At 39.3% G+C, this 144,179-nt stretch overlaps 3 protein-coding genes, 2 long non-coding RNA genes and 5 other non-coding genes across 11 annotated transcripts; 5 read left to right on the forward strand and 5 right to left on the reverse strand.

Moving 5' to 3' along the window:
* The first annotated feature begins 15,102 nt into the window (after positions 1-15,102).
* Positions 15,103-21,771, forward strand: LOC127619512 (uncharacterized). Its single transcript, XR_007967567.1, has 3 exons — positions 15,103-20,669; positions 20,929-21,003; positions 21,602-21,771. It is a non-coding gene; the product is annotated as an uncharacterized LOC127619512 (long non-coding RNA).
* Positions 21,772-25,841: 4,070 nt separating this feature from the next.
* On the reverse strand, positions 25,842-55,835 carry LOC127619507 (glucocorticoid modulatory element-binding protein 1-like). The gene is made up of 10 exons (XM_052092347.1): positions 55,707-55,835; positions 48,919-49,111; positions 48,733-48,788; positions 48,072-48,193; positions 47,875-47,978; positions 38,951-39,099; positions 38,617-38,748; positions 37,842-37,979; positions 27,619-27,741; positions 25,842-27,216 (listed from the first exon to the last, which is right to left on the reverse strand). The coding sequence occupies exons 1-10, from the start codon at positions 55,759-55,761 to the stop codon at positions 26,426-26,428; spliced, it is 1,863 nt and encodes a 620-aa protein (XP_051948307.1). The 5' UTR covers positions 55,762-55,835; the 3' UTR covers positions 25,842-26,425.
* LOC127620473 (U11 spliceosomal RNA) lies at positions 53,859-54,173 on the reverse strand. Its single transcript, XR_007967744.1, has one exon. It is a non-coding gene; the product is annotated as a U11 spliceosomal RNA (small nuclear RNA).
* A 3,344-nt stretch (positions 55,836-59,179) lies between the features above and the next one.
* LOC127620472 (U11 spliceosomal RNA) lies at positions 59,180-59,315 on the reverse strand. Its single transcript, XR_007967743.1, has one exon. It is a non-coding gene; the product is annotated as a U11 spliceosomal RNA (small nuclear RNA).
* Positions 59,316-60,793: 1,478 nt separating this feature from the next.
* LOC127619510 (ras-related protein Rab-39A-like) lies at positions 60,794-70,279 on the reverse strand. Its single transcript, XM_052092351.1, has 2 exons — positions 70,048-70,279; positions 60,794-67,553 (listed from the first exon to the last, which is right to left on the reverse strand). Exons 1-2 carry the CDS (start codon positions 70,260-70,262, stop codon positions 67,127-67,129), a joined length of 642 nt encoding a protein of 213 aa, XP_051948311.1. The 5' UTR covers positions 70,263-70,279; the 3' UTR covers positions 60,794-67,126.
* Positions 70,280-76,401: 6,122 nt separating this feature from the next.
* LOC127619511 (uncharacterized) lies at positions 76,402-78,891 on the forward strand. Its single transcript, XR_007967566.1, has 5 exons — positions 76,402-76,440; positions 77,679-77,727; positions 78,084-78,164; positions 78,353-78,523; positions 78,704-78,891. It is a non-coding gene; the product is annotated as an uncharacterized LOC127619511 (long non-coding RNA).
* LOC127620459 (small nucleolar RNA SNORA16B/SNORA16A family) lies at positions 77,876-78,011 on the forward strand. The gene has a single exon (XR_007967732.1). It is a non-coding gene; the product is annotated as a small nucleolar RNA SNORA16B/SNORA16A family (small nucleolar RNA).
* On the forward strand, positions 78,199-78,281 carry LOC127620458 (small nucleolar RNA SNORD103/SNORD85). Its single transcript, XR_007967731.1, has one exon. It is a non-coding gene; the product is annotated as a small nucleolar RNA SNORD103/SNORD85 (small nucleolar RNA).
* Positions 78,566-78,638, forward strand: LOC127620475 (small nucleolar RNA SNORD99). Its single transcript, XR_007967746.1, has one exon. It is a non-coding gene; the product is annotated as a small nucleolar RNA SNORD99 (small nucleolar RNA).
* Positions 78,892-78,942: 51 nt separating the features above from the next.
* On the reverse strand, positions 78,943-96,806 carry LOC127619506 (CTP synthase 1-like). 2 transcript variants are annotated; one of them, XM_052092345.1, is made up of 18 exons: positions 96,642-96,806; positions 93,535-93,715; positions 93,137-93,307; positions 92,123-92,223; positions 91,917-92,033; positions 91,732-91,815; positions 87,519-87,599; positions 87,167-87,318; positions 86,419-86,551; positions 84,403-84,491; positions 84,008-84,102; positions 83,862-83,924; positions 83,747-83,790; positions 83,533-83,629; positions 83,380-83,435; positions 83,044-83,140; positions 79,429-79,573; positions 78,943-79,258 (listed from the first exon to the last, which is right to left on the reverse strand). In XM_052092345.1, the coding sequence occupies exons 1-18, from the start codon at positions 96,714-96,716 to the stop codon at positions 79,177-79,179; spliced, it is 1,863 nt and encodes a 620-aa protein (XP_051948305.1). In that variant the 5' UTR covers positions 96,717-96,806; the 3' UTR covers positions 78,943-79,176. The 2 variants fall into 2 exon arrangements, with proteins under 2 accessions (XP_051948305.1, XP_051948306.1); XM_052092346.1 differs by lacking the exon at positions 96,642-96,806 and adding an exon at positions 96,104-96,319 and having other exon boundaries at positions 78,944-79,258.
* Between the last annotated feature and the right edge of the window lie 47,373 nt (positions 96,807-144,179).

The following is a 144,179-nucleotide window of genomic DNA, read 5'->3' on the forward strand; positions in this document are numbered from 1 at the left end:
TAATGATCTACTTAACATAATGATAAATAATCGTAAAATATGATATCAGTATGCTATGTATTGTGAATACACCCATGTTAAACATAAAAATGTACTTCCATTGCATATCATAGGAACACATAAGCGTAAATTATAATTAAATTAATAAACCTGTACAAAGACCTCCAGATAAATACTGGCCTTCTGGATTAACACATTTAAGTGCTGCAAAAGATATTGGCCTATGACATCCTATGACATTAAAAATTATTCTACATTTGAATTACCTCATAGATGTGACTATTGTGGTTCACGGTCATAGGCCCTGTCCCAAATGGCACACTTCATATGAATTTTCAGTCTTGTGTACTTATTTCATGTGTCCATTAACTCCATGAGACCGTAGGGTGTCTCATTTTTCATTTTAGGTATCAGAAGGGTGCTCACGCATACTTTGTGGTTGATATGTGCCCTCGATGCACACTTTTGCAGAGCCCACACTGATGCAAGGTCTACAGCACACATCTTCTCGACAGTCAAAGCGAGGTTACGTTATTGCCCATCGTGCACAGCAACCCTAAAGGCACGGGGGTGGCGGTGCCACCGGCTTGGGCCCGCCATCGCTGCTTGCAGCTATATTTAGGGCCCAAGCACAAAGTGCGTAGGACCCTATTGTTTTCGTTAGGATTATTATTAGGGCCCAAGCACAAAGTGCGTAGGACCCTATTGTTTTCGTTAGGATTATTATTATTATTATTATTATTATTTATTTATTTTTTTTTACGACTATTGGGGCACTTTTGGGGCTCTTAACGTGCTCAAAAACTCTTGAAACTTTGCACACTGGTCAGAACCCGCGGCCATTAGGGCCGGGCTGAAGCTGGTTCCCGGGCGTGGCAGGGGGGCTCGACAGCGCCCCCTGAAACAGGGTCCGAAAACTTGGTCCATAAATCAAACACGCTTGCATGTAATAATATGAAACTCGGTACACATATAGATCTCATCGTTTCATATATCCTTCATACTTTTACTTTTTACCTCAGCCCAACAGGAAATCGTCTATTTAGGGTTCTTTGGAAAACACATGCAATGGAATGTGAAATACTCCTCCTAGAGAATTCCACCAATCGCCACGAAACTCGGTCAGCATGAAGTCAAGACATTGAGGATGAAAAACTGCCGGCGGATTTTTGATATCTCGAACGGTTTGGCCGTGGCGAGGAAACGAAATTATGGCGCGAAAAGTGAAACAGGAAATGTGTTATAACTTATGCATACATTAATTGATCTAGATGAAACCGCAGCAGTGTGATCGCTGGAAGAGGCCGATCGCATGGATGTGACTATTGTGAGTCCAAGTTATAGCGCCACCAACTGGCAGAAGGAAGTGTGTCACGTTCAAAATGCTTTGAAATCACACTCTTATTTTTACCCGATTTACTTAAAACTTTATGTGTATAATGTAAACACACGGCAGATGTAGACGTGTGAAAGGATTATTGATATCTTAAATACTGTGGTCGTGGCAGCGCTTCAAAGTTGAACATTCTTTTTTGATGCGTGGTGCAGGGGCTCAGTAGCGCCACCTGTTGACAAAAGTGGGGTATTGGTTTTATACTTCGACCTAGAGTCACAAAACTCAGGAATTATATTGTTCTCATCGAGCCGGACAACTTTCTAATTTACAGTCATTAGCTCAGACCAACAGAAAGTCAGATATTTTGGTTTGAATGTGGAACACATTGCAAAACTTGAAGCTCAAAACCCCATAAAGGTAGCATATGAAGGGAGCAAATAGCAAGGAAGTGTGTTATAACTTCTGCATACATTAACTGATCTCGATGAAACTTCAGTAGTGTGTCACATGGATGTGACTATTGTGAGTCAAAGTTATAGCGCCACCAACTGGCAGAAGGAAGTGTGTCACTTTCAAAATGCTTTGAAATCACCCTCTTATGTCTCAAGTGAACAAACAGACCAACAGAAAGTCAGATATTTTGGTTTGAATGTGGAACACATTGCAAATGAACTTTGAAGCTCCAAAAAGCACACAAAGGAAGCATAAAAGCAAGGAAGTGTGTTATAACTTTTGCATACATTAACTGATCTCGATGAAACTTCAGCAGTGTGTCACATGGATGTGACTACTGTGAGTCAAAGTTATAGCGCCACCAACTGGCAGAAGGAAGTGTGTCACTTTCAAAATGCTTTGAAATCACCCCTTATGTCTCAATTGAACAAACAGTTGATAAAGAAATCGGGTATCAATATATTGAATTATGAATTATTGCAGTGATCAATGTCCAGTTAAGATGAAAATAAACTATCGCCTGTCTAAGCGATTATCTTTCTGAAACACGTCACAAAAACTTACAGAAACGGATAACACAAACATGATGTTGGAAATATACACTTATCAGAATAGTTATATTAAACTTTAGTCTATTTCAGTTAAAGCCATTTAAGTTATAAAGCTGTCTCATGTAATTTCTCCTTTAATTCTATAATATAACCACTAGGTGGAGTTCTAAGCCTATTTTCTGTATTCTCGTTGTTTTAACGTATGAAGAAGACTTGTGTACATGTTGTTGAGAACGCAGTAAAGTGTGACGCATATTTCGTTCTGTGAGTTTTATGAGTACTCCGAGTCTTTATTAAAACCAACACATGAAACATATGTCTAAAGAAAGTAGGGATGGGCTTATCGATCCTAACGTATCAAGATCCGAGTATGATGTTGTTTTAGGGTTGTCTGACTAGAGCTGTCGCGATAGTCAATATATCGACTTATCGCACGATATATGTAAATGAGCCGATCATTTTTGGTGCCGCGATATATTGCAACTGATAATTTGTTTTATTATTAAAAATAATAATCAGATTCATTTTACATTAAAATGAATGTCACCAACATTTTAGTTGATCGCGCTGCCTCTGTCATCTTGTCTGCACTCTGTGTCGGAGGCGGGGCTCAGGCAGCGTGTCCACACACACACACACACACACACACACACACACACACACAGAGAGAGAGAGAGAGCGGACACCGTCAGGTGAAGAGAAGGCGTGAACCAACTGCATTTTAAAGTGTTCTGTTTCGTGACATCTTCAGCGAGCCAGTTAGGAAGAACGAGTCCAACATGGAATTGATTTCAAAGCCGCAATCTTCAGCTCCGGTGTGGGAACATTTTGGCTTTAAGCCGAACGAGAGAGGAGAGCTAATTAACGTGAACGAGCCGGTATGTCGACTGTGTTTTAAAACAGTAGCAGCGTAAAGAGGCAACACAACAAACTTAAAATCGCACCTAAAACATAACCATCCCACCCAGTTTTTCAACCTGGGAACAACAACTGCAGCTGGAGTTGGAGAGGGGCCTTCTTCCAGACAGTTATCTGTTGCAGATGCCTTTTCCCGACAGTGCAAATATAAACGTGACAGCGCAAATGGCGCACACTCACGGATAGCGTAACTCGCTATAAGAAAGACTGTTTAGCACAGCTGGTAACATTGTTACCCCAGTAAGATCCTGCCTTAAGCCCCACAAGGTAAACATGTTGGTGTTCCTTTCTCGGAATCTGCCTAACAATTAAAAAACTAATCTGGCAGCAGAAATGTCCTGTTGATGCATCTGTGCCTTTGTGTGAGACACTTTAAAAGTTTAAATTGACATATTAGCCTACTTTGTTTTGATCTAGTTCTTGATACCTTGCACTTTTTTGTTAACGAAAGTGTATTTATTTACTTGTTTTATTTATTTGGGATATATTTTTTCACATTTCACAATGTCTAAATATTGAATAGAATAAGAATAAAATGTTCTTTGTTCTTTGAAACAGTGTACTTGCATTATTATGCTATTATATTGTCATTATGTAATCAGTGGCATAAAATGGTCTGAAAATTACAATAATATCGTTTATCGCAATTAATTTACAGGTGAAACTCGAAAAATTAGAATATCGTGCAAAAGTTCATTAATTTAAGTAATTCAACTTAAAAGGTGAAACTAATATATTATATAGACACATTACAAGCAAAGTAAGATATTTCAAGCCTTTATTTGATATAATTTTGATGATTATGGCTTACAGCTTATGAAAACCCCAAATTCAGAATCTCAGAAAATTAGAATATTGTGAAAAGGTTCAGTATTGTAGGCTCAAAGTGTCACACTCTAATCAGCTAAACACCTGCAAAGGGTTCCTGAGCCTTTAAATGGTCTCTCAGTCCGGTTCAGTTGAATTCACAATCATGGGGAAGACTGCTGACCTGACAGTTGTGCAGAAAACCATCATTGACACCCTCCACAAGGAGGGAAAGCCTCAAAAGGTAATTGCAAAAGAAGTTGGATGTTCTCAAAGTGCTGTATCAAAGCACATTACTAGAAAGTTAAGTGGAAGGGAAAAGTGTGGAAGAAAAAGGTGCACAAGCAGCAGGGATGACCGTAGCCTGGAGAGGATTGTCAGGAAAAGGCCATTCAAATGTGTGAGGGAGCTTCACAAGGAGTGGACTGAGGCTTCAAATGTCGTATTCCTCTTGTCAAGCCGCTCCTGAACAACAAACAATGTCAGAAGTGTCTTACCTGGTCTAAAGAAAAAAAGAACTGGTCTGTTGCTCAGTGGTCCAAAGTCCTCTTTTCTGATGAGAGCAAATTTTGCATCTCATTTGGAAACCAAGGTCCCAGAGTCTGGAGGAAGAATGGAGAGGCACACAATCCAAGATGCTTGAAGTCCAGTGTGAAGTTTCCACAGTCTGTGTTGGTTTGGGGAGCCATGTCATCGGCTGGTGTTGGTCCACTGTGCTTTATTAAGTCCAGAGTCAACGCAGCCGTCTACCGGGACATTTTAGAGCACTTCATGCTTCCTTCAGCAGACAAGCTTTATAGAGATGCTGACTTCATTTTCCAGCAGGACTTGGCACCTGCCCACACTGCCAAAAGTACCAAAACCTGGTTCAATGACCATGGTATTACTGTGCTTGATTGGCCAGCAAACTCGCCTGACCTGAACCCCATAGAGAATCTATGGGGCATTGCCAAGAGAAAGATGAGAGACATGAGACCAAACAATGCAGAAGAGCTGAAGGCCGCTATTGAAGCATCTTGGTCTTCCATAACACCTCAGCAGTGCCACAGGCTGATAGCATCCATGCCACGCCGCATTGCGGCAGTAATTAATGCAAAAGGGGCCCAAACCAAGTACTGAGTACATATGCATGATTATACTTTTCAGAGGGCCGACATTTCTGTATTTAAAATCCTTTTTTTTTATTGATTTCAAGTAATATTCTAATTTTCTGAGATTCTGAATATGGGGTTTTCATAAGCTGTAAGCCATAATCATAAAAATTATATCAAATAAAGGCTTGAAATATCTTACTTTGCTTGTAATGCGTCTATATAATATATTAGTTTCACCTTTTAAGTTGAATTACTGAAATTAATGAACTTTTGCACGATATTCTAATTTTTCGAGTTTCACCTGTATGTGCAATATATCGCACAACAAAAAGTAGTTATCGTGACAGCTCTATGTCTGACAGATTATTTTTGCTCGCATCTTCACGAAGGTTTGTCGGTTGTATACAATGTTTGCCTGTTTGAACATTCAAGCGATTTTACACTATTCAACTCAACAAATGTGAAAACAACTCAAATACATGTTTGCGAGCAGATTGAGTGACACAGCGATCGAGCAGCGTGCGTGTCTAACGCTTCGCTCGAGCGCCTGCTGCTTAGCGCCTGAACGGACAATTTCATACAACAAAGTGTAAAAATACATGATATATTGAGGAGTCTGTTATGTCTCAAGTGAACAAACAGTTGAGAAAGAAATCTGGTATAATTATATTAAATTCTGGCATTATTCCAGATGACGCCCTGCTATATTTTTCTCTCGAAACAGCGGAAACAACTTAAACAAAATACTGCGTTATTTGTGCCCATACTGATTTAATACATCATCACAAACTATGAAAGTCGTACTTTTATTTGTGTACACTTAAAATAACAACAAAACCTTGTGCTTTTGTAAAATAAAGAAAATAAACCGGCTGCGCTTGTCTCTGTCTTCGCGATAATCTTTCTGAAACACGCCACAAAATTCAAGTGAACAAAATCAGCCATTCACGCAGTCTGTATTTTATCATCTCACAATGAATACAGATGCAACAAGCACGGCACAAAACGAAAATAATGATACTTCTCAGTTCTCAAAAGATTAAACTGAACTGTGCCTTGAATATCGTGAACATGCGATAAAACCCTCTTAAAGAGACAGTAACAATGTAGCCTTCAGCCCTGAACATAGACAAGTCATTGAAAAGTACAAATGGTATTATTTTAAGTTTTTAATTTCTCTCTTACGCTGTAAAATGCCACGTTTTTGAATGGCATGTAAAATGTAAAAATAATCACTGATGATTTAAAAATCAAAGCACTGACCATTTAAAGTGTGAGCTTGTACATTTTGAAATTTATAAACAGTCACAGCAATGCAGTGTTATTATGTACCTAGATAGTCTTTCAAATAAAATGAGTTTACCCCAAAAATATATTTCTCTCATCATTTACTCACCCTCAGGCACGTGCACACATAGACATCAAAGGGGCTTGAGCACCTGCCCTTTTTCTTCCTCGAGAGAAATTAGTGCCCTTTTTCTGGGGTGTTTATTTTTATTTTTTAATAAATAAATTAATATATATATTCCTGTTTAGCACAGCTTCCTGTCAAACAAATATATTTATTAAATAAAAAACATCAGGTCGGTAGATGAGATTTTGTCGATGCCCTCCCTCCCTCCGCGTGGCGTGTACAGTGCCTCGACTATACAGCTAATTAGCCAAAAGCAAATATAGTTAACTTGTGTCTTGCTAACATTCATGACTCATGAGCTACTAGCTAATGTAATAGGTTAGCTAAAGTCTAGCTAAGGCAATATATCATGGCCATACAGGCCAATATACTGTACTTATTGGAGACATTACAGGTGAATACAGTCACATTTGTGTGATGTACTTAACATAATGATAAATAATCTTAAGATATTATATCGTATGCTATGTATTGTGAATACACCCATGTTAAACATAAAAATGTACTTCCATTGCATATCATAGGAACACATAAGCGTAAATTATAATTACATTGATAAACCTGTACAAAGACCTCCAGATAAATACTGGCCTTCTGGATTAACACATTTAAGTGCTGCAAAAGATATTGACCTATGACATCCTATGACATCAAAAATTATTCTACATTTGAATTATCTCATAGATGTGACTATTGTGGTTCACGGTCATAGGCCCTGTCCTAAATGGCACACTTCATATGAATTTTCAGTCTTGTGTACTTATTTCATGTGTCCATTAACTCCATGAGACCGTAAGGGTGTCTCATTTTTCATTTTAGGTATCGGAAGGGTGCTCACGCATACTTTGTGGTCGATATGTGCCCTTGATGCGCACTTTTGCAGAGCACACACTGATGCGAGCTCTACAGCACACATCTTCTCGACAGTCAAAGCGAGGTTACGTTATTGCCCATCGTGCACAGCAACCCTAAAGGCACGGGGGTGGCGGTGCCACCGGCTTGGGCTCGCCATCGCTGCTTCGCAGCTATATTTATTATTATTATTATTATTATTATTTTTTTACTTGACTATTGGGGCACTTTTGGGGCTCTTAACGTGCTCAAAAACTCTTGAAACTTTGCACACTGGTCAGAACCCGCGGCCAGTAGGGCCGGGCTGAAGCTGGTACCCGGGCGTGGCAGGGGGCTCGACAGCGCCCCTGAAACAGGGTCCGAAAACTTGGTCCATAAATCAAACACGCTTGCATGTAATAATATGAAACTTCGGTACACATATAGATCTCATCGTTTCATATATCCTTCATACTTGTACTTTTTACCTCAGCCCAACAGGAAATCGTCTATTTAGGGTTCTTTGGAAAACACATGCAATGGAATGTGAAATACTCCTCCTAGAGAATTCCACCAATCGCCACGAAACTCGGTCAGCATGAAGTCAAGACACTGAGGATGAAAAATTGACAGCGGATTTTTGATATCTCGAACGGTTTGGCCGTGGCGAGGAAACAAAATTATGGTGCGAAAAGTGAAACAGGAAATGTGTTATAACTTCTGCATACATTAACTGATCTCGATGAAACCGCAGCAGTGTGATCGCTGGAAGAGGCCGATCGCATGGATGTGACTATTGTGAGTCCAAGTTATAGCGCCACCAACTGGCAGAAGGAAGTGTGTCACGTTCAAAATGCTTTGAAATCACACTCTTATTTTTACCCGATTTACTTAAAACTTTGTGTATAATGTAAACACACGACAGATGTAGACGTGTGAAAGGATTATTGATATCTTAAATACTGTGGTCGTGGCAGCGCTTCAAAGTTGAACATTCTTTTTGATGCGTGGTGCAGGGGCTCAGTAGCGCCACCTGTTGACAAAAGTGGGGTATTGGTTTTATACTTCGACCTAGAGTCACAAAACTCAGGAATTATATTGTTCTCATCGAGCCGGACAACTTTCTAATTTACAGTCATTAGCTCAGACCAACAGAAAGTCAGATATTTTTGTTTGTATGTGGAACACATTGCAAAGGAAACTTTGAAGCTCCAAAAACCCCATAAAGGTAGCATATAATGGGAGCAAATAGCAAGGAAGTGTGTTATAACTTCTGCATACATTAACTGATCTCGATGAAACTTCAGTAGTGTATCACATGGATGTGACTATTGTGAGTCAAAGTTATAGCGCCACCAACTGGCAGAAGGAAGTGTGTCACTTTCAAAATGCTTTGAAATCACCCTCTTATGTCTCAAGTGAACAAACAGACCAACAGAAAGTCAGATATTTTGGTTTGAATGTGGAACACATTGCAAATGAACTTTGAAGCTCCAAAAAGCACACAAAGGAAGCATAAAAGCAAGGAAGTGCGTTATAACTTTTGCATACATTAACTGTTCTCGATGAAACTTCAGCAGTGTGTCACATGGATGTGACTACTGTGAGTCAAAGTTATAGCGCCACCAACTGGCAGAAGGAAGTGTGTCACTTTCAAAATGCTTTGAAATCACCCCCTTATGTCTCAATTAAACAAACAGTTGATAAAGAAATCGGGTATCAATATATTGAATTATGAATTATTTCAGTGATCAATGTCCGGTTAAGATGAAAATAAACTATCGCTCTAAGCGATTATCTTTCTGAAACACGTCACAAAAACTTACAGAAACGGATAACACAAACATGATGTTGGAAATATACACTTATCAGAATAGTTATATTAAACTTTAGTCTATTTCAGTTAAAGCCATTTAAGTTATAAAGCTGTCTCATGTAATTTCTCCTTTAATTCTATAATATAACCACTAGGTGGAGTTCTAAGCCTATTTTCTGTATTCTCGTTGTTTTAACGTATGAAGAAGACTTGTGTACATGTTGTTGAGAACGCAGTAAAGTGTGACGCATATTTCGTTCTGTGAGTTTTATGAGTACTCCGAATCTTTCTTAAAACCAACACATGAAACATATGTCTAAAGAAAGTAGGGATGGGCTTATCGATCCTAACGTATCAAGATCCGAGTATGATGTTGTTTTAGGGTTGTCTGACTAGAGCTGTCGCGATAGTCAATATATCGACTTATCGCACGATATATGGAAATGAGCGCGATCATTTTTGGTGCCGCGATATATTGCAACTGATCATTTGTTTTATTATTAAAAATAATAATCAGATTCATTTTTACATTAAAATGAATGTCACCAACATTTTAGTTGATCGCGCTGCCTCTGTCATCTTGTCTGCACTCTGTGTCGGAGGCGGGGCTCAGGCAGCGTGTCCACACACACACACACACACACACACACACACACACACACACAGAGAGAGAGAGAGCGGACACCGTCAGGTGAAGAGAAGGCGTGAACCAACTGCATTTTAAAGTGTTCTGTTTCGTGACATCTTCAGCGAGCCAGTTAGGAAGAACGAGTCCAACATGGAATTGATTTCAAAGCCGCAATCTTCAGCTCCGGTGTGGGAACATTTTGGCTTTAAGCTCGAGCGAGAGAGGAGAGTTAATTGGCGTTGCGATTTAAAGTTGCCTTTTCAACTTTGCTCGCATCTTCCACGAAGGTTTGTCGGTTGTATACAATGTTTGCCTGTTTGAACATTCAAGCGATTTTACACTATTCAACTCAACAAATGTGAAAACAACTCAAATACATGTTTGCGAGCAGATTGAGTGACACAGCGATCGAGCAGCGTGCGTGTCTAACGCTTCGCTCGAACGCCTGCTGCTTGCGTCTGAACGGACAATTTCATACAACAAAGTGTAAAAATACATGATATATTGAGGAGTCTGTTATGTCTCAAGTGAACAAACAGTTGAGAAAGAAATCTGGTATAATTATATTAAATTCTGGCATTATTCCAGATGACGTCCTGCTATATTTTTCTCTCGAAACAGCGGAAACAACTTAAACAAAATACTGCGTTATTTGTGCCCATACTGATTTAATACATCATCACAAACTATGAAAGTCGTACTTTTATTTGTGTACACTTAAAATAACAACAAAACCTTGTGCTTTTGTAAAATAAAGAAAATAAACCGGCTGCGCTGTCTCTGTCTTCGCGATAATCTTTCTGAAACACGTCACAAAATTCAAGTGAACAAAATCAGCCATTCCACGCAGTCTGTATTTTATCGTCTCACAATGAATACAGATGCAACAAGCACGGCACAAAACGAAAATAATGATACTTCTCAGTTCTCAAAAGATTAAACTGAACTGTGCCTTGAATATCGTAACATGCGATAAAACCCTCTTAAAGAGACAGTAACAATTTAGCCTTCGCCCTGAACATAGACAAGTCATTGAAAAGTACAAATGGTATTATTTTAAGTTTTTTAATTTCTCTCTTACGCTGTAAAATGCCACGTTTTTGAATGGCATGTAAAATGTAAAAATAATCACTCAATCTCCATTTTTCTTCTCTGATCTGTTGCTATTTTAATGATTTAAAAATCAAAGCACTGACCATTTAAAGTGTGAGCTTGTACATTTTGAAATTTATAAACAGTCACAGCAATGCAGTGTTATTATGTACCTAGATAGTCTTTCAAATAAAATGAGTTTACCCCAAAAATATATTTCTCTCATCATTTACTCACCCTCAGGCACGTGCACACATAGACATCAAAGGGGCTTGAGCACCTGCCCTTTTCTTCCTCGAGAGAAATTAGTGCCCTTTTTTCTGGGGTGTTTATTTTTTAATAAATAAATTAATATATATATTCCTGTTTACTACAGCTTCCTGTCAAACAAATATATTTATTAAATAAAAAATCAAAACATCAGGTCGGTAGATGAGATTTTGTCGATGCCTGCCGCCTCCCTCCCTCCCTCAGCGTGCGTGTACAGTGCCTCGACTATACAGCTAATTAGCCAAAAGCAAATATAGTTAACTTGTGTCTTGCTAACATTCATGACTCATGAGCTACTAGCTAATGTAATAGGTTAGCTAAAGTCTAGCTAAGGCAATATATCATGGCCATACAGGCCAATATACTGTACTTATTGGAGACATTACAGGTGAATACAGTCACATTTGTGTGATGTACTTAACATAATGATAAATAATCTTAAGATATTATATCGTATGCTATGTATTGTGAATACACCCATGTTAAACATAAAAATGTATTTCCATTGCATATCATAGGAACACATAAGCGTAAATTATAATTACATTGATAAACCTGTACAAGGACCTCCAGATAAATACTGGCCTTCTGGATTAACACATTTAAGTGCTGCAAAAGATATTGACCTATGACATCCTATGACATCAAAAATTATTCTACATTTGAATTATCTCATAGATGTGACTATTGTGGTTCACGGTCATAGGCCCTGTCCTAAATGGCACACTTCATATGAATTTTCAGTCTTGTGTACTTATTCCATGTGTCCATTAACTCCATGTAGGTATCAGAAGGGTGCTCACGCATACTTTGTGGTCGATATGTGCCCTCGATGCGCACTTTTGCAGAGCACACACTTATGCGAGCTCTACAGCACACATCTTCTCGACGGTCAAAGCGAGGTTACATTATTGCTCATCGTGCACAGCAACCCTAAAGGCACGGGGGTGGCGGTGCCACCGGCTTGGGCCCGCCATCGCTGCTCGCAGCTATATTTATTATTATTATTTTTTTTACGACTATTGGGGCACTTTTGGGGCTCTTAACGTGCTCAAAAACTCTTGAAACTTTGCACACGGGTCAGAACCCGCGGCCATCAGGGCCGGGCTGAAGCTGGTACCCGGGTGTGGCAGGGGGGCTCGACAGCGCCCCCTGGAACAGGGTCCGAAAACTTGGTCCATAAATCAAACACGCTTGCATGTAATAATATGAAACTTGGTACACATATAGATCTCATCATTTCATATATCCTTCATACTTTTACTTTTTACCTCAGGCCAACTGGAAATCGTCTATTTAGGGTTTTTGGAAAACGCATACAATGGAATGTGAAATACTCCTGCTAGAGAATTCCACCAATCGCCACGAAACTCAGTCAGCATGAAGTCAAGACATTGAGGATGAAAAATTGGTCAGCGGATTTTTGATATCTCGAACGGTTTGGCCATGGCGAGGAAACGAAATGATGGCACGAAAAGAGAAACAGGAAGTGTGTTATAACTTCTGCATACATTAATTGATCTCGATGAAACTTCAGCAGTGTGTTTGCTGTAAGAGGCCGATCGCATGGATGTGACTATTGTGAGTCAAAGTTATAGCGCCACCAACTGGCAGAAGGAAGTGTGTCACTTTCAATATGCTTTGAAATCACCCTCTTATTTTTACCCAATTTACTTAAAACTTTATGTGTATAATGTAAACACACGGCAGATGTAGACGTGTGAAAGGATTATTGATATCTTAAAAACTGTTGTCGTGGCAACGCTTCAAACTTGAATATTCTTTTTTGATGCTTTTGAGACTCTTAGCATACTTGAAATTGCATGAAACTCAACAGACACATCACATTTTTTAGCCAGTAGACATGTGCAAAGTTTCAGAAACGGGCGTGGTGCCTGGGCTCAGTAGCGCCACCTTTTGACAAAAGTGGGGGGGTTGCTTTACACTTTGACCCACAGTCACAAAACTCAGTAATTATATTGTTCTCATCGAGCCGGACAACTTTCTAATTTACAGTCATTAGCTCAGACCAACAGAAAGTCAGCTATTTTGGTTTGAATGTGGATGTTTTGGAGAATTTTCTCTCCCTCTCTCACTGACCCTACGTCTCTCTGTGTCTGGGGGGAGGGTGCTGATTTTGCTGAAGAGTGAAAATGCTTTTATTTTTGTTTTTCAACATGGTTTTGGGGCCCTTAACGTGCTTGAACACTCTTGAAACTTTGCACACGGGTCGGAACCCGCGGCCATCAGGGTCGGACCGAAGATGGTACCCGGGCGTGGCAGGGGGGCTCGACAGCGCCCCCTGGAATGGGATTTGAACACTTGTCCATATATCAAACATGCTTGCATGTAATGATATGAAACTCGGTACACTTGTAGATCTCATCGGGCCGAACAAATTTCGTGCTCTAAGTTTTACGCCAGCCCAACAGGAAGTCGGCTATTATGGGTTGTTTGGAAAGACATGCTCTGGAATTATATATATTCCTCCTAGAGAATGAATCCAATCGCCACCAAACTCGGTCGGCATGAAATCAAGACATTAAGGATGCTACATTCGGACGGATGTTTGATATCTCGAACGGTTTGGCCGTGGCGAGGAAATTGATTTAGGACTAAAATGGACACATGAAGTGTGTTATAACTTAGTTAGTTCTATCTACAGTTACAAAACTCGGCGTGTATATTGTTCTCATCAAGCCGAACAACTTTCTAATTTACAGTCATTAGCTCCGACCAACAGAATGTCAGATATTGTGGTTTGAATGTGGATTTCTTTCAATTTTTCTCTCTGAGTGACCCCTCCCGTTCAGTGTTTTTTCTCTCTGTGTCTCTCTGACAGACAGAATGGCCCTGCCAAATTTTTTGTGTGTGTGTGGGGGGGGGAGGAGGGTTCTCTGTTGGGTGAGATTTGCTTTTGATTGTTTCATTGTTTTTCAAGGTTTCTGGGACTTTTGGGGCCCTTAACGTGCTCGAAAACTCTTGAAACTTTGCACAAGGGTCAGAACCCGCGGCCATCAGGGCCGGGCTGAAGCTGGTACCGGGTGTGGCAGGGGGCTCGACAGCGACACCTGGAATGGGATTCGAACACTTGTCCATATATCAAACATGCTTGCATGTAATAATATGAAACTCGGTACACTTCTATATCTCATCGGGCCGAACAACTTTCGTGCTCTAAGTTTTACGCCAGCCCAACAGGAAGTCGGCTATTATTGGTTGTTTGGAAACACATGCTCTGGAATTATATATATTCCTCCTAGAGAATTAATCCAATCGCCACCAAACTCGGTCAGCATGAAGTCAAGACATTGAGGATGCTACATTGCCGACGGATTTTTGATATCTCTAACGTTTTTGCCGTGGCGAGGAAAGTAATTTATGACTAAAAAAGGACACATGAAGTGTGTTATAACTTAGTTCTATCTACAGTTACAAAACTCGGCGTGTATATTGTTCTCGTCAAGCCGAACAACTTTCTAATTTACAGTCATTAGCTCCGACCAACAGACAGTCAGATATTTTGGTTTGAATGTGGAACACATAGCAAATGAACTTTGAAGCTCCAAAAAGCACATAAAGGTAGCATTAAAGCAAGGAAGTGTGATATAACTTCTGCATACATTAACTGATCTCGATGAAACTTCAGCAGTGCGTAAATTATAATTACATTAATAAACATGTACAGAGACCTCCGGATAAATACTGGCCTTCTGGATTAACACGTTTAAGTGCTGCAAAAGATATTGACCTATGACATCAAAAATTATTCTACATTTGAATTACCTCATAGATGTGACTATTGTGGTTCACGGTCATAGGCCCTGTCCCAAATGGCACACTTCATATGAATTTTCAGTCTTGTGTACATATTTCGTGTGTCCATTAACTCCATGAGACCGTAGGGTGTCTCATTTTTCATTTTAGGTATCAGAAGGGTGCTCACGCATACTTTGTGGTTGATATGTGCCCTCCATGCGCACTTTTGCAGAGCCCACGCTGATGCGAGCTCTACAGCACACGTCTTCTCGACGGTCAAAGCGAGGTTACGTTATTGCCCATCGTGCACAGCGACCCTAAAGGCACGGGGGTAGCGGTGCCAGCAGCGACCCTAAAGGCACGGGGGTGGCGGTGCCACCGGCTTGGGCCCGCCATCGCTGCTTGCAGCTATATTTTGTTTTTGTTGCTGTAGCAGTTGCATAACACCAAGTGTTGTACATCTGGAAGACAGTTACATTTTACAAAAAGGAGTCATATGAAATAAAATGTTAATAGTAATGTATTTCATGCATTCTTTGTTTTGTATCCGTTTGCTTTACTGTCTCAGATGATTCCTTATTTGGAAATTACATGTTTGAATCCTCTGCAACAGAATACAAACCACAATTTGGGATCCTGTCATGTCAAATTCCTATGCTATGTGGAGGTCCTCTGGATAAAGACAACACACACATATATTCAACTTTATGAAGGCACTTTATTTAGACCGGGATACACAATTTCTGTATCAAACAGGCTTCTTAAAGGTTCCAATATATTTATCACTTGATATGATCCACATATTAATTTGCTACAGGTGTGTCATGCTTTGTAGTAACTTGTAAAAAAATGGCCAACTTAACCCCCTATTGTCTGACCTAAATTTAGACAATGTATAGGATCTTCACATGTAAGAGTGCCCACTGACATTTTTTTGCATTCCCCCACACATATTAACTTTGTGTGGGGGAACAAAGTTGACTTTTACATTAACTGTCAGGGATACAGTAGGACATTTAATGATAACAGTGTATTTGTATGATATGACATTTTGAAAAGGAACCACGATGCACAAAATTGCTATATACACTTAAATTTTTTACATTAATTAATTAAGGGATACACTTTAATGATTGCAGGATCCGTACGTTAATGCGTGCACGCAGCACAGTCTGCGCATGCACATTGTCTTGTGACGTTAGAGACATAATTAGATTAAAAAAATAAAAAATAAAATGCTTAAAGAATCCTAAAAAAATTTATGTAAGTGCAAAGGAAAACAAAATATCAAAATTTCTGTTCATTAAAAAAGCAGACTGATTACGTCATTTAAAAAAAAAAAAAAAACCTAAATAACCGTTGCCTGAGGCGCGAATTCCGACCGTGACCACACGCTGGAAGACACAAGCCGATTATGTTCGTGTTAATTAAATGGGTGGAGGATGAAAAGTTCTCAATTCTGCCCACTGAACATATTAGAAAATTTTATGAGGATGAATACACAGCGGGTATGGAGGAAAATTACGTTTACTTGGTGGAGTGGAGCCGAAAGGGGGGTTGTTGGCCGGCCTATGAGGGCTCCATCATCAAGATAGCAGGTACCTATTTTTATTATGCTATTTCCAATATAATACTCTTATATTATCCTCTATTATTCTGTATACCGCTTGTAGATTTATAAAAAGACGTCAGTAAACTATTCATTTTGTTATTTATTTTTTTAGTTAACGTTAGTTAATAGTATGTAGTTGTGAGGTACTACAACAATTAGCCTTTTAGCATTATTCTACCTCCTCAGAAAGGGAAAGAACTTTACAAATGAAACTTAAGGAAATTGAAGAACAGCTACCCAAGTCAGACACTGAAGAGAAAGAGTAAACCTTCAATGAATCTCATAGAGGCCGCAGAGATGAGAGAGGAACCAGCAGCTAAGAAAAAGGTTAGTGTTGGGATCACTGTAGGGATGGTATTGGCCAGGTGATGAGCGGTGCCTGTTTCCTCCAGACATGACCCTTGCCATTCAGGTCAAAGAGTTCAATCTTTGTTTCATCAGACCAGAAAATTTTGTTTCTCATGGTCTGAGAGTCCTTCAGGTGCCTTTTGGCAAACAGAGATGGTTGTTCTTCTGGAAGGTTCTCCTCTCTCAACAGAGAAACACTGCAGCTCTGTCAGAGTGACCATCGGGTTCTTGGTCACCTCTCTAAGTCCCTTCTCCCTTGAACACTCAGTTTGGCAGGGCGGCCATCTCTAGGAAGAGTCCTGGTGGTTCCAAACTTCTTCCATTTATGGATGATGGAGGCCACTGTGCTCATTGGGACCTTCAATGCTGCAGACATTTTTCTGTACCCTTCCCCAGATCTGTGCCTCGATACAATCCTGTCTCAGAGGTCCACAGACAATTCCTTGAACTTCATGGCTCGGTTTGTGCTCTGACAGGCACTGTTAACTGTGGGACCTTATATAGACAGGTGTGTGCCTTTCCAAATCATGTCCAATCAACTGAATTTACCACAGGTGGACTCCAATCAAGTTGTAGAAACATCTCAAGGATGATCAGTGGACACAGGATGCACCTGAGCTCAATTTTTACTATTTTTAGTAAATTTGCAAAGATTTCAAACAACCTTCTTTCATGTTGTCATTATGGAGTATTGTTTACAGAATTTTGAGGAAAATAATGAATTTAATCCATTTTGTAATAAGGTTGTAACATAACATAAAATGTGGAAAAGTGAAGCGCTGTGAATACTTTCCAGATGCACTGTAGACATACAGTTCTAGGTAGAACCAGGAAGTTATTTAATTAATCATGATCATGAAATTGATTGCTGATGTCACGATTTATAGTAGAGGTATATTTTGGAGGAATGTTTTGGTCTGTTCTCACCCAAAATCATGAAGGCATTTGCTTCAGAACACATTTATTAAACTACTGGAGTCTTATGGTTACAATTAAGCTTTTTCTGTCTTTTTCAGAACATGAAACTCATATTCACTTGCATTTTATGGGTGTATTCACATCATACATCCATCAAAATATAAGTCACATGACTTACAAGCAGTAATGTTTAGATAGTTGGGCAAAGTTCTGATATACTGATTAGAGATGCACCGATCGACTGGCCAGGGACCGGAATTAGCCAATTTTCCAGCCTCACGTCTTTCCGATTCCAAGCCGGACCGTTTTGTTGCCAGCGGCGCAGGCAATAACATCACAGCCGCACGTAAACATGTAATTGCCGTGGAAGATCTTCACTGTGAGTGAAGAATACATAAAGTTCGAAATGTGTAATAATTGTAAGGCCAAAGTAGACATTTATAACACCATCACCCAGCTGAAAATGCCCATTTTAAAAAAAGAAGCTAAAAAGTGAAAGCGGCTAAAGCTAGCCAGAGCTCAGAGCCAGCCACAAGTCAGCAGCCTCTCCTATCATTCCTTGGAATGAGCAGCGAAAAGACCAAAGCAATTACAAGGAAAATTATGGAATTCATGGCCCTGGATGACCAGCTGTTCTCCATAGTTGAGGACAGAGGGATCAGAAATCGGATAAATTTCCTCGATACAGAAGAGGTACTTTCCGACGTCACGTTGCCCGAGTTGTTTAATCTCGTGTAATGTCACACACGCAGTCTGTTATCTGTCAACATTTGGGTACACAAATCCGGGAGAGAGGAAGGGGGGTGCTGGATGGCAGAGGCAGGATAAATACATACAAATTGTGCCGTTGTGATTTAATGTGCCGAGTAACGTAATTTTTCCTCACCGTGTCCGATATTAAAATCAGTGCGACACACATTGCAAAAGGCGTGGGTATTGTCGATATGGCTTCGGGATATGAAATTCAATTCTTCCATCTGAGCTGTTGTTAAATGTACATGTATATTTTGTTTTTTTCACCGGTGCACCAGCTGAGTCTTCTCCTCCCATCTATCAGTGATGCTTGATTTAACATACCGCGTCTACTGCCTGCACAGATATCAACAGCGCAAATGGGTTTTGGTTGCCAGGTTGAGGTCACAAATGATTTGTAATGTGTATGATGTGTCGATTGTGTGAGTAGGATGCGTTTCATTCAAGATCTGGTAACTGGACCACCTTGGAATAATATATTGATGCGATTATTCATATAACGTGGTTTAGGCCATACAAATTACTGAAGTGTTTTTTGGGAAAAATAACAAAATGGGAGACTCCCGAGAAAAACGGTATTTACAACTGATATTTGGACATCTAACGTAAGTTGAGCGTATTGGACACTTCAGTTTTTCAGATCTTTGGAATTGTTTTGTTAGACGAGTAATAAAGAGAAAAAGGTCCATTTATAAAAATAGTGGAAAATGACATCTGTTATATAAAGCAACTCATTTGCAGTTAATTGTTATTTCTACCTCTTTCCAGTCACAGAGCACTTTATTTTGACAGTTGTTTAAGTGAGAGAAGATCCTGTAACTTAGTGCAGTTTGGGGGAAATTGTAATGTATAATAATTTATTTTATTTTGTAAATAAAATGTTGCATTGAAGAAAGGTAGATTTTGTTTGTATATGTGGTCATTAATAGTTCTTTGAAAGAAAATCGGAAAAAATCGGTATCGGCAGGTCACACTTGCAAAAAAATCGGAATCGGCCAAGAAAATTGCAATCGGTGCATCTCTAATTCTGACACTTCTACAAAGATTTTATGATGCTCAGTGTTATGTGTATTGTTTTTAATCTATCAATATTCTGCTTCACAGGTGCCAAAGGCTCCATCCAAGGCTTCTCTGTCTGGTTCTCCCAAAGTTAGGCCTGGGCGAAAAATCGATTCAATGAATTAATTCGAATTTTTTGTTGCGGGCGATTTAAAAAATAAGTAAATCGAGTTTTTGTGTAATCGCGCATTTTTGGCTCCCCGGAGCATCCGTAGCGTTAGTTTCACATAGCAGTATGGCAAGCGACAACAACAACATCATAGCACACACGAAACGGCAACAGCATACAGCAAGCGACAACATGGCTACCGGTGAGAGTGGGAAGTTTGTTCCCAAGAAACTTCATCCCAGAAATGGGGGTTACATTTGTCTTGCTTTTGATTAAATAAAAGCAAAATTTGCTTTAAGTTGTCTGCCGTTTGTCGTATTGATTTCCTTAATAAGTAGATGGGAAAATCGGGAAAAAATCGTAAATCGAATTAAAAAAAATAAAATCGGAGATTTTATTTTTAGGCCATATCGCCCAGCCCTACCCAAAGTAAGTATTTTGTTTTCACCTTGCAAAAATACATTGTGCAGTTACATTGGTGTCAATGCTTTGTTAATTCTTAATAAAGTGTGTAAATGTTTGTAGGTAAGCTCTTCCTGTCTGTAAACTGTCTGTCTGTAATAACATTTAATTTTATAATTTGTTTGTCATTTTTACTTTTATTAGTGTTGCAGTGATGCTAATTATGTAAGTACTTTTTGCTGAGGATTTAGGTCTGTACATACAGATTTGTTATGCATTTCTGGGTGAAATGGCTGAATAAAAACTTAAATGAGTTTTAAATAATTTATTTGAAAATAATGTATATTGTAAATATCTTTTTATGTGATCACAACCACAGGTGGAGTTAGCACATGGCACAGGTATAAAAAGCATCAATGGACTTCTACCCTGCAGACCCAAACAGTCACTTCAATGGCCTCCTTCCCACTGGAGATTCTGATCCACAGCAATTTGAAAGGTAAACAGTTTTGAAGGCCAGGTCATATTCTGAGTAGTTTATAAAAAGGCTAATTCTACCTCTCCTTCATTATTTTCTTTACTGTCCAAAACATACCCATAAAAATAACTTTCAAATCCAGCATACCTATAGTTATTTTTCTTCAGTTCCTCTCTTAAGGTGAACAAAAATATTTGGAAATGTAAAACTAGTTTGAAGACAATGGTGCATGCCTTCTGTCCTATTCAAATGTTCATGTATCGTGTATTGTCTTTTGTAGGAGGAATGAGTAAAACTGACTGTGGTGCAGAGAGAAGGAATGCCCTTGACAAGGACACCATGGCAGCACTATGTGGTAAGTCAAGAGTTGCTGTGCGTCCGAAATCGCATACTGTTTGAGTAGGTACTACATTTGTATTTGAATTTACTTCACAACCATTAAAAATGTATGTACTATATGAATTACATTTTAATTTATTTTTTTAAATACTATGAATTCGGACATACTACCATGTTGGCATACTGTTTTTCGAATACTGTATAGTAGATAAGTATTTGATTTTGGATACAGAGTTGGTGAAAGGAACATTTACTAGAAAAATTCAGTTAAAGGATTAGTTCAACCAAAAAATGAAAACAATTTCATAATTTACTCACCCTCATGTTGTTCCAAACCTGTAAGACTTTAAGTCATCTTCAAAAACACAAATGAAGATTTTTTATGACTTAACTTTTTGAAGCATTAAATTGGTAGTTAAATTGGCGTGGACTGTCAATGGTGGGACAGAAATCTCTCAAATTTCATTAAAATATCTTAATTTGTGTTTCGAAGATGAACACAAATTAAGTTTTATGGGTTTGGAACAACACAAGGATGAGTAATTAATGACAGAATTTTCTTTTTTGGGTGAACCATCCCTTTAAAATATAGCTGTGATTTTTGTCTCTTACAGTGGCAGTGAAGAAGTTTCCCAATGTGTTCAGAGGAGCTTTGGGGTTTGCAGTGAATTCTAAGATGGGGGAATTGAGACGGCTTGAGAAAAAAAAAAAGAAGTTAATTTCATATAATTGTAATTGTAAAGTTGCTTGATTTTTATTCAAATGTGTTACATACATGTTCATGTTTTAGACATAATATAAAGATTTTCTTCAAATGTTATGGGTGTGTATTTTCTTGTATTGAAATGTATGGAGGGCAAAATATATTTTTTAAATGCTTTTAAAATATATTTTCAAAAATGACCAAAATTTATTTGTAGAAAATGTATTTATGGAAATGTAAAAAATTTGTTTTGATGTTTTAAACAAATATTTTTGCAAATAAGTTTTTGGTATATTTTGAAAAAGCTTCTATAATAGTTTTGGGCAAATGAGGACAGAAATTAGATTGGTACTGCAAGTCCGCCCATAGAATATTAATTAAGATTAAAATGACCAACTGGTTAAAACACACAACTATTGATACACGACGTTGCCACAACGTTGCTACGACAAACAGGCATCGTCACAAAGTTACGTTGTGGCGACGAATCCAGGAATTTCACTTTTCCGGTTATCACGACGTAACCACTTACGTTGCTACGACGAAAGATTCGTAATGTGATTACGTTGCCGTTACGTAATGGTCACGTAATTTGGTTGGCTGGGACATAACTCACTCAGCCAAAATATAATACATAACTCACAGTTAACAGAGATCACAGGGGGGTTAAATTACCAAATATGTAAGTCGATGATACTTCATAACTCAGAAACAACATTATAAACTCGAATTAAATCGCTATATTTTGACCATTTATTGCATATTGCGGTCTGTCGCGCTAATCAGTGAAAAGAACTGTTTTCAACTCGTACAACTCATTAGTATTCCGTTTAACAGTGTTTATACTCAAACAGAAGTGTGTTTTGTGCATTTTGTTGCCCAGTTACCTGAAAAGTGCGGTAGAAGGTAGAGTTTATAATTAAACGAAGAATGCTGATGTGATGGCTTCATCGCTGTATTTTCTACAAATGAAGCACACAGGCGCGTACCCAACTGAAGCGTGCGATGACGTCATAACGCAGGTGTGTCAAATTAAAATAATTAATTCACTAAATGCACATAACACTCTTTTTTTTTAACATAAAGCACAAATACGAAATCTAACAATATTTAGCAGTATTACAAAAATAACATTTAGCAATGTTATATAGAAAATAGAAATACACATACACATAACTTGTATTCACTATATCACATAAGCAAGGATTTGATACAATTAACCATGGGTTTACTACAGCATTACTGTAGTATCCATATGGTAACATGCTTTTTGTAATAGTCACATTTTGTGGATTTATATGTTGCTTAAACTTACACATTTTTAAAAGGTAAACAAAGCAGCCTAATAATTTTCTGCTTAGACCTATAAATATATTTAAAAAAAAGTTAATCATTTTATCCAAACATTTCGAAAAAATGTCATGCATTAGAGGTATCAGTATCAGCGATTCTGGCCTTAAAGTACTCGGTATCGGATCCATCCCTAGCCCCTGCCTTGTTACATTCAGATAGTAAGTATGGGGGCATAGAAGCCCTGTGACTGAAGAATGACTCTTTATGGGGGTTCAGCGGTATCTCCTAAGAGACTAATTAGAAAATGTAAAAGTCTGAATGGAACATTTACATATTTTAATTAAAGTGAGAACTAGTAATTTTATTGTCCATGCCAGAGATTATGACATCTGGTTATCCATCCATCGTCAACCGCTTATCCTGTGTACAGGGTCGCGGGGGGCTGGAGCCTATCCCAGCTAACATTGGGCGAAAGGCGGGGGACACCCTGGACAAGTCGCCAGTCCATCGCAGTACATCTGGTTAATTTCACAAAATTAGAACATAAATCTATTTGTTTATTATTAAAGGCTCATAAGATGTTGATTAATAAAGCTACATTTAGAAGGAAAAAACATTATGGTCTAAAGGCGCTCTGTAGCCATGGTAAATTATGTGGTGCCTAATGTCTACTCATATACTGATAACTGTTACTACTACAAGTTTATAAAAGAGTGTTAATATTCAGAATAAAGACAAAAGAATGGTGACAGATGAATGGCTTTTGCTGCAGATGGCACATGAGTGAATAGGGACTTAAGAGTATTTGAGTAGATTTGATTCCTTTTGTAGATGTTCATGTTGAAAGCTGACTAAAAACAAAAATAAAGTAGTAGGTGGAGAATCAGTTCACACCTACCGATGACATGGACCAATGGCAGCATGAAGGTGTTTAGCAGCTAGTTAGAAGTTTTCCTAAATGTTCACCTAGGTGAGCTGTTACTGACCACTGAAATGAATGCAAAAACACCTTCTTTTAGGCCAGAATTTGTTCTAAATGATTTCATGCCCACTCGTTTTTCTATTTTGTATGAAGTATATTTAGGCCTTAAGGATCTGTTTTGTGTCTACCTCTCATTTAATTTTCGATCACTACTGGTTAGATATATATATATATATATATATATATATATATATATATATATATATATACTGTCTACTTAACATGAATCATTTATGTTGTATTCCTCTTTTGTAAGTTGCTTTGGATAATAGAATCTGCTAAATGAGTAAGTGTATATGTAAATTGCATTCTGAATTTTCAGTGCTCCTGTCCGGAAGGTGGTACAAGGTCTAAAATGTTTAAAAAAGGTCTGATTGTTTAATGGAGGAGTGTAAAGGTAGTTTTATTCCTTTTTATTTGGTTATGTAACTGTGATCATTTGAGATCACTGTATGAGATTCTGGGACCATAATGTGTACAATGTATTTTCTTATTGGATTTTATGTAGTTTTTGTGTGATTACTATGTGTTTTTATATCTTTTGTCTGTTTACCCTTTTGAGAAGCCAAAGAAAAATGTCCATGTCAGTGGGCAATAAAGTTGAAAAATATGATACTTTGATTTCCCTTTGATATTTGATCCGTAAAAACAGTAAAGAAAACAAAAACTGCTCATCAAAGCCATTTCATATAGGGTCTTTAAAGATTTGGTCATCATGAATGCATTAAAACGAGGAAATAAGACATAACTTTTAACTGATAAGTCTTTACTGGCTTATTAATTAGTATTTCAACAAATAATCTTTCTCTTTTTATTCAACACAACAGTTCAATGCATAAGAGTGATTATGAATGGCCAAGTGTGTGTTCAAACAACAAATATAGAGGTAGAAGCCGGTTTCGTCAGATGTGAGATGTCAGGGCAGTTTCACACTGATCTGGTGCGGACTCATTATCAGAATGAAGAACTGTCTGTTTACTTTAGTATGAGAAGAACAGACCTGTCAATCACTGTCATATCAATCATAGTGGACTGGATACAGGAAGGATTGGACTGTTTTCTATGATAAAGTTAGTCTCTATAGATGCCAAATTGTGGTTTATGGAAGAGTAATTACATCTTATAACCGAGCACACTGGTTTGTCAATTTACAAACAAGCCCTGAAATGTGTTATATGTGTAACTATAACTCATAATTTAATCTCTTCCAAAAGAGATGTTTAGCAGAAAGTTGATGCAGCTCTTTTTCATTTATTTAAAGTGGATGAGGACTGGTGCAGTCAAGTTTCAAAAGTAACAAAAAAGTACCTCAAAAGTAGTCCATTTGACTCTGCACTATATTCCAAGTCTTCTGAAATTGAAGTCATTATTCTCTGAAATTCTTCTCAAACTAGGCTCTCAAATCTCATTAGTGCATAATCATATTCGGCGCATAATGACATCAATAATGCAGAACAGCATTGATTCTTGCTTGTGTTGTATGCGAAAGTGCAAATGAGACATAGGAGCTATGGTGGATGTTCATGTTATGGAGCTTTTTAGAGCTTGACAGTATCTGATAATATTCAATTTCATTGTATGGAAATTCTGCAAAATGTCTTCTTTTGTGTTCCACAGATGAAAATAAAAGAAAATAACAGCAAGTGGTTTGAGTAAATGATGACAGATTTTTCCATTATGGGTGAACAAAGCATTGCAAATTAACTGCATTTGCAAAATGACTACAGTGTAACCTCCAAAGTAAGTATTTTTAGCAATTACTTTTGTTCAAAACAGATCATTATCTCATGTAATATCATGGCACATTAAACCTGTGACCTAAGCGCTCATCCAAAAACTGTAACAAACAGAAAAGCACATTCACTCTCCCATCATGTACAGGGAAAGGAAGAATCATTTTATTTTTAGTGAAGGACACGCAGGATCCGTTCACAAAGACATCTGTCACACATCCATCCTCATGTGTGTCTATGCTGACATATATCACTCAACATTAGAGCCATTTACCCTGATTTTCACATCACTTACAACACAAACACTATAGACAGTGTAAATTCTCATACGGGAGTGTCTTAAATATCAGTTCATCTGTTAGTATCGCAAGCCTCTGATTGAAGATTCACAAGACTGGAGATCAGGCCATGGCTATTCTGTGACATTTTGGCACCGAAACAAAAGGGAAATGAAAAATAAGTGTCCAAATCTTAACTTATGCACTCAAAAACAAAAGCAAATACTGAATGTACTCCAACAAAACGTCACAAATTATTGAAGTTCTCATATAAACAACTGAACGAATTGAATATTGAACTTGCATTTACAAATACGTGACATATCAGAGCTGAGCTTGGCTGTGCAGGAAGTAATAAAAAACAAGACAGCTGGAGTGACACAATCCCCGTCCATGTCTGACTCAGCCTGCCAGTCTCTGAGGGTGGTTTGTGCGAGTTTGCTGCCATCTCATTTGGCTTTACCGACACCCTGCGTCTCTTCATCCACCACTACAACGGGCAGATTGTGGAACTGACCGTTGGCATCCAGCTGAATCTCCCCCGGCTCCTCCTCTGCTTCCCCCTGCACCACCTCCTCGCTGCCCCCCACCACGGTTCTTACCACGTCTTCCTCGAGCTGAAGCTCCATGACGCCCATGTTGTGGTCAGCATCTGCTGGGTTGATCTCGATAAGGGTTGCGTCAGCTTGGTTCTCGTCCTCTTGCACAACCCTAACCATGCCATCTTGCATCACTACTGTACCTTGAGCTACACCATGCGTTGTCGCCTTCTGCCCCAGCTGGACTAGCTCTACAGGGCTCATAATGGTACCGAGCTGTCCGTGGTCCTGCACAGGCGTGGCGCCAAATAACGTGAGGCCAGAAGCGGGGTGGAGGGTAAAAGACTCGTTTTTTCCATCAGGAACTGAAGCAATTCGCGTGAAGAGCTGCGAACCGGCGTGCAGAGCGTGTAGGGTGACGGTGTTGGATGGTTGAGCGAGGCTGGACATGGTAAACGACTGGCCAATGGAGGAGAGGGTGATCGGGGAGAGGACAGTGAACTGTTGGGGCTGGAGCGTGAGGGGTTGGGCTATGGATGTGTTGAGCACTGTGGTGGAGGCGGGACGCTGGAGGCGGGGTCGTTTGGGAGCACGTTTGGCAGGAGGGGTGGAGGGGAGAACTTGACTGCTGAGGGCCTGTGATGGAGACAACCAGCTGAGAGAATGCTGTCGCTTCTGTTCCTCCACCTGCTGCTCCAACGCTAAATATAAACATAAGAGAGTGTCGGTCAGTAAGTTTACATGGAAAGTTATAAACTAGCTACTGTCTGTCCAAGTATGCATGAGGAAGGACGTCAGCTGAGGATGTGTTTAATACACACTGCACATCACCTCACCAAGCAAAGAATATAAAGAATACAAGCTGCTCACCAAAAGGAAATTTCTGAAGAGTTAAGCAGCTATTTTAAATGCATAATACTACAATAAGCAAATTATATGTAATCAAAAGCAGTTGACTTCCGCCAATTTGGCCAGATTGCTTTCATATCAACTGCAACCGATACTGGAGTTTATATGAACCAACCCCTGGTTGGAACAGCGTTCACACCAACCAAGGGAACCAACCAAGTTCACATCAAAAGCTCTAGTGTGAAATCACTTACTTGTCAGTGTTCTGAGGACCTGTGTCTGCTCGGGGTCTGTCATTTGCCTTCGAACGTTCAGAATGTGTTTGATGGAGTCGAGCAGTTCAAAGACTTGTGCCAGGTTACTCAGAACTGCAATCTCTGCAGGACAGACCATAACATCATAACATCTCATGAACACAAACAGCAGTTTACTTAATTTACAGACTAAAGCACGATATTAAGCCATATCCTATCCTCAGGATATTAAGCCATATCCTATCCTTGTTGTTACCAAGAGAGACACCTACTGATGTAATCTATATACAACTTAACCATACATAAAGATTCACTTTACCTGACAGTTAGGGCCGGTAGTATGGCGGTATGGACGTGCTGTACCTTGTGACTGTAGAAATGTCTCAACCTATTTTCGCTACACCCGATAATACAGCAGTAGATATATTCACGTGGCTATCAGTAGGCAGGACTGCTTTTTGTTATTTAAGTAAGGAAAATTTGACGACTGACAGTTCAATTATTGAAAAATTTAAAATGTACACCCTGAGGTGGTAATGCGGCCACGACAATTCAACGGGCTGGAGTCAATTATTCTGCTTATTCCACAGTTACTACACCTTAAGATATCGTTCAGGGTTTTATACGAAGACATTTTCTGTTTTTAGTCCCTAAAAAACTCTTGTGAGTGGAACTACTTTCTTCTGCCACGAATTCAGCATCTAGCTTTGAGACAGCCCAAGCCTTCGTTGCTAGTTCGAAAACGTCACTTTAGAACTAGCAACGGAGAATATGCTGCTTTTTGGCATCGGAGTAACAGGGTGTTGTGTGTTTGTGTGTGCTTGTATGAGAGCGAGAAAAAGAGAGATCATGTGAGGAATTGCCTGTTTTAATGTGGTTCTCATCAGCAATAACACTGCAAAAAGATGTAAGATTAAATATACTTCTCAGCAGCAGTGAGATTTGCCATCTTTGTATGTAATTTTTCCATTGCTAAACAACTGTGTGCTGACTTTGCTTCCAAGTATGTGTGTGTGTCAATGTGTGAGAGCTAAAGAGAGGGGGAGGGGAAACGCAAGGCCGGGTGCTTTCCACAATGGGAGGCGGATTAGGGTGAAATACATTGAAACACTTTCACATAAGTTATTTTGGATAATATGGAAACTGTTGTACAATACTGCTCAAGTTGCAGGGTGTGGCTCTCTTTGTTGGTTGTGACTCGAGTCTCTATATGTGTGTGTGATTGTGCACGCATGCTCGCCAGTGGTGTAGTCAGGGCCATACGCACGTATATGCTTACTTTTTTCCCAGGGCTGTTTGCGTATAATAACTTCTAAGGATCAATATTTGCATATACCCTCGGTATACTCACTTGTATTATCTACTCTCGTTAGTTTCCCTTTAACTGTTCTGTGAAACTGGAGATTTTTTGTTGTAATTGGTGCACTTGAATGCTGCCATTCCCCGCCACTGACAACCGCTGTCGCCGCCGTCATCGACTGAGGGAATTTGTGTCACCCTCACGCTGAAACAGTATCAGGTCAAATTAATTAACAAAATATGCCAAACATCCTGTAAAATAAGGAATCATCCCGTAATTAAGGGAGAAAATTGCGTTCTGTAGGAAATCCATACGTGATGCCGTTTGTCCCATATTTAAGCGTCTCACACACCCAAACTGCTGAGAATCGAAAGAAATTGACCTGAAACACACACACACCTTTCGTGTGAGTTGTGTGAGATATTGGCTGTTGATTTACACGGACGATCAGTGACAATCAGCGTGTGTTTTCTGTCAGAAGCTAAATAATTTTGTCAAAATCATATAGTATTCTAGTGCATGTTCATTGTTTGCCACCATTGGGATTTTAAAACACCAGTAAATTCACATATTCTTGGCATGCCATTACATTTTATTCATTGCATTTGACAGAGCTCGTTCTGGGAGAGAGGGAGGGGGAGAGAAAGAGGCAAGGAAAACTGCATTACTGCATTAATTCAAAATAAAAGTACAGTAATACAGGTATAGTTAAAACACTTTCATTTTTTTAAATTTCCCTTATTATAAACACTATTTACTGCCAAAACAATGACACCAATCCAAGGAGAAATACACTATTTTCATGTTAAGCCTTCTCTCCCTTTCTCTTTTCTTCCTGGTCACTGTATTAAACCTTTTTTCATTTTAAGTTTAGATGGGAACATTCGCACTGAACGCGTTTTTGCGTCTGTCCGAGCTGTTTTTCAAATGTAAAGCAACGTCTTCGACATTCGCACAGGAACGCTTGAAAATATGGGTCATCCCTACAATTCTTTGACATTTAAGTCCCCATTACAAGTGTGTGTGGTATTTATATTGTTTAATTTCACCAGATTACAATTTTGATAGGCTTGTTCAAATGTTTTATAATGTTGTGGGCTTAAAAGTTTCATTTGTAATAATTAAAACCCTTTTCTATTGCACTGTGCCACATCCTCATGTCCCAAAAACTGCAAGTCAAACATCATTGAGAAAGATAAATGATAAATCATTGGAGTTTAGTGTTACTTTCTCTCACTAACATATTAATTTGTGGTAATTGTGTAATTTTAACCCCGATAAAGGAGGTTTTTTGTGTGTCCATTGATTTATGGCACACCCTGCTATGCCATGATACTATGACCTTTCATTGAATATATACTGTATGTTAGGAAATTACATCACACACTGGAGGTGGACATCACCCTGTAATGGGAAGATATATGAGAAATTCACACTCTACAGTAACAGTAAAGTACAATCTATAGTAACAGACCCCCCTGGTCCCCGACATGGTCTTCTGCTGTAATAGACCATCCACCTCAAGGTTTGACATGTTGTGCATTCTGAGATGATATTCCACTCACTACAATTGTACAGAGCGGTTATCTGAGTTTCCGTAGCCTTTCTGTCAGTTTGAACCAGTCTGGTCATTCTCCGTTGACCTCTCTCATCAACAAGACATTTCTGTCCACAGAACTGCGCTCACTGGATGTTTTGGTTTTTGGCACCATTCAGAGTAAATTCTAGCGACTGTTGTATGTGAAAATCCCAGAAATACTCAAACCAGCCCATTTGGCACCAACAATCATGCCACGGTCCAAATCACTGAGATCAAATTTTTTTCCCCATTCTGATGGTTGTTGTGAACATTAACTGAAGCTCCTGACCAATATCTGCATGATTTTATGCACTGCACTGCTGCCACACGATTGGCTGATTACATAATTGCACGAATAAGTAGCTGTACACAGGGGTGTAAAGTAACTGAGTAAAAATACTATTATACTTAAATATTATATTTTGGGATTAGTACTTTACTCGAGTTTAATTTAAACTGAATACTTGTACTTTTACTTAATTACATTTCCTATGACAAAATAGTACTTTTTACTCCTTACAATTTTTTTTAACTTGAAAAGTACTCATTACATTTTTTCATAGAATTTTCTTTCATCTCACTGGACTGAAGCCGCCCTTTTACTGCATTCGACAAATAACAGAAGCCGCCCTTTTACTGCATTCGACAAATAACAGAAGCCGCCCTTTTACTGCATTCGACAAATAACAGAAGCCGCCCTTTTACTGCATTCGACAAATAACAGAACCAGAGTTCAGTAATTTCAAATGCTGTGTCGCACTGCGGCTGTTTAGAGTTCCGACCATCTGAAGAGGTGGAATTTCAGATCTAATTTGAGCTTCGGATAAGTTGAAATATGTGTGTGACTTTTGGTTCATGTGTGTGAACCAAAGGAACCATGGGTGTGGTGGTTCTAACCCCACAGCCACCACCTATGGAATGATATTCCGGACATTATTCAAAAGGAATTGCAAATTGTATTTGCAATTGCGTTTTCAATTTGTGGATGCATAAAATGTGACATAATCCAAACGCAATTGCAAATCGCGCATTACGGTTTGCATTTTCGTTTAAGCGAACGCACAGTGACTGCCAGATTTCAAATGGAAAAGCAAAGTCCGTTTGCAACTGTGTTTCCCATATCTTACGAGTTTTGGCCCTGTCATATTTAAATAGCAATTTCAATAACCACGTCTGCTTTTTCACTTTCTCAGCGTCACGTATGTAGCCAGCCAAAACTCAAATGGAATACTAATTCCCTTAGTATTTCCATTTCCGATGCCTTACACGGAAACCTGTCAATCAGGGTCAAGGGTGGGATTATGGTATGGGGCGTGTTTGTCTTGGGAAGTGACATCACTCACAGTCTATCAGGATCAATAATTAGCACTGCACTTTATTCATCTATAATCTCACACTGGACTGTCAACATATTCTCCTCAATATACTACTTCATAGACATATATATATTTCATATACTCCTACTTACTGTATTGTATATTGTGTGTATTGTTTACTGTACATTGTATATAATTATCGTGTTGTGTAAGTATGTGTACATTTGATATGTAAATTGTGTTGTGTAAGTATGTTGTTTACTGTAATTGGTATATGTCTCAGTCACTGTCATGACTGCTATATTGCTCGGAACTGCACACAAGAATTTCACCTACTGTTGCACTTGTGTACATGGTAGTGTGACAATAAAGTGATTTGATTTGATTTGATTTGATAAACCGGCGTCTGTTCAGGGCATCACCTCTTGACCGTCGACTGTGAGTGACGTCACTTCCCAAGACAAACACGCCCCATAGCATAATCCCACCCTTGACCCTGATTGACAGGTTTCTGTGTAAGGCATCGGAAATGGAAATACTAAGGGAATTAGTATTCCATTTGAGTATTAGAAAATCAGTTATTTTGAATTCTTATAATAAAGGTGGCTTAAATTTCATTGATTTTGATTCTCTTAACAATACCTTAAAAATTAATTGGCTTAAACGTTTCCTTCACAATCAATCTTCTATTTGGAGTATAATCACAAGATATATTTTTTCTCAAGTAGGAGGTATACATTTTCTTTTAATGTGCAATTATTCAATTAGTAAACTTCCTGTCAAACTTTCCAATTATCATCAGCAGATGCTTATGGCTTGGAAACTTATTTACAAGCATAATTTCTCGCCACACAATTTTTTAATTTGGAACATGTAGTATCTTCAGAAATGTAGGATACCACAGAACAACTGTAATATTCTTCATAAGAGGAAATCTTTATTTCTTGAAAACTGGTTCAATAATGGGGTGATATTAGTAAACCAGCTATTTGATAGTGAAGGTAATTCATTTAATTATTCGATTTTGTTTCAGGATACCAATTCCCAGTATCTAGTAAAGAATTTAATATAGTTTTCAAGGCCATCTCTTTGGAAATCTGTATGCTGTTTAGAAACAATAATAATGCTACAGTGACTTCTGTTTCTCCCCTAGCCCTGAATCTACTGTGGTTGGTTTTATTTGTTTTTCAATACATAAATCCAATTATAAAATTAGGTCATTATTTTTGGACCCTGTTACTTCAATTCCTTCCTCCATTTCTTATTGGAATAACCTTTTGATGATATTAAATGGTCATATGTTTGGTCACTTCCTCAGAAATTCTTTCTAACTAATAAAGTTAAAGAAATATCCTATAAAATTATTCATAGATTTTATCCAGTTAAATACTTTTTAAAGAAATTTAGAAATGATATTGATACTTCCTGCTCTTTTGTGAAGCCTCCTCTGAAACTGTTGATCATTTGTTTTGGGAATGTCTTTTTACTCGGTCTTTCTGGAACAATATTGATGCTCTGATTGTCCAAAAGGTTTTATGTAACTTTTCTTTATCATATAGACACATTCTTTTTGGATTTTATGTTAAAGACAAGAATCTAATTAATGCATGTTTTTGTATAAACCTTCTTTTATATATTGGAAAGTTTCATATCCATAAATGTAAATATATGAAAAGTAAACCCCACTTTAGCTTTTTCAAAGAAGAATTGAAGATGTATTTAAATACAGTTTCAACTTCTGTTAACAAGAAAGCAATGAAAACATCCAGAATTAGTGCCATGTTTAATATTCTCTCTTAATGTTTTTTTTCTTTTGTGCCCTCTTCTTCTTCTTTTTTTTTCTTTCTTCTCTTACTCTCTTTTCTTTTTAGACTATTAAATTTCTTTCACATTTCCTCTCTTAATGTATTCTGAACCATAATTTCTCTTTTGTTTTGAAAGATTGTTTATATTTCTTGTATGTATCGTCTTGTTCTGTTTGTTAATATTGCAATAAAAAAAATAAAATAAATAGTATTCCATTTGAGTTTTGGCTGGCTACATACGTGACGCTGAGAAAGTGAAAAAGCAGACGTGGTAATTGAAATTGCTATTTAAATATGACAGGGCCAAAACTCCTAAGATATGGGAAACACAGTTGCCAAATGCATAAACGTAAATGCATAAATGTAAATGTAAATGTGTCGACTCGCGACGTTGTGTGCTTTTCAGGACTCGTATCCCAGTCCTTTGTATCGCATATGCAACACACTATCAGTTGAGCTATCATGCAATTTGATCACATTTAAACAAGCTTGTAAATGAGTTGGTTATGTAATGCAAACATTAAAATGGGTCATGCACTATAGTATGAATGAACGTTACATTTATATAACACTTTTCTGACACTACACAAAGTGCTTTACACAGTGAACAGGGGACTCTCTTCAACCACCACCAGTGTGCAGCATCCACCTGAATGATGTGACGGCAGCCATAGTTAACCAGTACACTCACCACACACCAGCTATTGGTGGAGAGGTGAGAGATAGAGCCAATTATTGGATGGGGATTATTAGGAGGTCATGATAGATAAAGGCCAATGGGGGGAATTTGGCCAGGACACCAGGTTACACCCTACTCTTTTTGAGAAGTAAGTTTTTGCATGTTTTACACTATAGTGTCCCCATCACTATAAAGGGCATTATAACCCACACAGACCCCTGCTGGTCTCCATAATACTTCTTCCAACAGCAACCTTCATTTTCCCCAGGAGATCTCCCAACCAGGTACTGACCAGGCTCAACCCTGCTTAGCTTCAGTGGACAAACAGTCTTGAGCTACAGGGTGATATGGTTGCTGACAGTGAGTAAAGTTGTTTATATGTCATAAAATAGCATTGTGCGAGGAACAGAGTGAAAAGTATGTGTTTATGAACTGATGATCTGCTATTTGAATTTGAGTGAAAGGGGATAAAAGTCATTGTTGTTTCAGTGCCTCTAGAGTTCATTCCACCAGGAAATTGCTGGATTACATACAGTACAACAGGCCACAAAAATATATTTTTGCAAAAATGTTGTTGTTGTAAGATGATCCTATGACCAGGCTGCAAATGCCACTAGAGGACAAATGACCATCAGAGACAGTAAAAAGGTGAATTAACAAAACATTCGAATTTAACACCATCCTCTCTCACACAATCTTCTCTCTTGATTTCATTTTAGCTAGGAAAAAAGTTACTTTTTACTTTTTTAATACTTAAGTGCAATTTAATGTGAATTGTTTTTTACTTTCACTCAAGTATGTTTTTGGCTAGATACTTGGACTTTTAATTGAGAACAATTTTCACTCAGTATCCAGACTTTCACTTAAGTATAATTTCTGAGTACAATTTACACCCCAGATTTAGAGGTCTGGGCCATGGTTCTCAGCAGGAAACCGATGGAGTGCATACTCCAGGTAGGGAAGGAGGTATTGCCACTAGAGGTGGCAATGAGAAGTGAAGGAGTTCAAGTACCTCGGGGTCTTGATCACGAGTGAGGGGACAATGGAGCGGGAGGTTGGCCGGAGAATCGGGGCAGCAGGGGCGGTATTGCACTCGCTCTATCGCACCGTTGTCACGAAAAGAGAGCTGAGCCGAAAGGCAAAGCTCTCGATCTACCGGTCAATTTTTGTTCCTACCCTCACCTATGGTCATGAAGGCTGGGTCATGACCGAAAGAACTTGGTAGCGAGTACAAGCGGCCGAAATGGGCTTCCTCAGAAGGGTGGCGGGCTTCTCCCTTAGAGATAGGGTGAGGAGCTCGGAGTAGAGCCGCTGCTCCGTCAAAAGGAGTCAGTTGAGGTAGTTTGGGCATCTGGTAAGGATGCCCCTGGCCGCCTCCCTAGGGAGGTGTTTCAGGCACGTCCAGCTGGGAGGAGGCCTCAGGGAAGACCCAGGATTAGGTGGAGAGATTACATCTCCACACTGGCCTGGGAGTGCCTCAGGAACCCCCAGTCAGAGCTGGTTAATGTAGCTCGGGATAGGGAAGTTTGGGGCCCCCTGCTGAAGCAGCTGCCCCCGCGGCCCGACTTCGGATAAGCGGTTGAAGATGGATGTATGGATTTTACACCCCTGGCTGTCCCTATTAAAGTGCTCAGTGAGTGTATATCAATACATACATTTTAAATACAATAATTAATAATTTATATACAAATATTGCACGTATTTGTATTACATATACATGTATGTGTGTATATATATTAGTATACACTGGCAGCCAAAAGTTTGGAATAATGTACAGATTTTACAGAATTACAAAGAAAAAGACACTTTTGAAACAGAAAAACAAAAAGGTTATAGTGGGCAAAGAAACACTGACACTGAACAACAGATAATTGGAAAAGAGTGTTATGGATCTTTTTTTGGATCAGCTAGACTGTAAGGTGCGTAAGAAGTGCCCGACAAGACAGTCACATCTATGGCAAGTGCTACAGGAAGTGTGGGGTGAAATGTCACCTGAGTATCTGGACAAACTGACAGCTAGAATGACAAAGATCTGCAAATCTGTCATTGCTGCATGTGGAGGATTTTGTTTTATGAGAAATCTTTGAAGCAGTTTAAGAAGTTCTGAAAATGTTTTTCAAATTGTATTAGTAATTGTTCATGTTATTATTGTCATGACTATACATTGTGATCAGTTGAATGCCACTTTGGTGAATAAAAGTACCAACATCGTTCCATAAGAGCAAAATCTGTACATTATTCCAAACTTTTGGCGCCAAAAGTTTGGAATAATGTACAGATTTTGTGTATATATATATATATATATATATATATATATATATATATATATTATATATATTATATATGTATATATATACACACACAGTTGCAATCTAAATTATTCAACCCTCCCAAGACAGTAAGGATTTACAAAGGTAAGCTTTTCTGATGACCCAGAATTTTTAACATTTACATCTATATCATTTGAGTGACACATTAAAAATCATAGCGTAAATATATCACCTATTATTTTTAAATTCTGAACTGAATTTTTTTTAAATACAGCCATGTCATAATTATTCAACCCCTATTGCATGTAGTGGTTTCTTAAATCTGTAAGGCTACACAAGTAATTGTTTTAAAAAATAATTAAGTAATCACTCTACAGTGGCACTCATTACAGTTGTCAGAACCAATCATATATTTATTTTTAAATATGGTACAACAGCAATCTTCTTGAATGAGGAAGAAAGCAAAATTTATCCAAGGGAAATGTTGACTCCAGTTGACTGAATATTCAAGAAGTAATTTGGAAAGTCATGTGGAGTTTTATAGATGAATGACGCTAAACTGAAAATGAGTTTTAGACCCATGGGTCAGCATTACGTCTTGAGTAAAAAAGACAAGGAACATGACAAGAATGACACCATCCCCACAGTCAAGGTGGGTCAGTCCTATTATGGGGGTGTTTTGCGGCTGCAGGAAACGACTATCCTGACCATGTGACTGACGTCATGGATTCTTTCAGGTATCAGGCAATTTTGGCAAAAGCGTGATGCCTTTAGTGTGTAAATTGAATCTCAGTGATCACTGGACTTTCCAGCAAGACAATAACACCAAGGATACATCCAAGTTGTCCAAAATCTGGTTCAGGAATGGGTCGTGGAATGTGCTTGATGTGTTTTAATTCACATCACCAGAATGTATTGCTTGGTCAGGGGAGGTTGAATAATTTAGATTGCAACTATATATATCATGCTTTTGATGCTGCCGGGTCCATAACTTGTCCACTCTGTTTTTGTATCTAATTTAACTCACAAAACTCACAAAAGTAAGTACACCCCTCACATTTTTATAAATATTTGATTATATCTTTTCATGTGACAACACTGAAGAATTGACATTTTGCTGCAATGTAAAGTAGTGAATGTACAGCTTGTATAACAGTGTAAATTTGCTGTCCCCTCAAAATACCTCAACACAGAGTAATATACAATGTAATTCCAAATTAATTTTGAGAGGTGACATTGAATTGGCATATATTGTGTGTAATATATTTTGATACCTGCATCCTGTAGAAAGCTCTGGTCAGTGCGCAGCTGAACTCCTCTCAGCAGACCCAACAGCTCCGAGCGAATATTAGACACCACCTCCCCCATCAGCCCCACCTCAACGATACCCCTCCAGAAACTCAACGTCTCATCTGTAGGACAAACACACAGCATAATTGTTATGATCTCTCTGCTTTTATAATCATTAGCCACTTTCACACATGAAACCTGTTAAATTGCATTAAAATTGTCGGTTGAACTTTCACGTGTGCTATTTACACTTACAACGGCTTTCTGTCTTTTATTTGATTGCTGCCATACACACATCTTCACCAAAATGCCATTAAATGACATCTATGATGCCGAATGTTTATGTCATTAAGACTCAATAGCTCATAAATATGGCTATTGATCTCATAATAATGACTTTTATGTCACGAAAATGACTTAATATTTGATAATTATTGCTTTTTATCTTATATTGACTTACTATCTCATCATTTTGAATTTTTGATCTCATAAATATGACTTACCAACAGAGGGCTTCCAAAGAGAAGTGCTTTCATTTCAGCATTTGTCCAATTAAACATTTCTTTCCACAACATAGATAATCAAAACTTTCGTTGTCGAGTTATTACATCAGCTCTTTCAGAACTTTGTGATTGGCTCAAACTCTTTAAGAGCAGACTTAGTATGTCAGAGACATTCAAACCATTAATCGGCCAGCTTTGTGCACACATAGCATTATTACAGAACATTTCAAAAAATATTTTTAGCTCTGATGTTTACCTGAGATGTCAGTTGGGTCTCTTTTCTCTGAGGTTTCTACAGTAGCCGTGCTCCATTCCAGCGTAGCCATCATATCTTCTGTCTTCTCCAATGCCACATTCATCTGACCTCCATTAGCCACAGAAACATGCCCTACACATCACACACACACACACAATGAAACCATAAAAGCATAGGCAAAACATCTTCTGATAGTAAACTTCCAGTGAAGCTATACATGCATGCATGTGGGAGCACACGATCTTCTTTCAAACACTGACAATATGATTTTATTTTGTCAAATTAGTATTCTAATTATTATTGATGCATGGATATGTATGTGTGTGTATCTAACCCTGAGCTGTGGTGGGTGTGTTGACTCCGCTGCTGTCCGGTGGGAAGCGTGTGTTGTTGATGAGCAGGTCAAATTTAGTGCTGCGGCAGGTGTTTGTACAAAGTGTACTGTGCTGATAGAAATCCAACTGGCCAGAGTCCATCATCTTCCTACACAACACACACACATAAAAACCTTACCCTATTTCTGTTTTCATTGAAAAACTTTAAGGGGTCATATCACGAAAAATAATAATACATATTTTGTACATAATACAAATAATACATATTTTAAAAAATCTAAAAATCCTTTAAAAAAAGATTCATTCACCTGAGAAGCAGCATACAAGATATTTAGACTTGCTTTTAGAGAATAGATCTTGAATAGAAGTATAGTTTGTCTTTACTGCACTTGCAGAAGTATAACCAAGTGAAAAATACACTTATATACAAAATACACTCACAGTGTATTTAAGATACATTCTCTTCTAAATATCTTATATGTTGCTTCTCAATTAAATGTTTCTTGTTTTAAGGATTTTTAGACAATTTTAAATAGAAAGCGAGACAAAAACACATGATAACAAGGAATTTTTGCAGTGAATTTCTTTATTGAATTAAACTTAAATTCAGTGAATGTTATTTAGAGGTATTACTAAAAGATGATATTGTCCTCTTTATTGTAAGCACATTTAATGCAGTCAGGGCACAAACTGAATAATCGGTTAATAGCTAATGATTAATAATTCCAATAATCACAGAATAGTTGAATAATTGTTCTAATAATAAGTAGATTAATAAATTATCAAAATAATCATTAGTTGCAGCCCTACTACTGATTCACTTGCACAAGGCAATGCCTTCTAACCATTAAGGTAATTGAAACATTTTGACATAGTCTCACCTTTGTATTGAACAATACTAAGGAAAAGAGAGAAACTCAATAACCTTGCATGGTTAGAAAATATTACAATGACACTAGCCATTCTGGGTACAGAAACGGTGTACATAATTTCCTATTGACACTGCAGTAGGGCAATTAAATCAAACCATGCGAGGTTCAGACATGTAAACGGCAAGCTTTGTTAAACGGCAAACACTATTATTGTCATAAACCAGTGAGATTCGATACACTCTGTTCCATAACTGTTCTAGAAAGACAATATGTCAAATAATTCAAAATTCTCGGGCTCTGGAGACATTAAAAGACACTTACGTCTCAAGCAGATGCCCCTGACAAGGCCACGGACCAGGGAGCAGATTTAGCCAGAGAAGTGCGGGAAATTCTGAACTTAATGGCAATGATGATGGAGGATCTTGCTGTAATATGTTGATCGATCACTGCCATGGAGATGAAATTCACTGAGGTGGTTACAAGAGTGGGGGATGTCAAGAAACAGATTGATTATCTGGAATCACCAGAGAGGGAATTAGCTGCTAATCTGCTAGCGATCAGGGTTTGGAGCGTGTCTGGGAGAAGTTGTAGGATATGGAGAATCGTAGTCGGCGGAATAATGTCCATATTGTTGGAATTCCTGAGAGAACAGAGGGTCAGAATATGGTGGAATTCCTGGACGGGCTCCTTCAGAGTCTGCTCAACATAACAGGCTATAAGCTGGAAATCGAGCGTGCTCACAGGGTTCCAGCTCAGCGATCCATGGAAGGAGACAGGCCCCAATCAATTCTGGCCAAGGCTTTCTTGGAAGAATCACAACATTTTCTTGTTCCACCTAGCGGATGGAGTTTGTTTTGTGGAATAACATTGCTTCGGGACAGTTTGTGAATTAATCTGCACGTTCTTTGTGCTTATGCCTCCTATTGGTTGGAGTTTGTTCTGTGGAATATTTCTTGCAAAACACTGGAGTGATTAGGGCATCACTCATGTAACAGCCAAGTGAGCCTGACTCACTGAACATTCACTTGTTTGTCCGAGCAATCTGGCCGCCTATTTTGTTTCTTTTTGTGCTGGTTCCGCCTAGCGGCTGGAGTTTTTTTGTGGAGGAACCCACCTTTGGAACATTTATGACATTGAATCTACACGTTCTTTGTGCTTATGCCTCCTATTGGCTGGAGCTTGTTTTATAGACTATTTTCTGTTGTGTAATTCTGTCTCACAAAATTAGAAGCACTGGACTTGAGCAATCCAACGGCAAAATTGTCACGGGGGCTTTCATAGGCGTAGAGGGATGGACGACGGTTGGCGCTGTCATGCATGACGCTAATGTGCATATTTTTCTGTTTGTGTGGTTCTGGGTAAAGTTCGGGGATTGACGGTTGTACTAATGTCAGAATGTGGTCGTTATAATTGTATTTTTGACACAATCTACTTTTTCTAATATGTCAAATGTTTATATGAGTGGATTGTTTCTATCCATGTAAAATGTGAATGGGTTGGGGCACCCCATAAAATGAAGGAAGGTTATTTATTTTCTTAAACATAAGAAATATGATATAGTGTTTCTTCAAGAAACACATCTTTCCCCGCAGGAAGCTGAAAAATTTGGGAAGATATGGGTGGACAAGTTTTCTTTAGTGCTGGCTCAAGTATGAGCAGGGGAGTCATTACATTGATAAGCAAGCATCTATAATTCAAATGTCTTCCTAATAAATTAGGAAGAGTCATTATTGTTTTAGCAGAAATTCAGGGGCATAGGTTGATTTTGGCTAATATTTACGCACCTAACGCTTATCATCAGGGCTTTTTTATAGATCTTGAAGGGATGCTGCAACCCATTGGCACCCCTCATGAAATAATATTGAGAGGAGAATTTAATCTTTTGATAGACACAGTTATTGATCATAGTGAGGCAGAAGTGTGTAAGCCCCCTAGAGCAACACTGATGCTTCACAAGATGTGGAAAAATCTTGGTCTTACAGATATCTGGAGACATTTGAACCCATCTGGTAGGGACTATAACACATTTTTCATCAGTCCATAAGATTTATTCTACAATATTTATATATATATATATATATATATATATATATATATATATATATATATATATATATATACAGGTCCTTCTCAAAAAATTAGCATATTGTGATAAAGGTCATTATTTTCCATAATGTAATGATAAAAATTAAACTTTGATATATTTTAGATTCATTGCACACCAACTGAAATATTTCAGGTCTTTTATTGTTTTAATACTGATGATTTTGGCATACAGCTCATGAAAACCCAAAATTCCTATCTCAAAAAATTAGCATATTTCATCCGACCAATAAAAGAAGTGTTTTTAATACCAAAAAAAGTCAACCTTCAAATAATTATGTTCAGTTATGCACTCAATACTTGGTCGGGAATCCTTTTGCAGAAATGACTGCTTCAATGCGGCGTGGCATGGAGGCAATCAGCCTGTGGCACTGCTGAGGTGTTATGGAGGCCCAGGATGCTTCGATAGCGGCCTTAAGCTCATCCAGAGTGTTGGGTCTTGCGTCTCTCAACTTTCTCTTCACAATATCCCACAGATTCTCTATGGGGTTCAGGTCAGGAGAGTTGGCAGGCCAATTGAGCACAGTAATACCATGGTCAGTAAACCATTTACCAGTGGTTTTGGCACTGTGAGCAGGTGCCAGGTTGTGCTGAAAAATGAAATCTTCATCTCCATAAAGCTTTTCAGCAGATGGAAGCATGAAGTGCTCCAAAATCTCCTGATAGCTAGCTGCATTGACCCTGCCCTTGATAAAACACAGTGGACCAACACCAGCAGCTGACATGGCACCCCAGACCATCACTGACTGTGGGTACTTGACACTGGACTTCAGGCATTTTGGCATTTCCTTCTCCCCAGTCTTCCTCCAGACTCTGGCACCTTGATTTCGAATGACATGCAAAATTTGCTTTCATCCGAAAAAGTACTTTGGACCACTGAGCAACAGTCCAGTGCTGCTTCTCTGTAGCCCAGGTCAGGCGCTTCTGCAGCTGTTTCTGGTTCAAAAGTGGCTTGACCTGGGGAATGCAGGGATGTTTCTACTCAGACTCAGTCCACTGCTTCCGCAGGTCCCCAAGGTCTGGAATCGGTCCTTCTCCACAATCTTCCTCAGGGTCCGGTCACCTCTTCTCGTTGTGCAGCGTTTTTTGCCACACTTTTTCCTTCCCACAGACTTCCCACTGAGGTGCCTTGATACAGCACTCTGGGAACAGCCTATTTGTTCAGAAATTTCTTTCGGTGTCTTACCCTCTTGCTTGAGGGTGTCAATGATGGCCTTCTGGACAGCAGTCAGGTCAGCAGTCTTACCCATGATTGCGGTTTTGAGTAAAGAAACAGGCTGGGAGTTTTTAAAAGCCTCAGGAATCTTTTGCAGGTGTTTAGAGTTAATTAGTTGATTCAGATGATTAGGTTAATAGCTCGTTTAGAGACCCTTTTCATGATATGCTAATTTTTTGATTTTCATGAGCTGTATGCCAAAATCATCAGTATTAAAACAATAAAAGACCTGAAATATTTCAGTTGGTGTGCAATGAATCTAAAATATATGAAAGTTTAGTTTTTATCATTACATTATGGAAAATAATGACCTTTATCACAATATGCTAATTTTTTGAGAAGGACCTGTGTATATATATATATATATATATATATATATATATATATATATATATATATATATATATATATATATATATATATATATATATATACACACACACACATCTAAGTCCCTTATTTAATCTGTTGTTGACTGATCAATTAGAAAAAATTTTGTCTCAGATAACACCCTGGTGAGTTTAGAGGTGTTGCCACATACAGAGAAAAAGAAATCATATAATTGCCACTTTAATGTATCCCTTCAGAAAAATCCTGAATTCCAACAAATGTTAAAGGCTGAAATCAATGTTTATATGGAGACCTTGGTATCCACTTTGGGCGTGGCTTGGGAGGCACTCAAGGTGGTTCTTAGGGGTCGGAACATACAGTATGCCTCATTCACTAAAAATCCAAAGTACGAGAACTTGTGGAGTTGGAAGGAAATATGCCGAATGTCATCTGATGGCCTCAGAGAATTGACCTGACTGAAATACAGATATAATATTATTTTGTCACAGAAGGTGGAGTTTTGGATATTTAGGGCAAGACAGTCATATTTTGAGTCAGGGGACAATGCAGAGAAGCTTTTATTTAGATATAAAAAACAAAGAGAGTTTTTTTTCTACCATTCCCTCAGTGAAATCTGCTGGTGATTAAATATTTACCTCAGCCATTGATTTTAATAATGCTTTTAAAGAATCCTATCTTGATTTTGTGGAACAATTAGAACACCCTAAACTGACGACTGAGCAAAACAATTCTCTTGATTCTGAGATAACTTGGCGAGGTAATTAAGGCCTTGTCTACAGGCAAGTCTCTGAGGCCAGATGGCTTTGCCGCTGAGATTTTTAAATCTTATGATACAGAACTGGCTCAACTTTTGTTAGAAGTTTATACGGAATCATTATTTAATGGAAATCTTCCGCAAACCATGACTCAAGCCAAAATCAGTCTGATTTCTAAAAAGGACAAAGATCCAAGCGAGTGTAAGAGTTACCATCCAATTTCCCTGATCCATCTGGACGTACAAATATTGTCAAAAATGATGGCTAACCGATTAAGTTATGACATCTCTTATTTTACATATAGATCAGGTGGGGTTAATTTGGGGCTGCAGCTCTTCTGATAACATTAGGCATTTCATCAATATTATGTGGCCAGTGGCGAATGATCAGACTCCGGTCGCGGCCATATCACTTGACGCTGAAAATACATTTGATATGGTAGAAAGAGATTATCTTTAAGATTTTAGATACGGGTTCGGGAATACTTTTATTGGATGGATTAAGTTACTTTATAGACACATGGTAGCGGCGGTACAAACAATTTGATTAATTTCAGATTATTTTACTCTGGATATCTTTCTCCATTATTGTTCTGTCTTGCCCTGGAACCATTACCAACTGTGATAAGAAAGGAAGATGATTTTCCATGGGTGGTGGTGGGAGATGTGGTGCATAAACTTTTGCTTTACGCAGATTTGATCTATGCCTTGCCTACAGATAATTATTTATTCCTTTTCTACGTTCTCAGGATACAGAGTCAATTGGTCTAAATCCGAAGCTTTGTCTCTGACAGTGCACTGCCCTGTAACGGCTTTCCATCCGGGTGCATTTCGGTGGACCAAAAAGGGCATTAAGTATTTGGGTCTTTTATTCCCAGCTAATTTTCTGAGTTAATTTTGACCCCTTAATAGAAAGGTTTTTGAGCGAAGTGGGCAGGTGGGCTTCATTACATTTATCTATGATTGGGAAGGTTCATGTAATTAAAATGAATTGTATTCCAAAATTCAACTACCTGCAACAATCTCTCCCGGTAGATGTCCCCCTCTCTTATTTCAAGCAATTTGATTCCTTCATTTGAAATGGTAAGTGTCCTAGATTACATTTTAATAAGTTACATAGGCCGACTGACAAAGGTGAGCTAGACCTACCCAAGATTTTGTTTTATTATTATATATTCAGTCTAAGACATTTGGCTAATTGGTCGCTTCCACCTGAGAGAGCCCCTCCCTGGTTTTGTATTTAACAGGAATTTCTTGCCCCTATTTTGCCATTGCAAAGCCTTTCTATCAAACAAATCTGAGATGTTGAGTCACACCCCGTTATCCCGCATTTGCACTTGGTATGGACAAAAGTGTCCAGATTGTCATTTATTTACATGTTGCCTCAAGCATATGGTTGAAACCTAAATTATGTATTAATAAGTCCCCTTTCTGCTGGTCAGAGTGGATTGTGAGGGGGGTTATTACATTCGGTGACCTATACGAGAGTGGAATGTTGAGATCTTTTGAAAATTTTGTTTAACATTTTGGGATATTGGAAGATTTACAGCTGTGCCTCCTGCTTTGTATTGTTTTTGGGAGTAGCCCCCCCCCCCCAAAGTGGCAAATACTCTGGGAGAAGTGATTACTGATTTTGGCAAAGGTCATGATGCATCAGTATATTACTTCCTGCTAATGCAGAGTCTGGGGGACAGAGCTTAAACTTCTTTCGAGAGATTATGGGAGAAAGATATAAACTTGGTTTTGGAAGAGGAAGTGTCTGCTAGTATTCTAAAAAAAAGTCTGCATCTAGAGATGCAAGAGTGCGCCTTATGCAATTCAAGATTTTACATAGATTCTATTGGACCCCCTGTAGATTGTATAGGCTTGGTTTTAAAGACACTGGGCTGGCAATGGCAATCAGAAGATGGAGAGGGGATGGAAGTCGGATGGAGCACCCTCGTTTCCGGAGTGGTGTGCGGAGATGGGGAGGGTGGCAGCTTTCAAGAGGTGGCAGGTAGAAGGCTGGGATTTGGGGACTTGTTAGATAGGAAGTGGAGTAGTTATTTGGCATTTTTGGGGGACTCTCGGGCAGGGGATGTGGAGAGAGAAGTTTAGTTTAATTATGTAAATGTATTATACTTTATTTTTGTTTGTGTGTGTGTGTGTGTGTGTGTGTGTGTGTATTATGATTTGTAACCACAGGGGTGTTCGTTGAGGGTCAGTGTGGGGTTGGTGATTGGGGAGGGATATTAGTTGGGGTTAAATGTTGATTCAATGTGTATGTGTTGTGTTATTCTCTGTTGTGTATTTTTGAATCAATAAAAATTGTTAATTGGAAAAGCCAAAAAAAGATGTGCTTGTACGCTTGCGACTCCCTCTAAGCTGCTTGTAACCGCTCACACTGTGGTGTCGAGCAACACAACTCTGTCCTTATTGAATATGTCTGTAATGCCAATGATGATGCTCTATGGACACCAGGCTACCCATAAACCTGTCGATGGCTTGGACAACGATTTTAGTAGTCCAAATTGCCAGATCAGTGGCCTGATGCAGCTCTTTAAATGACTCAGGCAGTCTTTGAGCAAGTCAACCTGGTAGGTCCGCAAGATTGCAATGGTGTGCACCACAACAAAACTATAGCAAGGGAATGCAAAACTTGTGACGGACCATAAAACTATTGCATTGGAATGCTAAACACTGTAAGGGAACAACACTTTTTGTGAGGGGACGCAATCCATTTGCAAGGAAATGCTAAACTTATTGTGAGGGAATGCAAAAATAGTGCAAGGGAATGCAAACTATTGCGATGGAAATCAAACTATAGCGAGGGAATGCAAAACTTTTTGTAAAGGGAATGAAAACGTTTGCGAAGGAATGCAAAACGTATTGTGAGAGAACATAAAACTATTGCAATGGAACGCAAAACTATTTCAGAATATTAATTCTCTCTCTATCCTCTAAGGCAGTGTTTCTCAACTGGTGTGTCGTCACCCAAAAGTGAGTTGCAGGTCTATTCGAACTGAGTCGCAGACAGCAGGGAAAGTACAATGCCATGGTTCTCCCATTTTTCACCGGCCGCCCAAGACATAGAGATTATTAATGATAATATAATCATCAATGAAGACATTTAATGATAATCTTGCATTCAGCTAAAGGCTTCTCATCTCCATTACAATATTTTCGTGGTGCGATTAAAGCTTTCTCGAGAGTGTAATGTTACCAGCTCGCACTAATGATCTGCTCTGTTTCAAAAATAATGTCACTCGATGCATGCTTTTATACTTGAAAATCATTAAAAAACTATGCTAGGAAAAAGGAAATGCGACTCAGGATATATTAAATACAGGTTACGATTTTACTATAGTGGGTCGCCACTTGACTTCCGATGTAAAATCTGGGTCCCGAAGCAAAATCAGTTAAGAACCACTGATCTAAGCGATATCCGTAGTTTACATAGACATTTTACAGGCATAACAGCAATAAAAATGGCCTGAGTCAGTGTGGAAAATGGTCATAAAAATGAAATATGACTGCAATCAACCTTTTCAAATGTTATTTATGATTAATAAATGTAAGATATGACCTCTTTAAAAGCATATCTTGGTAAAAGCAATCATTGGTCTCTAGACCCAGAATGCTCTTTACCTGAGCATAACCCCTCCCATTCTGATTGCACGCTTCCAGTCCTTCAAAGTGGCTTTACCAGACATGTGCACAAACTGCTTTGGACTGATCAACTGATCCTCATACTGAAAAGACAGTGAGACAGAGAATGCCAGATTAAACACAATTGCAACTGTTATCTACAGCGTTAGCCTCTCATATCCCTCAAATTCACCAACCTTAACACATTTGACATTGATTCCAGGGCAGACAAACTTCTTGAATAGAAGAATGGCTTTACTCTCGCCGCATGTAATGGGATACCCAAGCTCCAAATCCTCGCCTTCAGTAGACGCCTCGTCTGAAAATGACACAGGCACACCCATCAACAAACTTTTACTCTGTAAATACTGCATAAGGTTCGGTTAGTTAGAGGAACTGAATCATAATCCATTGCTTGATGAGCGCTGATAAATTTGAGCAGACAGACCTTACAGCATTTACATTTTTAAAGCATGACTGCAAAGAAACTACAGTTAAATTACTGTCTCATATTTACAATGAGAATTAAAGACAGTTTAAACTAGGTTGTCACATTATTTGAGGAAAATGTGAGTTAAGTTCGCCACCACAATGTTAGGGTGTTCTGGGCAGTTGCTTAGTGGTTCCTAGGTTGTCCTGAGTGGTTTGTAACATATTCCTATGTGGTTGCTCAGGTGTCCAGAGTGTTTTTAGAGCTTTGCTATGTGGTTGCTAGAGTAACTCCTTCAATTTAAGTCTTTGGGATTTTTTTTCACCCAATTAATCATCAGCCAGGCAAGTCCAATTGCTCAGAAAAGTAATATCACACCTCTCCTCGAAGGCTGCATGATTTCAGGTATCATTCAAGAGCATGTTTACCTTGTGTCTCCACTGCCACAACTGCAGCATCTGTCTCACTGCTTTCATCTGCAAGCCTACAAAAAACCTCAGTCATCAAAACATTTACTCACAAGATACTTTGACTTTTTAAGTCCTATTAAAGTGAATATATTTATCACATTAAACATTATGATGATAAAGTATTATTATACGATCATATCTAACATGTCCATGCTGGGATGTGTCGATGCAACTTGTTGTCTAGTTTCAGCTGTGATGGGCTGCAGCTGCAGAATCACTTGAGTCTTGTTTTGTTCGTCAGGCTCAGCATCCTCTTCTTCAGTAGTCTTCATCACCACCATGTCCTCCATGGACACAATGACCTCTGTCTCTGCCATAGCCCGCTCTCTCCTCTCTCCTAATAATTTACATTTAAAATACATTTTTTAAAGTTAAGTATAACCCCAATACCGAAAAAGTAGTTTTTTTTTATGTATAGACATTTCAAATCAGACGATTGCTATACACTCCAAAAAAGTTGAGACAAGGCCAATTTAAGACTAATGACAATTTGCAAAGTGTTAAACAGGTGAGGCAATCGTGTCATATTATATAAGGAGCCTCCAAAAACAGCCTAGTCCTTCAAGATCAAGGATTGTTCAAGACTTGTCAATTTGCCAACAGATGCTTCAGCAAATAATCCAGCACTTTCAGAACAATGTTCCCCAAAGACAAATTGGAAGGATTTTGGGCATTTCACCCTCTACAGTGCACAATATATTTAAAAGATTCAAGGAATCTGGTCAAATCTCGGTGCATAAAGGGCAAGACAGATTTCACAGTCTTGAAAAATGGCATTCATCTGTAATGGATATCATGAGCATGGCTTGGAATTACTTAAGTAACATTTGTTAGTCAACACTGCATCCACAGATGCAAGTCAAGACTTTACTATATAAAGGAGAAGCCATACATCAACACTGTCCAGAAGCGCTGCCGACTTCTCTGGGCACAGTTTCATCTTAGATGGAACGTAGAACAGTGGAACGGTGTTTATTGGTCCGAAAAATCCACATTTCAAATCATTTTTGAAAAACACAGCAGTCGTGTTAGCCGGGTCAAAGAGGAAAAGGACCATCCAAGCTGTTATTAGCATCACGTCCAAAAGCCAGTGTCTGTGTGGGCCAGGGGTGTGTCACTGCCCATGTCATGGGTAACTCGCACATCTGTGAGAACACCATGAATGCAGACAGATATGTACATATTTTGGAGCAACATATATTGCCATCCAGCACGTCTTTTCCAGGGACATCCCTGCATTTTCCAGCAGGACCATTTCAAACTACATTCTGCCCAGATTTCAAGTGCATGGCTGTGTGAGAATGTGGGTGCTAGATTGGCCTGCCTGCAGTTCTGACCTGTCTCCAATTGAGAATGTGTGGAGCATTATGAAGCTTATTAGATGACAATGAAAACGCTGTACAATTGTGCATCGGAAGAACTGCATGAGATGAATGGGAGAAAATTCCACTTTTTAAACTTCACAAACTTGTGTCTTCAGTGCCCAATTACTTAATAAGTCTTATTAGAAGAAATTGTGATGTTTCACATTGGTAAACACAAGTTTTTTTTCATTATTATTTTTGTAAGAGAGTGCAGCATCTGAACATTCTAACTAGGCCTATGTTTAATTTCTGACAATATGCTTTCATATTTGTTTTATATTTTTTATAATTTTTTTAAATACAAAAAAAGGTTTCCTTAACATTAATTATACTGAGAAATTATTATATTGATAAACATTAAATCACTCATTATATATTAGGCAAAGCATTTGTTTAATGTTCCAACAAAAACATTAAATGTTTTACATAGTTTATATTCTCATTAACATTAAATGGATAGTTCACCCAAAAATTAAAATACAGACTCTGTTTACTCACCACTGGGTTTTTATAACCCTGTATGTCTTTCTTTTTCTTAATACAAAGGGAGAAATTGTGAAAAAAAGTAATTTGTGCTCAGTGATGTCATACAATGGCAGTTTATGGTGACTACCACTTCAAGCTTCAAAAGAACACAAAAGTATAATTAAGTCTAATAAATTATTCCATGAGACTCATGATATTATAAAAGCAAACGATTTTAATTTTTTCGAATTTACTTAACATGTCTGAAGAGATTGTAGTCGAAGAATTTATCTATGTCCAGCCTTATTTTGTTAAAAGTTTTTGGACCGGTGCTAGTTGACGGAGTTTCTCATGCGATGCCAAAAATAGAAAACAAGTGATCAAGAGAATGCTCGTCACTGCTGGTTAGGACAAAGACTCAGATTACCATAGAAAATATATATGTTATTGCGTGTTGTTTGCCATCAGGTTAGGATACGGTGTGCCTGTAGCCTCCTCTATATTTCTGTTTAATTTCCGGGTACTCCATAATAAAAAATAAGGCTGGGCATCGAAATGCATCAATTCTTCGCCTATAAACTCTACAGGCATGTTTAGTAAGTTCTGTTCTGTTTTATGTGCATATGTGAATTGTGAAATTTGTTTTTGCATGAATGCCCCAATGTCACGAGGGCGCTATGTGAACTGTTGCTCTCGTGCCCGATCATCTGTTTTGAAATACAAATCACAAGAGATCAACAGTCAGTGAATATTTTTACTAAATACATTTGATTTTGTTTCGTTTTTTCTCACCAAACCTTATAGTATGCTTTCATAATAATCATGAGTTTAATGGAATAATTTATTAGACGTCTGAATTATACTTTTGCATTCTTTTGAAGCTTGAAGAAGTAGCAAGGGCAGACTGGCCGTTAGGGATGGGCGGATCGATACTAAAGTATCGATACTTACGATACTGATGTGGTATCAAGAATATCGATCCTCACATAAAAATATTGATTCTGAAGGTTTTTTTTAATTAGTGATCTTAGTATTTAGATAACATGAATATTAATGCATCTCATAAGCTTTGAAGTGGAAAAAAATATTTATATTAGCGAATTGTTGCATGGCACCAGAACTATTTTTTCTTCTGCTCATCTTGACATGCAGAAATGCTAAAATACAGTATGAAATTAATTAATGAAATACACTTTATTGTCCCCAGAGGGAAATTTGTTTTGGACTCAAGGTGCATTTACATTGACAACTACATTCAATCATAAATAGCAGTAGCAGTCAGAAAGTGCTCACCCTTTCAGTCATAGTGCTCGTTCAAAGGAGCAATGCTTTCCTGAGGTAATGACAGGAAAACAGCATCTGGAGTTATTCACACTAAGTAATGACAAATCAAGAAGTGACATATATTAGAATGGGCTTGTGTGGCCATTTTTACTGGCTTATTTAAATTCAAATTTGTTAAAACATTGATAATGATCTTTAATCCTTGTTAATAAATGATACCCTTATGAAAACCATGGTTTTACTAGTAACCATATTGTAACTTGGTTTTAGTATTAGTAACCATATAATAATATCAATGGTAAATTTTTAGATTTTATATGTGATTAATCCTAACTCATTTTTAAAGGGTAATCAAGGCTACTAATGATTAGGCCTATAAATATATATATACCAATTTTATCCAATTTATTAGAGGTACCTGTATTGGTATCGATATCGGCGATACTGGCCTAAAAGTACTTGTATAGAACTTGTATCGGATAGAAAAAGAAAATAAGTGGTATCGCCCATCCCTACTGGCCATCTAAAGTACCAGGTGTTTTCCAGGTGAGCCGCTGGGAAATTTGGGCCAACCCGTCATACAGATAGGTGGCCTCCCTGGGCCCACCACGCCAGCGCAGACTCCATTACAGGGTGAATATTAAAAACTCTGTAGGGTAAAGTCAATACAGTAGCTTTTATCTTGTAAACCTGAAAATCCTTTTATTTTGAAATTACTAACATGTCATAGCACATATCCATATGTGCACATTATCACTGTACCTCAAGTGGACCTCATTATTTGATATACAAATCATAATAATGGTGACAAACAAAGACAACATATTAAGAATAGGATGAGTTCTGAAAAATCACAACATGACAAATAACTGCAAGTTACAACAAATACAATGACAGCAGCATATGTAAAATCTGCAAACAGTAAAGCTGTGAGCAGTACATATTTATTAGCATAATGTATTCATACTGTAGAGAGCTGAAGTGCATCTTGCTGAATAATGCTCACACTTGATAAAAATGCAGAAAATAAGAAAATATTTATTTGTGGCTATTTGAGTCTTTGACGCTGACTTTGTTTAAAGGATAGCAGAAATGCTTGTCAGAGCATTGGACTTTTCACGTTTTCTGGGAAAGGAAATAAAACACTGCAGATATAAAGACAAACTCACATTGAGTGAAAATATGAGAAATTCATCTGCAAAGTTCTACACTTTAAGTGATATGTTTTTTTTATTTAATTTTTTCATATATTTATATTTGTTTATATTTATAAATGTTCATATTCTAGCCAACTTTGTTTTCATTTATTTTTTTTAAATAAACATTTACTTAGTTCTGTGAGTAATTCACATGAACATTTAAGCATTTTCATCAGTGTCCTGCTGTGACACTTTCTTCATTTATTTTAAACAACATTTTATGATCTTGTATAACTATATATACATATAGTTATATTATTAATATAGTATAATAATATATTATTATTATACTTGTTGTTTCCACAACCTCATATTAACGAAGACAATAGTTTATTTGCACTTCTAGAAAAAAGTTGAAAGGTGATTAAGATCTTTAAAAAATTCTGACATGTCACAGCACCTAAAATACTCACTTTCCCTTGTACTTTCATGTTCATTTTAACCTAACCTCTGTATATTGGGGAAAAAGTTTTCAGTCATGTTGACTGTCTGATCTATAAAGTACTTATTTTTAGTGCTTTCTCTAAAAAACCCTCTCATCACATTTACAGTGGTCTTATATGTTTTAAAGTTACTACTGGGCGGGCCTGTAGTCATGACTAGCAGTCAATAGAAATTACTTTATTTTTCCCAACACAATAATTTTTAATTTGTGCCAGATTTGGTGGGCTGCTCTGGGCCAGAATGTCCCGGGCAACGTTTTAGTCCCAATCCGCCCCTGAGAGGTAGTCACCAAAAACTACATTTTATGACATCACTGAGCACAAAAAAGTAATATAAGGGTTAAAACAACACATGGGTGTGTAAACAATGACTGAATATAAATTTGTGGGTGAACCAATCCTTTAATATTGTGGGCTATAAAAATTGTGCATACGAAATCTCCTGATAGCAACTCTGTAATTGTGTTAGAAATTTTGATCTCCACCACCCGGATTGAGGTGAGTAACCGCGCCACTACGAGGACCTACTAAGTAGTGGAATTGGGCATTCCAAATTGAGAGAAATGGGGATAAAAAAATAATTTATAAACAATTGTTAGAAATTTCCTGCCACAATTATGCCAATCCCGGCAGATGCCCTTTTAAAACTAATTCTTTCTCAACTGTATGACCCATTAAAAGGGTCAGGTATCTCAGTAAGGGTAACTTCTACAATAGAGCCCATACAACAAAAGACAGAGCAGTAGAACTTGTTAAACCATACTATTAATTCTGGAAGCGTGAAGTGTGTGATTAGGACAGTCTACAACCAGTTATTATAAAGGTGAAAAATTTTCAAATATGAATTTAGATTTTTACTCAAAGAAAATTTTTAATTAAATTAGAGTAAAATATATTATGAAACTAATTAAATTGAATCACTCACACTTTCTCAGCTTTTCACATGTCACCGTATTTTAAAAATGTGCAATTATGAAATAAAAATGTATGGATTGGTTCATATTAATGAATTATACAGTGTGTGTACTGTTAAACATTAAACTTTTAATACAAGAAGAAAACAAATAGTACCACAATGTTATTGTAATTTGAACATGTACCATACCAATGCCATGGTTTTCTTCTAATTATTTTGAAGTACCACACATCGATCATAAAGTACCATGGTATAAATCAAATTACCATCTGATACCATCATTGATCAACCTCCACACCTTACAAACATTTACTATTGTAATCATTGTATGAACCAAAATACTACATTTACTCAAATAAAACTGTGGCATCTTGTTACCAGCCACCAATGACATCCAAGTATGAAAGTAAACAAAATAACAAATATTCAAAAACTTTTTAAAGACAATCCTATGTCAATTTGTTACGATTTCAAAGTAGAAAGAATACATGTATCAAATATGCTATTAATAGTATGTTTACCATGGTGAATGTTTGAGAAGTTGAATTTGATTCTATTAGTGTACCATCGTTTACACACACAAAAAAAAAAACACCTTTCGAAGCACTGTTTCCGTCAAAATACCATAATTATTTTATTAAAATAGAGGCAACTTTATAGTAGCCACCGATGACATCTAAATACAAACAAATTAAAAATGACAAATATTATTGAACCGTTTGAAAAATATCTCATATTCATGGTTTAACATTTACCATGGTAGTTTGAAAGAAAATGTATTTACCACTGTAAATTTGAAAGGGCTCTGTTTTGTTCCGTGGCTAAAAAATTTAGCATATTAGCTCTTCGTAATGCGCCATTTCATTTCACTCAGCTATGCCCGTTTATGTGTTAGCGTGCTATGCTAACACAGCGTCATTTATTCACACACTTTGATTGTTTATATGAGACACTCCGTGTTTGCAAACATACGTCACATTCACAAACACCTCGCGCATCTCATCTAACTGATGAAAGTGTTCGGCGAGCCGGGCGGACTGTTTATAAATGACGCTCTGGCGTCGCAGTGTTCTGTTCTCATGACGTGAGCCCGTGCGGCGGGACGCACATAGACAAACGAGCAGACGCTTCTGCGCCACTCGAGGGGGGTTGCCGCTGCCGTCGACGCCCGAGCAACGGAAAAATCAAGCTGACGTGCGGGTGAATTTGTCCGCGCCTCGGTTACGTTTAAGAACATTAAAACGAGCTGGATCGGCCTTACCGTTTAGTTCGCCGTCGGTGTCATCCGTACATAGTGAGAGGCTTTGAATGAACATGCGCAGTTTGTTGAGCTAGACTTCCTGCTGAAGCTCGTCCCTGGTCCAGTTGAAGCCATGAGACACGACTGCAACTCAACAGCACTAAAAACTAACAAACACAGGGCAATGGAAAACCTTAAGTATTTTTAAACGGAGGCTTGTAAAATTCACGGAAATGTGTAACATGGTAAAAGTGCTGAAAATGTCTGGAGTGAGTGTTCTAGAATTCTCCCCTGTAATATTTAGGCAACTAAATAGTACTCTTTGTGAATGCTTATAGTTAAAATGTGCTCGCTAACAGGCTTTTTTAAGGTTTATATATATATATATATATATATATATATATATATATATATATATATATATATATATAATTAGTTGTTTTTAAATCTACTTATTCTAAAGATTGGTACTTTGGAACTAGACATATATTTGGACATAAAAATTGAACTGCCCCAATCTCTATGAAATTATTAAATAAAATCCCACATTCAGTGGTGTATGAACAACTGGAATGTTTTGGGGAAATGAATTGGTCGAAGGCTACCATGAAAACGTGATAGGGTACATGAATATGGTAATATGTGCCAAGCTGTTTCAATATACAACAATCAGCCACAACATTAAAAACCACTTGCCTAATATTGTGTTGGTCCCCCTCGTGCTGCCAAAACAGCTCCAACCCTCATCTCAGAATAACATTCAGAGATTATATTCTTCTTAACACAATTGTACAGAGTGGTTATCTGAGTTACCATAGACTTTATCAGTTCTAACAAATCTGCTCATTATCTGTTGATCTCTCTCATCAACAAGTTATTTCCATCCACAGGACTGCCACTCACTAATATTTTTTGGTTTTGCACCATTCTGAGTTAACTGTAGAGACTGTTGTGTGTGAAAATCCCAGAAGATCAGCAGTTACAGAAAGAAATACTCAAACCAGTCCTTCTGGCACCAACAATCGTGCCAAGGTCCAATTCTGATGGTTGATGTGAACATTAACTGAAGCTCCTGACCCGTATATGGATGATTTTATGCACTGCACTTTTGCCACATGTTTGGCTGATTAGAAAACTGTAACTGGGTAATATGCATATAGGGAGCAGCAGTACTACCACAGTAATACCACATTGAAGATTAATAATACTAAGAAATGTATTCAGATGGTCCCTTAGCCACCATATGAAAAATGTTCAACAAAAGCCCTGTACATACATGTAGTGACTTTCACCTGCAAAGCGAAATCATTTAATTCATAGTGTTGCAAAGTGGTTGCAACGGAAAGTAGCTAAAGCCTGTTTGAAAAGTCGCTAAAAGACATCATACTCCAATTAAAATATTTGTGATGTCACAGCGTCTCGTTTGCATTTTGCATAGTGTCCGCCCTTTACATGTGTTTTTCTGTGCTTACCGTACATACTGTAATACCCTATTAATTCCCCATATCTATCAAATCACTCAGAAAGTTAGAAGCGATGGTAACTTTCTGATCTTTTCTCTCACACAGCGTTCAGCCATAACAAACCACTATGTGCATATTTACACAAATCTATGTGCATGTTTACAAAAACATAGTTGTTTAATTAGTGTCTGAATTCAGACTGTTCAGAAACAGAAGTGAACAACCGTCTAAAAATCTCCTTTAAGTGCATGAAAAGAATTAAAATAAACGGTCAAATTTCACTTTAAATGTAAAAGTGAAGCGGAGCATACAATACAGATTCGTGATTGGTCCTTGACAACGCCGTCTGCACATGCGCAGCTCATTCACGTCTATGTCAGCTGCCGTGCGGTCAACTGATTGTGCTGCTCTGCCTTCTCGCCAGCTCATCTCTCTGTTAGTCTCACTGAACAGAGTAGACGCAGAGAGAGAGATGTGCATCCGAGTCCGGGCAGGAAAGCAAGATCACGCGCTCGCAGGGCAGTATTGGCGACTTTCTTCTACGGAAGTAGCTAAGGTTTGTCCAAAAAGTCGCTAGTCGCTTTTTTTGAAGAAAAGTCGACAAAGAGGTATGAAAAGTTGCTAAATCTAGCGACAAAGTCACTAAGTTGGCTACACTTCTCGTTCATTTTAAATGAGAGATGGCAACACGAGCGACAGCGACTTCTGCCGACTAGATGTGGGAGTGGCGAGCGACACAGCAAAGTTGAGAAAAGTTTAACTTTATGCAAATGAGGAACGACTTTCGGGAGCAACAAGAAGAGCGTGTTCATTGGAGCTCACATCATAGAGTGCAGACTAAACGGAGCATTTTCTAGTCTGAGAGTTGCAGATACATGGAGATTCATACACTGATAGATTGTTCATCTTTTATTAATAATATTACATTACTTGATTATATTTGGACGTTTGGTTCTACAACATAAATTACACACACATAAAAGAAGAAAAAAACATAATGGCTTCACTTATGCGGAAGTGCGCCCTCTCATGACGACTGTGTGCCCTCTACCTCTGTGTTGAGCGATATGTTCCATCCACTAAAACATTTCTACTGATACATAGGGTGACCATACGCCAATTATTATAGGACATGTCCTCTTTTCTTATTAGAAAAAGCGTCTGCCCGGGAATTATAAATTGGCAAAAAATGTGGTTTTGCAGTTTAGAAACCACGTTTCCTTTATTTATTTATTTTAAATTTCATTATTAAATTCAAACAAGCTAATTTTATTTAATTATGTAGTTAAATTATACCTAACCCTTATAATAATTCAGAAGGTAATTTGGAACCGATTGTTTTTTATTGGTCAAATTTGTTATTTGTTATTCAATATAAATAATTTGTAGTTAATATTATATGAAATAAAAAACAATCCCGCACACTTTCCTGGCTTGCAAAGAGTATCAAAATTTATTCAGCAACGTTTTGGTGACTCGACCTTCATCAGGCATTTACAAACAGAGTGAAACAGCACCACATTTATAATATGTCATGACCAATCAACACATATGATGACCATGGCATCACAACCAATGTCAATCATTAAAATAGAGAAAATCTAGAAAAACACCTTTAAATACAGAAAAGAGAAAACACATATACAGCAGCCCAAATACATATAATTAATTAAACCTGTAAGGTAACCCACACATTACATACAGATCATTTTCTTTCATTTATATCCCAGATACATACATATATTGAAATAAAGATTCGATAGAGTGGCCCAAAGCATGTTTAAACCTTATGTTGGTGGCTCAGATTTGAGTTTGGTGCATGTAACTTGAAATCTCTAGGATGAGTTAGTGATAGACACTTTAGTCTCAAAAAAAGTAGTTAAAAATGTAGATCAGTACTTTGGCTCTTTCAAGACCAACGTATATCACAACTACAACAAAAATAATTACTATCTTATTTAACTGCTACATATCTTAACGGTGTCGACTTTCACATTACAAGATTTATCACTGATATTCAACAACATCAAGTAGGGCGCCAAGACAAAAGATCATTAGCAGCCCCAAGTTTCAAAAATTCTGCATCCGAAATCTCTTGATAGCGATTCCGTAATTGTGTCAGAGTGTCCCTTCCACAACTATGCTAAACATAGCAGATGCCCTTTTTAAAGCTATATAGAAAAAGACTGGAGGTTATATCGAAATGGTCAGAGCATCTCAGTGATGGTAACAAAGCATTTTGTGCTCAAATTCAGAATCTTCTTTTCTTTTTATATACATAACAGTTTTAAATTAGTTTTAATTAGATTATGAATGGTACTCAATTTTGTATTAATCTGACAATTAATGTGGTTAAAAATTGGAAAATGTGTTTGTAAATGTGATCTAAAGTGAAGCATCATGGGATGTGGGCGGTACTAGTAACGATAGACAAGCACATGGGCCAATAAAAGCCCCAGATACTCTGTTTGTTTATTCTGATTGGTTAGCGGTGAAAAACACGATACACAAAAGTGATATCATTCACTACACACGTTAATGATTATAAAGATATACTGTTTACAATTATTTATTACTTCTACTTTAATGAAAATATCCAAATGACAGTTTATCTAGTCTAACTTTGTTTTAGACTGTATGTGTGAAATTGACAGTTGGTCCCAAAATGACCGTTTTCGTGTAAAATATTTTATCCCAGTGGAATTGAAATGTGCGTGTTTGCACAATATATATATATGTATATATATATATAATGAATGTACATTATAAATGACAAATCACAATGTAAATATATTGATAGTTTACAATACCCAAAAGCTAATGTGCTAATCACTATTGGCTTTAGCATTCGTTACAGTTGATTGAACACCTAAAATGTGCAATACTTATTCCCATCCAGGTCAATGATGCCCCTAAAGACCTCATATGTTCATAGGTTCTAATTGAAGAGTGTGTTGTTGACAGTGCTAACACTGGGTTACTAATGAAAATCCTGCTGTTGTGCTGAAATATTTTATAATACACAATAATCTTATTTAATTTACACTAGCTTTTTTAACATCATTGCCATTTATTTCCCTGCAATCCCTTTTCTCAAAATTGTGCCATTCGAGCAGTTCTATGATGACCACGAGGGGGCGTGTAAATTGTATTTGGCACCTCCATCTTAGAACGACATTAGAACTCGAGGAACAGTTAAAATATGCCATATTTCTGCATTGAATGAATGCAGTCACCATAGAAACCATTCAGTGACCAGAACCAGAAACGTTGCCAGAACACAACACAAGTGTGGCCATCTTGTCATTTCAGTGTATTTGTGAATCTCTTATTTATATTTGTTAACCCTTTTAAACATTACCACGTTTTTAAAGGGATTGATATGCATAAATAATTAGCATTTAAAATGTCAAAGTGTAAAGAAAGTGTAAATGTCTGACCACACTCACTGTAAAAAAAAAAACAGTGTTTGTGCTACCTTAAAATTTTAAATTCTCAACTTATAGGGAAAGTTGTTTAATCAGAACATATTGCTCACTTAAATCAATATAACTTGTTAAATGAACATAATGTCTTTTTAAATAAACGTGACTTGCTTATTTCAATCAACAAAACTCTCATTCAAGTTAATACTCATACTATATTTTAATATTTGTGATTCCCATAAAAGTAGTTACAGTTATTGACAGCCATTTGACAACAAAAGACCAGTTAATGATCAGACCATTATCTGTCTTATCCCGCAAACATTTTGAAACCTGTCAAAGAGACACGCATGGATCACACAATGACGCAAATCACAATGATGTGACAATAATCAAACACATCATTGAGTAAAAAAAAAAATTAGCTTTGAATTATTCCTACATGACAAGTAAAAAAAAAAAGTAATACTGCAATTTGCACAATTTATTAATGCTAAGTGCATGCTGGGAATCCAAATATGATGTACATAGTTCTCTTGGCTTATATTTTTAATTTCAGCTGAATCGTTTTTTTTTTTTTTTTTAAGTTCAATAATATCTCACAAGTGCAGCAAACAAAAACTTGGATAATTGAGTAATCTCAACAAGATCAATTCAGTGCAGTTTTTATAACTCTACATTTTAAGTTATGACAATGGGCTACATTGCATTCAACAACTCTTTTCTCATGTGTCTTTGTAAACTTTGCCTTAATTCCTAAAAAATAAATAAAAGTAAAATATTTGGACTTGAAAAAAAGCAATTATTTTAAATGTTATCACAATCAGCCATTGCTGCCATTATTTATCAGAACCTGTGGAATAGATGGTAAAGCATAGAATTTAATAGCGCATTTAAAATACAGCATATATATATATATATATATATATATATATAGTATTAGACATTAACAAACCTGTACAAAATAATCCCTGCATTTGTTGAAACATTCGAGTGTATGTTCGAGAGAAGACAATGCATTATTGTACAGTCTATTGTTTTCTGCAACACCATTACCATTTATTTAATGAATGTTTTTTCCATTTCACAGTAAATGTGTTGAACTGAGCAATGAAACCTGATGGTCCTACAGCACATGAATCAGGAGAAACATGGTGTGTTGCATAGTACTAGACCTACATGGGATCTGCATACTATTTACACATTTTATGCTTATTTTGGGGGAAAACATTTGGGAGAATTTATTTTCTGGAATAGTTTGGCATTACCTCACAGTTATCTTCGGTTTGCAATAGCTTTATCCTCCCTTTACGAAAATAAACCATAATTTACTTGAACCATGGCTTATACCAAACATTTGTTTTACTACAGTCATGGTTACTGCAGGTTAACTATAGTGAAACTGGTTCATTTTGATAAGGGCATTTTATTTAGGTGAATACCGTGGTTTTAAAAATGATAGTTGTACCACAAATTAATCATGGTGTTACTATAGTTAAACTGTAGTAGCAATGTTTTTTGGCAGAATGTTAATGATTTTTATAACCATATTTTGGTTTTCTTGTACTATTACCATGATTTTACTATACTGTAAAAAAAACAACAACAACAGTTCACTCAACTTAACTTAAGCTAGTTGTCTATTTGCACTGATTCAGACAAGTTACATAAACACAAAATAGAGCTGCCAGAATTAACACGTTAATGCACGCAAAAAAAGTTCAACGTGTTAATTTTCCTTAATCGCAATTAACGCGTTAACAGTTAATACAGCATAAACAATGGTTGGAAGGGCGGAAGCTTTATAATGTGTCCACCCGGAGTCATTACACTGATGCACATGCCACAAACAAACACAGCAGTGATTCAGTGTCAGTGATAAAGTGATGGGGAAAGGAGCTCTAAATGCTATTTGTTGTATAAAACAAGCACAGATGGAACATGTGACAGAAATCAAGTATTTTTCAGACTATGTAAGGTGGATTTAATTACAAAAGAAGCAAATCAAGTCTTAACTATCATCAAAATGCCAAATGAGATGATTTTTTTCCTTCAAGCGCTTTTCATGTGGAGTTCAAAGCGACAACTAACGTAAGTGTTGACACTGTGATGCGAATCATGAATGCGGCTTCAGGATTACTGTAACAAAGCAGATAGCCACAGTCTACCGGCAGATTCATATTGTGGAGGATGAGAGTTTAAGGGATTTAATGCCCACTGCAATGAATATGCAACCTATATGGATAGCTCTTTCAATCAGTCAAACTTTTAATGTTACTTGAATTGGTGATATTTTAGTGGATTTCTGTCTTTATACTGTGGAAGGCTTTGTTTGGAAAATGTTAATAAAGCATTATATTGTTACATATTGATTTGTTTTCTTTCCCCCCAAAAAACTGAAATATTTTGAAATATTTTAGAAGTATAAATTATGTCAAATTTCAGCATTTTCAAAATCTGCGATTAATCGCAATTAACATGGGAAAAGTTATGCAATTTAATCGAGATTATATTTTTAATCGACTGACAGCACTAAAAAAATAGCAATTTCTTTCAATTTAAGAAGTTTTGTCAAGACAACTAAATAATCCATTGACAAAACTGTGCATTCTAAATGTTCTGGATTTAACAGGTTTTGTTCATATAACTTTAATATGATGACAAGCAAGGCTAATCAGGCTGCATTGCAGCACCTAAAGTTCTTAATTTCTATATTCTAATTAAAGAATTTTAAGAACAACAAAAGTTGGACATCCAATTTCTTGAATGTGATTTTAACACAAACCTGATTAATTGTGACACACAACTAACACCATTAAATCAAATATAAGCTCTTTACATCACCATACACTTATTAAATAACAGAAATGATAAAAACAAACAACACAAATAAAGTCCACAACACTAACCTCATTATTTATTCATACTGCAATGCATGCTGGGAGCTGGCAAATCTTTGCTTTTTAAGTCAACTTTGTTAAGTGAGTTGAAATGGTAAATATGATTGTTAAAAAGTTGATAGAATCAAAACTTAAGCTGGCATGCTATTTTAGATGTGTCAACTCAAAAAGCTAATTGATACAACTAAACCTCGAAATCAGTTTTTACAGTGGAATATTTTGGTTGAAATATGGTTACTGTAGTAAACCCATGGTACAATTTGTGGTTACTATGGTTGAACTACTAATACATGAGTTCAAGAAAAATACTGTAGTAAAACAATAGTATTTTTTTCACAAGGTATGGATAAAGGTATTGTGAGGGAACCCACAAGAATTTCAAGGGAATGCAAATTATTGTGAGGGGACACAAATCTATTCCAGAAAATAAATTCCATCCCTGTCCTCTAAGGAGTTCTTAGAGAATTCTGAAAAATGGTTTTAAATACTATACCATAATGCACTGTTATTGGTAGCTGATAGGATCATCAGATTATCTAAAATATCCGTCTAAAACTAAAGTTTTTGGCAGTTTGTACATAAAATCTGAATGATTGAAAAAAGATTTATTTGGCAGAATTTTGATGTTCCAGAAAAAAGAAAACATTCCTCTCTTTCATGCTTTCACAATTTTCTATTCCTTTAGTTATGTATAAAAAAAAACAGACCTTACAACTGTGTTTTTAAAGGCTACTGACCTGTGGTTAAGCCACACAAACCAATAGCTACCACCAAAGCCTCACCTGACTTGTTTAAGTACATTGTGACCAGCTGCTATTTACAATATGTTCAGCTATACAGAAATACATGCATATAAACACCCAGTAAAGCCAGCAGCACATGACTCAGACACTCAGCTAAAATATCTTTATGGTCTATAGTGGTTGCTAGGGCATAACTATGTGGTTGCTTCCTAGCCCAAGTCAAAAGAGGCTACTATATGAGATTCTGGTGTCTAAACATGACTTGGGTCCCTCTTTCAATGTACGTCTATGGGTTTATGTCACCCATTGAGTAAATCTATGGAGACTTGCTAATAGATATATGGAGCATTGTGTGTATTGAGCTATATTTATGTTTCAAAACCAAATGAGCCACCTTGCGAAATACTGCGTGTGAAGAAGGCATGGACGGATGTTGAGTGTGTGTGAAACCAGCAAAAAACTATGGCCAAGCAGCCTCTTTTTAATGCTGCACTTTAAGAGTAAGAGTGATGTTAAAATGAAATTCACCACTAAAATTAAATCCATGTCCATTGAGAATTTTCAGTGTAGCTGTGTACGAAGCACTGACCCACATGGAGGACACTGCCAAACAAAGAAACTTCCTATTGGTCAACACGGAGAAATCGTCAGTCAGAGTTCACCAAACTTGAACTCCACTCGAAATATGCGAGGGGAAAACGTTTAGCCAGTGGAATTAAATTGCGCAAAATTCACGATTACACGGATTCCCGTTGAAATTACTGTATCAAGGAATTTCAGTGTGCAAATGTAAATGTGACCGGTTATGAAGGGCATTTCCAAAAATCTCTTGTTTGGTGGAGAAAAATATTGTTTTTCACACTAAAATTAGTGTGGATGTGGCCTAAGGCAACATCCTAACTGACATGGAACCAAAAATTGCCAAATCAAATTTGTATTAGGCTCAATAAGAGAAACATTTTTAAAAGTATTCTGGGAGTGAATATATCCATGAAGCATTCATGCATTGTAGCCTGAGAATTTGGCCAAAATGATATCTCTTATAAGTCACCATCATTTCTTTTTGGAACAGCATTCACATTAGGCGCTTTCACAAAACCTTTTCTGGAATATTAGCGCCATTTTTCAGTTTTGAGGTCAAGTGTGAACAGGACCCTTTGGGAAATACCTGCAGATCAGCTCTGGCAATTGGCAAAATGAGAAGTTGTAAAAGTTAACAATGCTATGTGTTAACAAAGCTGTAAGATTAACTGTTAAGACGCATACGAGGTCAGGACGCGCTGATGTATGAAGTCTGCTTTGGGCCAATCTCAATGTTCTGACAGAGATTATTCAATTTCCTGCCATTTTCTTATTTCTCCTTGAGGGGTGTGGGTGAATTAGAGAATGTTGTGCTAAATTTCAATTGCAAAGCTATTGATCAATCAGAGAGAAGGTTTAATCTTTACTTTTTCTCCAGAAATGACTAATCTATTACCAACCAGCTCATGAACGCAAACGTAAATTTGATTTGTCAAACTTTGTCTCAATTTAATCTAATTTAGAGGGTAAATTAGCGAAAAAAGAGAATGGACAATTTAGATAAGATCATACTCACTATATTCCATCAAGAGATTCTCTCTGAATGTCAATTTGCCACAGTAATCATGCTTTAGAGGACAGGAACAAGCCTTCAAATCACTGTGTGGGAGAATGTGGGAAAAAGACACAGACCTCAAACTCAGGGAGGGAATTTATATTCTGAAATAGATTTGCATTCCCTCACAAAAAGTTTTGCGTTCCTTCGCAATTATTTTGAATTTCCTCACCATATCTTTATCCATCCCTTACAAAAACGAACCATGGTTTTACTACAGAAACCATATTTTAATCATGATATTCGTAGTAAAACCATAGTAATAAAACAGGAATACCAAAACGATGGTAATAACAATCGTTACTACAGTATGACTATAGTAACACATTGGTTTACACATTTTTGTTTTATTATTAGTTAAAAAAAAATTTGCAATAAGAAGCCACAAATTAACCATTGCTGTAACTATATAAAAACTAACCATGTTTTTGGGGCATAATGATTGAGTTTTGTTTTTTTTTATTATTAATATGGTTTTACCATGAACATCATGGTTCAAATATGGTTACTGTAGTAAAACCATGGTTAGTTTTCGTTAGGTATGTGTTAAGATATTGCGAGAGAATGTAATTTGTAATTTCAAAATGTAATTTCAAAAATATTTCAAAGAATAAATTCCCTCTGAATTAGACTGTGAAATGAAAACCCACTGAGAATTAAAAAAATACATGTTATTGTCCACGAGACTGCTGCAAGCTCTTTTAACCACTGGTGACTTCAAAACATAAGATGAAGCAGGGTCTCTCCATTCCAGTCCAAACATACAGTACTACACTGATACATTTTCACTCATCACACTGGAAGGAGCATCTTTGAGCGAGCGATGAACTGAGCGATTGCATTGAGAGAACTGTACCATAACCTCAGGCAGCAACAACAAGGTAAGTGCAGTAGGTGAGCAGAGACCAGAACAAGGTCCTGAGTCAGTGACCATGATGTGATGCATTTGGGCGCCTACACACTAGAGACAAGCTCTGATGGAGCATTTGACAAATAGGAATGCATAAGCACCATTTCAAAGAATAGAAAGAGCCAGGTCAGATTGCAATCAATTAGGAATACGAAGCACAACTGGACCCATCTGTCTGAAAGTCAATTGGCCAATGGGCACATCACTTCTGCAAACACTTCCGCATTTTTCCTATTCATCCTTGCAACGCACCGTCCCCAACATTCTCTGACACAACTCTAGTGTGTAGGCACCCTTAGAGAAAGCCAGGGTGAGCAACAATCGACAGATACACATGTGAGAGTTTACAGGTGTGTTGTGAGAGTCAACAGCTGCAGCTCTTCGCTCGCTCGGCTTCCTCATCAGCCGGGTAAAGAACTTTAGCGGTGAGGCCACTTTTGACCCCATCCCAGCCGTCACGGGTGGAGATCTCCCCCATCTTCATCAGCTCATAGATGTCCCTTGTGAGCAGCTCGAAAGCACGCTCCACGTTGCTGTTGCACTTGGCCGAAGTTTCCACATAACGGATGCCGAGTTCTGCCGCCAGCTCCTCCGCCTCATCTCGTGACACCTTGCGGTCACAGGTCAGGTCGCTTTTGTGGCCAATCAGAATGTAGATCATGTGATGAGGCAGGATGTGCTCGCTGACTTCTCGGTGCCATTCCCGCACGTGATCGAAGGCCTTCCTATTGGTCAAGTCAAAGACTAGGAGGCCGCCCACAGAGTTGCGATAGTATGAGGTGGTGATGGACCTGAGCACATGAAGAACACAACTGTTTAAATGTTTGGAATGTTCCTTTAAAATAAACAAGTTAAGTTTAAAGGACTAGTTCACCTGAAAAATGAAAATTCAGTCATTGTTTACTCTCCCCTGTGTTGACATAACCCTAAATGATTTTCTTTTCAAGGTCTTTTTCTTAAAAAAAGGGAGAAATTGTGAAAAACATTTGTGCTCAGTGATGTCATACAATAGAAGTTGAAGAAATGCATCAATTCTTCAACTACAAACTCTTCAGACATGTTTGGAAGTTCTGTTCTCTCTATTGTGTGCAGCTGTGTTGTGTTTTGTCATCGCTATCGCGGACATGTTTTTATATATACAAAACGTGGCTGCGTGGACTGTGGCTCTCATGCCCTATCATGAACAGGAGATCAATGGTCCGTAAACAGTATAACAAAATAATACAATACTGTAGATTTCGGTTTGTTTCTCAGCAAACCTTATTGTATGCTTTCATAACAATCATGAGTCTTATTAGACTTCTGAATTGTACTTTTGTGTTCTTTTGAAGCTTGAAGAGATAGTCACTATAAACTGCCATTGTATGACTGAGCACAACATTTTTCCACAATTTCTCCCTTAGTGTTAAGAAAAAGAAAGAAAGTCATATAGGATTAAAACAATACAGGGGTGTGTAAACAATAACAGAATTTTCATTTTTGGGTGAACTATCACTTTAATGATGACCACAGAAAATAATATGCTTTCAATAACTTAACATTAATATTCCCTTTGTTGAGGGTTTATAATATGATTAATATGCCTTTTACAGATGCATTATACATCATTGATATGCAGTTATAACAACATTAATAAAAATGGTGAGATTCATGCAATACTTGCCAAATAGTGAGCATTTTAACTTACATGTTATAAATGCTTAATAAATACACTTATATATACTTAAATTAAGCAAAAACATAAAATGTCCTAATTCATGTTTTATGAAGCAAAAATAGTCTATAAACGTGAATTTAAAAGGAGTTTTTTATAGTCATTACTGTAATGTCTTGACTCACTCGTGTTGTCTCTTTCCTTGTCACACTCATGTCAAAAGAATGGTGCTACTCTGAATACCTATTCCTAGTTACCTAATGTCCTCTGTAAAAAAACACTTTCAGCTCTTCATGCTCATTAAAGAATACATCATATAATAAAGCCTGATGACCATTAAAACATACTGAAAATTATGCACAGATCTTCGGTTTTATCCAGTTTGTAAAAACAATGATAAATCATGTTTACAGTAATGTACTTACAATGTAAGTCTATGGGGCAAGAGATTGTAGGATTGTAGTGTAGATGTTTAAAAGGAATATTCTGGGTTCAATACAAGTTAAACTCAATCAACAACATTTGTGGCATAATGTTGATTATCATAAAAAAATATTTTGAATCATCTCACCTTTTCTTAAAAAAAAAGAAGCAAAAATCGAGGTTAGGGTAAGGCACTTACAATGGAAGTGAATGGAAGTGAGTGTCTAAAGGCAGAAATTTTAAGCTTCTAATTTTATAAAAGGAATTAAATTAATTCTTCTGTTAATACTTGTGTATTATCTGAGCTGTTAAGTTGTTTAAATCATCAAATTTGAGGTCATTTTAGGGTTTATGGTGTCGCAATGGCAGCAAAATTGTACAATTGGATAGAACTTAAAACAGAAATGGTTAGAAGATTATTTTTTTCTCACACTAAAATCATGTTAACACGCATATTGTGGCTAAAATACTTACGTATTTTAATGTTTACGGATTGGCCCCAAGTGCCTAAGTGAAACTATCTATTATAAGATAATTTTATGTTAATCTCTCTCATTCTCTGGCATTCTATGAGAAAATCATATTTCACTTTGTCTGTCTTTTTTATATCTAAAACTGAATTCAGAAATACATTTAGGCCTGTCGTGGTAGCTTGTTTCAATTTCATGTATGGTCTGTTCATCTAAAAAGCCAACAAAGTGAATGTTTGTGGTACCCCGAAGACAAGCAGTGCTTCTGAATATAGGACATACAGGTCAAAGACATCAGGACCAGAGACAATCCAGCTAAACACAAGCTAAGCACAGATTCCAAACAGCTGTTGCATATGAGATGTGCTGGAGCAAATCTGTGGAACTCATTCATAAACACTCTCTAGGCCTGTGTGCATGCCTGCTTGAACTGAATTACACAAAACCCAACAGGGAAATGATGACATAGAAATGCAAACACACAAAAAAAAGATCTTTGATTACATTCAAAATAATGGCTGCCCTACAACCCAACTCAACACTACAACCAACGACATCATAAATGCATGTACTAAGCACACTTGAAATAATAATGGAAATATGATGGCACCATGTCATGTGAAATAAATCATTATTTGTGCTGAAATAATTTGATGCATAGCACTTGGTACATGTCAGGAGATGACACATAATAATAATAGGCCTGATAATAATAATAATAATAATAATAATAATAACCTGAATCGCTCTTGTCCGGCTGTATCCCACAGCTGTAGTTTGATTTTCACCCCCGGTTCGATGTCTAGTGAACGGGCGTAGAAATCCACACCGACCGTCGGGTCCGCGACATCGCTGTATATGCCATCCGTGAACCTCTTCAGTAAAGATGATTTGCCAACCGTCGAGTCACCCAGTAGAATGATCCTGAACTGGTATTGCCATAAAGTATCCATGGCATGGCGAGTGCAGAGCTCCAGACAAAGCGCCCGGCACACGGGTTTAAACTGAGAGAGAGAGAGAGAGAGAGAGAGAGAGAGAGAGAGAGAGAGAGAGAGAGAGGTGGATGTGTTGCTGCAGTCATGTGATGACGGTAATTATGCACTGATTCCCTCATATCAAAGCTCATTGTCTTTAACGAATGTTAACTACTGAAAACGAACCAAAGTACTTCATTCAATCTGCCAATCTGTTGCAAAATAAATGCTGCTGTGTGAGGCGCCTTGATCAGTCTGTTGATATTAGCATTTAGCCAATGGATAACGCTTATAAAACATTTTTGAATGGAATAAAACCAGTTATTTTAGATAAAAAACAAATAATAAAAAAAAAACGTTTTACCGTAGGTTACCTCACAAAACATTTGAACGGTGTTGCTTATTGGGTCATTCTACGAAAATGGTGGCTTTCCTGTCCCGGCCTTATATCACCAGGAAAAACACTTAAAAGTGTCAGATAACGACACAAAATATCTGTTTTTTGTTTTAATTTAAATGTTTTATTGTTAATAAAACATATGTAAGACAGTTATATTGAAAAGCAATTTTTTTATATATTGTAGAATACGGTCAGTTCCATGAAATTGGCTTGTCCCTCGGGTCAGGAGTCGTTGTTTAGTGACATATTTTAAGTTAAAAAATATTTTTTTCTCCCCCTTTAAATGTCATAATACAAATGAAAGTAGTATAGTTATTTAGTGGACTACTTAAAAAACTAAAATATCAACTAAATATTATAAATAATTTACAAGGAATAGCTGTCCCTCAATTTCATGTCACTGGTGTTACAATTGATAAAAAACACCACTTTGAAAAAATGCAACATCCTTGCCAACTTCTTCCTGGGTCAAAGGTTCATTGGAGGTGGGGCTGTTTTGAAAAGCACATGGTGAGTGTTCACTCTCTCTTCATCTTTTAGCAATTTGATAAATAATTTGACAATTTCATGCGAGGACTTAAGATGCGTCACTGCTGTTCTACAGTTTATAGTAAGGGGAAAGGAAATTTGATTAAAATAATTGTTCAAATTGCATGATTAAGTGATTTATTTACAATTTAAGAAGTGTAGTTTGAGCTACTGTGGCCGCCATCTTAGATATCCCATCTCACTGGTCACTGGTGTTATCGTCACTGGTGTTACTGTTGCTGCTGGTAACACCAGTGACATGACGATAACACCAGTGACAATCAATAACACCACTAACATTTTTCTCGACATAAGATTTCATAAAAGCCTCAACAATTATATTAATAAAGACTTATTAGCATTTTATTACTGTTTCAATATTGTACAAATATAATGTGGCTTTCCTTTTGACAGATATGGCGAAATTAAGTGCTGCTGAAAAGCAAAAACTCTACAGACAGCGCAGGGACACTGACCCAGACCGCAGAGCAGCCTACCTTAAAAAGAAACAACAGACAAACATATATTCCATACAAAATGTTCATATCAGCACTGTTGGAAAAACAGATTTAGTTTGCGTTCAATGTTAGTGTTTCTAATGTTCTAGTGGATATGATTTATGTTTGTATGACGAAGTTGTGTTATAAGACACATTTTTGTCAATATGGCTTCATCGTTCGGTCTTAATCTGACCAATAACCTTAATTTTATGAAATCTGAAATTATTTGTAATGTAAAATATTACTAATAAATTGATAAAAATTTGTTTGAAATAATCTTAAGTTATGTCATTGGTTTCACATTGCGTCACTGGTGTTACATTGCGTCACTGGTGTTACTGCATGGCATGTATTGGTGTTCTGGCATCAGAGTTGCCCAGTTTCTAGATTATGGTTTTTGTATCTACCTACCTGTTGCTGCATTCATTAGTAAGCATTTTAAGGATATGATCATTCAATTTTGATCACTCAACCTCAAATATTTCTAATGTTACAACAAAAAACACAATGGTAGAAATAAAAATTGTCACACAATAGAACTTTACACATACCTGTTTAAAGTAAATTATTACTAATCAAGACAATTTCTTAATATTACATTAACCTTTTCTGTCTTTGATTATGTATGAAAATTAAATAGTCAAATTACATTCTGGAAAGCCTGAATTGTCATCTTAAATATAGGTAATGCCAGTGACAAAAAGGCAGCACAAGCAATTTTTTATGTAATGTAGTAAAAATATCAAAATACATTAAGCTGTCATTTAAGTTGATTTATAATGTTAAGAGGTTAACTGTTATCTGACTATAAGTTTTGGTATAAAAAAAAGAATGACATTTTTTAAAAGTTGTCTGTACAAAAAGCCACCATTTTCATAGAATGACCCTATTATTCATGAACATGGGCGTCAAATAGGAGGGGATGCCGGGGAAATGTCCCCCGCACTTGTGTTTACACTGTGTCTTTCATACAGCAAATGTCTAAATGTACAAATGCAAACATTAAAATTCACTGGTCAATCATGTAATTAATTAAACAAAAAATGTAATCGATTGAGAGCCTGAAAAATATATCTTATTTATTTATGTTTGTCTTGCGCTAATTGTTCTGTCTCCCTCACTTAAATGATTACTACGCCCCTGTTCATGACTATTATGTAGTGTAGGCAATTACAACAATAATCCACTCGAGGCCGTGCATGTGCAGTGTTACCTTGTTATTGTATTATGATATTATAAGACGGTAAACCTTTGTAAAAAATCATCAAGCAAAAAGATTGATTAAAATGTGATTAATGATATTTTCTTTTGAAACCCCTCTTATATTTATTTTATTACTATTATTAATCTACTATTATTGTGTCTTTGTTATTGTTAGTTTGTTTTTGTATGTTTGCATTTTATCTGAACATGTTTAACAGTATAGTCAATGTTGCCTCACACAAGTCGTTCATTTTTTAATTCAGTGTCACACGCACTCTTTGCTCAATTGCAAAAATGGTACGCACACCGCCGTGCGGGTCTAGCAAAATCAAAGCGCACTTCCGTCAATGTCGCGATGACGTCATTTTTGTCGAAATTATAGACCTTTTTCCTGAATGTGGAAGTGTCGATTTGACTGTTTTCAATTTTCCGGTCTCCAGTGTTTTCACTTGCATCGGCGTATATTCTACACGGGTTGAGTAATGTTGAAGGTATTACATTTGTAAAAATGGCCAAATAAAACATGTCGATACTTCACTGAGTTCAAATGACCATTTTTTATACACCAGGTAACGCTGAAATCATTTTTGTTATTCTCTGGATCACTCATTTGGGCAGTTTTTACTTTGGCATCTCGAGACCATCACCATGGCGTCACCCAGTAGGTGCTCAGGAAAACTATGGATAAACCAGGCTTCACCTTTTTTTGGTCCTTTTATATAGTAAAGGCACTGAATGCAATCATTTTCTGAATAAAGGATTGAAATGCGATAAAGGCCCAAAATTGGTTTATAAGATACACTTTACAAGACTACCACTGTGTCTGCATTGCCAGCAATTTGCCTGTTTCAGTCATCTTTTCTTTCTTTTTTGTGCTGTATCAAAGAAAACATGTATATAAGTTGAATTTCTTTTAATCACTGATGTATCTGTAAAATGACATGACTGTATCAGCTGGCTAGCAAAAAGAAAATTTACAAAATTATTTACTGCCATCAAGTTAACCTCATTGTTTTTCCCCCTAACAGAATCTTAACACAATATTTTCTTCAAGAATCCTAATGTTGCTCTTTTCCATACAAAAACAGCTCATATTGACCACTGCTGTCAAGGTCCAAAGAAAAACAAAAATTCTTAAAAGTAGTACATATAACAAAGTGCACGAGTCATATGAATGCAGTTATAAAGTCTTTATACTGAACCTTTATAACGATTTATTATATTTGTCTTATATCAAGCTTGACAGCTCCTGCTCACTGTAAACTGTTATTCTATGGAATAAAGCTGCTTAAAATATTTATTTTTATGTTCCATGTTTTGAAAAACATAAGGGTGAGTAAATGAGTGAGTAAAAGTACATTTTCCAAATAGGCGAATTTTGCCAAATGGAGAATAGTTTGCACCCTTGGAAATTACTGTTGTTCGGTACAACATTTCAATCATAAAACAGTGGGCAAAAATGCATGCTGAGTAAGAAACTTGCATCTTACATGACAATAACACTCTTAACATGAAATGTTTGCTGATGCGTGGCACTGGAATAACCCCGCCTCCATCGATTTGATTGGCTATCTCAAATGACATTGACGAGCGGTGTTAGATAATGAGCACGCTAACAATTAAACTTGTTTAAACCATGATGTTATTCCTGCAACAACTTAATGGCAATTACCCAGCGGTGCATAATGGACGGCATCAGCAACACACATATCAATTATGGGGGGGGGCATATCTGATTATTCGGGGGACTTCTCTCCCTCAGAGAGACTACTGACTACTCCGGCACTTTATTATACTCTCGGTCTGAAATAAAGTGATTTATACCAAATATCATACGTGTGAATCTTTCTGCAATTAATTTTATTTGTTACATTTTTAAATAACTTCTGGCCGTGCGTTATTAAAGCCTGCTCATGATGTTTCTGGTCTCTGGTCTACTAAATTAAATCATATTTAGTTTCTAACCACATGCATGCATCAACAATATAATCATTTTATATTAATTAAATGTTTACACTAGTGGATTTTCTGTTTGTGTTTCATTCTATTTTATTATAACATAAATAAATGAACGAACATTAAATGTGTATACTTTTCACAGTGCAATATGAAAAAAAATATTCATTAAAAATATATATTATAATAATATTGACAATGAATTAATAGTACATAAAAATAATAGATAATTTACATAATCTATCTATCCATCCCCCCATCCATCAGTAATGTAACATAAAGGAATTGTCATTAGCCAAAAGATCTGAAGCAGTCTAAATCAGGGTGAGGTGTAGTCTGCATTTGCTCTGTCCATGGTGCTGAAATGGATGAGCCATTGGAGCAGCAGCTGCTGTATCGCACTTCAACTAAATGTTCAGGAATTTTAGTTGTCAACCCAGGTTTAAAGCCACTTCTATTTCACCATATGCTTTCAAAAGCCATGCAATTTAAAAAAGGAGATAAAGAGCTTAATGGGGTTATCCAAGTCAGCTGACCAGTGTTCCACCTAATCCCAGTCACAGAATTCTTGCTGTGAATTCCTGTATGGCCTAGTCTGCAAATAAATGGAATCTGTGCTCTTTACATCCACATGTGGTTTGATTTTTTCCTGCATTGTTTATTTGGGCAAAGGCTATGATTTTCAGCCAGTGTCAATAGTTTTTATAAGCAGCATTTTATCTTTAGCTGATTAATAGACCTTTTACACACTCTGAGTTTTGGAATGCGGAAGTAAACATTTGCAGGGTAAACATTGACAGCAGTGAATGGGAGTAAATGGGAGATCATCACAAATATTATTTTCACTTATTAATTTGCTCCAAGACCAAATGAAAAAATATCCACCATTACATTTGAATGACTTTCCACAAGAGTTAAAAAAAAAGAAGAAAAAAAAGAGCGGTGATTAAGAGAGTAAAATGGGAGGAGATGTCAAATTTAATGTCACTCTGCAGCTTTTTTAAAAAAACGAATTCTAGGGTAATATACTACAAAGCATAATGTTATAAATTTATACTCAATATTTAAACAAATGATCATATAAAAAAGTTGCTAGATTTACACTGCTATATAAAGTGGAAACGCATCATCACAGTCTGTGAAAAAGGTCTATAAGATGTTATAGTGTTTTCTTTTATCAACTGGTCTTGTCAGTATAAAGATCGTTAAAGGATACATCTGATTCTGATTGTAATCTCCTTTTTAACAAAAATGCATAATGAGAGATCTTCAGTGTAAGGATCCTTAACAGAAATGTAGGACATTGTATTAGGACAAACATGATCATTTACTTCAACAATTCACTTTAGAAGTCATCTCAGTTGATTAAAAAAAATATCTTTATCTAACTTTATAAGATATATCAGATTAAAATAAATAGCTGTTAGTTTCATATTTAAAACTACATATCCCATCAAGCGTTGCGGCCGAGCCATCTCATTCAACCAATCAGCGTCGAGGAGCTCTGTATAAAATGTCGCGTCACTTTTACTCGTCCTTCTTTACAACGCTGTCTATCTTGAAAGTGGAGGTGAGTTGTTTATAATCCTTTAACATCGAGGCTGTATTTATTTTTTCTAATGGTCTGTTCTCTTAAAATTGTTCATTAGCTATTCCAGCGTTATCTCAGATTGAGATTAATGACGTTTAGAGAAGAGCACTATGATATTTTTCAGTATTCTTAGTAACAGGCGGCATGGTCTGGGGTCGATAGAAAAGGTTTCTAAACTTAACCTTTCTCACTAAAATGTGAGTTTTATTAGGAACCCTTTCTAAATGGTCTGTAAAACAAGCCGCATTTTTAAATCGTTTTGTGGCTAAGTAATTGCAACCCTTTTAAAAGTGTTTTATTTAACTCGGTGTTCCGAGTTGCATGACGTGGCGAGGCGTTCAAGTGGTCGTCCAACTACGTATTGTAATGCACGTACCCATGTTTTTTTTTTTTTTTAGAACTAGGTGCAAGACCGTTTGCACACGTTTTCTGTGTGAAATCAAACTGGGTGATTATAATATTTTAAGAACATCAGGGACCGTTTTACCGTGTGAGAAACCGGTCGAGGTGATTCTATTTCTCATGGAAGTCTTAAAAGGCTCGCAGAAATGGCTGAATCACGCGATTACGTTTGTACGCAAGCTCAAGTGTAATTCATATGCAATTTTTAAAAATAAATAAAAACATTATTAATAAATGAAACCATGGACCTATAAATATATCTCCCCAAAACAGCTCCACATGAGGCATTATTAGGCATATGTCAATGTAAAAAAAGTGCTCTTCTATCGTTGTAGGCTGACTTTTCTGAATGGAGAGCATGCACGTGAATTGAGATTGACGAGCTTTCTGGTTTGTTGCGACAGTCGTTCGATTTATAAAACAGGTCAGTCATATTACTTGAAACATATGGGGACGCTTTTTGTGACGCCAGATGTGGAAGAACATTGCTAAAGCCGACTACTAAAATGGTGGGTTAGACTTTGCCGACAACTCGCAAAGTAGGTTAAAGTCGCTAAATCTAACGAGAAATTAGCCAAGTTGGCAACACTGCAGAAGCAGTCCGATTAAATCACGAAACTATTCTGGCCATTTTGCTAAACCGTTTGATGAATTAAATGAACCGTGTCTATGACTTTATTTGTCAGACAGACTTCACTCATTCTGATTTAAGATTACAGAAAAAGATGAACTGGCGATTTAATTTGCGCCAGCTCCGATTGTCTTGCCCTACTGACTCTCCAGAAATGAACTTTATTGTCTATTTTGTTTTTCAGGTGTTGTCTGAAGTAATGACAATGACAATGAACCTCCATCTCAGCAGAGGTATTTTATTTTTTTCATTAAACATCTGGGACTTTTTTTTAATTCGTGCCATCTGGAGTCAAACTGCATGCGCACTTCAATTGATGTTGGTTGCCTCATGAATGCCAGTATAATAACTGGTGCTATTAGGATTGGTAATTTCACACTGTGTGGCCCTGATCGAAGTCGCTCCTGTTCATCCATAACCGGTGCGGTCAAACAGAAGCCAAAAGCAACACTTTTACCGACGGTCGCTGTACAGTTGACCTATAGCTGTCCCAGCAACATTAAGGAAAAGGACAATCCCAACATGCAGGTTTAAATGCATTGCATTATGTTGCCCTGCCTGATGGGGTTTTTTTTTTTTCTCTCTGCAGGTTTGGTGTTACTGTTTTGGTTTATGCCAGAAGGATGAATGACCTCATTGAAATGAGCTGAATGATTTTGTATCTAAACAGGTTGGTTGTGATTTTGTAGCTCTTCTGCTTTCACACTGGCCATGATGACAAGAACTTGCCCTATCTGAGAGAGTTTCTCTGTAATGAGACTATCATAACCTCATTTTCTGAGCCAGTGTTTCTCTGTAACATGTACACGTTTCTGAAGTGTCTGTCTTTTGTTGACATTTTCTATTTTGCCTTATCAGATGGCCCTCTTAAGACTTGGCCCTCCAGAAGTGAACCAACTGGTACCATCAAAGTTAAAATTCTTGGCTTTGGCCTGGTTCCAAAGGATCTGACGTCCCAGAAGTGCACTGATGTCTGCCGTGTTAAAGGCACTGATAGCTTCTGATAACAATGGATTTACACAAGCCCAGGTATGTCCGCATCAACTTATCAAGTAGTTTCAACCTCTACTTTCTGATCAAGGATGATATTGTTTTTAATGGTGACTGCTGGATGAAACTTGCGGATATGGGACTGAGATCAGTGCCAGTTTAAGTGCAATTACTCTAAACTATGTGTAACAACTAACCTAAGCTTTTTTTCATTTCAAGGTACCCAGCAAGTCCCTGATGGAGTCAAGACCTTTGGTTTTGGTCTTTGAGGCAAGATCAACCCTGAGAGCAAAATCTGTTCAACATCTTTCTCTGGGGGAGTCTTGAGTTTAGCTGTGTCTTCTGCTATTGGATGTTTGTGTATCTATAACATTTCTGTGATTTAAGCCAATAAAAGCTTTTCTGTTCATTTTAAGTGTAGCATTCAACATTATTTCAAATGGTACAGAACATCTTAAATACTTTATTTAAATACTACAAATAGTTGTAGTACAGAATCTGACTGCATTTTAGTATTGCAAAGTCTATCATATCCCTGATGTCTTTAAAAACAGTTGCTACATTAAAGGCTGTTCATTACTGACACTTGCTATAAATCGCACACATCCATATACTCAGTCTCCCCTTGATACAATGAAACAAAACTATGTCTAGGAGGATCACATGCATCTTTAATTACACAATTCACTGCTTTAGTCATGAATTGAGGGTAGTTTGAAGTCTGCAATCTCTGAATCCGGAGAAGTGCTGCCACTCCCATCACTGTATGTATCTCTGTGAAGACCAAAAAAAAAAAAAATTGTTCTTTCCTGCAAAGCTTGCGAAACAGAACACAATAACCACATCGTCTATTCTTCCAGGGTAAGATTTTAGAGCAGACCCTTGGAGACTATAGATGTGTGTGTGTGTACATATATTGAAGTTCAGAGAACACTGGTCCGTACCTTGGTGAAAGCTGACAGCCTTTCTGAAGGTAACCTGAAAGTCTCCCAGCAGCAGCCAATAGCAAGCCAAAGTACGGCGGAGAAGGTTTAATTGGTCTGGACGTGAACTCTGGATGATACTGAACGCCAACAAAATATGGGTGATCTGCAACAAGAGTGTCAAACTATGGTTTTAGATTTTATTTTTTTTTTTTTTTTAATGCAGGCTCAGAACAAAGACACTGTCCTTAAATCAACTGTTAAGAAACCATCTACTTTTGATGGTCTCAGACATCAAAAGTCAGAATGTGAGATGATCTTCATTGGGTTTATAACTGATGGAATGGACAAATGGATATTACTTAGTGGTGCCTGCATCTGTGAGTGCGCCGCCTGACCTGAGAATATTTCTGTTGGATGTTTAACTTGTTATGTGAAACTTAAACTAGGGTTTACCATGTGAATAAGGGCCGTTCACGCTGAATGCATTTTTACATCCAGCCTGTAAGGCGGGTGCATTCAAAGGGCAGAACTCCCCAGGGTGGAAGAGAGCAAATGTATGATCTTTGAAGAAAATAAGTATAGAAACTTTCTAGCAAAGATACTATCTCACACCTAACGGAGCAAGAATCGCCTCATTGTTCCTTTCTCACAATATGTTCTCTCACATCTTGTTTTAACTAAATAATTTCAGATTCAAATCACATGTGAGTTAAGGGTGCTATCTTGGTAATGTTGTTTCTGCTGTGCTTCTCTGATCACAACAGAGGGCGGGGAACTGGAAAAAAGGGGTGGTGTCTAAACATGGTGGAAATTCCAGAACGGCAAGCATCGCTTACAGCACCTTTGATATATTTACACTGATTTAGGGTCATATCCACCCATTGGTGTGTGGTGGACTTTTGAAATGAGGAGGCAGAGTGCCATTTCAGGTTTTTTTTTGTTTTTTTTTTTAGTCCAGTGTTAATTCATATTTCAGGTTTCAGTTCAAATAAATTCAAATGGCTATTTTCATATCTGTAACATTTTCTTAAAACAAAGTGGAATGTGAATAAGCTAATGTAGCCTAAATCTAGGCCCAAATATATGAACTAAATTCTGCAAATACCGAACCGAAAAGTGAGATGAGTGGATCGTTACAACCCTTTACCAACTCATTATGCAAAAGCAAAACGAACAATAATTCCAATGAAAGTCTTCTGTGAACATGAAACCAGTTCCATTTTCCCCAACACTGAATGTGGAATGGATTCTTCAGTGGATCACTTGTTTTCATTTTAGTTATAATGTCACATTACTCAAGTCAAATGAGATATTATTGTAATTTAATAAAAACAATAATTATTGTAATGTTGTATTATACAATAATACAATTTCAGTCGTAAATGTGAAACTTAAAAACCTGACTTTTATTTTGGCAGAACATTCCAGGAAGAACTTTGAGTTAAAAAAGTAGCTTCACGAGCTGTGCGTGCACTAGCTGCTATAAGTGCGTGTCAACAACAGAGCAGTGCTCATTCACTTAAGCACGCTGCACATGCAGACGATAAATTTACTAATTAAATGAATCCTTTGCAATTCACAAAACTTTTGTATAGCTTCAAGGGACTTTAACACACGAGTCATATGGACTACTTTAATGGTGCCTTTATGCTTCTTTAATGTCATATTGGAGCTTGAGAGTAACGGCTATGACACACAATACCAGAGGCATTGGAAAACGCTCTTCATTAATGCGCTAATAAACAAAACAGCGATCACTTCACTTCTGTTTTAATTAGCAACATAAACAATGCTTTTTCTCCATGTGAGGAATGGGCCAAAATGCCAGCAACATATTGTGAGAAGTTTGTCGAAAGATGCTTACACAATCACTTATCTAGATGTCAGAAAACTAAAACAAAGATTTAGATCTCGGTTTGGAATGAAGTGTCATTTGGTCTGGATCTGGAGTCTGTCTATTGAGTACCCCTGCTGTAGCCTGATGGGCAACTCTGTAAAATTGTAACAACGCATCATGCTAACTCAAGACCACAACAGCTGTGATTGTTCTGCTTTGTAACCAGAGACCGTCCCCCAGGATGACAAAAAATAATAATAAAATGTATCGGGGTAGCGGCGCATTTCTCAAAGACAATTTTAAGATCTATGCATCATACGAACTGATCAGTGATCATGTCACATTATATTTGGACTTTAGTTTTACGGGAGCATCTACTGTTTTTATATTCAGTTTATGCTTAATGATGTTAACAAAAACGTGACAAAAAGGACACATCTTTTTACAACTTATAAACACATTTTTTCCTGGGGCTTTTATTCAATATATATGGCATGCGAGTGACACAATACATGTTGTATCTTTCTGATCTGTATGATGTTTTGACTGTATGTTTGAAAGTATGGTGTACAGTAAAATAATTATATTTCACATGCTATGGAAAGGGAACACTTCTAATTTAAAAGCAAATAAAATAATTACATTTTAAAAAAATCAGACCGTAACCTTATAAAAGCTGTTTTATTCTACATGGACAGGGTCCGAACATGGGGGCTGCCATTTTAGAATCACATGACCAGCCGAATACTACTCACTTAATCTCAGTAACAGTCCTTTTATTTGGCACTTTCATTCATTGATTAAAGTTATCATGACTGACTGTGAATACTACATTCCTACAATGACATCTGAAACTGAAAACTAGTGATTTCAAATGATGCTAGGTGTCAGTGTATGTCTAAGATGACAAAAAAAGTATACGGCAACATGTATAATAAATATGTACCTGCATACAACATACTTTGATTAACTCGTTTTTAATGTTAACACCAACCAGGACAGCCCAGAACCTGGGAATGATGGTAAATGACCAACTTAACTTCACCACCCACATCTCACCAACTACCTGGTCTCGCAGATTCATGCTTTATAACATCACATAATTGGAGCTTTCATATCTGAATATGCTCCTGGTTCGAGTTCTTGTCATATCAAGACTGGACTACAGTAATGCTCTGTTGGCCAGCCTTCCAGCTAGGATGATAACGCTGCTGCAGGTGGTACAGAATGCTGCAGCGCATCTGATCTTCAATCAGCCAAAGAGGGCTCAAGTCACCCCACTCTTGATATCACTCCACTGGCTTCCTGTAGATGCCCACATCAAATTGAAGGCTCTGACTCTGGCCTTCAGGACAGCCAACAGAACAGCACCCTCTTCCTTCAATTCACTTTTCCAGAGCCATGTCCAAACTAGCTCTCTGCAGTCACAGAATGAACAGCACCTGGTGGTCCCATTGCAAAAAGGCTCAAACACGATTATTCATTCTCTCTGTGCCTCGGAGGTGGAATGAGCTTCCAAACCAACCACACGATCTGCTTATACTATCTCAACATTCAATTACCAGCAAAAAACACATCTGTTCCACAAGCACTTAACCAATCCACACTACTTACCATTTAAAAACAACAAACATCCAACTTTCCTTGATATCAAAACAACTTTTCAGCACTGCCACTGCCAAAATATTAAAGCTTACAAAAATCTCCAATTCAGTTGTTATATGGCTAGTCAACCATTGTGACCCATTCCTACTTGTCATCAGATCACAGTGTGTTTGTGTTCAGTTCTCACATACCGTCCAGCTCAATGACCTCCATCCTCTCTCCCTCCACGTCCTCACCCACAAACCTGAAGCCCTTCTCCTCAAAGTTCTGCTTTAGCTCTGGATTCACCTGCAAAAAAAAAAAAAAAACACTACTTCATGCACGCCATTACATCCATGTGACAAAATAATCAAGTACGTGCGACTGATGCATGTTTTTAATTGTAAAGGCTATGTTTGGAATGGAACAATTCTGCACAGTACACACTTACTTTAAGTGTGAAAAATACTTTACACTTCAGATCATTAACATAAGGTATCATGAACTAACAAATGTACAACATCAAATACTATAAAGTGGAGATTTACCTCAAAACGATGCCTGTGTCTTTCATCTACATAGTCTACATCAACATAAAGCTTTCCTGAGAGAGAAAAAAAAACAAACAAACAAACATACTTTTAGGAAACACCATTACAACATCGATTTAATTATTGGTACGTTTAATGCATTTCTCTTACTAAGTATGCTATTATTGGTCTTGAAAACGGTCCGCCTCTTTCCCAACCGCATAGTTCCACCCATTTGCCCTGGATTGTGCTCTGGCATGTCAATCACCTGCAAGACAACCAATCAAATACATTTAATTATAACAAATTTTACATGCTTTATGTTTCCGATTCAAAACAGAAATGCAAATCCGTAATCTACACTTACACATGACCTACTACTTACCACAGGATGCTTTGATTCTGGGTCAAATTCTGTAGAGTTAGCATCTGTGAAATAACAACAGTTACACTTCATTCAACATCAAGGTACAATTTAATTGAAAAGCTGGAATATGTACCTGTCCACCCCAACACGTTCCTAGCAAATTCACACACGGCTAGCTGCATTCCTAAACACACACCTGAAAGATGAATGGTACCGTTAACATTTATGTATGTGATAGGATATTAGGATTTTAAAGAATTACAGTCAATGGGATCATACCCAGGAAAGGTTTCTTTTGTTTTCTGGCCCAGTTTATGGCATGAATCTTGCCCTCGGTCCCTCTCACTCCAAAACCTCCTGGCACTAAAATACCACTGGAGATAGCAATAACATTAGCTATACACCAAGAGGAATCAAACAAAATGTAAACTATTTATTAGGAAAAAAGATCCTTGCCAATTCAGAACCACCATAAGAGGCACATGCATGAAAAATAAAACCGTGATAATGGTGAAAAATCTAGGTTGAACAGATTTTAAAAACACACTGTTACCCCCTAAAAAAAAAAACAATATTAAAAGGGATTTAAATCAGCTTGCAATTTGTCAGCTGATCAAGCGTAATCGATTTCATTGTGGCCATAATTCAATTATGCACAAAACAGTGATACTTACTCTGCACTGCACAGCTTCTGCCAGGCTTCATGATACTTCACTGGCTCTTCCTGTAATCTATTGGGCTCCAAATCTGCAGAGTCAATATACTAGAGAGAAAGAGAGAAGTGTGTTGATACAAAAGTACTTATTGACAAGATTTCTACTTTCGGGTGAACTTATTTAATCTGATGACCAACAATCATGCCATGGTCCAAATCACAGAGATCAATTTTGTTCACCATTCTAATGGTTGAACATTAACTGAAGTTCCTGACCCGTATCTGCATGATTTTATGCATTGCTGCCACATGATTGGCTGATTAGATAATCACATGGATAATTGTTAGTGCCAGATGGGTTGGTTTGATTATTTCTGTAACTGCTGATCTTCTGGGATTTTCACTCACAACAGTCTCTAGATTTATTCCGAATGGTGGCATTCAGTGAGGGGCAGTTCTGCGGATGGAAATACCTTGCTGATGAGAGAGGTCAACAGAGAATGGCCAGACTGGTTCAAACTGACAAAGTCTACTGTATGGACTTTATTAACTCTCTCAATAATTAACTTTTGTTAAGTGTACCCAAAGAAATCGTATATAGTGCAGCTTTAAATGAAGCTTTCCTTTTGGCAGAAAACCACGTGAAGTCCTTTCGGTGCGTTTTTGATGACAGCTTTACACCTCCAGAAAAGCTAGTTGCTACATTACCCAGTGCGATTATTTAAGGGTCATGAAACACCCCCCAATTTTTTTTCAACAGCACATCATTGAAAACAATGACAGAACTCATTATGTTTATTAAAAGGAATGTTCCGGGTTCAATATAAGTTAAGCTCAATCGACATTATTTGTGGAATAATATTGAATACCATACTTGCTCCTTTTCTTTATAAAAAAAAAAAAATGAAAAAAGAAAAAAAAAAAAAGAAAAGGAAAATAAAATTTTTAAAGTGAGGCACTTGAAATGGGAATGAACGGGGCCAACTTTGTAACTTTAAAATACTCATCGTTTCAAAAGTATAACCACAAAACAAAGGCCATGCCATGTTAGTGTAATAAAAACTAGCCAGTTTTACAACTTCATTTACCAGGATGATGTAATGTCAACAAACCGTAAAAACCCTTAAATGACAGTAAAAACTATGATTCAAAAACTTTACAGCTCAAATAATGCACAAGTTTTAACAGAAGAATTACTGCATTACTTAAATTATAAACTTCACACTTCTGTGTTTAAACCCTCCAAAATTAATTTCCATTGTAAATGCCTCACTAAAATCCAGATGATTTGCTTATTTTAAAGGAGGGACAAGTCTAAACTTATTTTTGTGGTACAACATTCCTTTAATAAGGGGAAAGTGGTTATTTTTTTTATTTTAATTTTATTTTTTTAGTAATTTCGTTTTGAGTCTGTTTTTAGTTTGAGCTATGAAGGATTGGTGCTGAACTAGGGGAGTTTCATGACATTTTAAAAAGCACAAAACGCTGAAATTTAAATAAATAAGTAATCTTTGCTGTGGGCTGTAGAGTGAATGATCGCTCTGTTCTCTGTCATCTTCTACTCAAAGGATGCACATGATGCTCATGATAGCCGTTTTCACACATTCATTTTGAAGTTGGCAACACATGCAGACTATATATTTATTTCATTAAATCACAGCCATTGAGGTTTAATCATTACAGGTATAAATATTGAGTTTTTAATTTGTGCACTGAATGTTCATGCAATGACGGTCTCAATTTTTGGTATTGGACAATTACATGAGCAGAGTGGACCCAATCGGTATCGGGACATCCCCATGTCAAATTTAAACCATATATCTATGCAAGATAAAACGGTGCATTCCAGGCTACATTGAATACAGGTTACTATTTTTACTGTGTTGGGTTGCCACATGATGTCCAATGTAAAATCTGGATCCTGAAGCAAAACCAGTTGAGAACCACTTACTTACACAGCAGTCTCCCAATTGCAACACCAACTAAACTAAAACACAAAGCAAATATAATAGCTTTGCGTTAAGTTTTAATTCACCTTGACTTCTAGTTTGTGGCTGATGGCGAGTGCGGAGTGCTCCAGGGCTTTGATCACAGAAGCGTAAGAGTCTGAGAACTTGGTGTACTTCCCCACCAGAGCAATAGAGCATTGCTCCAACAACCTGTCTGATCTACAACACAAATCATATTCAGCCAACAGGTGAAAACACATTAAAAAAGGGAACAAAAGAAAATTAACTTCATCTGGGGTTTTTCCACCATCAGGTATCACCAAATTCAATTACCAGATGGCAGTATAAAAAACACAATCCAGCTACATACTGAATGAAACGTAAAAAAACTGAAATGGCTAAATACTGTATTTGTGAAACCCCGATTGTCACATTTTTACTTTAATACCTTGATCTTGAAAATAATGTCTGTTTAATAGAAATGACGGTCCCTCATATATATATATATATATATATAAAAAACATTAAGCCATTTCAGTGCAACTATATATAGAATAGTCAAAAACTGAAAGAGATATTTTTTCATCCATCCATTCAGCACAATGAAACACAAGCAGAACAAATTTGTGTAAATGGCTCATAACTCCCTTTTTACAGACTTGAATGTGACAATTTTCTCACAAATGGTTCTGCAGTATGTACAATAAACTCATTTTGCAAGTATTCTAAGAATAAAGCCCAATGTTCTAAGTTATGATTTGGAAAACGAGCATCCATAATTCCTACATATGAACTGATTCTCAATGCATTTCTATAAATTAAAGGTATCATAACCTGTCTGACATCTCCTTCCACTTCTTGAGCATTTTTCTGGGTCTGGTTTCGATGGGCAGGTCCAGTCTGCGACAGAAGTATCCCACAACACCCTGGTCCTCTAAGAGCAGAGGCACTCTGTAGATGGATGAGACATCATGGACACAGATCACCTGCAGAAGATAACACTTGTACAAGTTCTGCCTTTCACATGACTGCAAATGTTTTAATCATTTGATCTGGGAAATCATTTTGTTCAATGGAATTCTCTTTCCTCAGCTGATGTGTGAGGTTAATGTTTCACAACAACTGCTAGTCAAGAGTCTCTCTCTGGTGGTGTGAAATTCAACATTCCTGTGTGATCCATACTCACCTGTTCAGGTTCCACATGACAGAACATGGATATCTTCTCTTTAACAGAGTTTTCCAGTGGAGTGGAGCATCGACACATTATCTGGAACAGCAAGCACAAGGAACTCTGACATACATGTTTTGGTGAATCTGATTAAACTCGTTATTTAAATCAAGAGCACAGATCTAGAAATTTCTGGATATACATTTTATGTAAAGTAACCAAAAACAATTTGCGTAAAATCATATTTTTACACGTTGTTCATCAGAGCAGTCATTTGTGCTGGTTAGATAGTCTGTAAACTCGTTTCCTGTTCCATATCAATATAGTAAATGTACATTTAATGTAAAACAACTAAAATTGGACAAATATATCCAAAAATGAATCCAAATCATAAATGCTTCAAAAAATTCTCAACTATCATCGGATTCACACTCATGCTGAAAAGTCTCATCCTAGAATTTTTTGTCTAGACATCCTAAGCTAATTATATAACTTGCACCTACATCATGAGAAGAAACCTAAAACACTTCAAAAGCCAGCGTACTTGGACCTCCGAGACATTTTGACATCTATGAAAGCTGCATAATTGATTACATTGAAACTGAAATTGCGGACCCATGTAATCAAATTGATTGCGCTCTTTTTCTCCATTGCAAACAGTTTGATTAACATGGATGCATGTGCTCCTTGCTCGGTAAAGTTGAACGGAGACTCGCTTGTGGTAAAGACAAGCGGTTTGCGAAATGGAAATACACGCCTGATTTTGAATTCATAACATGTATACATTAAAAAACAGAAAACAACAGTAAAATGTAAGTTATGCGCTGGAGAGAAACAAGTCAATGAAACAAATCTGATGCAGCAACCGTTCCACTATAAACTGTGTGCTTATTATGATCTTTAATTCAACTCTTTATTAATGCTTTTCAATCAGAGTGTGACAAAAGAAAAAAAAAAGAAAAATAGTCCTACTCAACATGGTCAAAGGCCTTCTCCGCATCGAGAGAGACTAGGGCCTCTGGCATAGATGAGTCTGGCGAGGTGTAAATTATGTTCATCAGCCTTTTAAGGTTAAAAAAACCTTGTCTATTTTTTATAAAGCCATTTTCACCTGGATGAATGATATTTGGATAACAGCTTCCAACCTAAAAGAGAGAATCTTAGCCAGAATTTTCACATCTACCTTAAGAAGGGAAATTGAACGATAAGACTCTGGAATATATGACGCTGTCCTTGGAAATCGACGCAGAGTCTGGCGGGATGCAACATTCCATAGGTGATGCCAGTGTTGCGAAGTGCAGTTTTCACTTCTTTGAACTTAGTATGGCGTCTCGCCATCTCAGCAGACATGTCCGGGAAAATATGAACCACCACACCATTGAACTCCAAAGAGCCCTGCTCGCGACTCAGTTTCAGTAGGAGTTCTCTTGTTTGGTAATAGTGAAGCCGGACCAGCATATGTCTTGGAAATACGTTTTGTTGAGATTTTTGACCAACACGATGGGCCGATCAATTTCCAGATGTCTCTTAAAGACGTTGTCTCCAAACAGTTCAGTAAATAATGAGGCAATAAAAGCAACCGGACATTGGCCCTCCGATCCCTCTGTAATTACAATAATCCTTAAATTTTGCCTCCACGAACGGTTCTCCAAATCATCCAGTTTAAGTTTGATGCTAGTGTTTTCTGCTTGCAGTGTGTTGCACAGCTTCTCCACCACTGTCAAACGGCCATCTGAATCGGTAATTGCGGTTTCAATGTCCCCGATCTTTTGGGCTTGAGATGACAGGATCGTTTGTAGTATGGACACAGCAGAGCGAAGTTCAGACAAAAATTCAGACTGTAGTGATGACATTTCTGAGCGAATGGTGGATGAAATTAAGTCCTTTAAGGAAGCTGGCATTATCTCTTCCTCCGCTTGTACTGGAGTGGTAGATTTAGCATTAGCTGCCTGCTCACTCACTTTGTCAGTCAGCATTTCTACAATGTTTCGCCCTGGTTTTGGCATTCTTCTATGTGAATGTGTAATAGTCAATTACTTGAAGTTATATATATATATATATATCAAGAAAGAAATAACACTGCTGAAAAAAACTAATTTGTTCCCGGAGCAACTTCCAACAACATCTAGTCACCACGAGGCATACCGGAAGTCTCCCTATTATGATGATCTTTGATGTGTTTAAGTTATCTCGTGCAATGGGCATCTTGGGTCACGTTTTTTCCCACTTCAACTTGTCTCCATCTTTCAAACGAGTTATCATGCAACACATTTTTCTCTGGTCTGTAAAGTGACATCACTGACAGAGCTTCTCTGTGCTCACCGCAAATATTCAACTAATCGATAGTAACATTTGTTGTCGAATAGTTGTAGTATCACTAAAATCGTGTTAGCATCCACATGCATTATAAGACCTACTTTTTCTTCAAATGTGTTTTGCTGAAGAAAGGAAGTCATATACATCTGGGATGGCATGAGGGTGAGTAATTGAGGAGAGAATTTTTGGGTGAACTGCCCCTTTTTACTTGCATTGTCCACTGAGGCTGTAGATTATAATATAAAAACAGTGTGTCTTCAATTGAATTTATAACTCATATACCTCTTAAAATGATATGTGTAGTACAACACAAACATTAATGTGTAATGGATGAAATGCTTTTATAATCATTACTATATAATATATAATTAATGTGTTGTTTATATTCCTCAAATTAAGTAATATATTGGATAAACATTTAAGCAAATAACAAATCAACATGAAAATATCTTTTCATGACTCCACTCAGCAGGTAATCGGAGTCCTCAAACAATTACGACATTTCCACTGCACGTTATAGTTCGACTCTCCTCAACTCGCCTCAACATTTCCACTGCAGTTTAGTGCCACCTCAACGTGAGTGGGATTATAGGCTGAACGTCACAGTTGCGCCGCCTCTACTGCAGTGACATCATCTTAAACATGACACAAACTGACCAAAACAATAACACGACAGTTAGCTGTTAGCTACTAGCTCATTGTGCTGCATTAAGCAGTTGTTGCATGGTGATTTTACACCAGTGTAACAGTTAAATTGGCCTGGTTGTTTTAGAAGGAAGGTTCCAGTAGCTAGTCAACTAAATAAAATTAAGCTTTCAAGCAGATTATAGGGTTAGATTATAGATTATAACAAATAGATTATAACAAAACACACCATCCTCCATCGTGGCTGAGTCCAGGGTACTCTCCCTCCCATTGCTCACAGGTTTAGATAGCGTCCATTTGGTTGAAACACTTCCACTTTTCCTTGATTGTTCTGCAGTCACTTAAGTTTTCCCTACACTGTTGGTAGGTCCGGTGGTAGTCGTGTGCGGCCAACAGCTGAGACACTTCCTGAGAGACTTTATTGTTTCGCTCATCACTAACGAGTGGACCATCTGCACCTCGTTTATTGACCACAGCGTGGTTTTGCTCACAGCCGTTTCTTTTTTCACAATTTGAAAATCGTGTGAACAAATGATACTGTTATCTCTGTTGCTAACTTTAAAATTAGCGGGTTGATGTCATGTGTCAGAAATCCAGTGATGCTGGTATTGACGATTCTCCCTGACCAATCAGTGATCTGCAGGATTGACGTCACATTTTGTATCGGCTTGGCTCACTTGGAACCTCGACCGTACTAAAAAAAAAGTATCAGATACCAGGAACTATCCACAGTGGAAAATCCCCAAAAAGTCACGTTGTACCGTGCAGTGGAAAAACCCCATTAGATTCATACGCCAAAAGAGCAGTGCCTTATCACAACCGACGTAAAATATTATTCTGCAAGTAACTTGTAGTTTTATGCTTCAACCGCTGTATTTTTTGTTTCGTTTAAAGTGCAATTTGAATTTAGAAATGCTAGAAATGTAAAACAAAATCAATAAAGCTAAAATATTCACCAACCCTTCGCATAATGTGTCCAATACGCAACATTAACAACACACCGTTTCAAAAGTACAGCCGCAATACTTAAAACATAATACATGTTAACATGACTCTTGTGTGATAAAACTGCTTATTAACATTGTCTGTGGAAAGTTATAGTTATACAGGGAAACTCTGTAGGTCTAAATCCCAGTACCTTTCACAGAGATAACGGAAATGTAGACCGCAGCAAAATATTCAACCGTGGCGGTGTTTGTTGACCGTTTGAAACATGCACAGAAACTGTAACTCAGTGCTGATATTGTGAGCTATGAAAAGCATGACTCACCAGGTCAGGTGACAGTCCCAGTCCTCGGAGCTCTCTCACACTGTTCTGAGTTGGTTTGGTCTTCTGTTCTCCTGTCGCACTGGGCTGAACATCAGAGACAAGACCGTATGTCACTCACATTATCACAGTGTTTACATCTGATGTGATATATGGTTTGTGTGTGTTGGTGAACACACCAAACTCACCTGTGGCACCAGACTGACGTGAATATTACAGAAATTCTCTCTCTTCACTTTAAACTGGAACTGTCTGAAGGCCTCGATGAAAGGCATGCTCTCGATGTCTCCTACTGTACCGCCCAACTGCACAAAGACATAACCTCAGATATTTAAAAAAAAACATCACAAGTTAACTCTATTTCATCACCTGAAGTGTCCATTTCTTTACTCACCTCAATGACACACACTTGCGGCTCAACATTGTCATCATCAACAGGAACTTTTGCTTGACGCATCACCCACTCCTGAATAGCATCAGTTATGTGTGGCACCACTGAAACACATGAATATATAAATAAATAAGAACAACAATGACATGCCAACATCTTTGATGTGTCTTTTGTTCCATTTTAAAGTTCATTTTAATGTCACTAAATCCTCATGCACAAAAAGTGAAAAGATTGAAACTAATCCTGTCTCTTAACGCACAAGCTGGGTCTTTCTCACGAATGTTTTGGTCATGATCCAATAATACTATTGCGATGGATTGCAATGTTTTAAATTGTGACATGTGTATTAGGGATTGATCAATTTTAGATTTGCTGATACCGATAACCAAGGTGGTGGAAAAGACTATGACAGATTAATCGGCCTTTACTTTTTAAAACTGATTTATTGAATGATAAAGTCTTTCCTTACTGTGACAGGCACAGACAGAGTCTAAATGAGTCCAAAATAAATAAAATCCTACAATCAGATTATTGTGCAACCAAAATAAATCCCAAAAATGAAAATTTGGTGCATAAATCAGGAATTTTCACTTTAAAGGGAGAACTATCGGCTATTGGTACCGGCCACATTGAGTTGTGAATTATGGACACCACTCATAATGACTTTTGAATTATTGGTTATTGCTTTGGCCACGATGAGCTGTGAATTATCGGTATCGGCCACAATGAGCTGTGAATCGTCGTATCGGCCACAATGATCTGGGAATTATTGGTATCGGCCAAAAATAATTCTTATCCTTGCACACATAATTACAACTTTTCACTATGAACAAGCCCCAAACACACCAGGGACTCTTAAATATAATGGGCAAAATAATATTATCTGTGAACTATCTCCATCAATTTTTGCCAATAACCGATAGTTCATAAAATCCGAAAAAAATTAATCAGTTGACATCTAACGTGCATCATATATTAAGGTAACTTGTAGATACCCAGCCCTGCCCACTCTCTTACCCTGTACGGTTTTGCCCAGGTAATCTCCTCTACGCTCTTTGTTAATAACTGACTGGTAGATTTTGCCGGTGGTCAGGTTGTTGTCTTTGGTGAGCCGGATGTCCAGAAAGCGCTCATAGTTTCCCAGATCCAGATCAACTTCTCCTCCATCATCCAACACAAACACCTCACCTAGACAGACCAAAATGTCACAAAATAATCAGTAAAAAATGATATCAAAGTCTGTGCCACTCTGTAATCAGTCATATAATAATAACCGTTAAATATCAAAATTCTTCAGTTATATGAAGTTATAATCATCCTCAAGATACTAATAAGTTTACATGTATTGTATCGTTTCACCATAATATGCTCAGAAAAGATATAAGGGGTGTAGGATTATCCTGGGGGGAATTTACCATGCTCATAAGGAGAGAAGGTCCCTGCGTCTATGTTAATGTATGGGTCGATCTTGATGGCTGTGACGTGTAGTCCACAGGACTTGAGAATGGTGCCCACACTGCTGGCTATAATGCCCTTCCCAATACCTGAGATTACACCGCCCGTCACAAGAATATACTTCATACTGCCGTTCATATGCTACAGGAACAAATGAGAAGAGGGTGATAGGTTGTTCAACATTACTGGAGAAAATACACTTTACTCATATGGAAAAGAGTGGCTATTCTTCAAAATCCACAAGAATGAGTCATATGGGTTTAAAATGGCACGAGGTGAGTAAATCAAGACAGAATTTGGTCTGTCTAGCTGAAACCGAAGTACACGATGAGCTTAAATCAAATATGGCGGCATCAAACATCATTGGTTCTTGCCACATGACGTCTGGTCACGAGACACGATGAGGTTTGATGTGATTGACGCAGCCATCATAATTTGATTTACAGAGTTTATTAGGGCTGGGTATTCCCAACCACCTCGCGGCTTGATACGTATCACAATACATATGTCACAATTCAATTTATGCGATACACCACAACATTACAATTGGATCGCAATTGAAATTGTGTTGAGTGAGAGAGAAAGTAGAGTGTCCGTGTGAGCAATAGCGAATTTTGCTCAAATTTTTTTTTCAGTACAACAGCATTGTTAATTATTTATTACATTTTACTATACAGTAATAGTAGTCCATATTTCTGTAGAAATGTCTTCAATTTCACACATCTAGTTAATTGTGATGGAAAGATCGGATCATTTTACTGACTTGGATCATTGAGTCAGCAAAATGAACAAATCTTTATTCAAGTCATTTCGTTAATTTAAGCAGAATTAAATTAAAAAGTTACATTTTCAATAGCCAACCCCCAGAAGACTTGAGGTGAACTAATAATTTCTGTTTCCCGTGTGAGCAACGCATAGCATATACTGCTGTCATATGACAAAATAACTAATGACTCTGACAAGAAGACTGTTATACGTATGTTATGCTTATGTTGAGGTGTTATCAGTGTATGAGTGGCCAGCTTCATACATTCATTTTGAAGTGTGCATCACATTCAGGCTATATTTACTTAGTTTAATCTCAGCCATTTGTGGTGTAATCACCACACTAGGACAGATCATGATTTTAATTTTATTAATTGAACAGTAATACATTAATTTTATCACAAATATGTAAAATTCGGTGACATTCCACATTTAATAGTTATTTCTGTTTACAGGATTCAGAGACTCTGTCTGTTTTCTGCATTGCAGTAATCCTAAATGGGTAAATTATCTGGAAAACAAAGTGTCTATAAATAAAATGCGAGACTGATGAAAATCTATTTCTCACAAGTAAATAATCATCTCAAAAAGCCCTATATTCTAAAATTGTTTGTTTGACGTGCTCTTGAAAAGAGCAAGAGATACTGGGGATGTGACCTCATTGTATCAGAGATATCACTTTGCTTACAGCTGATTTGTTTAGTATCTGTGTGTGAACTGTGATCGGAATAAAATCTGCCCAGGAGCAAGTTAACCATTTAGTGTATGTTAATTTAGTGATGAACCCTGATGAAAATCTGGCCATCCACTTTACTGGTACCGAGATTTCAGAGTTTGCTCGAACTCTGCTAGCTAGCCACTTAATCCTGCTTTGTGATATAAACTTGGCTATTTTTACTGTGGTTTTTTATTTTGGGCATTTTTTGTGCTCTGCAGATTGCTCATTGTTGTTGACTAAGACAAATTGCCAAGAGCAATCTTGCTTGGACAAACTCAAACTCATGAGAAAACACTTTAGCATGATATGACGAAAAACAAATATTATCTAATGAGGAAACAAACAAATCTGTAAAACGTTTGTCTAGTGATCAAATCAATTGTTTACAACAATGACACAGATCCTTATAAAGCCAGAAATGTAACACGCACTTCTAAAGATAACACACTTTAATACTGCTGGAGATAACACATCAATCTAGGTTATTTTCTTAAGGTTTCATTGCCACTTAAGTGATTGCAACATACACAAGATATGAATGCTAACCATTACAAAAATAAAGGCTACCATGGTAACAATAGTTTCTGCCAAAATCCAATAGTTAGGCTACTAGATATTTTTATTACTGTTGACACATTTAATCTCCTTCAAACTTCTATAAAACACTTTAAGAATCTAGATTAGTGAATTACAGAATGTATTTATGACAGTGATTATTACCACATAGATATTGTAGTAATTATTGTATATAGGTGTAAACTATGGAATTCAGCTACACCAACATCAAACTGTACATTATAACGTGCAGGCATCATTTTCATGTTCATGTATGTAATGTACACTGTCTACATGTGCTAACAAAGGGAACGGTTATTTTATTTTTATTTTATTCTTTTTAAAAGAATTCTGCTAAAAATGCTACAACACCGGCAATGGAAATTCTAGCTTCATTTATTTATCATTTAGTTTGTGCTGTGTTTATGTATGGTCTACACAGACTTTTTGATAAACCAAAACAAAGCTAAGAAATAATATGAGTAACTTACCAGATCAGCTGACGATTAGCGGGCGTTATGTGTATAAATAATAAATCAGCCTGTTGAAACAGATGACAGTAGTAGATCTCTTAAACCCCAAATTCGTTATTTTAAAGCGATAATAATAATAGTATTTTTTTCACATCACACTAATGAATCTACACGTGGTGCTCGACCTCTGAGCGGCAGTATACGGCAAACCATATGCGCGTTTCGTAAATGCCGCATGGAGTTTTGTCGGCCTCTCGCGCGCAGAGGAAGACTCATTCTTGGAAACCGATACATGATTGGTTACAGTTGAGTTGTCCAATCAATCAGATATTCCGTAGTTATGTAACGTGACGTTCGACCTGCAAGCGTAACCCGTAGCTAAAAGTAGAAACTGTTAACAGGGTGTCATCTTGGTTGCGTCCGAAAACTAGAAAACGCTACATTCAGAGTCTGTATACGGAGGCAGCATGAAAATAAAGTGTTTTCAACTGATTTGAGATCAGTTTCTTTAAAGGAAAATTAACCCAAAATGAAAATTCAGTCATCGTTTACTCACCCCTGTGTTGTTTACTTTCTTTTTGTTAACACAAAAGGAGAAATTAGGAAAACATTTTGTGCTCAGTGATGTCATAAAATGGCAGTTTATGGTGACCACCTCTTCAAGCTTCAAAAGAATGCAAAAGTACAATTTAGAAGTCTAAAAAATGGCTCCATGCAGTATTCAGCAGTACTCTAGTATTCCGTTTAGAACAAAGCCGTTCTCTCACTCTAAATATCTGTAGTTTCTATCTTTACCAGCAGAGGTCGATTCAACCTCAAAACTGAATTTACTCTTCAGCAACTCAGAACTTTTAGACTTGGACAAGGTTGTTTCAATAATTCAAGCTTTTATGAAGAGAGAATCGTCTACATTTTCATCTTGAAAGAAGAAGATAAGAGTCTGCCTTGCCATAAGAATGGAAACTGTATGATTTGTCTTTTTTTAGTTTTGTTGTTGCAGATAATTATGTAATCTTGTGTTCCTGTGCTTATAGGCAGATGGCAGTGTTCCCCACATTACTCCACAATATCACTGACCTTGAAACATGCTTCCTGCATAGTGCTATTATTACTCACCTCACTTCAACCCAGCCCAGCTAAGTAGGCCTGGCTTGACAATATGAACATTTCTGAAATTGTCTTTTTGTGAGTTCACAGTTTCAATAATTTGAGCAACTATTCAATTAAAAGACAACGTAGATCTTAGTGTTAGTTTACCCAATAATGAAAATCCTCTCATCATTTACTTACCATCATGCCATTCAAGATGTGTATGACTTTCTTCCTTCTAAACATCTTCATTTGTGTTCAGCAGAAGAATATCTCAGCTCTGTAGGTCTATACAATGCAAGTGAATGGTGATCAGGCCTTTGAAGCTCCAAAAAGCAGATAAAGTCAGCATAAAAGTAATCCATAAGACTCCAGTGGTTAGATTAATGTCTTCTGAATCGATCCAGTTGTTTTCGGTGGGAACAGACAAAATATAACAAATTTTTTTCACTGTATATTTTGCCATTGCAGTCTCTAGGAAGAGTAACTGATGCACAGAGCACTAGCTGAATCATGAATGCCAGTTAAACTGCTGTCAGTCCCCCAAAGTCTCTGGGAGTTTAAAGCTTATATCTGTAAAAAAAAAAGGTCTCGATGTGCTTAAAAAGTGTTAAAAGTTTTCAATAAAGTCCTAAATAATGCACTAAAATGTGTTCAGGATATTGTAAAACATGTCTCACAAGTTTGTCATGTGTCTCCACAAAACCCTTTAAAATATTGTATTAATGTTTATTAAAAGAAAGTGTCTGTCTCCGTTGCTGACGTGAGATGGGATGAAAAGTGGGTTTGGTAAAAGGTGGACTCAAACCCGCTTCACACATAGAATTAAGTCCACAATCTGATGCTCTACTGATCATGCTATTTCTCAGTTATCACTACAGTGATTTCCCAGGATTAAACATGACAATGAGCTCCCTTGCAGCAGCCACCACACTCCCAACCCTTACATCCTTCTCTGCCCGGCCCGATCTTCACTAAGCCCCTCCAATCACTGCAAGAACAATGTTTACTTTAAGTTATAACTCACTCCCTTTAGACATTTTATCCCCAAAAGATCAGAAAACAATTATTGGAACACGGATCTGTCCTGACATCCTATACAGTAACATTATTGATAATTGCATCAAATCTATGTTTTGTGCACACACACACACACACACACACACACACACACACACACACACACACACACACACACACACACACACACACACACACACTAGTAAAACTACCATTCTATTAATTTTTATAGAAAATATTAAGAGTGGACACAGGAAACAGAATGGGATAAAATCGAACCCAGGTCGCGACAGTCTCACCGGTGTTACTCCCCATAACACCACAGCGACACTACACAGTTTGTCATATATTTCTATGTTGCCAATAGACTATTGGGGTTGCAAACAGTCATGCTGGTGCAGTTTAAACCTGAGTGCAAATAGTTATAATCCGAAAAATAATCAATGTTATCAAGCTTTGAGGCAAAATTGGTTAATAGCAAATACTACGACAGATAACGTTTAATAAAGCACGCAACCTACAGATTTGAACTGCATAATGTTTCTGGTTATTACATCAAACGCATGAATTAAGACAAATATTATACAAATAATGTGGTCACAGTAATATCTTCAAGCCTAATTCATGTAATGGAAAATTGCAATTCTTATTAAAATATTTAGATAAGTATTCTGCTCCCATGAAGAACAATTCTTTTAACTTTTTCTTTGGTTTTATTGCCAAGAGAATATACCATAATATTATATATATATACACATACTGTAACCCGACACACACACACACACAAGTAGAGACAGTCACAATGTCGGTGAGAACTGCTTTTAATGTGATTAAAAGCAGTGCAACAGTACAAAAAGGGGCAAGTCAAGTGAAGAATGGTCAAGGGGGGAGCGTAGGGTCAAAAGCCGGGGAATCAAAGATATAAACAAGAGGGTCGAAGACGGGAAAACAGTTAACAACTAGGGACAAGTGGGAACGAAGACAGGGGAACGAGTTGGCAAGCTAAGAGGTAAAATAGTAGGGAGGTCAAAACTAGACGAGACTAGCAGGGGCAAAACTAGGCGAGACTAGCAGGGGCAAAACTAGACGAGACTAGCGGGGGCATAAACACGGGAATCTAAATACAATAACCAACAAATGAGCAATGAATGTGTAGTGGTAGATATAGTGGAAAACAGCAGTGGTGCAGGTGAAACGAATGACAGGTGATTGGGACTGTGGCAGGTGTAACTAATGTGTGGGGATAGGAAGCGCGTGAGTGCAAGTGGTCATAATGTTCTGGCAGATTGGAAGCACGTGAGAAGCCAGCATGTGAGTCAGAGGGGGGAGAGAGTTTACGAGCGAGAGCTCGTAATAGCAAAACCAGGCGTGGAAGCCCGAGGGAGGAAAAAGAGCGTACGAGCTCAAGGGGGCGGAGCGAGGGAGCGGGAAGCGAGCACGCTTGCGGAGTGCATGTGTGCGTGCTCGTGGACGCGGAGATGGGGCAGAGGAGCGGGGTTCGTGACAGTACTCCCCCCTCTGAATAGGACGGCTCCTGACGGCCGCGCTCGGCTGCGAGGAACGCGAGGGGACAGAACGAGCGTGTGAGCTCGAGGGGACAGAACGAGCGTGTGAGCTCGTGGGGACAGAACGAGCGTGTGAGCTCGAGGGGACAGAACGAGCGTGTGAGCTTGCGGGGGGCAGAACGAGCGTGTGAGCTCGCGGGGGGCAGAACGAGCGTGTGAGCTCGCGGGGGGCAGAACGAGCGTGTGAGCTCGCGGGGGGCAGAACGAGCGTGTGAGCTCGAGGGAACAGAACGAGCCTGTGAGCTCGAGGGAACAGAACGAGCGTGTGAGCTCGAGGGAATAGAAAACCCACAAAACACACAAACAATATGAGGGCAGTCCAAGGGGGATAGAAGGTACAAAAGGGAAATAAAACAGTCCATGGGGGTCAATGGGCAGTTCAAGGCAAGGTCAGGAGGAACATAGCGGACAGGCGGGTGGTCGGGAGATCTAGGGGGCAGCCATAGGGCAGAGACTGGGTCAGGAGGTCTGGAAGGCGACTGGAGGACAGGGACTGGGTCCGGGGGTCTGGAAGGTGACCACCGGACAGGAATAGGGTCCGGAGGCCAGGGAAGAGGCCACAGGACAGGTAGAGGGTCAGGAAGTCCGGGCTGAGCCATGAAAGGCGGAGTCGTCAGAGGCGGCACCGTAGTTGGCTCTGGAGGTGGGGTCCTGGAAGGCTGCGGAGGTGGAGCCGACGGAGGCTTTAGGGGCGAAGAGCCGTAGGAGGCTCGGGTGGTGGAGCCGAAAAAGGCTCGAGAGGCGGAGCCCTAGGAAGCTCTGGAGTCTTTGGGAGCAGAGCCATGAGAGGCTCGGGAGGTGGAGCCGTAGGAGGCTCTGGAGGGGGAGCCGTAGGAGGCTCGGGAGGCAGAGCCATAGGAGCCTCTAGTGGCCGAGCCCTGGGAGGCTTGAGGGGGGGAGCCTTGAAAGACTCGAGAGACGAAGCCCTGAGAGGCTTGAGGAGGAGGAGGAGCCCTGAAAGACTCGAGAGGGGGAGCCCTGAGAGGCTTGAGAGGGGGAGGAGCCCTGAGAGACTCGAGGGGCGGAGCCCTGAGAGGCGGAGGAGCCCTGAGAGACTCGAGAGGCGAAGCCGTGGGAGGCTTGAGGGGTGGAGCCAGGAAAGACTCAAGAGGGGAAGCCCTGAGAGGCGGAGGAGTCCTGAGAGACTCGAGAGGCGAAGCCGTAAGAGGCTTGAGGGGTGGAGCCATGAAAGACTCGAGGGATGGAGCCCTGAAAGACTTGAGGGGTGGAGCCATGAAAGACTCGAGGGATGGAGCCTTGAAAGACTCGAGAGGTGAAGCCGTGACAGGCTTGAGGGGTGGAGCCATGAAAGACTCGAGGGATGGAGTCCTGAGAGACTCGAGGGGCGAAGCCGTGAGAGGCTTGAGGGGTGGAGCCATGAAAGACTCGAGAGGTGAAGCCCGGGAGGGCTCTGAGGGGCGAGCAGAGGCTGACAGAGCCGTGGTAGACTCTGAGAGTGGAGCAGAGGCCGGCAGAGCCGTGGAAGACTCTGGGGGCGGAGCAGAACCCGGCAGAGCTGTGGAAGACTCTGGGGGCGGAGCAGAACCCGGCAGAGCCGTGGAAGACTCTGGGGGCGGAGCAGAACCCGGCAGAGCCGTGGAAGACTCTGGGGGCGGAGCAGAACCCGGCAGAGCCGTGGAAGACTCTGGGGGCGGAGCAGAACCCGGCAGAGCCGTGGAAGACTCTGGGGCGGAGCAGAACCCGGCAGAGCCGTGGAAGACTCTGGGGGAACCTCTGCGGTCTTGAGCACAAGACGAGACTGGGGAGAAGGGGCCCTCTTCCTTCTCTGACGTCTTCGGCCAACAGGGGATGTGGCCATGGGGACGGTCGAGGCTACAGGCGCTGGCTCTGGGGCGGTCGAGGCTACAGGCGCTGGCTCGCTGACCGTGGCAGACATGGGCGCTGGCTCGTTGGCCGTGGCGGGCATGGGCGCTGGCTCGTTGGCCGTGGCGGGCATGGGCGCTGGCTCGTTGGCCGTGGCGGGCATGGGTGCTGGCTCTCTGGCCGTGGCGGGCATGGGCGTTGACTCGCTGACCGTGCCAGGTTTCGAGACTGGGGCCGTTACAGGCTTCGGGGCTAGGGCCGTGTAAGGCTTAAAAACGGGGGCCGTGTAAGGATTTGAGACGGGGGCCGTGGTAGGCTTCGAGACGGGGGCCGTGGTGTAGAGCGCTGGTTCAGTATCTGCCTCCCCCACAGTAAACGAGGAACCAACGCACAGCAGGGCGAGGTCAATAAACTGAGCCAGGTTGAGAGAGCATCGACCACCAGGCATGTATGATGAGGCTGGCTCATTCAGTCCATCTTGAAAAATGTCTTTCAGAACCACCTCATCAAAATTCACCTGGTTGGCCAGGGCACAAAAATCAGTGACATAAGCCTCCAAGGTTTGGCTCCCTGACGCTAAAACCATGAGTTGGGCCGCTGGGTCCATGATGTCGAGGGCGGGTTAAGAGTTACACAACCGCTGCCTCGCATAAATAACCCTAGGTTAGCGCCCGAAGAGTGCACGGCGCCAGAAATGCACTGGATGCATAAACGGGCTCGGGGCAGACACAGGTGAAACAGGGTGACATAAATCAGACATTGTGCATACCTGCTGCCCCGGGCCGTGAGCGCGTGGTCCTCTCTCCACACTGTAGCTCCGCGCGCCGAATGTGATGTGCTTCTCTGCTCTAGAGAGCTGCGCGAATCCGTGGAGTGACGCATTGTGACTGCTACGGTGAGGTTGGTTATTCTGTAACCCGACACACACACACACACAAGTAGAGACAGTCACAATGTCGGTGAGAACTGCCTTCAATGTGATTAAAAGCAGTGCAACAGTACAAAAAGGGGCAAGTCAAGTGAAGAATGGTCAAGGGGGGAGCGTAGGGTCAAAAGCCGGGGAATCAAAGATATAAACAAGAGGGTCGAAGACGGGAAAACAGTTAACAACTAGGGACAAGTGGGAACGAAGACAGGGGAACGAGTTGGCAAGCTAAGAGGTAAAATAGTAGGGAGGTCAAAACTAGACGAGACTAGCAGGGGCATGTAACTAGGCGAGACTAGCAGGGGCAAAACTAGGCGAGACTAGCGGGGGCATAAACACGGGAATCTAAATACAATAACCAACAAATGAGAAATGAATGTGTAGTGGTAGATATAGTGGAAAACAGCAGTGGTGCAGGTGAAATGAATGACAGGTGATTGGGACTGTGGCAGGTGTAACTAATGTGTGGGGATAGGAAGCGCGTGAGTGCAAGTGGTCATAATGTTCTGGCAGATTGGAAGCGCGTGAGAAGCCAGCATGTGAGTCAGAGGGGGGAGAGAGTTTACGAGCGAGAGCTCGTAATAGCAAAACCAGGCGTGGAAGCCCGAGGGAGGAAAAAGAGCGTACGAGCTCAAGGGGGCGGAGCGAGGGAGCGGGAAGCGAGCACGCTCGCGGAGTGCATGTGTGCGTGCTCGTGGACGCGGAGATGGGGCAGAGGAGCGGGGTTTGTGACACATACATATACCAGACACAATGGTATACAAATAAATAAATATACATTTGATAATCCTCTTTAAAAAATTAAAAAGGTTTAAAGTGGGGGGCCTGGGTATCTCAGTGAGTATTGACGCTGACTAGCACCCCTGGAGTCGCGAGTTCGAATCCAGGGTGTGCTGACTGAATCCAGCCAGATCGGATTACATACAAAGTCAACGCAAAGATGCGAATAGTCGCAAATTTGCTGCGGGCGGCGCGAATGAAGCTAATGGCGCGACTCGAACACGCAAAATCGAGTTCACTTTTTCAACTCGAACAAAAAATCTGCATGACATGTTGTCGCGAAAGCCTATCAGCATTGAGATTGTCTGGATGTCACTGACGTACTGACATAGTAGCAGAAGAAATCTGGAAACATTTATAAAAAATTGTTGTAGAGGTGTGTGGGCACTGTCATACATGTACAGAGACCGGATGAAAAAAGACATCGCTTGGAGGAAAGTGAGCGAGGAAGTTGGACTACCTGGTAAGATCTGAAAATATGTGCGTCTACTTGATTCCAGCTATTGGTTGTACTTTACTATGAACCAAGTCGTAGAAGCCCCTCCTCCTGTCCTTTTCTGGAAGAGAAGGGGGAATACTCGTGGGTTTGCGTTACTCGCGCAAATGTGAGTTTAAACACACATTTATAATCCAGCTGTGGAAAATGATCTTTGTGTTGTATGTGAACGCACCATAAATGTGTTTTTAAACTCGCTTTAGCTTCTGTCTCAGGTATTTGCTGACAAATTGAGCTTTCCTGTCTACCAATCATTTTGAGCAATTTCAGAAAGCAAGCTTATAAATGTGACATCATCCATAGCAATGAGGTCAACTCCGCCGTACTCTTACATTAAAGGTAGGGTGTGCTATCTTTTCCAGAAAAAATTGCACACCCTGGTTGAAAGTCTCTTCACATCCTGATAGCAATCATTAATTTAAGTGGTCTAAATGTAAAAACAATAATATATATATATATATATATATATATATATATATATATATTCTTTGGATGGGACAGGACTAAAACAATATCGACCAATCATTGCATTCGGTCCAAATGTAATGATAGGATGTCCTTCCTCTCTATCAATCTATATTTGCATACCGCCGCGCAACTTGTTCGCGCAGACAATCACACATCATCAGTGCGGTTTCCTTGTGCTCTATGATTTCAAAGTTAGCTTGCTAACTGCTAGCCTCTCTAGATTACACACCCTAGCTTTAAGATTTCCTTAGTAGAATTGTTCTTAGCAGTTTTGTGAATAGGTTTTAAGCAAAAACTCTAAACATATTTCTGAAATACGGGCCCTGGTCTCCTAGCTGTCCCTCAGACTTGTTTACGCTTTATGGGTGACAGGGCTTTTTCTTCCTATGCTCCTAAACAGTGGAACTCACTACCTGTTGATATTAGACAAGCACAGACCCTGAGTTAATTAAAACATATTATTTCAGGAATACTTTTACTTGATTGATACATTTTTGTTCCCTGTGTCGCAAGTGACCTTAGGCCGCTAAAAGGAAAGAGTAACTATACTATGGCACACAATTACGCCACCCTGGGAATTTCACACAGAGAACTTATGTATCAGATCACCAGATCTTTTACTCAACGAAAGGTCTGAGACATGAGTATCCTTACAAAAATATACACCTTTATTAACACGAGATTTTAAGACAAAACTTTAAAATGAAAGAGGCCTTAGCCAAGGCGCCACTGGAGTTTATAAGAGATTATAACTACAACAATTGAACAACCTGGGGTTTACCAGTAGGGGTGGGCTACCAGAGATTATATCACACATATAATAGAGAATCACAGCATTCACAAGTGCACACACACTCACACCTAAATCAGGATTCTAGTGACGAGCACCGCACACAGTCAGAAGCACCACCACCACTATAAGAGAAGAAAGCCAGCCTTCCGGCCTTTGGCACCCAAGTCCCGTGAACACATGGAATAAACACATTAATTTTCTCAAAGCTTAACACTCTAAAGTATTGGCACAACTTGGCTAAGATCACAGAAATGTATCAAAAGGCACAGATTCATAAAAGAAACAATTAAACAAGATATGGCCTACCATAATACCACATGAAACAATGGCACCACTCCTAATAAGAGAGGTTACGTAAAGCTCAATTCACAATAACACATTACAATAACACATTACAATAAAACAAGGCCCTGATCCAATTAATCAAAGGCCACAGCGTTGCTCTGGCATTAAATCACCACATAAACAGCGTTAGCTGGATCATTCCGAAGCTAAAACGTAGGATGCTGATCAAAATCATATAACCATACACACACATCTACATATCGGCAAAACTAAAGCCAACCAAGGACAATGCAAAAAACAAAACCATAACAAACGAAATATAAACAAAAAATAAAGAAAACACAAAAACACAAGACAGGCAATAACAAAGCAAAACAAAAACAGAACAGCAGTGTTATCCCAGGGCAGAACGTGAAACACGCCCAGACTAATAGTTTACACGGACGCTCCCGTTGTAGCAGGAAGCGCACCAATGATGACACGATGCAATAGTAGGAGGCTATTGCTGCTGTGTGCATGCTCAAGGAGGCATGCACACAGCAGCAATAGCCACAAAAGCAATGCGAGACCCGTACGTGAAATCTGCGAACCATGCGACTGGGAATGGCAGTCAAGCTATCGACACTTACTTTCTCGGTGTCCACATCTGATGCCGGAAGATGCAGCAATGCTGCGCTGGTAACGTAATTGTGACATTGACAATGACACATGTCCGATAGACGGATCCTTCCCCTTTTATATCATAAGGGTGACAGCTAATTGGCTTACGACCCCAATACATTTATTAGGGAAGATAACTGACTTCCCCACTGTTTTATTATTACCTCTGTTTTTATACCCATATATATATATTTTGTATTTTGTCTTTTTTCATGACTTTTATATCTTGTTCTGAGTTGTTCTACATATGAACATATTCTGTGTTCCTATCAAGAAGGCATTGTCCCTGTTTTTCTTATTTCTTAACATAATTCAAACATGTTTTGTTTGCATCCATAAGGCATAATTCAAATTTTCAATATCATATTGCTTTTCTCTTGACTTTATTCACAAATGTGACCTTGAGGTAATCCAAAAGTAATGAAAAGTCATCTTATTAAATTACTTTCTTATTGAAATAATTGGATAGTATTACTGATTAATTTTTATACTAAGTAATCAGTATTTGTAACGGATTAAATTAAAAAAGTATCTCTCCCAACCCTTTACATAACTGTGTGACTGAACTCAACCTACTGTTTCAGAGCTCCTTTTCTGAGTAGCCCAGAGAACAAATTGTCCTTTTTAATCCCCATCAGATGGTTCACTCTATAATCTCCCGTGATGTCTCTTTAAATATATTCTATGCAGACAGCCACTCCTGTGAGGAAAAGACAGAGACAGAGAGAACAAGCAGTGCCTGCTAGTAGTGAGAATTGTGATTCATCTCAATGTCTCAAATATTTTAACTCAGTTAACCATAAAGATTCATTCATTGACTCTTTCTGTCATTTGCAAAACATACTTTTTCACTGCAGAGGCTAAATTCTGTTTTAGGTACTTTTCCAGAGAACTAGTACTTTTCGTCATTTTCACACACAAGAAACTATAATTCCTCTTACCCCTTTATACAGACTTTTAGCTTGTATTCTAGGGTAGGTATTTTTTGGGAGAAGATTGACTGCAACCTCTGTTTAGTCAAATATGTATGATGCATGAAGCAATAAGAAATGTGAAGAGTCTGCAGCCACCATGAAAAAAAACAAACTTGTAGCTGCTGGCTTGCTATTTACTTGAATGGCAACTAGGGCATTCTCCAGTCTGGTTTTCAAACGCATCACAGCACAGAGATGGCGATCATAAAGATACTTAATGATATTTGGCTAAATACTGATTCAGGGAAAACATCTAGGTTACTGTTATAACCTCCGTTCCCTGATGGACGGAACGAGACATTGTGTCGAATGAAGCAACACTAGGGGACTTTCTTGAAGGCCTCGGTTACCTCTGAACTTGAGAAAAGGCCAATGAGAATTTGGCAGACAGAATTTGCATGTCCCTCCCCTGGGAATCGTGCATCTATTCATTCAGGTTTTGTACTGAGGAGCTGAAATAAAATGTTCGGCCATTACAGTGGCTCGGTTCAGCGTCGTGGCTGGGGGGACACAACTTCTCGTTCCCTCCATCAGGGAATGGAGGTTACAACAGTAACCATCTGTCGCTCACTTCGGCGTTGTGTCGAATGAAGCGACACTAGGGATCCCTATTCAATCATGACATGTGCTGAACCGTGTACGTGAGCTGCTGACACAGGTGCGGGCAGACAGTTGCGTGCCAAAGCAACAGGCTGCATCAGACTGCACATTCCCCAACTCCCCATAAAAATAGTCATAAACTATTCAGGTTCCCTGCATCCCAGAGGGTGGGAACAAAGCAATGTGCCAAGTCTTACTCCATGATGACAAAAAAAAACGCTCTGAACCAGGGCGAGCTTGCTTTTTTCCCATTTGACCTGAAGCCTTTGACGGCTGAGGTTCACAGTGACTCTCGAGAGTGGGCGAGGATGAGCCAGTCATAGAGGTAATTGAGTATGCAGATGCCCACTTCCCTTAGTGCGGCAGGGGCTGCCTCTACGACCTTCGTGAAGATGCGAGGGGACAGGGACATGCCGAAGGGGAGGACCTTGTACTGGTATGCCTGGCCGCCGAACATGAATCGTAGGAAGAGTTGGTTTAGAGGCAAGATAGAGACGTGGAAGTACACGTCCTTCAGGTCTACCGCTGCGAACAAATGTCGGAGTGTAGCAGCGGATTGCCGTGAGTATGGCATTTGCTGGCCAGATGACCCAGGAAATGAGGAAATCGCTCTTTTATTGAGAATGTGGGTACCGCAGCCCTAAGGGGGTGCGGCAAAGGAGACGTTCGTCAGCTGGTTCAGGACATACAGTGCATCCGGAAAGTATTCACAGCGCTTCACATTCACATTCACATTTTGCTATGTTACAGCCTTATTCCAAAATGGATTCAATTCATTATTTTCCTCAAAAATCTACAAACAATACCCCATAATGACAACGTGAAAGAAGTTTGTTTGAAATCTTTGCAAATTTATAAAAAATAAAAAACAAAAAATCACATGTACATAAGTATTCACAACCTTTGCTCAATACTTAGTTGAAGCACCTTTGGCACCAATTACAGCCTCAAGTCTTTTCGTGTATGATGCTACAAGCTTGGCACACCTATTTTTGGGCAGTTTCTCCCATTTTTCTTTGCAGGACCTCTCAAGCTCCATGAGGTAGGATGGGGAGCATCGGTGCACAGCCATTTTCAGATCTCTCCAGAGAGGTTCAAGTCTGGGATCTGGCTGGGCCACTCAAGGATATTCACGGAGTTGTCCTGTAGCCACTCCTTTGTAATATTGGCTGAAAAAAGTGTGCTTAGGGTAGTTGTCCTGTTGGAAGATGAACCTTCACCCCAGTCTGAGGTCCAGAGTGCTCTGGAGTAGGTTTTCATCAAAGATGTCACTGTACATTGCTGCATTCATCTTTCCCTCGATCCTGACTAGTCTCCCTGTTCCTGCCACTGAAAAACATCCCCACAGCATGATAATGCCACCATCCTGCTTCGCTGTAGGGAGGGTGTTGGCCAGGTGTTGAGGTTTCCTCCAGACATGACGCTTGCCTTTCAGGCCAAAGAGATCAATCTTTGTTTCATCAGACCAGAGAATTTTGTTTCTCATGGTCTGAGAGTCCTTCAGGTGCATTTTGGAAAACTCCAGGAGGGCTGTCATGTGCCTTTTACTGAGGAGTGGCTTCTGTCTGGCCACTCTACCATATAGGCCTGATTGGTGGAGTGCTGCAGAGATAGTTGTTCTTCTGGAAGTTTCTCCTCTCTCCACAGAGAAATGCTGGAGCTCTGTCAGAGTGACCATCGAGTTCTTGGTCATCTCCCTGACTAAGGCCCTTCTCCCCCAATCGATCAGTTTGGCCAGCGGCCAGCTCTAGGAAATGTCCCGGTGGTTCCAAACTTCTTCCTTTTACGGATGATGGAGGCCACTGTGCTCATTCCATGCAGAAATGTTTCTGTACCCTTCCCAGATCTGTGCTTCGATACAATCCTGTCTTGGAGGTCTACAGAAAATTCCTTGGACTTCATGGCTCGGTTTGTGCCCTGACATGTACTGTTATCTGTGGGACCTTATATAGACAGGTGTGTGCCTTACCCAATCATGTCCAATCAACTGAATTTACCACAGGTGGACTCCAATCAAGTTGTAGAAACATCTCAAGGATTATCAGTGGGAACAGGATGCACCTGAGCTAAATTAAAACTGAGTGTCATGGCAAATGCTGTGAATACTTATGTACATGTAATTTTTATCATTTTTAATTTTTAATGAATTTGCAAAATTTCTAACAATCTTCTTTCAAGTTGTCATTATGGGGTATTGTTTGTAGAATTTTTAGGAAAATAATGAATATAATCCATTTTAGAATAAGGCTGTAACATAACAAAATGTGGAAAAAGTGAAGCACTGTGCATCCTTTCCGGATGCACTCTATCTAGAAGGGAGGGATGTGAACATAGACAACTATCAATCAGAGTGGACATCCATGATGTGTAGAGTCCCTCGAGGCTCAATTATGCTCCCACTAGGCCAAAATTTTAAAAAGAACTCAATTATATACCATAGCTATACAGACAACACCCAGATTTACCTAGCCCTATCACCAAATGACTACAGCCCCACAGACTCTTTGTGCCAGTGCATTTTTTAAATTAACAGTCGGATGTGCCGAAACTTCAGTTAAACAATGACAAGACGGAGATCATTGTACTTGGCAAAAAAAGCTAAATTCCAAAGGTGAACACATACATTGTGGGACATACAGGAGTCTACAGACAAAAAAAATCAAGTAATGAATCTTGGTGTCATTTTGGAGTCATACCATAGTTTCAGTAGTCATCTCAATGCAATAACTAAATCTATCATCTAAAAAATGTTGCAAGAATTCAATGTTCCCCTTCTGTCGCTCTCTCCATGTTGTGTCAGAGAAGCGACACTAGGGGTCTCGCTTGAGCGCCGTTATTCACCTCTGGACTATGAAAAAAGGCCAATGAGAGTTGGCAACCAGTATTTGCATGTCCCGCCACCGGACATACGGGTATTTAAGCGGCGCAAATACGGGAGTTCATTCAGAATATTTCTTCGGAGCCGATGGTCGTGTCTGCAACTGCTACGTGTACACACCGAGTTCCTGTTATCCCTCTGCTGCATGCAGTTGGATTCTACGGCGCACAACAGCGGCTTTCTCCTGTTTGCACGGCTGTGCATTCCTGCCCCTGGGCGCATCGACAATGCAGATTTAAAAACTCTCACGAGTTTTTTCCCTAAAAGAGTGATTTTATTTAAAAGAGTAATTTCCTCTAAAAGAGCAAAACACAGCGGCGTTGAACATCCTTTTAAGGACGCGTCTTTATAAAGATGCCCTTCCGCCCCTGTGTTGTTTCTGGATGCGGTAGAGTGCTCTCTGCTTCCGACGGCCACAGGCGCTGTCTCGTGTGTCTGGGTAGCGATCACACCGAGGCTGCGTTTGTGGATGGATCATGTTCTCACTGCGAGAACATGACCATGACAACGTTGCGGTCGCGGCTTGCTTACAACCGTGAGCAAGCCACTCCAGCCGCCCCCCGTGTCGCTCCTTCTTCCCACGGGATTGAGGACGATGCGGCTGGCGATGGAGGCGATTTGGGGATGGCAGCGAGTGCAGCTCCGCCGGGTACGCTCCCTCGGACTACCCGCACCCCGACACGCTCGTTGATTCCCGTCCGTGCTCGAGGCAGTGGTGACTCGCCTCACAGCCAGTCTGCCGACCCTGTTGCGATGGAAGCAGATGAGCTCGCCGCGGCAACGGAGGGCGGGTTATCTGATGCTGAGGACTCCCCTGGGCTGCCACTTTCGGGCCTGCACGCCCAGGCTGAGGCTGACACACAGATGACTGACATGCTTTCCTGGGCAGCCGACAGCGTGGGCTTGGATTGGAACCCTCCATCCTCCCAATAACCATCACGGCTGGACGACTGGTTCCTGGGGTCTGGGCGCCGCTCACAGCCTCGCCCCCCCGGTCCCGTTTTTCCCGGAAGTGCATGACGAGCTGACGTCTTCGTGGAGAGCACCCCTCTCCACTCGTCACGTCGCCACAGGCTCGTCCGCCCTCGCCACCCTCGACGGCGGAGCGCGCCATGGGTACGAGGCGATTCCCCAGGTGGATAGAGCGGTTGCGATCCATCTATGCCCCGGTACCCCTACCACCTGGCGAGGTCGCCCCGTACTCCCTTCCCGGACCTGTAGAGCAACCTCCTCGCTGACAGCGAAGGCCTACAGCGCCACCGGACGCGCCGCTTCCACCCTGCATGCCATGGCTCTCCTGCAGGTCCACCAAGCCAAGGCACTACGCGACATGCACGGGGGTGGCCCTGATCCCGACACGCTGCAGGAACTGCGCTCAGCAACCGACCTCGCCCTGAGAGCGACGAAGTTCACAGCGCAAGTGCTCGGGCAGGCGATGGCCACGCTAGTGGTCCAGGAACGTCAACTGTGGCTGAACATAGTCGAGATGCGTGAAGCCGACAAGACTCGCTTCCTCAACGCCCCTGTCTCCCAGTTCGGCAAAGTCCTCGACGCCCCTGTCTCCCAGTTCGGCCTCTTCGGCGACACCGTCGAGGACTTTGCCCAGCAGTTCTCAATGGTGAAGAAGCAGACGGAGGCCATCTCTCACATCATGCCTCGCCGCAAGCCTGCCGCCACGGCCCATGCCCCGTCTGCTTGCCGAGGGCGTCCTCCCGCGGCCAGAAGGCAAGCCCCTGCTCCGCCTCAACCCGGGCCCAGCTCTCAGCCCCAGCGTCGAGCAAACCGCGGGAAGCGCACGCCCCTGTCTCACGGACCCCCTCGAGGACCCGGAAGGCTCCCATGCGCTCCTGAGACAATGCACCCAGAGCCCAAGACGTTAGCTCCGGAGGTGGTAAGACCGCTCAATCCCCAGTGGAGAAACGAAGAAGGGTTTCTACAGCCCTTACTTCGTTGTACCCAAGAAAGGCGGCGGCTTACGACCGATCTTGGACCTGCGAGTTTCCAATCGGACCTTGTCCAAACTCCCGTTCAAAATGCTCACCCAGAAACAAATTCTATCTGGCGTCCGACATCTAGATTGGTTCGCAGCGGTAGACCTGAAGGACGCGTACTTCCACATCTCAATTCACCCTCGACACCGCCCCTTCCTAAGGTTCGCGTTCGACGGCCAGGCGTATCAGTACAAAGTCCTCCCCTTCGGCCTGTCTCTGTCCCCTTGCGTCTTCACGAAAGTCGCAGAGGCAGCTCTTGCCCCGCTCCGAGAAGCCGGCATACGCATACTCAATTACCTCGACGACTGGCTCATACTGGCCCACTCCCGAGAGTTACTATGCGCACACAGAGACCAGGTGCTCAGCCACCTCAGCCGTTTGGGGTTTCAGGTCAACTGGGAAAAGAGCAAGCTCTCCCCAGTCCAGAGCATCTCTTTTCTCGGTCTGGAGTTAGACTCAGTCCCAATGACAGCACGTCTCTCCAACGATCGTGCTCAGTCAGTGCTGAAATGCCTCGCTTCCTTCAAGCCAGGCGCCGCTAAAACGTTTCCAACAGCTCCTGGGGCATATGGCATCCTCCGCGGTGGCCGCGCCGCTGGGGTTGATGCATATGAGACCACTTCAGCACTGGCTCCGGACTCGAGTCCCGAGACGAGCATGGCGCCGCGGCACGCACAATATAAAATTTACCTCTGCCTGCCGCCAAACCTTCAAACCCTGGACAGACCTCTGCTTCCTAAGGGCAGGAGTACCCTTGCAGCAGGTGTCCCGACGCGTTCTGGTCACAACCGACGCCTCCAAATTGGGTTGGGGCGCCGTATGCAACAGGCGCGCAGCCGCAGGCCGGTGGAACCGAGACCCCCTTCTCTCAATGCGTGTAAGGGCCCCGGCCTTAGTTGCTCTATGCGAGAAACATAGAGAGAAAAGAGGCCCGGCCAGGCTTGGCCCGTTCCCAGGTTGGCGGCCAGCACCTTGTTCCCCTCCAGGGTAACGATAAGGAATCCTGATGGCTTAAATGGGGCATTGGGGAAGGGTACGTGCAGCCTGATACAGTTGGTCGTCCTGCACGTAAGAATACCTGCTCCCTCCTGTATCAGCAGTTCACGTACACGGCTCAGCGCATGGCACTTTTGTAAGTGGACCCCTAGTGTTGCTTCTCTGACACAACGTGGAGAGAGCGACAGAAGGAGAACGTCTAGGTTATGTATGTAACCTCCGTTCCCTGATGGAGGGAATGAGACGTTGTGTCTCCCCTGCCACATCGCTGAGCCGAGCCACTGTTGTGACCGGACCATTTCCGGCACCTCAGAAAAATCCTGAATGAACTCCCGTATTTGCACCGCTTAAATACCCGTATGTCCGGGGGCAGGACATGAAATGCTGGTTGCCAACTCTCATTGGCCTTTTTTCATAGTCCAGAGGTGAATATCAGCGCTCAAGTGAGACCCCTAGTGTCGCTTCTCTGACACAACGTCTCGTTCCCTCCATCAGGGAACGGAGGTTACATACGTAACCTAGACGTTTTTAATCCAGACAAGGCTTATAAAAAGTTGTTCATGCATTTATCACCAGTAGGGTGGATTACTGTAATGAACTCCTCACTGGCCTTGCTAAAAAGACCATTAGACACCTGCAGCTCATTCAGAATGATGCTGCAAAGATTCTGACCCGAAGCAAAACATCTGAGCATATTTCTCCCGTCCTCATGGCTTTACACTGGCTTCCAGTTACATTTAGCATTTAGAAACGAGACACAGGTCTTTAGTATTACCAATCACCAGGTGATGGCCCTTACCACTTCCTCTCTCCCCTATGACAGACACAACCACTTCCTCTCTCCCCTATGACAGACACAACCACGTCCTGCTCCACATACCCCCACTGCCCGACTCAGGTCTGGGCAACAACCGGCCTGCTAACATACCCCCCCCCACACACACACATAATCCCTATTCCCCCAATCCTGGAGAGGAAATCAGCCACAATCATCTGTGGCCCTGGCCTGTGGACCACCTTAAATTTGAAGGGCTGAAGTGCCAGGTACCAACAAGTGATCCACACCTTGGTATCCTTCATGCAGTCAAGCCATTGAAGTGGGGCGTGATCCGATTGGAGGATGAAGGCCCGCCAACAGGTAATAACGGAGAGTTAGTTAATGCCGCCCACCTCCCACTTAATGACAAGACACTCTTTTTCAATCGTGCTATTTGAGTCTCCCTCAAAGAGAGCTTACAACTAATGTACAGCAAGGGGCTACACCCCTCCACTTCCTGCGAGAACACGGCCCCCAACCCCCACTCTGATGCATCTGTCTGTAAAATGAAGGGGATGAGAGAAGTTAGGAGCGGCCCGCCACAGAGTGCAGATTTCACCCTCGGTCCATTGGACATGATCTGCACTCCACCAATCAGGCCTATATGGTAAACAACAACAAACTCTAAAAAAAAGGCCCAGGTTGAGCCGTGACTCAAATTTTCCCCTGGTTTAGCACAAAAGAAATCTGTCCTTGAGCAATTTCCATACAGAATGTTGGGTACGCAAATTGTGTACCTTTTCGTCGCCATGCATGCTGCTCATCTTATGAGGCTTTCTCTTCTGAGCTTTGCCGGGTTTTCGACCACACTGCTCAAGGCCAGGATGCAGGGAATATTTTATCTGGACTTTCCCAGGGGAACCGATCTGTGGTGGATTTTGCGATCGAGTTTCACATTCTGGCTGCCTCCTGCAACTGGAACGACCACACTATGTGGGATCGCTTCTTGCGAGGGAAATCTGACTCCATCCAAGAAGAGATCTATTCCTTGGACTAACCCCCATGATTTGATAAGTTGGTGGACCTAGCCATTAGGGTTGATCAGCGCCTGGCTCAGCACCAAGAACATCGCCGACACTGCTAACTGTCTGGCGGGTCCACTGATTCTCATCCTCTGCCCGTTTCTATTTCCGCATCTCCTGATCCTCATCCCAACCCAGAACCTATGCATGTGGGTAGATTCCTGGTGTATGTACGGAGAAGCAGCGATGGCTCCTCAAGTGCTTATGTTTCACTTGTGGCCAAGCTGGCCATCACTCTGCTACCTGTCCATTAAAAGACCCTGCTCGTGGGAGTCGCTTGATGCCAGGCGAGGTTCGGACGTGTGAACAGTGAGCTCTTCGCACTTTGCTAGTTTTAACACTATTAATGTCATAAACCGGTGAGATTCGATACACTCTGTCCATATCTCTGGCTCTGGAGACATTAAATTACACTTATTTGCTCAAGATGTCACCCCTGAGGCCCAGAGACAGGGAGCCGCTTTGGTCTGAGAAATTAGGGAAATTCTGCGAGAAATGTTGAACATGTCGGCAATGCTGATGAAGGTCATTGCTGACTTTGAGGATCTTGCTGTAATCCGTCTATCGATCACTGCCATGGAGACGAAATTCAAAGAGGTGTTACAAGAGTGGGAGATGTCAAGAAACGGATTGATTATCTGGAGTCATTGGAGAGGGAATTATCTGATAATCTGCTAGCGACCAAGGTGGATTTGGAGCGTGTCTAGGAGAAGTTGGAGGATATGAAGAACCGTAACTGGTGGAATAAAGTCTGTATTGTTGGAATTTCTGGAATTGCAGGATATTGTGAAATTCCTGGATGAACTCTTGAGTCTTCTCGACATAACAGGCCATAAGCTAGAAATCGAGAGTCCTTGCTTGGAGATCCACTGAGGGAGACAGGCCCGATCAATTCTGGCCATATTTCTGAGATTATCGGATAAAGATATTGTGTTATGTGAGTTGAGGGGAAAAGGAAAGCTTTTTGGAAAAACCACAACATTTTCTTGTTCCCAGACTTCGCGAATTCGATCAGAGAAACGTGATCGATTCAAGGAATGCAAGAACTCTTACATCAACTCTTACATTGATTTTGCATTGATGGTCCTGGCCAAATTGAGAATAGATTAATATTTACATACCCACAGCAAGCGATGTCTTTCATAGAGACAATGGGTTGAGTAAGCAATTTGGTGATTTTTATGTTGCCCCCAAATGAGCTTGTCTCACTGAACATACACTTGACTGTCTGAGGAAGCTAGGCACCTTTTTCTTTTTGTGTTGGTTCTCCCTAGCGGCTGGAGTTTGTTTGATGGAATAACACTCCTTCAATAAACTTTTACATCGACAGAATGCAAGAAACTCTTGCATCAGTGGAGGGTCACATTTGCACTGATGTTCCTGGCCAAATTGAGAATAGATACTAAGGATGGCTGCAAAATATTTACATGCCCACAACAATCGATCATAAAATCAATGGACTAAGGAAGCCATTGTGTGTTTCTCATGTTGCCCCAAGTGAGCTTAACTCACTGAACATACACTTGACCGTCCGAGGAAGCAATTTTTTCTGTTGGTTCAGCCTAGTGGCTGGAGTTTGTTTTGTAAAATAACACTCCTTCAGGACAGTTGTGGGTGAATCTGCACATGCCTTGTGTTTATACCTGGGGATGGATTTCTTAGGGGTCAAATCATACAGTATGCCTCATTCATCAAAAAATCCAATGCAGGATAATTCATAGAGTTGGAAGGGATTATTGAAAGTGCTGAGACAGAGCTGAAGCACTGAATGTCGTCTGATGCCTCAGAGAATTGATCCGATTGAAATACAGATATAATAAAATTTTGTAACAGAAGGTGGAGTTTTGGTTATTCAGGGCAAGACTTATTTTGAGTCAGGAGACAAAGCAGGGAAGCTTTTGTCTAGATATATAAAGCAGAGAGAGTCTTTATCTACCATTCCCTCAGTGAAATCTGCTAGTGGTGAAATGTTTTCCTCGGCCATTGATATTCACTAACGGATTTAGGTATAGGCGACATGGGCAAGAGTAGGGGGAGCAGGGGAATATATCAAATAGTGTACCTCTGACTTTGTACAGTACTAATTCAAATAAGTCGCCAAAGTGATATGTCAGCGACCGGAGTCTGATCATTCGCCACTGACCATGTGATATTAATGAAACGCCTAATGTTATCAGAAGAGCTATGACCCCGAATGAACCCCACCTGATCTATTTGTATAAGAGAAAGTCATAACTTTGCTTAATCGTTGAGACAACATTTTTGATAATATTTTAATGTCTAGCTGGATCAGGGAAATTGGATGTTAACTCTTACACTTGCTTGGATCTTTTTTTCCTTTTTAAGAATCAGGCTGATCAAGGCTTGCATTATGGTATACGGAAACTTTCTATTCTTTAATGATTCTGTATAAACTTAGCAAAATTGGAGCCAATTCTGTAGTATAAGACCTAAAAACTCAGCGGCAAAGCCATCTGGCCCCGGAGCCATGCTTGTAGGCAAGGCCTTAATTACCTTGCCAAGCTCCTCCAAGATTATCTCAGAATCAGGGGAATTATTTTAGCTCAGCCATCAGTTTATGAAGTTCTAAAAGTTCCACAAAGTTTCTAATATCCTCATCAGTAGATAAAGATGAGGAACTATAGAGATCAAGATTGAATTCTTTAAAAGCATTATTAATATTAATGGCTGAGATAAAAATATTTCACCAACAGCAAATTTCACTGAGGGAATGGTAGAGAAAGATTCTCTCTGTTTTCTATATCTAGCCAGAGGTTTTCCTGCCTTGTCTCCCGACTCAAAGTATGACTCAAGTCGATTCAAGTCATTTTATTTGTATAGCGCCTTTCACAACACACATCGTTTCAAAGCAGCTTTACAGAAGATCAGGCATTAACAGAAGATAAAACTGTTATATCTATAATGTCTTAAGAGTCATCATTGTGTAGTTCGATAAAATACGATTGTGAATTGTGTTTAAAAATAAGTATTCAGTTAAACCAAGATTTTTACACATCCTGTGAAGTGTGAATGTTGCTCTAGGGGGATTGAACACTTTTGCTTCACTATGATCAAGGACTAAGTCCATCAAAAGATTAAAGTCTCCTCCCAATACTATATCATAAGGGGTACCAGAGGCTTTGCAACATCCCTTCAAGATCTATAAAAAAGCCCTGATCATCAACGTTAGGTGCATAACTATTAGCCAAATTAACGGCCGTTTCACACATACTCCGTATGCTGTACGTATGCGGTGCGTATACAGTACAGGGGCAGCACGCGCTATAGTGCTTTCACATATGCTGCGTTTGCAGTGCGCTACTGATCCGCAGTTTCTGTGTGCCACAAAATCAAAAATGTGTAAGGAATTTTGATTTTAAACCCAAACATTAACTTTGAGATTGTTTAAGGCATTGAAACAGTATGAAAATTCATTTGAATCATTGTGATTCTTTGTTTTACATGTAGTTCGAGTTGTTGACAGAAAAAAAGCTATCGCGCTATATCTGTTGCTAACAAGGAGAAGAATGAGACACATTTGGGTTCACTGTCTTTTTTTAGGGTAAAAAAATCATATATGATGGCATTTTGCAACTTTTGGGACTATAATCATACTTTTTTGTTTTTCTTGACCCTGTAATTTAGTAACTGCAGAACACATTAACTGTAATTATGCGTATATGATAAAATGATTACAGTTTTTTAATCTATGTCTTTTTTAATGTGAACAATGCGCTGCCACTTTAATTCACTGCGGTGCACACAGCAAAAATAGACTCGGTCCGTAAACCATCGCTGCACTGCTGTATACGCACCGCAACTGGAACGGATTGACGGACTGCATCAGCATCATTCGCCACTGCAAACGGACTGCATCCGCGTGCAGTGTAAAAGCTATAACCTGTTAACATGGGTACGGAAAAAAATACGGACCGCATACACACCGTATACGCACTGCAAACGGAGTACGTGTGAAACGGGCGTAAGACATTGCCCCTGAATTTCTACTAAAACAATAATGACTCTTCCTAATCTATCTTTAATCTGTTTGAGACATTTAATTGTAGATGCTTACTTATCAGTGTAATGACTCCCCTGCTCTTACTTGAGCCAGCACTTAAGAAAACACGTCCACCCCATATATTCCCCAATTCTTCAGCGTACTGCAGGGAAAGATGCGTTTCTTGAAGAAACACTATATCATATTTTTACACTTAAGAAGAGAAATAACCTTCCTTCTTTTTATGGGGTGCCCCAACCCATTCACATCCGACGTGGAGAGAGACAATCCACACATATTAACATTTGACATTGTGTGTCAAAAACAAAATTATAAAGACCACATCCCAACATTAATGCAACAATTAAACCCCAAACTTTCCCCAGGACCAAACAAACAGAATAAACATGCGCAATAACCCCACACACTGACAGCGCTAACTGGCACCCAACCCTCTAAACTCAAACAGTCCATGTATGCCTACAAGAGCCCTGCTACAAACTTGCGATCGAATTGCTCAATCTATACAAATTGTTTCTATACAAATTTTGTAAAACAGAATTACACAATAAAAGGTAATCTAAACGAACTCCTGTCAATATGCGGAATAAACACAAAGAACGTGTAGATTCATCCACATAACTGTCCCGAAGGTGTGTTACGCCACAAAACAAACTCCAGCCGCTAGGCGGAACCAGCACAAAAAGACAAAAAGGTGCTCAGTTTCCTCGAACAGTCAAGTGAATATTCAGTGAGTCTGTCCACTCGGCTGCAAAGTGAGTACCACAAAATAACTTACTCCATTGACTTTATTAAGGACATCGCTTACTGTGGGTATGTGAATGTTTTACGGCCATCCTTAGTATCTATTCTCAATTTGGCGGGGAATATCAGTGCAACTTTCCGTTAATATAAGTGTTTCTTGCATTCCTTGAATTAATCACGTTTATCTCTTGTCGAATTCGCAAAGTCTGGGAACAATAAAATGCCTTGGATCTTCCTAAAAAGCCTTCCTTTAATCCTCTCCTCATGTAACAAGATCTTTATTGGATGATCTCAGAAATTTGGTCAGAATTGATCAGCGTCTGTTTCCCTCAGCGGATTGCCGAGCCAGAACCCAGTGAGTTCGCTCGATTTCCAGCTTATGGCCTATTATGTCGGGCAGATTCGGAAAGAGCCCGTCCAGGAATTTCACCATATCCCGATCCTCTTCGGCCTCAGGAATTCCAACGATTCAGATGTTATTCCGCTGGCTGCAGTTCTCCATGTCCTCCAACTTTTCTCAGACATGCTCCAAATCCACCTTGGTTGCTAGCAGATTAGCAGATAATTCCCTCTCCGATGACTCCAGATAATCGCTCCGTTTCTCGACATCCCCCACTCTTTTAACGACCTCAGAGAATTTAGTCTCCATGGCAGTGATTGATCAACGTATTACACCAAGATCCTCCAAGTCAGCAACATCCTTCGATAATATTGCCGACATGTTCAACCTCTCTAGCCAATTTTCCTCATTTCTCTGACCAAATTGGCTCCCTGGCTGGTAATAGGTGTGGTAGTATTTTGAAGCTGAAAGCTGAAATCTTGTAGCCAGGGCCATATTAATTCATGGGCTCACCGGGGCTTTAGTGGCAGTCGCGGTATTTTCCTGTTGACGTTCTCGGGAGGGCGCATTCTGCAGGAGACGCTTATGTAAACAAAGAGTGGGTCCATGTAGCGCATGATCATCCAGTGAAAATGTTCCATTCTAGTTGTGTAATTACACACACACACACACACACACACACACACACACACACACACACACACACACACACACATACACACACGTCTGGACCACTGGTTGGTAACAATGGCAATCTATAAATTAGTTAATATCATGGTCTATTTGGCCAGAATATCCTGCAGTTATAAAAACTTTACAGCGTTTGACCTTATCAGACCAGAAATCATTGTGTCTAATGTTAACAAACATTGCCTAACTTTTGTTATGTCATTTATTTCAAAACATCAATGTTTCCAATAAGTCAAAACAACAGCATAAGAAATGGCACTTATCTGCTCAGATGACATATTGTTGGATATCCGTCTTTTCCTTTCTTTTGTTATTTATTTGTTTATCTGATAAGATGCCCTGTATCCAGTGTAAACCAGTGCCTCGAACCACATTCATCCACGCAGATGAGCAGAGCCGAAACACAACTTACGTCATTACCAAAACAATACTTAAATAAAATGTGCCAGTCCTCTACATTGGCACATATTGTACTATTCACCACAATGGTAAACCCTCAAAACTCCAGCATAATAGAAACTGTTCTCCATACCAACATTAAACAATATGTCCCTTTTTCATCTTGCTCAAAACCACATAAAATAACACTTAATTTAAACTCTCCCTGTTGAGTTCTGTAAAATGCAAGCTGGTACTGGAAATACCCTGCCCAGTTTAAGCAATGCAGTGTTAGCACCCACAAAGATTATTCAATGAAAATTGATTAAATAAACTTGCCTCCTACCATTGCTCGGCTGTTTAGAACAACTTTTTACCCCTGAAAGAAGAATGTAGAAGAACTTTTCAGAAGTATATCAGGGTCTTAACCATCATGCCAGTTTGACTATGCTGACATCATCATGAGCATGTAAGCTGGAGGGCAGTGTCACATCTTCATATTCTTTCATACAGACATCTCTCATGCTCTGGGACCCTAAACCAATGCTTTTCTATTGTAATTTGCACATGGTCAGAGAGTGGAACTCATTCTTCTCACCGCGTGCTCCAGCAATCACTTCCGTGTTGCAGGTTTGTTTACATTATGTTGTTCTGACTGTGGTAAACAAACTAAAAGAGCAGAATTTGCTAAAAGATGCTTTTAAAGACAATGTTTCGCTAGTGTTTTCCACCTTGTGAGCAATATATTTCTCTGTCCGACAGGCAGGAGTGCTGTCTTTTAGGCTTCGGCCAAGCTCACGTTGAAGCAACGCTCATGGAATCTGATTGTGTTCACTGTGAATGGATAAAGTTTAGGATGGCTAGATTTCACAGAGAAAGTTGAAGCTGGTCCTCCTCCCTACCTCTTTGCTTCTTCTTTGCCTCCTGATGGACAATACAAAGGAGAAACGTGAGGATGGGGTAAAGAGTTTGGAAGTTGTAAGGGGGATTTGTTGCCGGCACAAGCCTTGTGCACCTCTAATTCTCCATATGCAGCATCTTTATTTGTCAGTTTTACCTGCGATGACCTGCGGCCAACAAATGATGTGCATGGTTCTGTCAAGTTTGGCGGTGACGATGATGAGAAATATGCACAATTAACTGAAGGCCTCTGATGCTGAGACCTGGTCACAATCAGTCGATGAGCAGGGTATTTGTATTTCCCCTCAAGTGGTGGAAAACAATGCTATATTTGCTTCAGAGACTGAGCTGATCAGCGTTCTCGGCCAGGGGGTCAAGAAGTTACTGCTTGAGTGGCCCATACCTGTTGTTCCTGAGTGCTCTCAACTGGATGAATGGTTCTTACTGAACCCGGGGCTTTTATTTCCAGAGCTGCTGGTGAGATCATAGCATGCACTGTACTTAGCAAGAACTCATGTATCTGGTGCAGCAGGCTTGACTTCTCTGGATCGTGCCAAGCTTAGAGGCTATACACTGCTTCCCACAGTCGCAGAGGCAGTAACAGTCCATCTTCACCATTCCTGTTATGCACTGGCATGGAAATCTGAGCTAGTACATCCATCCAAGCCATGTAGGCTCACATCAAACTTGTTGGGTAAGGCCTACATTTCAGGTCTAGCTGGTGCACACCATGGTGGATTTAGGGTTAGGTTAGGGATATTTAAAGGAGACCTATTATGCCCCTTTTTAAAAGATGTAATATAAGTCTCAGGTGTCCCCAGAATGTGTATGTGAAGTTTCAGCTCAAAATACCTCACGGATCATATATTGTACCATGTTATAAATGCTTCTTTTTGGGTGGAATAAAAAACACGCTGATTTCATGTGTGTCTCTTTAAATGCAAATGAGCTGCTGCTCCCCACCTCTTTCCGTAAGAGGGCTGTGCCTTTACAGCTTGTGCTTCGGATACTACAACAACAACAAATCAGAACCAATATGACTGACAGTGTAAATACTGGAGTTTAGCCATATATATATATATGTATATCTGGTCTCCGTGAATACAATCAGAGACAATGGTAACAGACAGTAAGCATTTTCGGGTTAAAAATAAAAAAAAAATAACAACATAGCTCTGGTCTCCGTGAATACAAACAATGTTAACTTGATCTGCATTAGCCGTGGAATCAGCTAACAAGCACATTCGGAAAGGCAATTTGCAGTCATTCACAAAATATAAAGTGTGATACTTACATCTTCAGGATATAAAGCTGGAACACGAACAGTTGGTACCGATCGATGCTTGAGAATCAATTTCTTTTTAAATCCTGCTTTATTTTGTCACTCATTCACAAAGCAGTCCGGTGTAAAATGATTTGCACAAACATACACGTATTTTTGTATGTTTTGGGGCACATTTCCTTCAAAAACAAAACTTGTCCACAGCATCTTCAGTGGCTCTGATGCTGGGAGTACATGAAGACTCTTATTTTCACTTTTACAGCAACAACAGAACACTTATGATGCTTACGTAGCTGAGACATTATTCTTCTCACTGTATCTGCTACAGCTCGGAAAAAAATGACGGACTGTGTGTAGATCACTCAGGGGAGGGTCTATGGTAATAGGGTGGAGTCCGTCACCAGTTGTGGGCGAGGCCTGCTCTAACATGACCACATTTTAGAGCAGAAATTAAAACCATTAATTTTGACTCACAGATTTTGATTAATAGAAATATAAGAAAGAGGAGTGGGTGGACGTTTAACTTTGTAGGGTGGCTGTGTACACACACTGCCGACTCACATTTATGTACAAACACCATGTAAAAGCGAATTTTGCATAATAGGTCCCCTTTAATATATTTAACAGTGACATATACCCCAGTGAGTTCATAAGAGCAGTTGCAATATCCAATATCCATTCTTTTTGCTGATTGCCTCTAGAAAAAAGGCACCCACAGCAATATGATAAAAGAGAGCAATGTTCAATTAAATGTACATCTTATTATTAAAATTTATCAGAATAAACTATTCTTCTGCCAAGTAATGTAGTTTACAGTTGCCAGTTAATATACATAAATGAACATATTTAGCAATAGCTGGGTTTCCATCCATGTATTGTTTTGCCAAATTTGGGATATCGCATAAAAATTAAGGAGCCCCTTACTTGACTGGGTGAGAATTGTTTTCAGAAATAGTTTTGCATGCCCTTGCAATGTTTTGTTTGCCTTCACAATAGTTTGCCCTCGCAATAAGTTTTGCATTCCCTCGCAATATTTTGTGTTCCCTCGCAACAAGTTTTGTGTGTCCTCACAAAAAGTTTTTCATTCCCTCGCAATAGTTTGTGTTCCCTCGCAATATGTTTTGTGAGCCCTCTCAATAATTTTGAGTTCTCTCGCAATATGTTTTCTGTGCTCTTTCAATAGTTTTTCTTTTCCACACCACCCCTAAATTTTACTAAAATAACCTTATTTTAACCTTAATATTTGTAGTAAAACCATAGTGATAATACAGGAAATGCTCTTGATGGACGTGAGCGCAGTCAGGAGGGCAGTCTTCGGAGAGACCGCCTTTAGCTCAACTTACTCCAGGGGCTCAAATGGGGCTCCCCGCAGGGTCTGTAGGACCAAGGAAAGATCCCATGAGGGCATGAGGTGCGGACAAGGAGGATTCAGCCTCCTCATGCCTCTATGAAACCTGATGATCAGGTTGTGCTTCCCGATGGACTTACCGTCAACTGCATCATGCTGCGCCGCTATAGCGTCCACATAGCTGTCCCCCTCCACATTAAGGTGGAGGGGGACAGCTACCCCTCCAGCCTCTCCTGCAGGAAGGAAAGCACTAACCTGACTGCGCATCTCAGGGGGTCTTTGCGTCGGGAAGAACACCACTTAACGAACATATGCCACTTCAAGGCATACAGGCACCACGTAGAGGAAGCCCTAGCCTGAGTGATCGTGTCTAACACTGTGGGTGGAAGGCAACTTAGGTCTTCCATGTCCCATCCAAGGGCCAGACGTGGAGATTCAAGAGGTCTGGTAGCAGGTGCTAGATGGTGCCCCATCCCTGAGAGAGGAGATCTCTCCTCAGGGGAATTCACCAAGGGGGGCTGGACCACCTGGGGTGGAGTCTCCACTCTCCCCTGAGCGTGACCTGCCCCGATAGCGCGTCCGCCATGCTGTTGAGGTTGCCCGGGATGTGAGTGGCTCGCAATGACTTGAGTCGCTGCTGGCAACAGAGGAGGAGACGGCGGGTGAGTTGCGACATGCGATGTGAGTGCAAGCCACCTTGGAGGTTGATGTACTCTACTGTCGCGTCGTTGTCCGTCTAGACCAACACGTGCTTGTGCTGGATCAACGGCCAAAGCCTCCATGGGGCAAGCAATACTGCCAGCAACTCGAGGCAGTTAATTTGCCAATGCAGTCGTCCCCCTTTCCAGGAGCCGGCGACACTCAGAGGCATCTGTCGTAACCATAACACGCCTGGACACCTGCAATAAGAGGACCCCTGCCCGCAGAAATGCAAGGTCTGTCCAAGTACTGAACAAGTGGTGGCAGATCGGCGTGATGACTACGTGATGTGCCCCCATACCCATCTCGGGACTCTAGTCTGAAGCCAGTGCTGAAGCGGTCTCATGTGCATCAACCTGAGCGGCGTGACTGAGGATGCTATATGCCCCAGGAGCCTCTGAAATTGTTTCAGTGGGACCGCCGTTCTCCGACTGAAGGACTTCAGGCAGTTCGGCACCAACTGTGCGTGCTCGCTCATGAGGCGCACCATCATAGAGACTGAGTCTAACGGCATCCCGAGAAAAGAGATGCTCTGAACCGGGGAGCACTTGCTCTTTTCCAGTTGACCCGAAGCCCCAGCCGGCTGAGGTGCCCTCGAAGGCAAACTGCAGGAAGGGCCTGTGTCAAGGTAAAACCGGCGCAAACCAATATTGATGCCGAACGCTTGCTAAAATGGTCATAACCGTATAGCCAAGTCGGACCGTCCTGGTCAGCCATCGCGACACAGCGTGGTGGACCTGGAGGCGCCAAGTTGAGGGGGCTCGAATCCCTAACTCGTGGCCGTGCTGAGTCTAGGGACATCGAAGCACTTACCTGGATCGAATCCCTAACTCGTGGCCGTGCTGAGTCTAGGGACATCGAAGCACTTACCTGGCTATGTGTATATATATATATATATATATATATATATATATATATATATATATATATATATATATATATATATACACACTCACCTAAAGGATTATTAGGAACACCATACTAATACTGTGTTTGACCCCCTTTCGCCTTCAGAACTGCCTTAATTCTACGTGGCATTGATTCAACAAGGTGCTGAAAGCATTCTTTAGAAATGTTGGCCCATATTGATAGGATAGCATCTTGCAGTTGATGGAGATTTCTGGGATGCACATCCAGGGCACGAAGCTCCTGTTTCACCACATCCCAAAGATGCTCTATTGGGTTGAGATCTGGTGACTGTGGGGGCCATTTTACTACAGTGAACTCATTGTCATGTTCAAGAAACCAATTTGAAATGATTCGAGCTTTGTGACATGGTGCATTATCCTGCTGGAAGTAGCCATCAGAGGATGGGTACATGGTGGCCATAAAGGGATGGACATGGTCAGAAACAATGCTCAGGTAGGCCGTGGCATTTAAACGATGCCCAATTGGCACTAAGGGGCCTAAAGTGTGCCAAGAAAACATCCCCCACACCATTACACCACCACCACCAGCCTGCACAGTGGTAACAAGGCATGATGGATCCATGTTCTCATTCTGTTTACACCAAATTCTGACTCTACCATCTGAATGTCTCAACAGAAATCGAGACTCATCAGACCAGGCAACATTTTTCCAGTCTTCAACTATCCAATTTTGGTGAGCTCTTGCAAATTGTAGCCTCTTTTTCCTATTTGTAGTGGAGATGAGTGATACCCGGTGGGGTCTTCTGCTGTTGTAGCCCATCCGCCTCAAGGTTGTGCGTGTTGTGGCTTCACAAATGCTTTGCTGCATACCTCGGTTGTAATGAGTGGTTATTTCAGGCAAAGTTGCTCTTCTATCAGCTTGAATCAGTCGGCCCATTCTCCTCTGACCTCTAGCATCAACAACGCATTTTCGCCCACAGGACTGCCGCATACTGGATGTTTTTCCCTTTTCACACCATTCTTTGTAAACCCTAGAAATGGTTGTGCGTGAAAATCCCAGTAACTGAGCAGATTGTGAAATACTCAGACCGGCCCGTCTGGCACCAACAAACATGCCACGCTCAAAATTGCTTAATTCACCTTTCTTTCCCATTCTGACATTCAGTTTGGAGTTCAGGAGATTGTCTCGACCAGGACCACACCCCTAAATGCACTGAAGCAACTGCCATGTGATTGGTTGATTAGATAATTGCATTAATGACAAATTGAACAGGTGTTCCTAATAATCCTTTAGATGAGTGTATATATATACACACACACACAACAGTTAGTTCCGGTCCTCGAATCTGATTGGACAAGAGACGTCTCTAACTAGTGAGATGTGCACTAATGGTCTGACACCATCAGCACTCAGACGCTTCGCTGTGTGTGTATCACTCTGCTTGTGTTTGTACCGTTCTAAACTAAAGTGTAAGAGTTGTGCATATGTGTTAAGAGCTATGGTTTGTCTTTTTTTACATTACATATGTTAGCCAGCATTGGTGCCAGAAAATGTTTGTGTGTAATATGAGCCAGTTAGGTACTTGAAGTGAATCCACATCAGCCATTTACATAAAACCGCTCTTCATGATCGCTTGTATTACTACTACACTACAAAAGCTAGGAATTAGCTTTAAACGGCTTTAAACTTACAACTTCAGCATTATGGCTCATAACAGCTGAGAGACACAACAGATTTATTAATTACACAATGGGTGCTGTTTAAAATGGCGAAGGACATTGCGGTTTCTATAGTGATCGTCACTTGCACACCAGCTACTGCGAAATAGATGGGAATACCCCGCTTGGATGCTATTTTTCCACTGAGAAAGCTGATCTTCAGAAAGCTGACAGCATCTCTGCTTGGGTGAGGCAACAGATGATCACACATGCTCCATCTCTCTCTCTCTCTCTCTCTCTCTCTCACACACACATACACACACACACACATCCATCCTTGTTTATCCAATAACTTGTTCGAAACATCACACGCTGTGATATTATTTCTGTAGTGACATTTTTTAATTACTAATGGAGGCTTGAACGCATCATTTGTTTTGAACCAGCAACAGCAGATTCTGATCCGTCACGTAAGAAAGTAGCTCCATGCACAAATGTGTTTTCTATAACCGTACTCAGTTTTTCCTAATTTTTTAAAATGTATTTGTTCATTGAACTGTTGTATATAAGCAATTTCACACTCACAATTGTGCTATATGGCCTTACATCAGCACTGCTGTGATTACCTGCAGCACTCGAATCACAGCAGTGCTGATGTAGGGCCATATCGCACTTTTGCTCGTGTGATATTGTCAAATCAAGTCAATCATTTTTATCTGTATAGCGCCTTTCACAACACACGTTTTCAAAGCAGCATTACAGAAGATCAGGCACTAACAAAAGATAAAACTGTAATGTCTATAAAGTCTTAGAGTCATCATTGTGTAGTTTGATAAAATACGATTGTGAATTGTTTTTAAAAATAAGTAATTAAATAATAAATCTTTTGTATTAATAACCCCAGTGAGCAGCTGAAAGCAACTGTGTCAAGGAACACAAAACTCCATAAGATGTTGGTTAATGGGAGAAAAATAACGTTGGGAGAAACCAGACTCACTGTAGGGGCCAGTTCCCCTCTGGCTAACATCATGAATATTATGTAAATATTAATTATGTATAGTTAAAGTCATGGTTTATAATTATTAATCTAAGTAAGTGTTAAGGGTCAGTGTTTAAACAAAGATTTTGTATGAACTCAAAGATTAATGACTAATGTCTTTGAATTGCTTATATATATATATATATATTTGAAAACTGTATTTTGTTTTTACTCAGGTTGCCTTTGGTTTATGTTATAGCTTGTTTGAATTATATAGTATGAAATATATGTACACACACAAAAAAAAAAAAGAAATCTGGATAGGGGCAAATACTTTTCCTCAGCACTGTAACTAATGGCTGCAAGTGCAGTTTATACAGTCATAATTTAGTCAAAACTATCCATGTAAAATTTATGTAAATGTGGAGCTCAAGATTTTGGTGCATTTGTATCACACTTTCGTCTTTTCACTTTATTTTTTTTCTGTTCATTATGGTAATGAATGTGGCGTGATTAGTTGTGATGCATATCCCTGATGAATGTCTCTCTCTCCTCCCTCTTTCCCTCAGCTCTTTCTCTCTCCTCATTGCTGATTGCAGGTGAAATATGATTAAAGCGCAGGCACAGCTGTTTAGAGTCACACTGAAGAAACAGGAAACATAATCATCAACTTGCTCTCTATCTCTCTCTCTCAGTGGTGTAGATTTTGGGGGGTGGAGTTGGGGGAGATGTAACCAACCCCAATAATAATAAAAAAGCAAGTATGTTTTAACCAATGAGCTTCTACAAATGCAACTAGAGAGCGCTGTAAGATTCCACAAGAAAAAAAAAAGCCAAAAACTGTTTAATATGTAATGTAAATTTAAAGTGAAAGCATTTTAGTTTCACTGTAATCTTACAGTACAGGTAAACTCAGCAATTACTGTTTACATACAAAACTATGATTTAGTAGTTCTGCACTGTGGAAACAATGATTAACCTGTACCCAGCATGCATTGCAGCATGAATAAATTATGCTGTTTACTTTTTTTGACTACTTTTAGGTTTTTAATATGATGTTGTTGTTGTGTTTTTTCCACTTTTAACAGTATTTTGTAATGTTCAGTGTTTATCCTTTTATCTGAGAATAATTTTGTTAATTGTCACCATTGTCAAAATGTGTTATCCCAAATATTGATGTCTGTGTGTGTCTAGCTAACAACAAATCTGCTTGTGTTACAAGGAGATATCATGTATTTAAAAAATTACAAAATGTGTCTAAATAACATTTCAAGGCAATGTTGGAAGATGACAAAATACTTGCACTTGAAAAAGCACTGATGTGCTGGGTTAAGTGCAGTTTCATTCAGAAGTTCTTCTTTGGCATCATCTGCATCCTATTATACGTATAGTCTATTCCCTGTCAAGCACCAGCGATTTAAACAAAGACAGCACAATCATAAGAAGTTAGTAGTGTAAACGGACTGTATACAATGAATTAGAAGAATAGAAATATGAACTTACTTTCTTTTGTGCAGTAACTGTGTTCTTGTTGGATGTCAGACTTCTATGACAGTGACACGTTCCTTTGATACAAATGAAAACTATTAATCATTGTCATCTACTCACACACAAATCATGGCTAATTTTAACCGCGATTGTACCGGAACGCACTTCAGTTCAACCGGTCGATATTGATTTTGACAAATCAGATACATTTATTTAAACACGAAAATATTAAACAAAAAATATTTTTTAATTCAAATTACACAACTAAAATATAATCAAAAATCATAACAAATCCAAACATTTTACCATCTTCTTCCACAGCCCCTTTTCTGCAATAACTCAAAAATCACTTTATGACAACAGGTGGAAAAATACCAGTACAAGATCATTAATAGAATTGTAAATATAAAAATAATAATAAGAATGATGACTGAACGCCATCACTTTACGTATTAACATTTATAGAAACGTACAAATGTTTATGTTTACTGATTGAATTTATTAATTTTGAATTCATTGAATTAATCAGTTAATTACATTTAATTTATAATCTATGAGATTGCTTAAATGCCATCACATTTATGTGACATTTTAACAGTTTCATTCAGTTCTGTGTGATTTCTTCTGCCCTATACAATGTTTTAAAGGATTCTTTCACTTTAAACAAGTCAAGTCAAGTCAATTTTATTTGTATAGCGCTCTTCACAACACACATCGTTTCAAAGCAGCTTTACAGCATTAACAGAGGATAAAACTGTAATGACTATAATGTCGATGAATCATCATTGTGTAATTAGATAAAATACGATTGTTAATCGTGTTTAAAAATAAGTAATTCGATAATAATTGTATTAATAACCCCAAGACTAAGCTTTAAAAAAAATTATTTAATAAAAACTCTGTAATCGTTTAATCATTTAATTTTATTTTTGTTTGATATAGGACACTAAAGGAGTTTTCAGAATAAGCCAAAAAAAAAAAAACACACAAAAAGAACCATAAAACAATAATAAAATGAATCCATAAATTTGTTTGCTATAATCCAAATCTTCAGATTGCTTTCTATGAAGAACAGACCAAAATTCAAGCTTTTTATTCAACAATCTATGTCTCCATCCGCCGTCGTGCCTGCTGTAACCATCAACACATGTTGGTTTCATTTTCAAAATTAAAAAATTGCGACATCAAGAAGCATTATGACCACTGGTTTTACAGCTGAGATGTTGAATGCTCATTGCCGTATTCGGTGATGTATATGTTTGAATGAGACACATACAGCTGTTACGGTGTGCATCTGGAGAAGATTTACAGTGATTAATCATTTCAATTCCATCCTCTGCCTCACACAAAGCTATTGTATGCCATCAGGGAGCACATCAGATGCAGCACATTGCCCTCTGGACTACTTTTGTACAGAATTTTGCCATTTTTCTGAATAAATTATTGTGATTACATTTACACTGATCAGCCACAACATTAAAACCACCTGCCTAATATTGTGTAGGTCCCCCTTGTGCTGCCAAAACAGCACCAACCCTCATCTCAGAATAACATTCAGAGATTATATTCCTATGACTACAATTGTACAGAGTGGTTATCTGAGTAACCATAGACTTTATCAATTCAAACCAGTCTGGCCATTCTCTGTTGATCTCTCACACCAACAAGACATTTCTGTCCGCAGAACTGCCCCTCACTAGATGTTTTTTGTTTTTGGCCCCATTCTGAATAAATGTGAAAATCCAAGGAGATCAGCAGTTACAGAAATTCTCAAACCAGCCCATCTGGCACCAAATAAAAAGTTGCCTTTTGGATTTAAATAAGCAGATACTTAAGAGTCCATGATTGGATCATTATTGCAGTGATTAATGTTTCAGCTCAAATTATTTTAACCCTAACTGATGCAGTGTGTAGCTTCTCATGTCATAACCATGTCGGAAGACTTATCCTGTGGTCGTAGAAAAGATGTTACTCTGTTTCAGAAGGGGCAAATTATTGGCCAGCATCAAGCAAAGAAAACAACTAAGTAGATCAGTGGAAATGGGTTAAGAACTGTCCAATGCATTATTAAAACCTGGAAGGATAGTGGTGAACTGTCAGCTTCGCAGATGAAATGTGGTCGGAAAAAAATCTTGAATGATGAACACTTGAAGTCACATCATAAAAAATGGACAGTAGAACTAAGGGCTATGTCTAATAGTGAAAGTAAGAGCATTTCCACATGTGCAATGCGAAGAAAATTTACAGGATTGAGACTCAACAGCTGTGTGGCCACAAGAAAGTCACTTGTTAGTGAGGCTTATCGGAAAAAAATTATTAAATTAGCTAGGGAGCATAGACATTGGACTGTGGAGAGATGGAAAAAGGTCATGTGGTTTGATTAGTGAAGTGATGCACTCGTCATGCTTAGTTCCCACTGCACGCTGCAGGCAGTGTTATGATCTTGGGTTGATTCAATTGGTCAGGTCTAGGCTCAGCAACGTCATGAGGCATTAAAATTAAGTCTACCTGAATGTACTAAATGAACAGGTTATCCCAACAAATTAATGCAACTCTGGATGTAAATAAATGTTGTGATGTTGCATAAGTTTTTTGAAACAATGCCATGACAAATGGATGCCATAATCAAAGCTAAAGGCGATCCAACTAAAATTAGATTATGCAATTGTATTTTTTTTTTGGCTAGGCAGTGTATATGGTTATGGTTAAGTGTGGGATTATCGGCTGGAAAATATACATAATTAATATATTCTAACAAAAATTATTGCTACTCTATATTATTCTACTTGTTACATGGTTATGTTTAGAGGTTGGGGTAGGTTTAAGGGACCTAAAATATCTATAAAAGAGTAAATGTACAAATATATTTATAATTGATTAGTGTATTCAAATATATTTGTAATGGATTTTTTAATATTTCATGTTTCTAAAGCGGTAAATACGTAAAAATGTTTACGGTTTAGATGCTTTCAAACATCCATTTTGTATGTTTTAGTGTCTATCTAAACCTACAAACATGAACGTGTAAATATAACAAATACTACTGTACATATAGCAATGTATATTAATAAGATCAGACTGTATTTTCAAAGTTTGGACATGAATATTACCACCTACTGGTGGAATCTTCAAAATGCAAATGCAGGAACTGAGTTTAGACTTTGTGCTGCAAACAGACCTGCTTTTGAAATGTGTTCGCAATGACCTTTTTCACAGGAAATTAGCAAATTGCACTTTTTGCCATTTCATTTGCATACATTACATTGGATAGTCATTACCAATCGCTGTGCTTTGTGCACTCAAGATAGAGCCCAATAAGTGTTCATTAAGTGTAAGACTGGTTTTACATCAGACTTTAGACCATATTCTCCCCTTTTGCCTTTTTTTATTTTAGCAGTGGCTAAAAGATGGTTATATATAAATAAAGTATGAAAATCAAATGAAGGGAACACTAATCACCATAATGGTGACTTCGAACAAGAAACATTCAATAAATAACATTAAATAGAGCTAAGTCTCCAACGTCTAACATTTATGCATTTGGCATTATCAAAAGAATGTAAGAGTACATTCAAGGAACACATTTTACCAGGATATGTGTTCCTGGGGTTCAAACTCATGATCTCTAACAAAAAGAATTGCATTACCAGTTTCACTATAAGAGCAGTTCGTTTTTGGGTGTATTACTTTGCCTAAGCCTCCCAGTATGCAGGGAAATCTGATTATTTTAGTTTTTTTAAAGAACTCTGTTAGGAGAGAAGATATCCTAGCACTACTGAATAGAATATCAATAATAATAGTTATGTTAGGTTATAATAGTTCACAAGTAAATTCTGTGCTGCCCCAGCCTTTAATCAGATCAATCCTGAGTTGGTGCTACTATTTTTTTCTTTCAAAGAAATTGTTATTTTCTAACACTTTGTTACAAATTCTATATTTAAATTCTATATTCATAGCAAAATACAATAAAAGATTGTAATTATTGTAAAAATGTACTGTAAAACTTACAGCAATCTGTTACTTTGTCCATAATAAATAGGATTTTAGCAATACTTTTCAAGACAGACAAGACATGAGCACTGAGGTTAAGTATTGATATACGTATCCATCTGTAGAAGCCACAAGTCAGTGTTCATTTATAAAAAAATCACTGAAGTACTACACTACCCATAATCAAAAACAGAGTGCCACCAATCAGTCAATTGTTACCATCAAAACGGGAATCGTGGCAATATCCAATTTATTTTTATTTTTCAATTTCAACTTTTTGTATTCATTACTAATTAGTTTTCTGCCATGATTCTTTAATTGACATGTTCCCAAATTGGAAAGTCAGGGCTTAATGAAAATACAGACTTTCCCATCGGTAATTACAACATTGTAGTACAAGACAATGCTGTAGTACAACATTTACGTGCTTCCAACTCGTAAATGTAAATATCATTCTGACATGACTTGAAGACAGCATAATGCCCGCTCTGGGATGTGAAGTTTATGACTGTTATATAAATAGGTGCAGTGAACCATAAGCACTAAAGTTATTTACATGTATATGTCATTTCAGGAAGTAATAATGCTTTGATAATAAGCATGAAGTGCTAGAGATGAAATGTGTGAATATTTGACCACTGATTTAATTGAAGAGGACAGAGAGTGATAGTTAGATCAAGCTCAGTAGTGGCAGCTCCTATGAAACCAATTATTCCACCTGAAAACACATTCTTCAGTAAATATTGTGACTGTGCATTGAGATTGCTGAGGTAATAGCCTTGACTGTGCTCAAGTATGGGTTTAACAAAGTGAAGATGAAACGGTATTCACAACCCAGTTGAATATTCATGAGAAAAAGAAAGAAAAGTAGGGTGGATCTAACGTGATTTTATCAATTGGATGATGCATTTCTGTCCTATCTGAATGTGAGTTTGCAGTGGATTGTGAAGGAAAACTGCCCTCATTTTTACATTTTTTGGATTGCACTTTATTTTACAGAATGTGCACTTTCAATATATTTACAGTGTATTTTCCCAAGAAAGTACTGAGTAATTTTAAGGTCATTACATGTTCTTAATATGGGTTAATGTTAGGGTTAGGGTTGGGTTGAGGGTTAGTACCTAGTAATTACTACAGTTGTTGTATTTGTATAGAATGTAAATGTAGAACAGTACTGTTAAATAAAGTGCTACCATTTTTTTATAATTTTCTAATGTATTGCCAATCGGGTTAAATAGTATATACTGTAAGTTTCAATACATTCTTTTTGCTCATCACTTTTTACGTTCCTTTTTGTATGTATTGATGCAGTTTTCTGCTGAAATAAATAATAGAGATACTACAATAGCAATATGTTTTCATGAGTAACCAAATCATGAGTAAAACAGCAGATTACCAGTTCATAAACACTTATTTTTCGCTACCAGGGGACTGCAGATAACTCTTTCAGAAGCTGCAGCTAATATGGATGCAGGGACCTTTTGCTTCCTCCTCCTCCTGTTTGGGCACCTCCTGGCGGTCAGCGGCAGACTCAGATGCCGGGACCAGCTTCTTCATCCTCCTCCTCAGTGTATTGGGAAGAACTGCTGTTGTGGTCTCTTCTGGTCAGGATGGGGCAGAGAGAGAGAGAGGGAGTCTTCAAGTTTACTCTGACAAAACTGCATTTTTGTCAATTAAAATAACACTATAGTTATATTTAATAAAGTGCAAAATCATAAAAAACGGTTTATACTAATATTTACTTTTATTCAAACATTTATAAAACAAATATCTAACAACTTAAGGTAATAGCCTCCTCCTTGCACATCCTTATATTGTATACCAATACTGTACATTTTTTATTTTATTTTTCCTTTATCACAAATAATAGTGTTACGATCCTTGGTTGTCTGCCCCGTGTTTCTCGTGTCGCCGTCACAGATTTAAATTACCATGATTCCCGGCCCTCATCACTGTGTTATTGTTCTCACCTGATTGTCGTTTTGTCTGTGTATTTAAACCCCGCTGTTCCTCCATTCCCGTGTCGATCATTGTTTTGCTCATGTTTGGAAGTCTTGCCAGTCTTGCCTTGTTCACCCAGTTCGTGTACCCCTGATGTTTTCATGTTTTAGTTTCAGTTTTCCCATCGTGGATGTTTCCTTTGTTCCTGTTTGTCTTGTTTTCACTTTTGATTAATAAACCCACGTTTAGATCCTCACTCCTCGTCTGCCTCCTCCAGCTAAACGTTACAAATAGCCTATTCTGTGATGTTTATGACATGTGTCTTATTAAAACCATGGTATTTTTTGGCTTGGGCTACCCAGATGCCTCAGCAGCATAGGCCTGTACGGCAATGGACCCCTCTCTCTGCCAATCTCTATCCTGGTGGAGGAGTACAAATGCTCTAAAGCAAGGCTCGAAATGACAGTCACAGAATCCCGGGATCCCTTCGTCAGAGGGACTGCTCCCGCCTTAGCCACAGGGAGGAAGTGGAGGCCAGGTGTAGCAGTGGCACAGGCAAAGTCCGCTCTGAGACACCGGGACATAGTGGGCCAAGTCCAACAAGGCAGAGGGGGGCTAGGGTTGGGAGTAACAACACCCATATGGCAGAAGGCTACTCCAGCTGAACGTCGGCGTCTGGTGGTTGAGGAGGTGCGCCACCAAGAGGAAGCGGACAGGTGTGCTAGAGCGGTGTCCCAAGCCAAACAAGGCCGCTGGATGAGGTGGGAAGGTGTGGAGAGGAGGAAGATCACTTGGAGCGAGCTGTGGAACATGGAGTCCAATATGCTGAGATTTACCATCAGAGCCACATATGATGTCCTGCCCTCTCCAACCAACCTACATCTCTGGTTTGGAGAGAATCCAGCCTGCCTCCAGCGTTCTGCCCCAGGATCCCTGAAACACATCCTGGTGGGCTGCAGGGCAGATATACCTGGCGCCACAACCAAGTGCTGAAGTGCCTGGCTGCTACACTGGAGAGTAAGAGGGTAACTGTCAACGCCATGCCCCAGGAGGCCCAGACTACCATCCGGCAACCAACATCCTTCGTCCGGGAAGGGGAGAAACGGTCGATCAATCGATTGCCTCCAGACTCATGCCCACTGAACGCAGCTCGGGACTGGGAAATGCGGGTAGACTTAAATCAGAGGCTCACCTTCCCGCCCGAAATTGCAGCGACCAACCTGTGCCCAGACCTGGTCCTTTGGTCCAAATCCTGTCAAAGTGTCTACATAGTGGAGCTGACAGTCCCGTGGGAGGAAGCCATCAATGAGGCATTTGAAAGAAAAATGTTGCGATATGCAGAGTTGGCTGCCGAAGCAGAGGACCGGGATGGAAGATAAACTTGCGTCCAGTGGAAGTGGGGAGCAGGGGCTTTGTAGCTAGTTCCACCACAAGGCTACTAAAGGAGGTTGGAATCAGAGGACAAGCTCAGCGGAAGACCATCAAAGACCTTGCAACTGCTGCCGAAAGAAGCAGTCACTGGCTGTGGCAGAAGCGGAAGAAGACTGTATGGGCTGCCAAGTGACCTCATGGAGCCTCCGGTGCGACACACACCCAGGTCTGATCATCCTGTGGTGGGCCAGCCTCGGGTGAGGGTGTTTTGTGATAAAAGGCCGAAACACCCAATGAGGCCGGGGTGCACAACTGAGGATGTGTCGTATTGGAGGCACCAGGTGGTCATCCCCCAATCCAACCCCACCCAAGAGGACATCTCCAACAACAGCGATTGCTGATTATCAAGGGATTTTTAACATCTAGTCCTAGTAAGCATACTATAAAAGACAAATTTAATTGATATTACTGAAAGTGGCATGACCATTATATTTAATAAATCTGTCTTCACTAGTGTTATGCGATGTCGGAAATGCGGTAGCAATCAAGTATTATTCTTTTGATAAACTTACAGCACAATACATGGAGTGGACTTTTTATCTGACTTGTTACTCATCTGAGGTAACGGCACTTCGATGTTCCAAGGCAAATTCAAAACTGCATTTATTTGGCTTCCTTGAAGGGCACTCCTGCGGGAAGGGATGCCACTCGAAAGCTCATTCAAAACGAAAGTGAGAAAATTAATCTTTTCTTGGAGGGTCCTTCCACAAGACTGTTAGTTATGGATACAGTCATACAGCAATGCCATGTTTCATTCAGAGAACCCACTTTAAGGGCTGTGCAGTTCGGAGTGAGTATAGGGCATAGGGAGGATCACTCGTGATTGGAATCTGCCTCTGATCTACTGTAGCACTTAAAGGCACCTCTGCTTAATTTTCTTTAATATGCATGCGATTTACAAAGAAATCTCATAATAACACATAATTAAAGTTATTATAACATTATGACAAGATTAAAATTTTGTTTTATTTAACTATTTGAAATTATTACAATTTCTCCCCTATCTGGATGACCAAAAGGGCAAATTTTGGCTTGCGCCCCTGCTGCCCCCATTCTGCTCACGCCAGTGCTTTTACTATAAGTGCCAGAAGTAAATATATTAACGTGAGACGAAATTCAGCTGTGGTGTGGTCCGGCAGTATATTATCAGTATAACATTAATGTATGTCCAGCACTCTTACAGTGTAATGGTGTTGCAATTGTAATTTCACCAAAATATATTTTAATTTCATACGGAGTCAATTCTGTGTATTTCAAAAATTAAATGCAATGGTAGATATTTAAAGTGTACTAAAGTATTCTTAATATTGTTTCATTTTAGCACAATCTAACACATACTTAACACATATTTGGTTGCACCACAGCACTGATTTTGGCAAACTAAAGTCCATTAAGTACAAAATGAGTTCCAATTTAGCAGAATTAAAGTATAGCAATTTATAGCCTGTCAGCAATACACTTTACTATAATTAAGCCCCCACAAATAAATGTATGCTTAAGTATATTGTTTTTTATTTCACTAGGGAATGGTTGGTAGATTATGCTGTTGTACTAGTTCATAGTCAGTGGAATTTCCAGCTGATCCAGAATCAATTTGTTAATAAATTGTTTTTGTTTTACTTTTCCATTTGATGGTGGCAGGCACAGATACATTTATTTTTCTAGCGATTTGCATGATTGGGTATTCACTACTATGGGTTTTGTGGGAGTGTTACAAGCACAAGTCTTGACGCTGACAGCATTCTTTCTCCTCTACACTTAGAAGAGCTCTTTCCTCATGCATGGGCTTGACTTGAGAGGTCACTTGGGGAGATTTAATGGATATACTGTGGTCGTATGTGGGACTGTGTGCTCTGAGAAGATGATCAATCTTAATAGAAAGTTGGATATATTGGACCCAGTTGAGATTTACAATTTGGCAGGCAAGCTCAGACTGCAAGGCACTATTGAGTCCATTGCGATACAAGCCCTTTAGCATTTTATCTGGCCACCTGCTCATAGCAGCTAGTGTGTGAAAAAACAGTGCATACTCAGCTGCCAAGACTAGAATCTGCTTAATGCTCCCCCACCTCCTTCCCTCCTGCGGGATGGTCAAAAACAGTTCCAATGAGTAGCTCTGTAGTGAAACGCTCTGCCAGTCAATAGAGAAGTGATAAAAGCCACTTTGGATTCATCAGTGGCGAAAACTTGGGGTTGTTGGGCAATATAAATAGAGCATTGCGAAAGGAAGCCATGACACTGATTCGAAGAACCATCAGATTTATCAGGAAGTGCAATGCAAGGGTTACTGGGGCATGGTGAGGGTGCAAATGGCCATTCTGTTGTCGGGATGTCAGCATTTGGGTCAAATGCTACAGATGCTGTCTGCTGGAAGAGGAATGGACAAGATTGAAGATCTCCTCCCTAAGTCCGGAGAGCTTTCCTAACTCTGCATGGTGTGTAGAAAGTAGGGAAGCTTGAGAGTTAAAAATGTTTTAGCACCCCACAGTGGACATTTCACCATGAAATTGCAGTGATATGTGTACTTGTAATGTTTTGCAAAAATGTTGCCACAGTCACATCATTTTCATGAGATCATGCTGTTTATTGCTGTTTGCTATAATTGGTGTAACTTTTATTAACTTACCGTTAACATACAGAATTATTATTGTGTGACAGGTCAGACAGCAGGGCCAGGTTGTGATGCTACACACCAGCTGATCCAGCCCTTAATCAGGCTAACCAAGCCTCAGAGAGGGATAATGGCCAACTGGAGACTGCAGTGGGACAGAGAGAGAGAGATTTTCGGGCAGCTGTCCGACACCTTTGAGTGTTTGTCTTTTTGTTTAAGTTCTTCATTAAACTATTATTTATATTGTCAAGCCGGTTATGCCCTCTTCTTTTCCATTAATACCTTTACAGTAGTGGCGAAATCCAGGAAGGAGGAGGGATGTGCCATAGTAGAATCCTTGCCACTACCATCCACCCCAATGGAGCAGCCACGGCCATGAGGTGGAGGACAGAGGAGCCTGGCCGCCTGAGAGCTAACTGACCTCCTGGAGTGTTCAGGGCCACTGCCAGGGGTGGAGGAAACCCCTACCAGCTGCTGAAACATGATGGCGTATGAAACCGCTGACCGTGAGTGGGGAGGGGCTCCTGGTTGACCGCCTGGAGTGGGAGAACCACTGCCAGGGGCGGGGGAGACCCCTTCTGTTTCCCGAGAAAGCGGCGGGGCATTCCGTCTGCCAGGATCCGGATGACTACCTCCGATCCGTCCGGACAGGCACGGCTATCTTCCATTGGAGTTTGGAGGAGTGGCCTAGGACCAAGCTACGGTGTATCAGAGAACCGGTGAGGAAGTGTTTTTTCCCCTCTCTCTCTCTCTCCGCTCTCTCTCACTGCCGCTCCGTGTTGGCCTTTCCCTCTCTTTTTAAAATGTTTTTGTTAATTTGGCACGATCGCTGTTATGGTGGTACGCTGGTAGGTGCCACATTTTTGTTTCCTCCCCCCTTGTCCCCTCCCTCATCCAGGTAGACGGGGAAGACCTGCTGGCAGACGGGGCAGAAAGCACGCCCCTCCGCAGGGAAAGAGGTGGGGGAATGTACGTCATGCCAGGGGCTCCCCGGCCTGAGAGAACGAGGGAGGAATGTGACAGGGCGGATGGCGGGGGCCGGGTCATGATGCTACACACGCGGCCCCTAATCAGGCTAATCAAGCCTCAGAGAGGGATAAAGGCCGACTGCAGACTGCAGTGGGACAGAGAGAGTGATTTATGGGCAGCTGTCTGACACCTTTGTGTTTTTGTCTATTTGTTTATTTTTTCATTAATCTATTATTTATTTTGTCAAGCCAGTTCTCCGATTCCATAAATTCCTTTACATATTGGTATTATTATTATACTAGTACTACTATTTTTATAATAATTATTATAATAATAATTATTAAAAATAACAAGAGCAACAATAATAATAATTTAGCAAATATGAAGTAGAAATTCACATGATTTAAATATGAATGATTTGCATGTGCACAAAAAATGGCATACTCACATTTAATCTATCTATCAATAAATAAATCTATCATTGCATTATATACAAATATGACAGATTTTAGTTGTTGCATAGACCTTGTTTTTCTTGTTCCTTTTCTGGTGCCTCTATTTATTTATTTAGTTATTTTACATCATCTGATGAAGAAAGGAGGCCATTTTGTGCCTGTGATTTCTCTGCTGTAAGTTCTCTTTTCATGAGGATTTCAGCAGCTGGCAGAGACAGGCAGCTCTGTTGTCTTCCGACAGATGCAACAGCTTGTAGTGGCAGCAACAGAAAACAACTAGACAGGGTCATGACCCTACACAGTAAACAAACCTGCACTCAGACACATGGAGCGCTTCAGTTTGCATAGTTTTTTAGTGATAGCTTTGAGCAATAGCAAGGAAAAAATAAAGAGCCCAGTTATCTAAGATCAGTGTTGGGTAAGTTACTCTAAAAAAGTAATTAATTACTAACATATAATTACATCTTATACAGTGTAATTAGATTACTGTACTAATTACTCTTTCTGAAAAGTAATTGCATTGCTTATTAATAATTACTTTCTAAAACCCTTATCAACATCAACCAGATCAAAATACAAGGAAAGACATGAAACTGTGCTTTTAAATCTTTCAAATAAATCATATAAAATCAAATAAATTATGAATGGACTGGACAAAGAATTTAAGGGGGTAGCGTTAAATTAGAAAACATACATGTTAACATTATACGTTATATTTCTATTTTAAATTCACAATTGTTTTATATAGAATTGTTCTATAGTCTATAAAGTATTTAACACAATTACATCAGAAGTATATGTAATTAAATTACTGAAAAATTAAGACTAATCAATTACTTTACTATTTTCAATGAAATGTAATTTAATTACAGTAATTAATTACTTAGTAATTCATTACACCCAACACTGTCTAAGATGTAGTTTCAGAAGGGATCTCTTTTATGTCTCAAACTGTGTTAGGTTCTCTACAGTTTTATTTTATTTCAACGATTGTCTCATTTGTGCTCTTTTTACTTTTCCAATAAGTTAAAGGAGAAATATTTGATACTTAAAAATATCTGAGATCTCTAATAAGTCTTGTGCGCACTAAAAAGTCTGAGAAATTATCCTTTAAGCGATAAAATTGAGTGGACCCTGATCGACAGCAGCATCAACTGTTATTTAAAGAGCCCATATTATGCTAATTAACAGGTTCATAATTGTATTTTGAGGGTCTATTAGAATAGGTTTATCTGCTTTAATGTTCAAAAAACACATAATGTTTCTCATACTGTACATTTATTTTCCCCTCTCTTCATCCTCTGGCTCAAACGCTCTGATTTAACTCTTGTCTCTTTAAAGCCCACTGTGGCAGCGGGGGCATGGTCGAGCGTCCATACGGAGAGAGAGAAAGCAGTAAGGGCGCTTACACCTGAGCTAAATTATGTTTAATTTCCAGTCTCCAAATCCAGTGAGCATGGGGAGGGTGGTATATAAACGGCCACGCCACCACAGGAGAGGGAGAACGACACAAGCGACCAGTGACTGCCATGTTATATTAAATGTTTATTGTGAAGCCGAAGAGTTTATATTGAAGTTTATACGTACTGTGAAGCCTCAGAGAATTTTATGTTGACAAAGTTTGTGTGAAACTGATCTGATTGAACTGAGAAAAGCTCTGAGAAGAGTGCAGATTGTTGAAGGCAGAGAAATAAATAGCCTTTCTTGACTGTATCATTGCTCTCCATCTCCTCCTTTCCATCTCCGAACTTGGAGATCTGACACCCAACTTTACGAAAAGCCCAGTCTGCTCTGATTGGTCTGCTGGCCCAGTCTATTGCGATTGGTCAACCGCATATAGCATGTGTCGGAAATGTACCATAACTGAGTTTTCAGCTCCCAAGTTTTCCTTAGCAGCTCTGTAAAACAATACTGTAACTATGGTAACAGTGGTGTTGGTTTTTGCCATTCCAGCTCTAGGAGAACAAGCTGATCGATCCGAACCACATTCGCAAGCACGACATTCGCAGGACGTTTCACAACGATACGTTTTAATTTTGTAGCATTCTTTCAAGTACACTGTTGATTATTGTAAACCTAACAAAGCTTCAAGTAAAAGACATGTAGTGCATCTAAGT

Source organism: Xyrauchen texanus, chromosome 26, assembly GCF_025860055.1.
Source record: "Xyrauchen texanus isolate HMW12.3.18 chromosome 26, RBS_HiC_50CHRs, whole genome shotgun sequence".
NCBI classification, from domain to species: domain Eukaryota; kingdom Metazoa; phylum Chordata; class Actinopteri; order Cypriniformes; family Catostomidae; genus Xyrauchen; species Xyrauchen texanus.

What these genes read in the sequence shown, in the direction of transcription:
- LOC127619510 (XM_052092351.1), bottom strand. Translation starts at nt 70,262, where the DNA reads ATGGATACTTTATGGCAATACCAGTTCAGGATCATTCTACTGGGTGAC. An exon ending in GCCGGACAAGAGCGATTCAG is followed by an intron (nt 67,554 to 70,047) that starts GTTATTATTATT and finishes TCATGTGCTCAG; the next exon opens with GTCCATCACCACCTCATACT.
- LOC127619506 (XM_052092345.1), bottom strand. Translation starts at nt 96,716, where the DNA reads ATGACATCACTGAGCACAAAATGTTTTCCTAATTTCTCCTTTTGTGTT. An exon ending in CCTGGGCAAAACCGTACAGG is followed by an intron (nt 92,224 to 93,136) that starts GTAAGAGAGTGG and finishes CATGTGTTTCAG; the next exon opens with TGGTGCCACACATAACTGAT. An exon ending in GACCAATAATAGCATACTTA is followed by an intron (nt 83,436 to 83,532) that starts GTAAGAGAAATG and finishes TTTCTCTCTCAG; the next exon opens with GAAAGCTTTATGTTGATGTA.
- LOC127619507 (XM_052092347.1), bottom strand. Translation starts at nt 55,761, where the DNA reads ATGTTCATTCAAAGCCTCTCACTATGTACGGATGACACCGACGGCGAA. An exon ending in AGACCCAACTGACATCTCAG is followed by an intron (nt 37,980 to 38,616) that starts GTAAACATCAGA and finishes TTTGTCCTACAG; the next exon opens with ATGAGACGTTGAGTTTCTGG. An exon ending in GAGCTTTCTACAGGATGCAG is followed by an intron (nt 27,742 to 37,841) that starts GTATCAAAATAT and finishes TCTGTCCTGCAG; the next exon opens with AGATTGCAGTTCTGAGTAAC.